At 36.8% G+C, this 144,179-nt stretch overlaps 2 protein-coding genes across 3 annotated transcripts; one reads left to right on the top strand and one right to left on the bottom strand.

Moving 5' to 3' along the window:
- Positions 1-52,138: 52,138 nt before the first annotated feature.
- On the bottom strand, positions 52,139-132,873 carry NUDCD1 (NudC domain containing 1). Its single transcript, XM_030304304.2, has 10 exons — positions 132,651-132,873; positions 119,668-119,822; positions 105,481-105,666; positions 101,688-101,868; positions 98,049-98,228; positions 94,415-94,616; positions 88,773-88,917; positions 83,654-83,779; positions 55,495-55,654; positions 52,139-53,349 (listed from the first exon to the last, which is right to left on the bottom strand). The coding sequence occupies exons 1-10, from the start codon at positions 132,766-132,768 to the stop codon at positions 53,057-53,059; spliced, it is 1,746 nt and encodes a 581-aa protein (XP_030160164.1). The 5' UTR covers positions 132,769-132,873; the 3' UTR covers positions 52,139-53,056.
- Positions 132,874-133,083: 210 nt separating this feature from the next.
- Positions 133,084-143,956, top strand: ENY2 (ENY2 transcription and export complex 2 subunit). Of its 2 annotated transcripts, none has more exons than XM_030304111.1 (5): positions 133,084-133,161; positions 134,609-134,685; positions 138,491-138,561; positions 139,898-139,972; positions 142,698-143,956. In XM_030304111.1, the coding sequence occupies exons 2-5, from the start codon at positions 134,618-134,620 to the stop codon at positions 142,772-142,774; spliced, it is 291 nt and encodes a 96-aa protein (XP_030159971.1). In that variant the 5' UTR covers positions 133,084-133,161; positions 134,609-134,617; the 3' UTR covers positions 142,775-143,956. The 2 variants fall into 2 exon arrangements, with proteins under 2 accessions (XP_030159971.1, XP_030159970.1); XM_030304110.2 differs by having other exon boundaries at positions 133,088-133,233.
- The last annotated feature ends 223 nt before the right edge of the window (positions 143,957-144,179 follow it).

Genomic DNA, 144,179 nt, shown 5'->3' with positions numbered 1-144,179 from the left:
CAAACTACTAAAGTTCTGACCCTCAGAATCCATAAGAATTATAAAATGTCATTGTTTTAAGCCACCACGTTTGTAAGAAATTTATTACACAGCATTAGAACCAGAAAAACCAAGAATAAACAGATTCACAGAACTCTTTCACTGTGGGATTTAATATCTTTAGAGTGATAACAAAGATGTTAACCTGATCATTCTCCAGATCAGCAATAATAATGTCCTCTCCTTATACCTCAGATGTAACTTTATGGAGGATGCCTGCTTTTTGCTTTGAGGATCCCCGACGTGGGTTCAAAGTGAATTGCATGCACACCATTTAAGCTGTATTTCAAGTCATATCATGTCAAACATATCCTTCATATTTTAACCACTATGCCATGTAACCAAACACTAGAAAAATTTTAAACCATTTATATTTGTTTTTGAAAATTAGTCTCATTTCTTCTCTTTTATTTGGCCCATGGACACTTACACCCCCTCTATATTCAGGAATGAGATTTTCCTAGACAGATTATTATGCCAGATTATTATGCTTTAGCTATTTACTTATTATCTTTGAGATCCAAATCTACTCTTTTATGCTCTACTCTAATATTGCGGGGCAAAGACTGAAAACTTCACTTCCAAACTGCCTTCTCATCTGCCTTCATTTGGGTCATGCTAAAGCAAGCTTTCTCAACCTCAGCACTGTTGACATTTTAGGCTAGATGATTCTTTTTTTTTTAATAGAGTTTTATTGAGATATAATTGATATACAGTCCCAAATGTTTAAGGTATACAGCATAATGAGTTGACTTACATATATTGTGAAATGATTACCACAACTGAGTTTAGTTAACATCCATCATCTCATATAGATACAAAAAAGAAAATAAAATGTTTGTCTCCTGTGATTAGAGCTCTTGGGACCTACTATCTTAACAATTTTTAAATATACCATACAATGGTGTCAACTGTAGTCATCATGTTGTAAATTATATTCCTAGTATTTATTTATCTTATTTATATCCCTAGTACTTATTTTTCTTACTTACTTGTAAGTTTGTACCATTCCCCCTTCCTCCATCCCCACCTCTGTTCTCTTTTTCTAGGAGTTTGGTTTGTTGTTGTTGTTGTTGTTGTTGCTTATTTGTTTTTATTCCACATGTGAGATAGTACAGCATTTGTCTTGGCTGACTACTTAGCCTAATGCCCTCAAAGACCATCCATGTTGTCACAAAAGACAGGATTTCCTTTTTTTTTATGGTGAATAATATTTCATTATATATATATATATATATATATATATATATATATATATATACCACAACTTCTTTACCCACTGATCCATCAGTGGAAATTTAAGTTGTTTTCATGTCTTAGCTATTAAAAATAATGCTGCTATAGGGGTTCCCGGATGGCTCAGTCGGTTAACTATCGGCCTTCAGCTCAGGTCATGATCTCATGGCCCGTGGGTTTGAGCGCCACCTTGGGCTCTGTGCTGACAGCTCAGAGCCTAGAGCCTGCTTTGGATTCTGCGTCTTCCTCTCTCCCTGTCCCTCCCCTGCTTGTGCCCTGTCTTCTCTCTTTCAAAAATAAATAAACATTTAAAAAAATGTTTTTTTTTAATAATGCTGCTATAAACATGGGGATGCATTTCCTTCAGATATGTTCTTAGAAGTAGAATTGCTAGATCATATGGTATCTCTATTTTTAATTTTTTTTTAATTTTTTTTTCAACGTTTTATTTTATTTTTGGGACAGAGAGAGACAGAGCATGAACGGGGGAGGGTCAGTGAGAGAGGGAGACACAGAATCGGAAGCAGGCTCCAGGCTCTGAGCTGTCAGCACAGAGCCCGACGCGGGGCTCGAACTCATGGACCGTGAGATCGTGACCTGGCTGAAGTCGGGCGCTTAACCGACTGCGCCACCCAGGCGCCCCTCTATTTTTAATTTTTTGAGGAATGTTTGTTCATAGAGTTTTCCATAGTAGCTGTAACGGTTTACATTTCCTCTAACAGTGCACAAGGATTCCGTTTTCTCCACATCCATGCCAGCATTTGTTATCTCTTATCTTTTTGATGATGGCCATTCTAAGTAGTATGAGGTGATATCTCATTGTGGTTTAATTGACACTTCTCTAGAAATTACTGATGTTGAACACTTTTTCATGTACCTGTTGGTAATTTATAAATCTTTTGACAAATGTCTATTCAGGTCATCAGCCCATTTTAATTGGGTTATTGTTATTTTCTATTGAGTAGTATGAGTTCCTTATATATTTTGGATATTAGGCTCTTATCGGATATACAATTTGTAAATATTTTTTCCCATTCCATGAATTGTCATTTCATTTTGTTGATTGTTTTGCTTTGCAGAAGCCTTTTTTGTTTGATGTAGTCGCACTTATTTATTTCCAATTTTGTTGCTTGTGCTTTAGGTGTCATACCCAGAAAATCATTGCCACCACCCATGTCAAGGAGCTTTTTCCTATGTCTTATGATTTCCAGTTTTACAGTTAAGTCTAATCCATTTTGAGTTAATTTTTGTGGGTACATAGTATAGGGGTTTAGTTTCATTACTTTACATGTCAGTATCCAATTTTCTCAGTACCATTTATTGAAGAGACTGCCTTTCTCCTTTGAGTATTCGTGGCTCCATTATCAAATATCATCTGACCATATATGGGCTCTCAATTCTGTTCCATTGGTCTGTGTATCAATTTTTATGTCAGTACAATAGTATTTGATTACCATAGCTTTATAATATCATTTGAAATCAGGAAGTGATGCCTCCCACTTTGTTCATCTTTCTCAGGATTGCTTTAGCTATTTGGGTCTTTTGTAGTTCCATATAAATTTTAAGGTTTTTTTTTCTTCTTCTTTCAGAAATACCATTGGACTCTTGAGAGGAACTACATTTAATCTATAGATACCTTTGGTAGTATGGATATTTGAACAATATCAATTCTTCCAATCCATGAACACAGGATGCCTTTCCATTTATTTGTGTCTTCTTTGATATGTTTTATCAATGTCTTATAGATTTCAATGTAGATATCTTTTACCTCTTTAGTTAGGTTTATGCCTAAGGATTTTATTACTTTCTGTAAACTTGTAAAAACATTTATTAAATATAATAAAACCTTGGATTGTGAGTAACTTGTTCTACAAGTGTTCTGCAAGATGAGCAAACATTTCTCTTTTTTTTAATTTTTTAAATTTTATTTTTTTAATTTACATCTGAATTTCCCCCCCCCTCCAATTTACATCTGAATTAAATAGCATATAGTGCAACAATGATTTCAGGAGTAGATTCCTTAATGCCCCTTACCCATTTAGCCCACCCCCACCTCCCACAACTCCTCCAGTAACCCTCTGTTTGTTCTCTTTATTTAAGAGTCTGTTATGTTTTGTCCCCCTCCCTGTTTTTGTATTATTTTTGCTTCCCTTCCCTTATGTTCATCTGTTTTGTATCTTAAAGTCCACATATGAGTGAAGCCATATGATATTTGTCTTTCTCTGACTGACTAATTTTGTTAGTCACTTCCATCCACATAGTTGCAAATGGCAAGATTTCATTCTTTTTGATTGCCGAGTAATATGCCATTGTGTGTGTTTCTTCTTTATCCATTCATCCATCGATGGAAATTTGGGCTCTTTCCATACTTTGGCTATTGTTGATAGTGCTGCTGTAAACATTGGGGTGCATGTGTCCCTTCAAAACAGCATACCTGTATCCCTTGGGTAAATACCTAGTAGTGCAATTGCTGGGTCATAGGGTAGTTCTATTTTTTATTTTTTGAGGACCCTCCATATTGTTTTCCAGAGTGGCTGCACCAGCTTGTATTCTCACCAGCAGTGCAAAAAAGATCCTTTCTCCGCATCCTCGCCAACATCTGTTGTTGCCTGGGTTTTTAATGTTTGCCATTCTGACAGGTGTAAGGTGGTATCTCTTTGTGGTTTTGATTTGTATTTCCCTGATGATGAGTGAGGTTGAGCATTTTTTCATGTGCTGGTTGGCCATCTGGATGTCTTCTTTGGAAAAGTGTCTCTTCATGTCTTTTGCCCATTTCTTCACTGGATTATTTGTTTTTTGGGTGTTGAGTTTGATCAGTTCTTTATAGATTTTGGATACTAACCCTTTATCCGATATGTTGTTTGCAAATATCTTCTCCCATTCTGTCGGTTGCCTTTTACTTTTGTTGATTCTTGCCTTTGCACTGCAGGAGTTTTTATCTTGATGAGGTCCCAATAGTTCATTTTTGCTTTTGTTTCCCTTGCCTCCATGACGTGTTGAGTAAGAAGTTGCTGCAGCCAAAATCAAAGAGGTGTTTGCCTGCTTTCTCCTCAAGGATTCTGATGGCTTCCTGTCTTACATTGAGGTCTTTGATCCATTTTGAGTTTGTTTTTGTGTATGGTGTAAGCAAGTGGTCCAGGTTCATTCTTCTGCATGTTGCTGTCCAGTTTTCCCAGCACCACTTGCTGAAGAGACTGTCTTTATTCAATTGGATATTCTTTCCTGCTTTGTCAAAGATTAGTTAGCCATACATTTGTGGGTCCATTTCTGGGTTCTCTATTCTGTTCCATTGATCTGAGTGTCTGTTTTTGTGCCAAGGATTTTACTATTTTTGAGGCTATTGTAAATGAGATCACTTTATTTCTTTTCCAGAAAATTCATTGTTAGTGTATAGAAACACTACTGATTTTTGTGTATTAATTTTATATTCTGCAAGTTAACTGAATTTATTGATTAAATCTAACAGCTTTTTGGTGGAGTCCAGGATTTTCTATAAATAGTATCATGCCATCTGCAAATAGTGACAGTTTTACTTCTTCCTTTCCAATTCCGATGCCTTTTTATTTCTTTTTCTTACCTGCTTGCTCTATCTAGAACTTTAGGTACTAGGTTAAATAAAAGTGGTGAGAGAGGACACCCTTGCATTATTCCTGATCTTAGAGGTAAAGCTTTCAACCTTTCCCTACTGAGTATGGTTTTAGCTGTGGGCTTGTCATATATGGCCTTTGTTATGTTGATGTACATTCCTTCTATACCTAATTTGTTATGAATTGTTATCATGAACAGATGTTGGATTTTGTCAAATGATTTTTCTATCTTTATTGAGCTAATCATATAAGTTTTATTTCATTCTATTAATGTGATATATCATATTTATTGATTTAAGTATGTTGAACTGTTCTTGCATCCCAGGGATAAATACACCTGATTATGGTAAATGATTCTTTAAATTCACTGCTGAATTCAACTTGATAGTATTTTATTGAGAATTTTTGCATCTATATTCATCAGGGATATTGGCCTGTAGTTTTCTTTTCTTATAGTTGCCTTTTCTGGCTTTGGTATCAGAGTAATGCTGGCCTGGTAATGTGAGCTTGGGAGTGTTCCTTCCTCTGATATTTTGGAGAAGTGTGAAAAGAATTGGTGTTAATTCTTTAAATGTTTGGTAAAATTCATCACTTGAGCCATCTGGTCCTGAGTTTTTCTTATTTGAAAGACTTTTGATTACTGATTCAATCTCCCTTCTAATAATTGGTCTGGTCAGATTTTCTATTTCTTCCCAATTCAGTCTTGGTAGGTTGTATTTTTTTTTTTTAAGAATTTTTCCATGTCTTCTAGTTTTCCAGTTTGATAGCATATAGTCGCTCGTAGTAGCCTCTTAATGATTTTTTGCTTTTATGCAGTATCAGTTGTAATGTCTCCTTTTTTATTTATAATTTTATTGATTTGGGTCTTCTCTTTTTCCTTTGGTTAGTCTAGCTACCGTTTGTCAGTTTTTAAAAATCTTTTCAAAGAACCAACTCTTTAGTTTTGTTAATCTTTTCTATTATTTTCCTATTCTTTCTTTCACTTATTTCTGCTTTAATCTTTATTACTTCCTTCCTTCTGCTAATTTGGGGCTCAGTTTGATCTTTTTTCTAGTTCCTTGAGTCATAGAGTTAGGTTGGTTATTTGAGATTTTTTTGATCCTTAAGATAGGTGTTAATTGCTATGAACTTCCCTCTTAGAACTGTTCTTGCTGCATTCCTTACGTTTTAGTATGTTGTATTTCCATTTTTGTTTGTTTCAAGATACTTTTTTATTTCCCCTTTAGGTGTCCAGGCCAAACTTTCAAGTCATACAGGGCCAGGAACTACACTCAGGAGTGGGCATGGCTATTAATTAGCTCTTCTGCCTGGGCAAAATGGAAAGGCCAGCCCCAGTAGCCTCTCAAGGGTTCTCAGTCAGGTTTCCTGGTTTGAAGAAGCCCAGGGGCTGCATTCTGCAGTAGGAAGGACTATGAATTAGCTCTCTTGCCTGAGTGAAACATGAGGGTCAGCTTCAAGCAGCCTCCCAGGTGTTCCCAGTCAGGCTTTCTGGTTCAGAGGGGCTGAGAGCTGCACTCAGCAGTGGGTAGGGCTATCAATTAGCTTTTCTGCCTGAGTAAAACATGAGGACCAACTCCAAACAGCTTCCCAAATGTTTCCAATCAGGCTTTCTGGTTGGGAAGGGCTAGGAGCTGCACTCAGTAGTGGGTAGGGCTATAAATTAGTCCTTCTGCCTCGGTAGGACAAGCATACTAGTTCAAAGTTCTAAAAGGTTGTTTGTCATCTTAACTCAAGCCAACCTGCTCCTCCAGTTTCCTGGCCAATCTATGTGACTGGGCTCTGCTCTGGGGACCTTTAGCTCTGCTTGCTGAACTCTTTAGCCAAGCGTTGCCGAACTACACAGCTTCTGGGTGTTCCAACCAGGCTTTTTGGTCAGTTAGGGCTGGGAGATATACTCAGCAGTGGGCCAGACTATGACTATGCAGTTGGCCTATGTAGCTACCCTCAGCTGTGGGTCTAGGACTATGACTCAGCTCCCCTGCCTTAGCAGGAACAGACCAGGCTCGACGGCTATCAAGACTCTTCATCTGAGAACCCAAATCAGGCAGACCTGCACCTACCAAGTTTTCTGGTCATACTGCACCACCATCTTGTCTCTGCAGATGGACAGAACTGCTGATTGGGACTACTACTTGAACACTGCAGGTAGGAATTCTGTCTTCCATGATCTGAGTGCTGGTTATTGCAAACTCCTCTCCCTGTCTCCATCACAATGAGATTCCCAGTGGTCAAGCCCTACAGATTCCCCCACAAGCCCTGTCTAACAGGACCAGAGTTGGGGTCCCAATAAGTGACCCACAATGCTGAGGAGGCTGGATGTCCACCCTGGATTCTCTTTTCCCACTGGAGGAACATAGGCTCACGGGAGAATTATGTGGTTCTGCACCAGCCTATCTTTGCCTCTGTGGTGCCAGGATGGTGGGGGAGTGGAGGTACTTCAGCCTCACCCCTATGTTCTAGGATTTTCTATGGTGTCTTTTCCATGGATAGTTGTGAGTTATGTTTCTTGTGAGGTGAGAGCAACGTCAGGAATGACCTATGTCACCATCTTGGTGACATCCTTCTCCTGTGTTGGGTAACATTGTGATGGGGGACTTCCACTGCCTGGCCAGAGCAGAGGAACTCCACATTGTTTACTTGAGGTTCACTTGTCTCTACCATTAGATGTCAATAACATTTTCCACCCCAGTGTGACAACCAAAAATGTCTCCAGAAGTTGCAAATATCTTCTAGGAAATAAAATCATGCCTAATTGAAAAACACTGTACTCCAAGGAGATTGAAAGGAGGGACAAATGGAGAAGAACACCTGTCAGCATTGCTTTAGTAGTAGTAGTTGCTCTCGTTTCCAGTTTCCTTTAACACTACCTGAGTCAGAGACACTCTTCAGCCCCTCTTTTGGTCCTCAGGGACTCTGCTGTGACCTGCAAGATAACCCCAACTGTTACTCCAACTGTTAACCCCTAACCCGACTATTTCATCAGCTCCAGGGGGCAATAGTGGAATGGTTTCTTCCTGGAGCCATCACCTCCAGCTTACTTCAGCATCCCCTTGCTGTGCTTCCACCTTCTATCACTCATGTAACTATTTCTTTGTATTAAATCTCCTCTGTATGAAATACCTAATATAGTTTCTGTTTTCTGAAATGGCCTCTGACTAATAGAGTGATAATGACTATAACTTTGACAAAGACCAACATTATAGGTGGCAGGAGCCTAGGATGTTTTTCTTTATTCGACCACCATTTATTAAACATCTATGATTTGACAGGCAGTGTACTCAACTTTGAGAATAAAAGGTAAGCAATATGCAGTCTCTGCTATCTGGGCAATAAAGAAAAGACCTATCAAGAGCCAACTGTAGGTGAATTAAGTACCTCAAAATTGTTTTTAATCTAGTACTTCATTTGGCAACCCACAGATTGGGGTGAAGAGGAGCACTGTATTTTTTTTCTTTACTAGTTTTGATTATTTTGGGTACATGTCCTATTTCTTCAGTGTGACTTTTCAATTGAAAATATACTTCTGAAATATGCATGTTTATCTTTACTAAAGCTGAAAGTAATTCAAATATTTTGTAGTTACCAAGTCATCCACAAAAGTGGAAGGAGCTTAAAAAATTATGTATTCTTTGTTCAAAAATCTTTGTTTGTTGCAACTTGAGGAAATAGGCCAGATTTATTGAAAGAAATTGAGAAAAATAAAAGATACAACAGAGAAACCAGTGATGTTAAATGTTTAAAATTTTACAAAATCAAAATTTGAGACTTCATAAGCTGAGTAGTGAAGAATTTGAAGACACAAATTTTTTTGTATCTTCTAATTTTATAAGAATGAGTATCTGAAGTAAAAATTCAAATTCTCTCCTTTGCCTGAATATGCCTGGGAAGACCAGAAAAGGACCTTACTTAGTCACTGTCTTAAATGCTGTCTTGATCATTGTTTTGAGACTAGTAACAAATGGGTTTTTTTGTTTTTTTGGGGGGGTATTTTTTTTCTTACCTTTTGTGATGTAGTAGCCCTGCCAGTGTCTTAAGTAGGACACTTGCTAGCAAGTAGTAGAAGCTGAACTCAAGCCATCAAAAGCCTAAAGGAGAATGTATTATGAGGATGTTGGGGGAATCACACCACCATGTTGGGTTTCAGGAATATTGGAACTGGACTCCTGAACTTCATTAGGAATTGATGTTTTCTCTCCTTGTACTTCTTTACCATTATTTTCTCTCCTTCTAGATCAGCTATCTAAGAAAAGCTTCCAAGTTGTATAGGGTCCACCTTCAGCCACCAGAGAGAAACTTGATATGATGTGTTCATTCTCAAGTCCAAAACTATGAGGGAAGAAGCTCAGGTTTCAACAGCTTGTGACCAATTCAGTCCACTTAAATTAATATAAGAATAATTATTTAAAAAAAAAACAAATATAGAGCCCACTTAATAGAGACAGTTAGTAATTGTACCTGAGGACATCAGGAAATGGTAACAGAGCATCTCACCTAAGTATTTAGGGATGCATAGGAGTTCTCTCCAAAGAAAGGCATACCATACATACCTGACCAAAGAAACCACCTCTGTAAAAGTACTGAGGCCTAAAAGGATCTGGAGTATTGATAGAGTGGTTTTCAGGGTGACTGGAGCTTAAGATGCCTGGTACGTGGAAGCAGGAGATTAAGCTGCAAAGAGCTAGAAGCTACTTTGCAAAAGGCTTTATCTCCTGTAAAATTTCTCATATGACATTAAACTAGATTACACAAAAACAGGAGATAAGAGAGATCGCAGATAAAAGGCTACCACAATAGTCTCCAGACTCTATTCTAAGACAGGGACTCTTAAATGGGGGTAATATTGCCCTCCAACACCCCAGGACATTTTGTAACCAAACTAACATGAGTTTGCTCCTTGATGAGTTACAGGTAGAAACTATATCAGGTGGAGTCGTCACACAAAGGAAACTTTATTTGCAGCAAGTAAGATGATCTTAGGGAATAACAGCCAAAGCTGTGAATCTCCCAGGCAGGATGAGTGGGTTCCTTTTATTTAGGGTTATGATGAATATTCAGAAAGGGAGGTTTTGTCATCGTATGTAGAGGTGGTTATATGATCATGTATATATATTTAGGAAACATGCCTATACATGCATCACATATTATGTTAGTGAGGTTTGTGCTCCTTCTTGGGCCAGATTTTAACATTATAATGAGTAGAGGTAACTGTTGGACACTTCATGGTCCATCTGTGCAGGTGTGAGCCGATGGTTGAACTCAAACTGGCCAGATGGAGCTTTTCCTGTTGTTTGCCTCTAAAAGATTAGATTAACGTTCCTGTGAAGAAGAGGAGTCGGGAGTGGGGGTCTTATTGGTGACAAAATGGCAATATCCAGAAACATTTTTTATTTACACTATGCAAGGAGTGATACTGACATCCAGTGAGTAGAGGCCAGGGATGCTGTTAAACCTCCTGCAATGCACTAGACAGCCCCCATGACAAAGAATCATCCAGTCCAGAATATCAATAGTGTCCAGGTTGAGATCATGACTGGTCTGAGATCATGGCTATGGGGACTAAATGCTTTTTGTAGAGATCCAAAAGTGAATTGAATGTGGGAGTAAGATCATGAGAAAGGTCCATAGTGACTCTGAGGTAGCTGTCTGAGGAGCTTGGGTGGTCATTGATGCCATTAACTGAGACCAAGTGAAGCAGCTTTTGGGGGATGATAATGAAGCATTCTGACAGGTTCCTGTCCCATTGCTATGATGATGCTACCAGCAAGATGGGGATGGATCATCAGCCAAAGGAGAAATTGTGTGTTATTTGATTATTTAGCATCTCTGCTACAGTAATATAGGGATTAGTTCTTCAGTCTCTAAATTCTCATACAAGTAATGAATGAAGCCCACAGAATAGGGGTGACTAGGTGGCTTTGTTGTTTAAGCATCTGATTCTTGATCTCAGGGTTGTGAGTTCAAGCCCCGCCCTGGGCTCCACACTGGATGTGGAGCCTACTTAAAAAAATGTTTTAAGCCCACAGAATATTGGTCATTTTATGGCTAAAGGAAATACTCTTAATGTTACATTCAGGAGATGATATTTAATACCACTAATATATATTAAAAGAAATAGTATGTATACTGTTTTTGCTCCTCTGGTTATTATCTCTTGGTTTCCAGACCTTTGGAATAAAGGTATAACAAGCAAGGATTTGAAATTGTTTTATTAACATGTTACTATATCCTTTATGGTATCATAAATATTACTTCTTTATACTGATTAGTGAAATATATTTAGAAATTGACAGGGACTCTCTTCTTGACTAACTTTAGTCAGGCTCCTCCAAGCTCCCTAAGCCTTGATCTTGATGTTCATCTTTGTCAGTCCTGCATCACTTAGTTGTAGAAAGAATCTTGCTAAGGCAGCTTATTATCTTTTTTAATATGAAATTTGTTGTCAAATTTGTTTCCGTACAATACCCAGTGCTCATCCCAACTGGTGTCCTCCTCAATGCCCATCACCGACCCTCCTCTCCCTCCCACCCCCCATCAACCCTCAGTTTATTCTTGGTTTTTAAGAGTGTCTTATGCTTTGGCTTCCTCCCTCTCTGTAACTTTTTTTTACCCCTTTCCCCTCCCCCATGGTCTTCTGTTAAGTTTCTCAGGATCCACATAAGAGTGAAAACATATGGTATCTGTCTTTCTCTGTATGGCTTATTTCACTTAGCATAACACTCTCCAGTTTCATCCACGTTGCTACAGAAGACCATATTTCATTCTTTCTCATTGCCAGGTAGCATTCCATTGTGTATATAAACCACAACTTCTTTATCCATTCATCAGTTGATGGACAGTTAGGCTCTTTCCATAGTTTGGCTATTGTTGAAAGTGCTGCTATAAACATTGGGGTACAAGTGCCCCTATGCATCAGTACTCCTGTATCCCTGGGGTAAATTCCTAGCAGTGCTATTGCTGGTCATAGGGTAGGTCTATTTTTTTAATTTTTTGAGGAACCTCCACACTGTTTTCCAGAGAGGCTGTACCAGTTTGCATTCCCACCAACAGTGCAAGAAGGTTCCCGTTTCTCCACATCCTCTCCAGCATCTATAGTCTCCCGATTTGTTCATTTTAGTCACTCTGACTGACATGAGGTGGTATCTCAGTGTGGTTTTGATTTGTATTTCCCTGATGAGGAGTGACGTTGAGCATCTTTTCATGTGCCTGTGGGCATCTGGATGTCTTCTTTAGAGAAGTGTCTATTCATGGCTTCTGCTGATTTTTTCACTGGATTATTTGTTTTTCAGGTGTGGAGTTTGGTGAGTTCTTTATAGATTTTGGATACTAGCCCTTGTCTGATATGTCATTTGCAAATATCTTTCCCATTCTCTCAGTTGCCTTTTAGTTTTGTTGATTGTTTCCTTTGCTGTGCAGAAGCTTTTTATCTTGATGAGGTCCCAATAGTTAATTTTTGCTTTTAATTCCCTTGCCTTTGAAGATGTGTCAAGTAAGAAATTTCTGCAGCTGAGGTCAGAGAGGTTTTTTCCTGCTTTCTTCTCTAGGGTTTTGATGGTTTCCTGTCTCACATTCAGTTCCTTCATCCATTTTGAGCTTGTTTTTTGAATGGTGTAAGAAAGTGGTATAGTATCATTCTTCTGCATGTTGCTGTCCAGTTCTCCTAGCACCATTTGTTAAAGAGACTGTCTTTTTTCATTGGATATTCTTTCCTGCTTTGTCAAAGATGAGTTGGCCATACTTTTGTGAGTCTAATTCTGGGGTTTCTATTCTATTCCATTGGTCTATGTGTCTGTTTTTGTGCCAATACCATGCTGTCTTGATGACTACAGCTTTGTAGTAGAGGCTAAATTCTGGGATTGTGATGCCTCCCGCTTTGGTCTTCTTCAATACTACTTTGGCTATTCGGGGTCTTTTGTGGTTCCATACAAATTTTAGGATTGCTTGTTCTAACTTTGAGAAGAATGCTGGTGCAATTTTGGGGATTACACTGAATGGGTACATTGCTTTTGGAAGTATTGACATTTTAACAATATTTATTCATCTAACCCATGAGCATGGAATGCTTTTCCATTTCTTTGTATCTTCTTCAATTTCCTTCATAAGTTTTCTCTTTTTTTTAAATTGTTTTTTAATGTTTTTATTTATTTTTGAGACAGAGACAGAGCATGAGCAGGGGAGGGGTGGAGAGAGAGGGTGACACAAAATCTGAAGTAGGCTCTGGGCTCTGAACTGTCAGCACAGAACCCAACACGGGGTTCGAACTCACAGATGGCGAGATCATGACCTGAGGTGAAGTCAGACACTTAAGCAACTGAGCCACCCAGGCACCCCTCCTTCATAAGCTTTCTATACTTTTCACCATATAGATCTTTTACATCTTTGGTTAGATTTATTCCTAGGTATTTGATGCTTCTTGGTGCAATTGTGAATGGGATCAGTTTCTTTATTTGTCTTTCTGTTGCTTCATTAGTAGTGTATAAGAATGCAACTGATTTCTGTACATTGATTTTGTATCCTGTGACTTTGCTGAATTTATGTATCAGTTTTAGCAGACTTTTGGTGGAGTCTATCGGGTTTTCCATGTATAATATCATGTCATCTGCAAAAAGTGAAAGCTTGACTTCATCTTTGCCAATTTTGATGCCTTTGATTTCCTTTTGTTGTCTGATTGCTGATGCTAGAACTTCCAACACTATGTTAAGCAACAGCGGTGAGTGGACATCCCTGTCATCTTCCTGATCTCAGGGGGAAAGCTCTCAGTTTTTCCCCGTTGAGGATGACATTAGCTGTGGGTTTTTCATAAAGGCTTTTATGATGTGTAAGTATGTTACTCCTATCCTGACTTTCTCAAGGGTTTTTATTAAGAAAGGATGCTGAATTTTGTCAAATGCTTTTTCTGCATCGATTGACAGGATCATATGGTTCTTATCTTTTCTTTTATTAATTTGATGTATCACATTGATTGATTTGCAAATGTTGAACCAGGCCTGCATCCCAGGAATGAATCCCATTTGATCATGGTGAATAATTCTTTTTATATGCTGTTGAATAAGATTTGCTAGTATCTTATTGAGAATTTTTGCATCCATATTCATCAGGGATATTGGCCTGTAGTTCTCTTTTTTTTTTACTGGGTCTCTGTCTGGTTTAGGAATCAAAGTAATACTGGCTTCATAGAATGAGTCTGGAAGTGTTCCTTCCCTTTCTATTTTTTGTAACAGCTTAGAAGGATAGGTATCATCTCAGCTTTAAATGTCTGGTAGAATTCCCCTGGAAAGCAATCTGGTCCTGGACTCTTATTTGTTGGGAGGTTTTTGATAACTGATTCAATTTCTTTGCTGATTATGGGTCTGTTCAAGTTTTCTATTTCTTCCTGTTTGAGTTTTGGAAGTGTGTGGGTGCTTAGGAATTTGTCCATTTCTTCCAGATTGTCCAGTTTGTTGGCATATAATTTTTCAGAATATTACCTGATAATTGATTGTATTTCTGAGGGATTGGCTGTAATACTTCCATTTTCATTCATGATTTTATTTATTAGGTCCTTTCCCTTTTCTTTTTGAGAAGCCTGGCTAGGGGCTTATCAATGTTATTTTTTCAAAAAACCAACTCTTGGTTTCATTGATCTGCTCTAGAGTTTTTTTAGATTCTGTATGTTTATTTCTGCTCTGATCTTTATTATTTCTCTTCTTCTGCTGGGTTTAGGCTGTATTTGCTGTTCTGCTTCTATTTCCTTTAGGTGTGCTGTTAGATTTTGTATTTGGGATTTTTCTGGTTTCTGGAGATAGGCCTGGATTGCAATGTATTTTCCTCTCAGGACTGCTTTTGCTGCATCCCAAAGCCTTTGGATTGTTGTATTTTCATTTTCATTTGTTTCCATATATTTTTAATTTCTTCTCTAATTGCCTGGTTGACCCATTCATTCTTTAGTAGGGTGTTCTTTAACCTCCATGCTTTTGGGGGTTTTCCAGACTTTTTCCTGTGGTTGATTTCAAGCTTCATAGCATTGTGGTCTGAAAGTGTGCATGGTATGATCTCAGTATTTTTATACTTATGAAGGGCTGTTTTGTGACCCAGTATGTGATCTATCTTGGAGAATGTTCCATGTGCACTTGAGAAGAAAGTATATTCTGTTGATTTGGGATGCAGAGTTCTAAATATATCTGTCATGTCCATCTGATCCAATGTGTCATTCAGGGCCCTTGTTTCTTTATTTACCGTGTGTCTAGATGATCTATCCATTTCTGTAAGTGGAGTGTTAAAGTCCCCTGCAATTACCACATTCTTATCAATAAGGTTGCTTATGTTTGTGATGAATTGTTTTATATATTTAGGGGCTCCTGTATTTGGCACGTACACATTTATAATTGTTAGCTCTTTCTGATGGATAGACTCTGTAATTATTATATAATGCCCTTCTTCATCTCTTGTTACAGCCTTTAATTTAAAGTCTAGTTTGTCTGATATAAGTATGGCTACTCCAGCTTTCTTTTGACTTCCAGTATCATGATAAATAATTCTGCATCCCCTCACTTTCAATCTGAAGGTGTCCTCTGTGTAAAATGAGTCTCTTGTAGACAGCAAATAGATGGATCTTGGTTTTTTTTATATCCATTTTGATACCCTATGTCTTTTGGTTGGAGCATTTAGTCCATTTACATTCAGGGTTATTATAGAAAGATATGGGTTTAGAGTCGTTGTGATGTCTGTAGGTTTCATGCTTGCAGTGATGTCTCTGGTACTTTGTGGTCCTTGCAACATTTCACTCACAGAATCCTCCTTAGGATCTCTTGTAGGGCTGGCTTAGTGGTGATGAATTCCTTCAGTTTTTGTTTGTTTGGGAAGACCTTTATCTCTCCTTCTATTCTAAATGACAGACTTGCTGGATAAAGGATTCTTGGCTGCATGTTTTTTCTGTTCATCACATTGAAGATTTCCTGCCATTCCTTTCTGTCCTGCCAAGTTTCAGTAGATAGGTCTGCCACTAGTCCTATTGGTCTCCTTTTATAAGTTAGAGCCTGTTTATCCCTAGCTGCTTTCCGAATTTTCTCTTTATCCTTGTATTTTGCCAGTTTCACTATGATATGTCATGCAGAAGATCGATTCAAGTTATGTCTGAAGGGAGTTCTCTATGCCTCTTGGATTTCAATGGCTTTTCCTTCTCCAGATCAGGGAATTTCTCAACTATAATTTGTTCAAGTATACCTTCAGCCCCTTTCTCTCTCTCTTCTTCTGGAATTCCTAGGGTACGGATATTGTTCCATTTGATTGCATTACTTAGTTCTCTAATTCTCCCCTCATACTCCTGGATTTTTTTATCTCTTTTTCTCAGCTTCCTCTTTTTCCATAATTTTGTGTTCTAATTCACCTATTCTCTCCTCTGCCTCTTCAGTCCGAGCTGTGGTCACCTCCATTTTATTTTGCGCCTCATTTATAGCATTTTTTAGCTCCTCATGACTATTTCTTAGTCCCTTGATCTCTGTAGCAATAGATTCTCTGCTGTCCTCTATGCTTTTTTCAAGCCCAGCGATTAATTTTATGACCATTATTCTAAATTCTTGTTCTGTTATATTGCTTAAATCATTTTTGATCAATTCGTTAGCTGTCACTACTTCTTGGAGTTTCTTTTGAGGAGAATTCTTCCATTTCATTATTCATTCAGTCCCTGCGGTAGCTCCAAACTATAGGGCACTTCCCCTGTGCTGTTTGGAGTAACTTGTATTGGCGGGTGGGGCTGCAGTCAGACCAGATGTCTGCCCCAGCCCACTGCTGGGACCACAGTCAGACTGCTGTGTACCTCTCCCAGGGGCAGGACTCACTGCGGAGTGGTGTGGCCCCTGTCTGGGCTACTTGCACACTTCTATGTTTGTGGTGCTGCTTTGATGGGATCTGGCCAAGAGCATATTAGCCGGGATGGATCCACAAGGTGCACAGGGGCAGGAGGGGCAGACTTAGCTAGCTTTGCTGTCGGTGGCCCCCTGTGAGAGGGACCCTGCAGCATCGGGAGGGAGGCAGGCCCTTCAGAAGGACAGATCCACAGAAGCACAGCATTGGGCATTTGCGTGGTGCAAGCAAATTTAGTGAGGGAAACTGGTTCCCTTTGGAATTTCGGCTGGGGGATGGGAGAGGGAAATGGTGCTGGCCAGCACCTTTGTTCCCCTGCTGAACTGAGCTCTGTCTTCCGGGGCTCAACAACGCTCGCTCCCAGCGTCCTCTCACCCTCCCCACTCTGAGAGCAGAGCTGTTGACTTTTAACATTCCAGATGTTAAGTCCCACTGGCTGTCAGAACTCACAGAGTCCGGCCCCTCTGCTTTTGCCACCCAGATTTTGGGGGCTCTGCCTTGCTGGGCGGGCTGCCCCTCCACTGCCCCAGCTCCCTCTCACCAGTCCATGTAGCATGAACTGCCTCTCCACCCTTCCTACCCTCTTCTGTGGGTCTCTTGTCTATGTTTGGCTCCGGAGAGTCTGTGCTGCTAGTCTTCTGGTGGTTTTCTGGGTTATTTAGGCAGATATGGATGGAATCTAAGTGATCAGCAGGACGAAGTGAGCCTAGCATCCTCCTATGCCGCCATCTTCCCAGGTCTCTCTAAGGCAGTTTACAGAGCTACTCCCCTCCCTTTCTTGATATCTGATCATCTTGATATCTGATGAAATTCCTCACCCCCAATCCTTGACGTCTGATTACTTTGTCTTGCCTTTAGCAAGAATCCTGTTAGGGTTCCCTCCCTCCTCCTGATGTTTCCCTCTTAATTAATTTACATTCACTGATCCCTGCATTGCTCCTTGGGTATAAATCTCCACTGACAAGGCTGTATTTGGAACTGATCCCAATTTTATGCTGAGGTCTCTTTTTCCCTACTCCAGTAATTCCTGAATGGAATCTGTTTTTACTTTTTACCTGCTGTCCAGCTCTGGGTTTCTTTAGCAATCTCATCCTAAAGTACAAGTTTAAGCAATCTCAACAAAGCAAAGCAAATACTGAATATGTACCATTACAATGTTATGGGGTCATATCAGTTAGGGACTAAGCAGGAAACAGAGCCACCGGAATTTGTAAAAGATTTAATTTAATGCAGGGAATTGGCTACATGGGCACTGAAGAGCTGAGAAGGTAAACAGGGCATACTAAAGCAAGGCAGAGATTCCTAAAGCAAAAAAAAAAAAAAAAAAAAAAAAAAAACTAGGATTAATACTCGTAGGCTAAGGGGAGAGAGAGGAGGTGGAATTACCAAATCCCAGGGGCCAGGGATCACATGGAAGAAGCTAACACCATGGTATATCTAACCACCAGGAAATGGGGCAATGAAGGAGACAGAATGTACCAGATAATATCACCCAAGGCAGAGAAGACAGGGAAAATACCTTGGCTCCTCTCTTAGTATACCTCTGATCCCAAATCAGTGTTCCCCATTGGCTGATTCCCCGCTGGAATCTGGGAACCTAGGGAAATGCAGACTGCAGAACTCCACACACTTGCAACAGAAGAGCAAAGTGTGGGGAAGGCAAGAAATGGAACTGAGGCTGGAAACACTCCAGCCTGGTAGAGTGGTTCATTCAGTATTCAATTTGTGCAACACTCAGTGAGGTATTGTTCCCCACCTTACAGCTGTGAAACTTAAGTTCATTAAGAGAGAGAGTCAGGGGGAGAAGTCAACATGGCAGAGAAGTAGGGGGACCTGAAGTTCCCTCCTCCCTCAAACACAGCAGTATTGAGGCCAGAAGTCTTGGAATTCCAGGAATCCAGGTTACAGAGTGACCAAAACATATCCAGGGGCCCATGGGGACAATTTGGTGAGACATAGGTGCATTATTGCGAATTGGGAGAGATAAAACAGGTTGTGTAGGCACAGAGGGAAAGGATACCCCTCTGTGGAGAGACAAAAGGAAGAGGAAGAGAGGCTGTGGAAGTGTAGGACTGTATTTGGACAAGAAAAAGACCTCCCCAGACCATGGGCCAGGGTATGGGAAAAAAGAGAAAGAACCAATTTCTAACACGATCCAGAGTTGCAGGACTTTCTCTGGACTAGGGCCTGCCATCCTGTACATGCACCTGGGGAGGGAGGGAGCCAGCCCCAGTCTCGGGAGCAAGCTCAGAGAGCAGTCCTCTTCTTTGAGTGCTCTGGGAAGAAGGTATATAGTGGCTCCAATGACAAAAGACCCTGTAGGTGCCTGTCAGCCAGAGGCCCTTTGTTGGCTGGGCAGAGTAGCAACACCCCTGAACCAGGGCACATGGAATGGGATCCTTTAAGGCATAAGGGTTTGAAACCCAGACAATTGCCTAGGGGGTGAGGGAGACTGGGGAGTGGAACAAACCAGCCAGCTTGTGCCCACACAGCACTGTGAGGACTGCCTGAACAGAGTGGTTTGGGACACTAGACCAGGGAGGAGAGACTGGGGTGTCACCATTTTTCTCCCCATCACCAACAGGGTGGGGCTTCTGGGAATGCACAAGGGAACCACAGTGGAGGCAGGACCCACCTACACCAAACCACACCCCTCCGTGCCTGGTAACTGCATATCTAACAGAGCAAGATTGACACTGACTGAACCAGACAGCCCCTCCTCCAGACCAGCACAGCCACTGGTTCCAAAGCACCATCAGATTTTTGGTCCAGCAGTTTTGCATTTTCTGATTTGATCCTTCTCTATTCTGGTTATTCTGGTTTTTGGTTTGTTTCAGCAGACATTTTAAATCTATTCTTTTATACTTCTTCTGTATCTCCTTCGTTATTTTCCTCTCTCTCTCTCTCTCTCTCTCTCTCTCTCTGGATTGAGCGGTATAGTTTCTCTGACTCTCTGCCTGGTCATTGTTTTTACCTTTTCTTTTTCCCTGCCCCTGTCATTTCTCTCTTTGTATGGGATAAGTCTTCTTCCACCCACCATACCTTTTTAAAGTTTTTTCAGGGTTACTTCAACAAACAAATTAAAGCACACCTGGTGGAAGGTCCCAATCACCACTACAAGTAGGGAGAAAGAGCAACCAAAGCCACAACAGAGAGCACACAACATACTCCAAAAGCACCTTCTGAAGGACCAGGCCCTGTAGAGTATTTGACCCCTTTTTAAAATAGTAGTGCTCACAGGTATAGGACACATAGCAAGCTATTAAAAGATGTAAAAGACAGCCAGCGAAAATAATGAAACAGAAGAATTCGCCTCAGAAGAAATTCCAGGAAGAAATGACAGCTAGAGAATTGCTCAAAACAGATGTAAACAATATATCTGATCAAGAATTTAGATTAATAGTCATAAAAAGGCTTGAAAAACATAGAAGACAGCAGAGAATCTATTGTTGCAGTGATCACGACAAATTAAGAAAAGTTGTAAATGAAGTACAAAGTAAACTAGAGGCAGTGATAGCAAGGATGGAGGAAGCAGAGGAGAGAATAAGGAAAATAGAAGATAAAATTATGGAAAATTATGAAGCCGAGAAAAAGATAAGAAAATACTAGACCATGAAGGGAGAATTAGAGAACTAAGCGATTCAATGAAACATAATAATATCCATAACATAGGTTCCAGAAGAGTTCCAGAAGAAGAAGAGAGAGAGAAGGGGTAAAAGGTTTACTTAAGCAAATTATAGTTGAGATCTTCCCTAATCTGGGGAAGGAAAAGGACCTCCAAATCCAGGAGGCACAGAGAACTCCTTTCAGATTTAACAGGAGTAGATCTCCATGGCAGATCATAGTGAAACTAGCAAAATACAAAGATAAAGACAGAATTCTGAAAGCAGCTAGGGACAAACAGGCCTTAACCTACAAGGGTAGACACATAAGGGTAGTAGCAGACCTGTCCACTGAAACTTGGCAGGCCAGAAAGGAGTGGCAGGAAATATTCAATGTGCTGATTAGAAAAAATATGCAGCCAAGAATCTTTTATCCAGCAAGGCTGTCATTCAGAATAGAGGAGAGATAAAGGCTTTCCCAGACAAACAAAAACTGAAGGTGTTCGTGACCACTAAACCAGCCCTGCAAGAATCTCTAAGGGGGACTCTGAGTGGAATGCTGAAAAGACTACAAAGGACCAGAGGCATCACCACAAGGATGAGAAGTACAGATAAACACAATGACACTAAATCCATATCTTTTAATAATAAATCTGAATGTAATGTGCTAAATGCCACAATCAAAAGACATAGGGTATCAGAATAGGTAAAAAACCAAGATCCATCTATATGCTATCTGCAAGAGACTCCTTTTAGACCTAAGGACACCTTCAGATTGAAAGTGAGGGGATCTATCATCTCTGGAAAATCTGTCATGCTACTGTAAGTCAAAAGAAAGCTGGAGTAGCCATACTTATATCAGACAAACTAGATTTTAAACTAAAGTCTGTAACAAGAGATGAAGAATTACATTATATCATAATTATGGAGTCTATTTATCAAGAAGAGCTAACAAATGTAAATGTTTCTGCCCCCAACTTGAAAGCACAAGTATATATAAATCAATCACAAACCTAAGCAATCTTATTGATAAGAATATAGTAATTTCAGGGGATTTTAATACTCCACTTACAACAGCATCTAGGCAGAAAATCAATAAAGAAATAATGGCCTTGAATGATACACTGGACCAGATGGACTTGATAGATATATTCAGAATTTTTCATCCCAAAGCAGCACAATATACATTTTTCTTGAGTGCACATGGAATATTCCCTTAGATAGATCACATACTGAGTCACAAAACACCCCTAATAAATATAAAAAATTTGAGATCATACCATGCATATTTGCAAATAACACACTATGAAACTTAAAATCAACAACAAGAAAAAATTTGGAAAGCCTCCAAATGCATGGGGGTTAAATAACATCCTACTAAAGAATGAATGGGTCAACCAGGCAATTGAAGAAGAAATTTAAAAATATATGGAAGCAAATGAAAATAAAAACACAAGAGTTCAAATCCTTTGGGATGCAGCAAAAGCAGTCCTAAGAGGAAAATACATTGCAATCCAGACCTATCTCAAGAAATAAGAAAAATCCCAAATACAAAACATAACTTCACACCTAAAGGAACTGGAAACAGCAGCAAAGGAAACCCCAAAGCCAGCAGAAATAAACAATATAGAATTTAAAAAAAAAACAAACAGTAGAACAGATCAATGAATCTAAGAGCTGGTCTTTTGAAAGAATAAACAAAATTGATAAACTCGTAGCCAGACTTCTCAAAAAGAAAAGAGAGAGAATACAAATAGATAAAATCACGAATGAAAGGCAAGAGGTCACAACCAACACCACAGAAATACAAACAATTAGAGAATGTTTGAAAAATTATATGCCAACAAACTGGACAACCTGGAAGAAATGGACAAATTCCTAGACACCCACACACTACCAAAACTCAAATGAGAAAAAATAGAAAATTTTAACAGACCCATAACTATTGAAGAAATTGAATCAGTTACCAAAATCTCCCAGTAAATAGTAGTCCTGGGCCAGATGGCTTCCCAGGGGAATTCTATCAGACATTTAAAACAGAGTTAATACATACTTTTCTCAAGCTGTTCCAAAAAATAAAAAGGGAAGGAAAGCTTCCAGACTCATTCTATGAAGCCAGCATTACCTTGATTCCCAAACCAGAGACCCCACTAAAAAGGAGAATTATAGGCCAATATCTCTGATGAACCTGGATGCAAAAATTCTCAACAAGATACTAGCAAATCAAATCCAACAGTATATTAAAAGAATTATTCACCATGATCAAGTGGGATTCATTCCTGGGATGTAGGGGTGGTTCAATATTCGCAAATCAACCAATGTGATACATCATATTAATAGAAGAAAGGATAAGAACATGATCCTGTCAATAGATGCAGAAAAAGCATTTGACAAAATACAGCATCTTTTATTAATAAAAACCCTCAAGAAAATTGGGATAGAAGGAACATACCTTATCACAAAAGCCATATATGAAAAGCCCACAGCTACTATCATCCTCAATGGAGAAAAACTGAGCGCTTTCCCTTTGAGATCAGGAAGATGACAGGGATGTCCACTCTCACCACTGTTGTTTAACATAGTGTTGGAAGTTCTAGCCTCAGCAATCAGACAACAAAATGAAATACAAAGCATCGAAACTGGGAAAGAAGTCAACTTTCACTTTTTGCAGATGATATGAAACTCTACATGGAAAACCTGAAAGACTCCACCAAAAAGCTGCTAGAACTCATATGAGTTCAGCAAAGTTGCAAGATATAAAACCAGTGTACAGAAATAGGTTGCATTTCCATACAACAATAATGAAGCAACAGAAAGAGAAATCAAGAAAGCAATCCCATTTACAATTGCACCAAGAACCATAATTTACCCAGGAATAAACCTAACCAAATGTGTAAAAGATATGTATGCTGAAAACTATAGAAAACTTATGCAAGAACTGAAGAAGCCTCAAAGAAATGGAAAAACATTCCGTGCTCATAGATAGGAAAACAAATATTGTTAAAATGTCAATACTACCCAAAGCAAACTACACATTCAATGCAATCCAAATCAAAATTGCACCAGCATTCTTTTCAGAGCTAGAAAAAACAATCCTAAAATTTATATGGAACCACAGAAGACCCCGAAAGGCAAAGTAATGCTAAAAAAGAAAACCAAATGGGAGGCATCACAATCCTGGACTTTAGCCTCTACTACAAAGCTGTAATCATCAAGACAGTATGGTATTGGCACAAAAACAGATACATAGACCAATGGAATGAAATCAAACATCATCCAATGAAAAAAGACAGTCTCTTTAGCAAACGGTGCTGGGAGAACTGGACAGCAACATGCAGAAGAATGAAACTGGACCATACCTTACACCATACACAAAAATAAAAAAAATGGATGAAAGATCTAAATGTGAGGCAGGAAACCATCAAAATCCTAGTGGAGAAAACCGGCAACAACCTCCTTGACCTCAGCCACAGCAACTTCTTATTCAACACCTCTCCAAAGACAAGGGAAATAAACTTCTGCACTGCAAAGGAAACAATCAACAAATATAAAAGGCAACTGACAGAATGGGAGAAGATATTTGTAAATGACATATAGGATAAAGGGTTAGTATCCAAAATCTATAAAGAACTTATTAAACTCAACACCCAAAAAACAATCAAGTGAAGAAATAGGCAAAAGACATGAATAGACACTTTTCCAAAGAAGACACCCAGCTGGCCAACAGACACGTGAAAAGATGTTCAACATCACTCATCAGCAGGGAAATAAAAGTGAAAACCACACTGTGATACCACCTCACACCAGTCAGAGTGGCCAAAATAACAACTCAGGAAACAACAGATGTTGGCAAGAATGTGGAGAAATGGGAACGCTTTTGCACTGTTGGTGGTAATGCAAACTGGGCAGCCACCCTGGAAAACAGTGTGGAGTTTTCTCAAAAAATTAAAAATAGAATTACCCTACGACCCAGCAATAGCACTACTAGGAATTTACCCAAGGGATACAGGAATGCTGATTCATAGGGGGCACATGTACCCCAATGTTTATAGCAGTGCTTTCAAGAATAGCCAAAGTATGGAAAGAACCCAATGTCCATCAACTGATGAATGGATAAAGAAGATGTAGTTTATATATACAATGGAATACTACTTAGCAATGAAAAAGAATGAAATCTTGTCATTTGCAACAACATGGATGGAACTGGAGGGTATCCTGCGTGAAATAAGTCAGTCAAAGACAGATATCATACATGTTCACTTCTATGTGGAATTTGAGAACTTAACAGAAGACCATGGGGGAAGGGAAGGGGAAAAAAATATTGTCAAACAGAGATGGAAGCAAACCATAGAGACTTAAATACAGAGAACAAACTGAGGGTGTTGGGGGAGGGGCGGGAGAGAGTGGGAAATGGGTGATGGGCACTGAGGAGAGCTCTTGTTGAAATGAGCATTGGGTGTTCTATGTAAGCGATGAATCATGGGAATCTACTCCTGAAGCCAAGCACACACTGTATACATTGTATGTTAGCTAACTTGACAATAATTTATACTTAAAAAAAAATAATAGGGGCATCTGGGTGGCTCAGTTGATTAAGTGGCCAACTTCGGCTTGGGCCATGATCTGGCAGTTCGTGGGTTTGAGACCCGCATTGGGCTCTGTGGTAACAGTTAGAAGCCTGGAACCTGCTTTGGATCCTGTGTCTCCTTCTCTCTCTGTTGTTCCCCCACTCACTTTCTATCTCTCTCTGTCTCTCAGGGGTGCATAGACATTTAAAAAAATTGTTTTGAAATAAAAATAATAATAATAATTTAAAAAGAAAAGAAAAAAAAAGAGAGACAGACGCTAAGTCACAAGGCCCATAAAGGGGTAGATCTGGAAGTTTTATAAGGTGTCTCTCTCCTGATTCAAAGGCCCTGCAGCTTGGTAGGCAGAGACTTGAACATCACAGCCATGTTTTCTATGCTGTGAATTCTGATTAACAGTTCCACGGAGGGCTGATAGGCTTTTGGGAAACAAAATAGGGAGATCATCTAAGTCATAGAGTAACAATCTTACAATGCAAGGCTACAGGACCTAAGAACGCAGCAGCAGACCCGTGAACCTTTTTATTGAATAGAACAAAGATTCTGGCTTAACTGCTTACATAAATCATTACTGTTCTGCTTAATGGGGCTGCCATAAACCTAATAACCTGAAGGATTTGAAAGCAATTTAATGAAAAATACACTGGCATTTTAGAGGAAAGTAATTTGGCCCAGGGGGATGGTTTGGATACAAGGTAGATTTATCCTTTGTAGTCAACAATAAGCCCTGTTACCTGGGTGAAGTCACACATTAGCACAGATGAGTTTATCTGATAAGCTGCTGCCAGCAAAGAGCAAAACCCAAAGACATGTAGAAGGGCACAGAAGTGGTTTTTATGGAGTCTGAGAAGAGGTAAGGGGGAAGGAAGGAAGATTAGCTGTCTTGCAGAGAGATAAGGACTCCCTCAAGAATTATGGAATTGCTAGGGAAACTTATTGGTTTTGTTATTTGTTTTCTTGTTTATTTATTTAGGAGATTTCCTATGTACTTATTAAATGTGTATTACATGATCTTCTGGTTGTCAGTCCATATTAGAATGTGATCTCGTATGGATCTAAAGATTGAGTAATGTGGAAAACTGTTCTTGGATGATTGTACAACAGGCATCCACACATTCTGATCTTTATAGCCCGAAGGGTTAGTAGGCCTCAGACAATCCACGGTTATAGCTATTTCCCCTGGAGCCATATGACAGTGTTTAAAATTCCTGATTTACGGCTCTTTGTACTCTTTGTACTTGGGTGTTTTATTGCTTGCTTGTTTGTATTGTGGAGACCAGCTAGGCTCTGAATCCTCCTATGGGCTCTGTTTGGCCTCCTCTAATCTAGTATCAGGCCGAATCCCTACTCCACAACTGAACCATTAGAGAAACTTGCTCATTTGGCCACAGTGATTAATAAGAGATGATTGCGCACACACACACACACGCGCGCGCACACACACACACACAAAGATGAGCACACAAATCAAGTCAAGCCCATCTGCTCCATCAGCTGATTTTTTCCAACTTAAGCTAATCACAAAGCTGTTAGGATATAATACTGTAAAGTGTTGACAGTCACATTATAGCAGATGGAGAAATCCAGTGAGCATCAGGAGAGAATGAAGCTGATACACTAGCAATAGAGAATCAATAAAGCATGTGCGTCAGTGGTGTTTAAGTTCTCCTTCAAGCTCCCAGGCCCGAGATTCATGCAGCTCAAACCCTTTCAACAAGTGCTTCTGTCACTTGCAATCAAATTCCTTGCTTAAAATAGTTTTTAATGTGGGTATAAAGCTGGTGACTCTAATGTGAGTGAAATTTCCTAACCACCCTCCAACTCTGTTCTGAACCCATCACTTATGAAAACCAAAACCATGCACAACCCCTCCAAAGACATTAGTCAATTCCTGCAAAATTTACTTTATCTCCACCACTCCTGCAATGGGGACCCAGCATTGATGGGGGCCCAACATCCTGCATATTTCATGTATCACTCCATGAACAAACCCCAGCACATGACAGCCTCTTCTATCAACAACCTCTCTAAAAATCACATTTGTGAGTTTAGAAGACTGCACTACAGGTTTGATGAAGGCTGTGTCCTGAGGCACAGCCATGTTGCATATCTCATTGCCTTTTAACATCATTTCATTCTCTCCCATCTCCTACCCTTTTCTTTCTCCTTTTTCCCTTTCTCATTAGTAATACTAAGAAAATTAAATCCATTTCCCTGTACATGGAGATTTATTAATCACAATCTGTTGCCTTTACATCTCACTTATTCAACTTCACTTCGAATGTCTTTTTTTTTTAAATAAAACATGAACAAAACTTTATAACCCATAACAAGGGGATCTGGTGGTATAGTGTCAACATTCATTCATTTGTACATTTTTATTACTAATTTAATGTATACCAGACAATGGTAAAAAATTTCAGTGGTTCCTGTTGTCTGTTAGATCTGTGGTTTTCAACTGTAATTGATTCACCTAGAAACCTGTATTTGTCTTCCAAGATTTTATTTAAATTAAAGTTAGTTAACATAATGTAGTATTGGTTTTTATGGATAGAATTTAGTGACTCTTCACTTACACGTAACACCCAGTGCTCCTCACAAGTGCCCTCCTTAATACCCATCAACCATTCAGCCCATCCCCACCCACCTCCTCCCAGCAATCCTCAGTTTGTTCTCTATAGTTGAGCCTCTTATGGTTTGCCTCCCTTTCTGTTTTTATCTTATTTTTCTTCCCTTTCCCTATGTTCATCTTAGTGAACATATGAGTAATATCATATGTAATTGTCTTTCTCTGACTTATTTTGCTTAGCATAATATACTCTATTTCTGTCCATGTCATTGCAAATGACAAGATTTCATTCTTTTTGATGACTGAGCAATATTCCATCTTATATACATATCACATCTTCTTTATCCATTCATCAGTCAGTGAACATTTGGGTTCTTTCCACAGTTTGGTTATTGTTGATAGTGCAGATAAAGATCAGGGTACATGTGTCCCATCAAAACAGTATTTTTGTAACCTTTGGATAAATACCTAGTAGTGCAATTGCTGGATGGTGGAGTAGTCCTACTTTTAACTTTTTGAGAAAAACTCCATACTGTTTTCCAGAGGGGCTGCACCAGTTTGCACTCCCACCAACAGTGCAAGAGGATTCCTGTTTCTGCATTCTCACCAACATTTGTTTCCTGAGTTGTTAATTTTAGCCATTCTGACGGGGGTGAGGTGGTATCTCATTGTGGTTTTGATTTGTATTTCCATGATGGTGAGTGATGTTGAGTATTTTTTCATGGTGTCTGTTAGCCATTTGTATGTCTTCTTTGGAGAAATGTCTGTTTATTTCTTCTGCCCATTTCTTAACCAGATTATTTTTTTTTGTGGTGTTGAGTTTGATAAGTTATTTATAGATTTTGGACACTAACCCTTATGCAATATGCAATTTGCAAATATCTTCTGTCATTCTGTCAGTTGCCTTTTAGAGCTGTTGATTGTCTCCTTCACTGTGGAGAAGTTTTTTTATCTTGATGAAGTCCCAGTCATTCATTTTTGCTTGTGTTTCCCTTGCTTCAGGAGATGTGTCTAGTAAGAAGTTTCTCCAACTGAGGTCAGAGAATTTTTGCCTGCTTTCTCCTCTAGGATTTTTGTGGTTTCCTGTCTCACCTTTAGGATTTTCATCCATTTTCAATTTATTTTTGTGCATGGTGTAAGAAAGTTGTCCAGTTTCATTCTTCTGCATGTTGGTGTATAGTTTTCCCAACATTTGTTGAGGAGACTGTCTTTTTTCCATTGGATATTCTTTTCTGCTTTGTTGAAGATTAGTTGGCCATACATTTGTGGGTCCAATGCTGGGTTCTCTATTCTATTCCATTGATCTATATGCCTGTTTTTATGCCAGTACCATAGTTTGTAATACAGCTTGAAATCCAGAATTATAAGGACTCCTACTTTGCTTTTCCTTTTCAACATTTCTTTGGCAATTTGGGGTCCTTTCTGGTTTCATACAAATTTTAGAATTATTTGTTCCAGCTCCATGAAAACTGCTGGTGTTTCCAAATGTCTTATTAGGATAACTTCCTAATAAAATTCTCTTTCAAAGTCTGATGCCAGCTAGGATTTTAACATATTGTATAACATTTTCTGCTAATTTATTTTTAAAAAGTAAAGTTTTGGATATTTGAGGTAATAAATCATACCTAATTTCATATTCTACCTTATTCACCTCACTTTAGACCATAAGCATTTTCCCATGTGAATAAAAGTTCTTTGTAATAATATTTAATATCTTCATAGTATTTTATTGCATGAATATATGCTAGTGTACTTACAAAATTATTATTTCCATCTGAGTGAAGGTAAAAGCAGAATAATGATATCAATATATGATTGTTTTTAAAATATGATTTTAAATATAATTCTTAGAGAAAATTAAGGAGTACAGTTGCCAAAGCCTCTCTTTAAACCACTTACAGTGCTTATGGCAATGTTGAATTTTCTTATTTATTAAAAGTTACATTTCCAACTCAACCCATTATATTTGGTTTTTGATGACAATGAACTGACTGCAGTTTCTAATTTCACATCAGTTTAAAAAGTTAGTATGCTTGCCTTCAGACCTAGGATCAATACAGGTTAACACCAAAGTGAGAACACTTGCTAAGGGACAGATGAGTTGTACTGCTTTCTTTAGCTACCTACAATGAGTCAATTCTTAGGAGTCATCATTCCAGAGTCCTACCAGGAATGCTGTAGAAACCACTAGTTAAATTGCTACAAAGAATTTCACTCCTTTCAAAAATCTGTCACTGCCTCCGACTCTGCAGTGGGCAGATTTGACAAATAGGTCAACAGGCTTTCCTGCTTTCTTAATGACTCATGGATGCTGGGTAAATCTGTGGGCTTAGGTGGCTGCTATCTTTGTAAAACATGGTCTTTGGGTAATTAAATAAGTACCTTTAGCCCAGTATTCAACATAGATTGAAATTATTCCTTGAGAACTAAAATACTCAAGGTTAAAATAGGGGGGAGATGGGGAGCCAAAACCTGGAGAAAAGAGAATTAAAAAACTATGCAAGAAGGATTGCTTAATGAAGGTTTTTCAGAAACAGTTGGATAGTAGTTTTTCTTCTCATCATCCCAAACTTTAATAACCCTGTTAGGCCTCATTAGGAATTATCATACAGCTGGGGCTCGCCATTTGTCAGATCACTGGGGAAACCATTAAAAAGCATGAACCTGGAAGAAATTCAAAAGCAATGGTATGGAAACCACAATTGAAATTATCTAGACCCACTGCAACAAGCATGGGGTGAAATCATGAATTTCTAAAATCGTAAACCAAATTTTCTCATTGATTAAACATTTTAAATTTATTTTTTGACTTAAATATGTTTAATTACTCACTTTCCCAAAGCCTCTGTATCTGAAGATATTGAATACAGATAACCCCAAGAAAAGTTAACCAAGCAATAAAATAAAAGCAATAATTGAGAAATATAATTATGTCCAAAATTCCATCTGTTTAAAATCCTAGAGACTTGGGACATATATGACAAGAAGTTACCACCACCACCACCATCATCAAGAAGTATGTGGACAATTCACTACCTGTGCACGTAAAGCAGATTTAAAAAGTGGTTAAGAGCTCCCTAGAGTCCATACTGCCTTGATTCAAATCCAGGCTCTGCCACTTACTGCTATATAACTAAGGCAGGTTACTTAAATTCCATGTCCTAGTTTCCTCTTTAGTAGAATAATAGGATTGTTATGAGAAAAGAGTTAATATGTAAAGTACTAGAACAATGGCTGGTACATAGTAGGTGCTATTTACATATTAGCTGTAATATTGTTATTACCTTTAAGAAATAGATTTTTGAGGGGCGCCTGGGTGGCGCAGTCGGTTAAGCGTCTGACTTCAGCCAGGTCACGATCTCGCGGTCCGTGAGTTGGAGCCCCGCGTCAGGCTCTGGGCTGATGGCTCGGAGCCTGGAGCCTGTTTCCGATTCTGTGTCTCCCTCTCTCTCTGCCCCTCCCCCGTTCATGCTCTGTCTCTCTCTGTCCCAAAAATAAATAAAAACGTTGAAAAAAAATTAAAAAAAAAAAAGAAATAGATTTTTGAAATGCCTGTGGCTCCTATGTACTTTAAGGCAAAGATTCCAACCTGTAATTTAGATGAATGTGTAAATTTAACATAGTGTTGTTAGTCTATCTTCTATTTCAATATCCCAAGGGGTTTATTTGTTGTTTTTGAAAGAATTTTCTGTCCTTAACTTACAGAAAGTTTTCAAAGAAATTTAAAAGGTTGGACCTCTAGCACAGGATGTCCCAACTTAAAGACGATGCATTCCTTCTACAACTTGCCCCTAATCCTGAGTGTATGAATCTTAGAAGTCTGGTTGCAGTAGCCAGGTGCTGAACCACTATATCATGATCTATTGCTGCTATTACTAACGTGCAAATATCTAGCCAACTTCATTCCATCTCCCCTCATCCCTGAGACTTTCAGAATCAAGCTTTCTGGTTTTACCAGTTGCCCCTGTGAGATAGTCTACCTTACTCCCATATAACTGCACCCACTTTGCAGCTGCTCTCAGATATAGTGCTTCAATGTCACGTACTGTGTCTGTCCTTGGAGAATCTCTGGCTTCCAATCTCATTGATTCTCTTTACTCCTAACACTAGTGCCTACAGCCATGAAGAGAACCTTTCTCCATGCCTCTTAGGCATCAGGAGCTCAGTTCAGGGTTCTTGTCCCTTTTCCTCACTGGTATCCCACCACTAAATCATCTGTCTACACTGCTCTTTACCCTGTTCCAGTAGCAAAGGACAGGTGGAAAACCCTGATAGCTAAGCAGAAATCTGACTAGAAAACAAATGCAATTATTCTTCTTTGATACCTCCAAGCTTTACAAGGAATTCTCAGCATCTCCTTAGGGAGGAAAACTTGTCAGGCATTCTCTCTCTCTCCCTTCTCCAACTGGGAAATTTCTCTCTCCATCTAAGTTCTCTAAAATTACCTGGAGGTAGTAGGAGTATGAATGCTGATAGTATAGGTTCTGGGAACACTGGCCTCTCAGCAAGCCCTGGTGCCCTCAACAGCTGGTTCCTCAAGGCTACAAGTAACCTGCTTAATAATCTTTATTCTCTTTCTGTGAGCTTAGAAGCCAATTATAGGGGAAAAAACTTATCTAACATCCAATATCATGCTGTTGTAATTATTTCTTATTTATCAGTTGTGTATTCTTTAAGACACTAAAAAGCCTTTTGAGGAAACCAGCATATATGGATAATTAGGCACTCTATATAATCTATAATCCTCACAACTCTGTGGGGAATGTATTATTGTCCCCATTTTACAGAGTAGGTATTGGAGAAAAGCCAACTCCCTAAATCATGTTTATTTTACTAAACAAAACTTGAAGATCTGTGTTCACATTTTGATCATCTTTGACACTTAGCAAAGTTACTCAAAAACATAGCATATTTTCAAAGTTCATACATGTTGTAGTATGTATGCATTTTTGTTGCCAAATAATATCCCATTGTATGGATCTATCACATATTTATCCATCCATCCATCCATTTGTTATACTTTTGGCTATTATGAGTAATGCTACTATGAATATTTATGTACTAGTTTTTATTTCTTTTGGGTTTATACCCAGGCTTGGGATTGGTGGGTCCTATGGTAATTCTATGCTTAACCTTTTAAGGAACTGCCAGGCTGTTTTCCTTTTAGCTTTCCGTTTTGTTTGCCATTCTTTATTTCTCAATTGTTTTTCCTCCTATCTGGTTCCAACTGGGTTCCCGAAGTACCAGTAAAATCTATTATACCAACATTAGAGGATACACTTCATACTTTTATTACCTTGTACTTCCATTAAGATATCCTCATTCTTTTTTCCTTTAGCAAGGTATGTATTTGCAGACAGAGAAAAACACTGAAAACATATGTGCTATTGAGTAAAGGACCAGAGAAGAATAACATTTATTTCAGAGTTGTTCGTTTCATAATTTCAGTGACTGAATTAACATTGCATGCCAAACCATATTTTTCCTGGGGGAAATACACATGGCAGTTAAAAGAGCAATATTTGTTTTAATGTCAAGAATATATTCAATCTTCTTCAATATTCCCCTGGTACCATTTTTCCAGAAATAAATACCTTTATTGGATATTTTAGCAAACATTAAAATGAATTTCAAATTAAAAAAATAATTATAGAAAACATTTAAATGGCTTAAAAATACAATATTCTACAGATTTTTCTCCCATTTAGAGTAAATTTGTAGTGTGGGCACATGGAAAAAATGGCAAAGTCAGAAAATATAGTTTCAGAATTGAAGGGTCTCATAAATCTTTTATCTTCCCTCCCTAGTACCAAATAAGTTGTTTTCTAAATTTATTTTCATAAATATACATTTTTGAGGAGAGTAGCAGAACTATTTTGACATGGAAAAAAATTTCCCCTTCTTAAAAGCACTTGTAATTTATTTACATACCCATATTTACTGCTGCTGTTGATAAAAACATAATTTAACTATCATCCATAAACTCAGATGTAAAAATCTAGAATAAAATCTCAATGTGAAGAGCATAGTTACATATTAAAAGAATTTCTCGTCTTGGAATCAGGCTTCTTTCGACCAAAAGTCTTAGGCAAAAAGATAACTTATGACTCACATTACCCAAACATACAAGAATAGATCTAGCTTTATGCACTACTAGGTACACTAGATGATATAATCAGGGTCTATTTTCTCTCACACAGCCTCTTAGCTCCATCCCTCTGTTGGTCCCATATTTTGAGACATTCTCAGCTTACTATAGTGACAAATTTGGTTCTGTTTATATCGCTTCATTCTCCTATCCAGCAGCATGTCTTTGTGCCAGAAGTTACAGTAAATGCTCATCATGAATCATTGGTTCTGAATGAATCAGGTGTCCTTTTATGAGCCAATCACCATAACCAGTGCATGGCAAAGTACTGATTAGTTTAGCTTTAAGTGATGGTGCCAAGAATGGAGCCAGTGACATACAAGCACATGGTTTCAGAAAGAAATTACGGGATAGCTACCAAAATAAAGGGGCATGGATACTGATGCCCAAAATATAGGAAGCGTGTACTAAAATGCTATTGCAATACAAGTTATTAATAAAAGAATAGAGTAAAAAACATGATTATACCAATAGAATGACATTTTGATAAAATTCAAAACCTAATTCTTAAAATTTTAATAGCATTATGGACATAATTCATTGATATAAACTGCACATTTAAAGCATACTCTTGAATAAAGTTTGACTTACATATTCCCTCATAAAACTATCACAATTAAGACAACACATCTACTACCTCAAAATGTTTCCTTATGACCCTTTATAATCTTCCTTTAACTCCTCCCACTTAGCAACCTCTGATCTGTTTCTTATCAATATAAATTTGTTGGCACTTTATAGAATTTTATACAAATTAAGTAATTTAGTACATACTCTGGCTTGTTTCACTCAGCATAATTATTTTCTGATTCATCCATGTTAATTATATCAATAGTTTTTTATTACCATGTCACAGTCTATTGCATAGATATCTCACAGTGAATTTATTCATCTGTGATGGACATTTGGTTTATTCTCAGGTTTGACTATTACAAATGATTTGGCCATGTATAAGTCTTTGCATGGGAATATACTTTCATTTCTCTTGGGTAAGAGAATGGGTAAGTGAAATGGTTCAACCATGAGGTAGATAGGTTTAACATTCTAGAAAATTGCCTATTTTCCAAAGTGATTTTCCATTTCACAATTCCAGTCAGCAGTGTATGAGAATTCCAGTTACTCCTTGCCAATGCTAGATATGGTCAGTCTTAAATTTGAGGCATTTCAATAGCTATGTAGTCATATCTTATTACGTTTTCATTTTGCAATTTTCTAACAAGTAATAATGTTGAGCATCTTTTCATTTGCATACTTACTACTCCTATATCTCCTTTGATGTGATGTCTGTTTAATACTTTGGCCCATTTAAAAACATTTATTCATTTGATTATTTTTTTTAAGTTTATTTATTTATTTTTGAGAGAGACAGAGCAAGTGGGGGAGAGGCAGATAGAGAGGGAGAGAATCCCAAGCAGGCTCTGTGTCAGCTGACTTGGGGCTCCAACCCACGAAATTGTGAGACCATGGCCTGAGATAAAACCAAGAGTTGGACACTTAACCAACTGAGCCACCCAGGTGCTCCTCGTTTGATTATTTTCTTACCGATTTTTGATGAGTTTGAGTGAGTTATTTATAACTTTGGATACTAGTCCTTTATTAGATAAGTGATTTACAAAAGTTTCTCCCAGTCTGTGGCTTTTCTTTCATTCTAAAACTTACAAAGAACATAATTTCTTAAAGTTCAATTAATCAATTTTCTCTTCAATGGATCTTCCTTTTTGGTGTCCTAAGCAAGAAATCTTTGCCTAGCCTCATGTTACAAAGATTTTCTTTTATTTTCTAGAAGTTACAAAGTTAAAATGTAAATTTTAAATCTATGATCCATTTTAATTTTGGTACAAGGCTGTTTCTTATGACCACTATAATAAATTACCACAAAATTGGTGACTTAAAATTATAGAAACATATACTCTCAGAGATCTGAGGTCAGAAATTAAAAATCAACATGTCAGGAAGGCCATACTCTCTTTGCATGATCTGGAGGAGAATCCATTATTTGCCTCTTCTAGCTTCTGGTGGCTGTCAGGATACTTACCTTGTGGACATCACTCCAATTTTGGTGTGCATCTTCACATAACCTCTTCTCTGTGTTTATAATCTCCCTCTATCTCTTTCTTATAAAGGCACTGTCATTGGATTTAGGGTCCACCTAGATATCCAGGATAATCTCTCCATGTAAAATCTTTAACATCATCATTTTTTCTTTATATGGTAATATTTATAGGTTTCAGGGATTATTACCTGATATCTTTGGTTCTACATCTGTACTTGGACTCTCCATTTTATCAATCACTTCATCTGTTTTGATGCCAATACCATGTTGTCCATTGTCTTGATTACTATAGCTTTATAATAAACCTTAAAATCTGGTGGTTTAAGACTTTTTTATTCTTTTTGGTATTCTAGGTCCTTTGTACCATATTTTCCCTAAAAAGAAAAAATCATATTAGGACTGTTTGATTGACTGAATCAAGTCTATAGATAAACCTGTGGAAACATCTCACCACAACTAACTGTGCTACTGTTTTTACATCAGTTTCTGATTGTTGGTTGCTAGGATATGGAAATAGTTGAGTTTTGTATATTGATATTGTTTCCTGCAACTTTAATAAACTAACAGTTGTAGTAGTTTGTTTTTATTTTGTATTTATTTATAAATTCCAAAGGATTTTCAACACAAATGATCATGTTACATGTGGAGAAAGACAGCTTTACTTCTTTTCAAATCTGGATGTCTTTTATTTTTCTTGCCTGAGTGTACAAATTAGAACCTGGTAGTACAATTTTGAATAGAAATGGTGAGAGCAGACATTCTTACCCTGTTTCTGATCTTGGTGGGAAGGATAGGGGAGTGCAGCAGTGGGGAAAGCGCTAAGTCTTTCACCATTAAGTATTATGTTAACTGTATCAGGTTGAAGAATTTCCCTTTCATTTCCAGTTTGCTGTAAGTTTTTCATGAGAATGTTAGATTTTATCCAAAACTTTTTAAATACCTACAGATAAGATCTTATGTTTGTTAGTTTTTTTAGTCCGTTGATATGGTAAATTTCATTGAGGTGTATTTAAAATCTAAAACCAAACTTTCATTGCTCAGATAATCTCTACCTGGCCATAATGTATTATCCTTTTTATATCCTTTATATAATCCTTTAAGTTGCTAAAATTGTGATGAGAATTGTTGCATTCATGTTCATGAAGGATATTAGTATACAGTTTTCTTTTATTGTATTGTCTCTGCTGGGTTTTGGTATCAGGATAATGCTGGATTTTTTAAATAGATGGGGAATATTCCCTCTTTTTCAATTTTCTAAAAGTTTGTGTAGAATTGATATTATTTCTTCAAATATTTGGTAGAATTCACTTGTGGTGCCATCTGGTCTGTGAGTCTTTGTGGGAAGATTCTTAACTATAAGTTTCATTTTAGACATAGATATAAAGCTTCTTGACTCAGCTTTGGTCACTTGTGTCTTTTAAAGAATTTGTCCATGTTTTCTGAATTGTTCCAATTATTGGAATAAAGTTGATTATAATATTCTCATATTTTAAAATATCTGTAGAATTTGTAGTAATTTCACTTCTCTCATTCCTTTATATTGGTAATTTTTTAATGAAATTTATTGTCAAATTGGTTTCCATACAACACCCAGTGCTCATCCCAACAAGTGCCCTCCTCAATGCCCATCACCCACTTTCCCCTCCCTCCCACCCCCCATCAACCCTCAGTTTATTCTCAGTTTTTAAGAGTCTCTTATTTTTTGCCTCCTTCCCTCTCTGTAACTTTTTCCCCCTTACCCTCCCCCATGGTCTTCTGTTAAGTTTCTCAGGATCCACATAAGAGTGAAAACATAGGGTATCTATCTTTCTCTGTATGACTTATTTCACTTAGCATAACACTCTCAAGTTCCACCCAAGTTGCTCAAAAGGCCAGATTTCATTCTTTCTTATTGCCAAGTAGTGTTCCATTGTATATATACACCACAACTTCTTTATCCATTCATCAGTTGATGGACAGTTAGGCTCTTCCATAATGTGGCTATTGTTGAAAGTGCTGCTATAAACATTGGGGTACAAGTGCCCCTATGCATCAGTACTCCTGTATCCCTGGGGTAAATTCCTAGCAGTGCTACTGCTGGGTCATAGGGTAGGTCTATTTTTAATTTTTTGAGGAACCTCCACACTGTTTTCCAGAGTGGCTGCACCAGTTTTCATTCCCACTAAGAGTGCAAGAGGATTCCCATTTCTCCACATCCTCTCCAGCATGTATCATCTCCTGATTTGTTCATTTTAGCCACTCTGACTGGCATGAGGTGATATCTGAGTGTGGTTTTGATTTGTATTTCCCTGATGAGGAGTGACGCTGAGCATCTTTTCATGTGCCTGTTGGCCATCTGGATGTCTTCTGTAGAGAAGTGTCTATTCACATCTTCTGCCCATTTCTTCACTGGATTATTTGTTTTTCAGGTGTGGAGTTTGGTGAGTTCTTTATAGATTTTGGATACTAGCCCTTGTCTGATATGTCATTTGCAAATATCTTTTCCCATTCTATTGACTGCCTTTTAGTTTTGTTGATTGTTTCCTTTGCAGTGCAGAAGCTTTTTATCTTGAGGTCCCAATAGTTCATTTTGCTTTTAATTCCCTTGCCTTTTAAGATGTGTCAAGTAAGAAATTGCTGTGGATGAGGTCAGAGAGGTTTTCTCCTGCTTTCTTCTCTAAGGTTTTGATGGTTTCCTGTCTCACATTCAGGTCCTTCATTCGTTTTGAGTTTATTTTTGTGAATGGTATAAAAAAGTGGTCTAGTATCATTCTTCTGCATGTTGCTGTCCAATTCTCCCAGCACCATTTGCTAAAGAGACTGTCTTTTTTCCATTGGATATTCTTTCCTACTTTGTCAAAGATTAATTGGCTATACTTTTGTTGGTCCAATTCTGGAGTTGGCAAAAATGGAGTCAAGCTTTCACTTGTTGCAGATGACATATTATACATGCAAAACCCAATAGACTCCACCAAAATCTGCTAGAACAGATACATGAATTCAGCAAAGTCGCAGGATACAAAATTAATGTACAGAAATCAGTTCCATTCTTATATACTAATAATGAAGCAACAGAAAGACAAAGAAACTGATCCCATTCACAATTGCACCGAGAAGCATAAAATACCTAGGAATAAACCTAACCAAAGATGTAAAAGATCTGTATGCTGAAAACTATAGAAGGTTTATGAAGGAAACTGAAGAAGATACAAAGAAATGGAAAAACATTCCATGCTCATGGATTGGAAGAATAAATATTGTTAAAATGTCGATACTACCCAAAGCAATCTACACATTCAGTGCAATATCAGTCAAAATTGCACCAGCATTCTTCTCGAAGCTAGAACAAGCAATCCTAAAATTTGTATGGAACCACAAAAGACCCCGAACAGCCAAAGTAATATTGAAGAAGAGCAAAGTGGGAGGCATCACAATCCCAGACTTTAGCCTCAACTACAAAGCTGTAATCATCAAGATAGCATGGTAGTGGCACAAAAACAGACACCTAGACCAATGGAATAGAATATATTGGTAATTTTTATCCTCCTTTTTTCTTTTCCTGATGAGCTTGGCTGCAGGTTAATTTTATCAATTCTTACTAAGAACCAAGTTTTGGTTTCATTGATTTTCTTGATTCCTATTTCATTGATTTATAATCTAATAATTACTATTTCTTTTTTGCCACTTACTTTGGGTTGAGCTTCCACTTTTTCTAGTTTTTGAAATTGGAAGCTAAGGTCATTGACTTGAGATCTTTCTTCTTTTCTAACAAAAGCATTCAGTGCTACAAATTGCCTTTAAACACTGCTATAACAACATCACAAATTTTAATAGTCCTCATTTATATTCATTTTGAACACTTTCTGATTACTGTTTGATATTTTTTATTTGAATTATTTACAAGTCTGTATGTAATTTCACAGTATTTGGCGATTTTCTAAAGGGCTTTCTGTTACTGATTTCTAATTTAATTCTATTTTGCTCAGAGGACATGTCTTGATACTTGTTGATTTATTGGGATTTGTTTTATGGTCCAGAACACAGTCTATCTTGATAAATATGATGTTTGCACTTAAGAATGTTTATTAAGATTAAGAATATTACTCGGGACGCCTGGGTGGCTCCATTGGTTAAGCATCTGACTTCGGCTCAGGTCATGATCTCATGGTTTGTGGGTTCAAGCCTCGCGTCAGGCTCTGTGCTGACAGCTCACAGCCTGGAGCCTGTTTCAGATTCTCCCCATCTCTTGGCCCCTCCCCTGCTCATGCTCTGCCTCTCTCTGTCTCTGAATAATAAATAAATGCTAAAAAAATTTTTTTTAAATAAAAAAAAGAATATTCTGTTGTTGGATAGTATGTTTTTATAAATTTCAATCAAGTCAACTTGGTTGATCGCATAACTTGAATTTTCTATATCCTTGTTGGTTTTCTGCCTGCTTATTTTTATCAATGACCAAAAGAAGTGTATTCCAATCTTCACTGTAATTATTGATTTTTTGTTTATTCTTATAGTTTATTAGTCTTTGCTTTGTGTATCTTTAAGCTTTGTTATTAGATACATAAACTTTAAACATTTTTTATGTCCTCTTGCATAATTGACCCTTGTCATGAAATGGTCTTCTTTATCCTTGGTATAATTCTTTGGTCTGAAATTGATTTTGTGTGATATTAATATAGCCACTCCAGATTTATTTTATAGTGATTATTTCACTAAGTATATACGAATACACATGTAATATACATTACATACTATTACATATGTATAATTTATACCAAAATATATTAAAATGGATCCAATTGTACATGTTAAATAAGCATAATTTATTGTGTACAAACCATACTTCAATAAGGTTTAAAATTTCCAGTATAATTAACATGGTGTTGTGTTAGTTTTAGATGTACAATAGAGTGATTCAACAGTTCTGTATATTACTCCATGCTCATCATGGTAAGTGTACTGTTAGTTCCCCTCACCTATTTCACCTATCCCCTCACCCACCTCCCCCTGCCAACCACCAGTTTTCTGTTTTTAACAGTCTGTTTTTTTGGTCTGTAACTTTTTTTCTTTGTTCATTTGTTTTGTTTCTTAAATTCCACATAAGTAAAATCATATATTTGTCTTTTTATGACTGACTGATTTCACTTAGCGTTATACTGTCCAGATCCATCCATTTTCCATCCAGATTTCATTCTTTTTTATGCTGAGTAATATTCCATTATACATAATGGTGTGTGTGTGTGTGTGTGTGGCACACACACCACTTCTTTCTCCATTTATCTATTGATGGACACTTGGGTTGCTTCCATAGTTTGGTATTGTAAATAATGCTACAGTAAACATAGGGGTGCATATATCTTTGAATTAGTGTTTTGGTATTCTTTGGGTAAATACCCAATAATGGGATTACTAGATCATATGGTAACCTGCTCTTAATTTTTTGAGGAACCTCCATACTATTTTCTACAGTGGCTGCACCAGTTTGCATTCTCACTGCCAGTGCACAAAGATTCCTTTTATTCTATACCCTGCCAACATTTGTTTCTTGTGTTTTTGATTCTAGTCATTCTGATAGGTGTGAGGTGATACTTTGTTGTGGTTTTGATTTGCATTTTCCTGGTGATTAGTGATGTTGAGCATCTTTTCATGTTGGCCATCTGTGTCATCTTTGGAGAAATATCTGTTCATGTCTTCTTACCATTTTTTATTTTTTAAGTTTATTTATTTTGAGAGAGAAAGTGTGAGTGGGGGAGAGGCAGAGAGAGAGGGAGAGAAAGAGAATTCCAAGCAAGCTCCACACTGTTAGTGCAAAGCCCAATGTGGGGCTTGAACTCACAAACCATGACCTGAGCCAAATTCAGATGCTTAACCAACTGAGCCACCTAGTTGCCCCATATTCCCATTTTTTAATTGGGTTATTGAGAAGTTTTTGGGTTTTTTTTAGTTGAGTTGAATGTTAGTGGAGTTATACATTTTGGATACTAACCTCTTTTTGAACATGTCGTTTGCAAATATCTTCTATTATTGTTTTGTTGATTGTTTCTTTTGATGCATAGAAACTTTTTCTTTTGATGTAGTCCCAACAGTTTATTTTTGTTTTTGTTTCTCTTGCCTCTGGAGGCATAACTAGAAAAATGTTGCTATGGCTGATGTCATTGAAATTACTACCTGTCTCTCTTCTAGGATTTTTATGGTTTCAGGTATCACATTTAGGTCTTTAATGCATTTTGAGTTTATTTTTGTGTACAGTGTAAGAAAGTGGTCCAGTTTCATTCTTTTGCATATAGTTGTCCAGTTTTCCCAACACCATTTATTAAAGAGATTTCTTCCTTTTGTATATTCTTGCCTCCTTTGTCAAAGATTAATTGACCATATAATTGCGGGTTTCATTCTGGGGTCTTTATTCTGTTCTACTGATCTATGTGTCTACTTTTATGCCAGTACTGTATTGCTTTGATTACTGCAGCTTTGTAGTATATCTTGAAATCAGGGATTATGATACCATGTTTTGTTCTTTTTCAAAATTGCTTTGGTTATTCAGGGTCTTTTGTGGTTCTATACAAGTTTTAGTATTATTTATTCTAGTTCTGTGAAAAATGCTGTTGATATTTTGACAGGAATTGCATTAAATGTTTGGATTCCTTTGGTTAGTGTGGACATTTTAACAATATTTGTTCTTCCAATCCACAGGCATGGAATATCTTTCCATTTGTTTGTGTCATCTTTAATTTCTTTCATTGGTATTTTACAGTTTTCAGAGTACAAGTTTTTCACATCTTTGCTTAAGTTTATTCCCAAGTATTTTAATATGTGGTGCAATTGTAAAAGGGATTCTTAATTTCTCTTTTGGTTATTTCATTATTAGTGTATATAAATGCCACGAATTCTATATATGGATTTTGTATCCTGCAATGTTACTAAATTCGTTTATCAGTTCTAGTAGGTTTTTGATGGAGTCTTTAGGATTTTCTATATATGTAGTGTCATGTCATCTGCAAATTATGAAAGTTTTATTTCTTCCTTACCCATTTTTATGTCTTTTATTTTTTTTTTTTTTTGTTTGATTGCTGTGGCTAGGACTTCTAGTACTATGGTAAATAGAAGTGGTGAGAGTGGACATCCTTGTCTTATTCCTGATCTTAAGAGGAAATCTCTCATTTTTTCACCATAGAGCAAAGTGCTAGCTGTGGGTTTTTCTTATATGGCCTTTATTATGTTGAAGTAGGTTCCCTTTAAACCTAGTTTATTGTGGGTTTTTATCATGAATAGATGTTGTACTTTGTTGAATGTGTTTTCTTTATCATTGAAATGATTATGGTTTTTATCCCTTCTCTTTTGATGTGATGTATAACATTGATTTGCAAATATTGAACCACCCTTGCATCCTAGGAATAAATCCCACTTGAGTATGGTGGATTATTATTTTTTTTTAATGTTTGTTGGATTTGGTTTGCTAGTATTTTATTGAGGACTTTTGCATCTGTGTTTATCAGAGTTCTCTGCTTTTTTTTTTTTTTTTTTTTGTAATATTTTTATCTGGTTTGGGTATCAGGATAATGCTGACCTCACAGAATGAATTTGGAAGCTTTTCTTCCTCTTCTATTTTTTGGGGATAATTTGAGAAGAATAAGTATTAACTCTTATTTAAATGGTTGGTAGAATTCACCTGTGAATCACTCTGGTCCTAGACTACTGTTTGTTGGCAATTTTTTTTTATTACTACATCAGTTTTATCCCTAATAATCAATCTATTCAAATTTTCTGTTTCTTCCTGATTTGGTAGGTTATAGGTTTCTAAAAATTTATCCATTTCTTTTGGTTGTCCAATTTGTTGGCATATAATATTTCATAGTATTTTCTTATAATTCTTTATTTCTATGGTGTCAGTTGTTATTTCTCCTCTTGCATTTCTGATTTTGTTTATTTGAGATTGGTCTCTCTCAGTGTCTCTCACTCTCTCTTTGAGTCTGACTAAAGTTTTGTCAATTTGGGTGATCTTTCCTAAGAACCAGCTCTTTGTTTTATTAATCTGTTCTATTTTGTTATTGTTTCTGCCACTTATTTTGGCTCTAATCTTTAATATTTCCTTCCTTCTATTGGTTTTGGGTTTTGTTTGTTCTTTTTCTAGCTCCTGTAGGTGTAAGGTTAGGTTGTTTATGTGAAATTTTTCTTGCTTCTTGAGGTAGACCTGTATTACTATAAATTTCCCTCTTAGAACAGCTTTTTCTGCATCCCAAAGATTTTGGACCATGTGTTTTCATTTTCATTTGTCTCCATTTATTTTTTATTTCTTCTTTGAGTTTTTGGTTTCCTCATCCATTGCTTCATGTTATTTAACTTCAATGTAGTTGTGTTATTCCCAGATTTTTTCTTGTGGTTGATTTCTAGGTTTATAGGATTGGGTCAGAAAAGATGCATAGTATGACTTTAATCTTTCTTAATCTGTTGAGACTTGTTTTTTGGACCAATGTATAATCCAGTTTGTTCCATGCACACTTGAAAAGACTGTGTATTCTGCTGTTTTAGGATGGAGTGTTTTGAATGTATCCATTAAATTCATCTGGCCCAATGTGTCATTCAAAGCCCCTATTTTCTTGTTGATTTTGTTTGGATGATCTATTCATGTAGGTGAGGTGTTAAATTCCCCTACTATTATTTTCTTACTATTGATTACTTCCTTTATTTTTGTTATTAGCTACTTTATGTACTTGGGTTCTCTCATATTGGGGGCATAAATATTTATACATATATTTGTATATTATATATAATATATATATATTTTATATATAGTTATATTTTTTGTTGGATTGTTTCCTTTATGATTATGTAATGTCCTTCCCTGTCTCTTGTTATAATCTTTGTTTTAAAATCTATTTTGTCTGACATAAGTATTGCTACTCCAGCTTTCTTTTCACTTCCATTTGCATGATAAATGCTTTTCCCACCCTCTTCATTTTAGATCTGCTTGTGTCTTTAGGCCTGAAATGAGTCTTTTCATAGGAAGCATATAGATAGATGGGTCTTGCTTTTTTATCCATTCTATCACCCTCTGTCTTTTGATTGGAACATTTAGTTCACTAACATGCAAAGTAATTATTAATAAGTATGTACTTACCACCATTTTGTTACTTGTTTTATGGTTGTTTTTGTAGTTATTCCATGTTCTAGTTATTGCTCTTCTCTCTCATGGTTTGCTGGTTTCCTTCAGTGATCTACTTGGATTCCTTTATCTTTATTTTTTGTGTATCTATTACTGGTTTTTGATTTGTGGTTACCATTATGTTTATATATAACATCTCATACACATAGCAGTCTATATGAATTTGATGGTCACTTAAGTTTGAACCATTCTAAAAGCACTAAATTTTTACTCCTCTTCCCCCAGTATATAGTGTCATACTCTACATCATTTTATTTTGTGAATCCCTTGATGGATTTTTATAGATATACTTAATTTTCCTGCTTTTGTGCTTTCTAATTTTCTTACTCCTGCTTATGGTCTTTCATTTCCAGAGTCCCCTTTAAAATTTCTTGTAAGACTGGTTTAGTGGTGATGAATTACTTCCACTTTTGTTTGTCTGAGAAACCTCTCCTATTCTGAATAATAGCCTTGCTGGATAGAGTATTCTTGGTTGCAGGTTTTTTTCTTTAATAACTTGGAATATATCAGGACAATCCCTTCTGGTCTGCAAATTTTCTGCTGAAATATCAGCTGATATAGCCTTATGGGATTTCCCTTGTATGTAACTTTTTTCTTCCTGCTTTTAAAATTCTCTCTTTTTCACCATTTTTTGCCATTTTAATTACTATGTGTCTTGGCATGGACCTCCCTGGGTTGATTTTATTGGGGGCTTTCTGTGCCTCTAAGATTGAGATTTCTGTTTCCTTCCCCAGATCGGGAAATTTACAGCTATTATTTCTTACAATAAATTTTCTGACCTCTTTTCTCTTTCTTCTTCTGGAATCCCTATAATGGGAAAGTTACTACGCTTAATGGTGTTGTTGAGATCCCTTAATCTCTTTTCATTTTTTATTCTTTTTTCTCTCTCTTGTTCAGCTGGATAGCTCTCTATTACTCTGTACTCCAGGTTGCTGATCCATTCTTTTTTCTCTAGTACTATTTATTGAGTACTTCATCTCTGATTGGTTCTTTTTCAAGCTTTCTATCTCTTTGTTGAGAGTCTCACTGAAGCCCTCCATTCTTTACTCCAGTCCAGAGAATAGCATTGTGACTATTACTTTAAATTCTTTATCAGGTATATTACTTATATCCATTTCATTTAAGTCTCTTGCTGTGCTTTTTTTCCCCTGTTCCCTCACTGGGGACATACTCCTCTGTCTTCTCATTTTGCCTAACTCTGGGTCTATTTCTGTGTGTTAGGAAAGTCAGCTATGTCTCCTGCTCTTGAAAGTATTGGACTTACAAAGCAGAGGTCTTGGAGTGTCCTGCACTACAGTGTTCCCTGTTTACCAGAACCTGGCAGTTCAGGGTTGTCATCCTGTGTTTTGCATGCACCCTACTCTTGTGGCTGAGTTGCATTTGCCTTTAGTCCAGTCAGCTGCAATGGCTCTCTTAGTCTATTGTGACAGGGTTTGGTTCCTGTGTTAGTGGGCCAGTATGGGACTGCTTTGGGCTTGAGTAGGGTCAGACCAGGCATTTGCCAGAGCTGCAGCAGCACAGAACTGCAGGGTGCTTCCCTGGTGTTGTCCCTGAGATGTTGTCATTGTTGGGAGAGGCCTGCAGTCCACTGCTGGGACCACAGGAAGGGTGTGTGGTGGTGGTTATCTTCTCCTCTCCCTGAGCAGGAGTCACTTTGTGGTGGTGCTGACCCATCGAGGCTGCTTGCACACTGCCAAGCTTGTGACACATCTTTGGATGGACTCATACCAAGGGTGTTTTGGAGGGGGCAAGTCCATAGGAGAATGCAGGGCTTGGGGCATGCAGTGTTAGGTTGGTGCTGGTTTGCTGTGGGAGGAATCTGAGATGGGGGCAGATCTGCACAAGTATGCAGGTCCAGGGCCTACTGTTAGCAAGCTAAGTGGAAAGTGTTCAAGCTATGCTCATTCCCACAGGTGTCCATGTATCTAGGCTGTGGGAGGGGGTGGGGAGTGAGTGGAAAGCCCCCCCCCCCCCACCAGCTCCTTTGTTCTTGGAGAACTATCCATCAGCATGGGCCTCAAGATTAGCAAACAAATCTCCCTCCTGTACCCCCAGGAGTCTTTCAATTTGCTGTTTCTGTGCTGTATCTAAGTGGGGCTGTTTGTGGTACTGCCTCTTCAAGGGCAGGGACAGTTTCCTGTCACTCTCTGGCTCTCAGAGCTGAGCCCATGATTTGTAAAGTTCCAGGTTTTAAGCCTCACTGTAAGACTTCAAAAGTTAAGCCCCTCTGGTTTTCAAAGTCAAATGTTAGGGTGTTCATCTTTCCTGTGCAGGTCCCCTGTGCCTGAGGTTCCTGGTGCAGGGCCTGCTCCTTTTGCCTTTTGTGCCCATGGTGTCCCTCCTGTGGACAGTTGCCTGAACACTTTGGCTCTGAACCATGTCTCTGCCCTTCCTACCCTCTTCAATATGGCCTTTTCTTTACATTTAGCTGTGGACAGTCTGTTCTGCCAGTCTTTGGGTCATTTTCTGGGTTATTTACACTGATGTGGGTTTTATCTAGGTATGTCCATGGAACAAGGTAAGCCTAGGATCCTCCTATGCTACCATCTTCCCCAGAAGTCAAAAAAGTTCACTTTAAAAGCTGATGCAGGGGCACCTGGGTGACTCAGTCAGTTAAGCGTCCAACTTCAGCTCAGGTCATGATCTCACAGTTCGTGAGTCTGAGCACCACGTCAGGCTCTTTGCTGACATCTCAGAGCCTCGAGCCTTCTTCAGATTCTGTGTCTCCCTCTCTCTCTGCCCATCCCCACTTGCGCTCTCTCTCAAAAAATGAATAAACATTAAACAATAAATAAAACAAAAGCTCATGCAATGACATGTATGAACATCTGAAATGGTAATAATTATACATTTTGGATATCAATGACAGTATAGTTTTCTAAAATAAAAATTTTCAATAATTTTTTAAAGAAAATTGAGTATAGCCCTTAATTAGAAATGACATTCAGAGTATGCACATACCTCTTAGACTTTACATCAGTGTGTTGCAAATAGGTTACAGGTCACCTAGATATTTAATCCCTTGGTTCTTAGATAGCCAAGTCACTTCCGGCCAAGAGCACCCCTAGTGTGCTATAATTTTCTGTGTGCCATAAAGTGGGGGGAAAAGGCTAGAAATCTACATTGTTTGGACATAGTACGGGGTACATGTAATAGATTTCAAAAATGGTTCCATTTCTTCGCCTTCCTCATATCTAGGTCCTCTGCCATGGAACTTTGCAGGGTACTCCACTCTAACTCTGGGATAAGCTGTGTGATCTGCTTTGGCCAGTATGATATGAGAAAATGTGACACAAGCAGAGGCTTGATAAATACTTGTGCAACTGATCTTGCTGGTCACATTCTGACACAGTCATATTGTATGCCTGGGTTAGTCTGCTGAAGGAAAGGACAGGTGGAACAGAATCTCAAGATGGATGTGGCTGGTAATGGATCCAACACAAGTGACCTCTCTTGGAACATGGTTGCCTCCTTTTAAACCCAAAACACTTGTTCAAAGCAAAGTCATGGGGTTGGCTCTTTTTATTTCCTTCCCATGGCAGAAACTTAGGAAACAAGGCAACATACAATCTTAACTTTCCTATTTCCTTTGAGGCACTAAGGGATATTTCCCTCTTTAATATATACATTAACGATTCAAAAAATACGTTTTTATGAAAAAAGAAAGAGTTCTCACAGGCATATCTATCCTTTTGGAAAACACACAGATCCTGTTGTAAATTGCCCAGGTGTTAAAATTTAACTGCATCTTTCTCCTATGAGAAAGTTGAAAAGTATTACTTACATACTGGGTGTCGGGGAGTTTTCAGACCCATAAAGAGGGATGTAACTTCAAGCTTTTAATAAACATTGATATATACTATTCTAATGTAAAAATATTATAATTTAGTTACTTCCCTAAGATGGAAATTTAGATTTCTCCAAATTTTTATTAGAAACATCACCACAATGCATATTCTTATATATACTGTGCTGGGCACATGTTGAGTGTCTTCCAGTATTTCTGGGATTATGGAAAATGCACTATTTATTTGAATACATATTTATAACTGTCCTTTGGTACCCACTGACACTCCCACCAACAGTGTAGGAGAGTTCCCATTTTCCCCCACCTTGGTCAATATGTCATATTCTAAAAATTTACATTTTTTTACCAATTTCCCTGATTACTTGGGAGACTGAGCATCTTTTTAAAAGTAAATTGGCTATTAATATCTTTTATCTGCTTCCCTATTTTGCAGTTTTTTTATTATGAAAAAATAGTTTTTTGACATTCTAGATTTTTCTAGATTTTAACCCTTCTCTATTATGCATTGACAAATATCTTCTCTCAGTCTGTTTTCTTTTACCGCTGTTATAGATTAGGTCATAAAGAAATTTTACATCTTATAATCCTTTAGTTTCTCTCATATTTTTGTTTTCTGGGTCTGAGATTATACACATTTAAGTAAATAAAAAAATATGTCTATTTACGGATCCAATGACATACCAACTTGTTTACCACTTCATAATGTATCTTGGTACCTGATTGGTTACCTTTTATCTTCATTGTTTTTGCTCATAATTCCTTCATACTAAGTTGAGAGGGGCTAGTTTTCATTTATTATTCCAACATTCTAATATTAGGCATAATTTTTTACCAGCTAAATTACATTTACTTGTTTGGTAAGACACCCTTAGTACTAAGATGTAATTAAAATATTCTTCCAGTAATCAGCAATGACTAGTACAATACTAGTTTTATTATATTATTTGCCATACATAAACTTAACATTTGTTTTATCTCTTTAATCACATATAAAATGTTAGAAATGCCTGTGCAATGGTGATTTAATCTGTATAGTAATTTCCTTTGTATGCAGAAACCTGACAGTTGTATATTACTTGAAAGCATCAGTTTTTACCATTCTTCATTTTTGAATTCCCTTATCCTCTTTCTCCCCTTCCTATTGGCAACACTTCTGCCTGCTTCTTGTATGGGTTCCGGACTTGGTCAGACTTCTTTCTAACAGAACCACTACTCCACCTACCCCCTCCCACTTTTTTTTCCTCCAAAGAGAAACTTTACCTGGAAAACTCTGTAAGGTAGACTCTTTGTCTCTTTATACTTAGCAATGCATTATCCTCAACATTGGAAACACGAGGTTATGGTATATAGTTGATGCTTACTAAATGTTGAAATAACGAATTTTTTTTTAAAGAATATAGGGTTTTTAAAATTTTTTTAAATTTTTATTTTTATTTTTTTCAATATATGAAATTTATTGTCAAATTGGTTTCCATACAACACCCAGTGCTCATCCCAACAGGTGCCCTCCTCAATACCCATCACCTACCCCCCCTCCCTCCCACCCCCCATCAACCCTCAGTTTGTTCTGTTTTTAAGAGTTTCTTATGCTTTGGCTCTCTCTCCCACTCTAACCTCTTTTTTTTTTCCTTCCCCTCCCCCATGGGTTTCTGTTAAGTTTCTCAGGATCCACATAAGAGTGAAAACATATGGTATCTGTTTTTCTCTGTATGGCTTATTTCACTTAGCATAACACTCTCCAGTTCCATCCATGTTGCTACAAAGGGCCATATTTCATTCTTTCTCATTGCCACGTAGTACTCCATTGTGTATATAAACCACAATTTCTTTATCCATTCATCAGTTGATGGACATTTAGGCTCTTTCCATAATTTGGCTATTGTTGAGAGTGCTGCTATAAACATTGGGGTACAAGTGCCCCTATGCATCAGTACTCCTGTATCCCTTGGGTAAATTCCTAACAGTCATAGGGTCGGTCTATTTTTAAGTTTTTTGAGGAACCTCCACACTGTTTTCCAGAGTGGCTGCACCAATTTGCATTCCCACCAAGAGTGCAAGAGGGTTCCCGTTTCTCCACATCCTCTCCAGCATCTATAGTCTCCTGATTTGTTCATTTTGGCCACTCTGGCGTGAGGTGATATCTGAGTGTGGTTTTGATTTGTATGAAATCATGAATATTGTTAAGTGACTCTTAATATGAAAAGCACATAAAGTACTACCTTATTACTATCATAAATTCCTGCTCATAATTTATGATAAAAATCGACAAAATACAAGGTAGTTGTATTATGCCATAGACTTATAGCATATGCCTTATTAGTTTTTTAAATTTTAGTTTACATACAATATTGGTTTCAGGAGTAGAAATCAGTGATTCATCACTTGCATACAATAGTGCTCACCGTAAGTGCCCTCCTTAGTACCCATCACTCATCTAGCCCATCTCTCACCTACCTCCCCCTTTCAACCCATAGTTCTCTATCATTAAGAGACTCTTGTGGTGAGTCTTACTTGTGTGTTTATTTTTTAAAGTGTAGAAAATTGTTTCAGTTGATTTATAGGCTTATGGGATTCTTAAAACATTTCGAGAAATCAGAGCTTAGAATCACTGCTCTGGATGTATTACTCTCTTAAGATAGGTCAAGATGCAAAAATCAGGACTACTTATCCTGATAGTTTCCAATTCAACATTATGTTAAAAATCACAGGAAGAAAAGAAAATTACTACCTGGAACTTTGTGTGTATATGCATACATACACACACAGCCATATGGTTAACTAAGGAGCACATTAATCTGCATTTTTCTTATATTTCCTAAGAGGGTACTTATGATCCTTGGGGAAAATTTTAAAGATTTAAATCTCCTGTCACATAATAGTTTTTAATAATTCACTGTCTCAATACTCTTTTGTGTCATTAAGTTTTACAGCACAGAAAAGTTCTGGAAATACAGTTTTGTGTCTTGTTTTTCTGTGTTCTGACCTTATGATGCTCGAAACCCAGTCCACCTCATTCCTAAATGCTAAGAGCACTGTTAGGACTCTGGCTTTCATTACCAGTTCTCTGGACTTCCCCAATTTTTTATGTAGCATCCCAATACTTCTCTCTAGGAAACTGCATTTTAAGTGTTTAGAACATGCATGTAATCTCCATCTTTTTCCTCCAAAGTAAACAATTTTCCAGGTAAATGCAAACCCCAAAAAATCCAAGGAAATGAAAAACTACAATTCATGACACAATATATTTAATATATAAACAGGGTTTTTTTTTTTTAATGTTTATTTTGAGAGAGAGAGCATGAGCAGGGGAGAGGCAGAGAGAGAGGGAGACACAGAATCTGACGCAGACTCCAGGTTTCAAGCTGTCAGCACAGAGCCCGACGTGGGACTTGACTCAAGAACTGTGAGATCATGACCTGAGCTCAAGTCGGACACTTGACTGAGCCATCCGGGTGCCCCAGGGTTATTTTTTTTAACTGTAGAAGTTTAAGGAGAACTACCAGGATAAATCATAATTTGTGTGACAGACTGTCACATTAATGGTGCCAATGAATTATACCTCCTGCTGTGTTCCTGTGCAGTCCCTCTCACACTGACTCTAGACTTGACCATGTGACTTGCTTTGTTCAATGGAAGAAGAGCAAATGTGATGGAAACACAGGCTTGATAAGCTCTTGTGTATCAGTCTTGCCCTCTTGCAATGTCTGCTCTATCACAGGAATAAGACAAGTCTAGCCTACTGGAGCCATGCAGAACAGAGACAGCCACATCAGTGAACCATAGATTTTCAAATAGTCTTGTTTTAATGAGTTTTGAGGTGGTTTGTTGTATAACAATGGATAACAGCTACACTTTATGGAACTTTATCATCTCTCTTTGTCTATGCCTTTTGGAAGAGCAAATGAATAAAAATTAAATAAATGGAAAAAAAATTTTGGAAAAAAACTCCAAATCTTAGTATTTCGGCAAACTTTAACAATACTGGACCTGCTGTACTTCTGTTCCATTTCCCCCCTCTACCTCAGCTATTCAGTCCACTTAAATGAGTATTTACAAGAACCAACAGTTTAACTGTAATCCAAAAGTTCTATAGGTACAGAAGGAAGAAACTATCAATGAACAAAGAGTATGTGATAAATATTTTTATTTTTAAACACTGAATTGTACATCTTTCATATAAAAGATGAAATTCCAGACTGTTTTTAAAAAAATCACTCTAATACTTTACATTTTTTACAGAAGTAAATTTTCTCTAAATTTGCAGCTTCATTCCATAGCTTTTATAGAATCATAATCTCTTGAATATACTTCCAATTTCCTTTAAAAAATAAAAAATTCATATAAGATAATTTATTTAACATAGTAAAACTTAACAGGTTATAGTATAACTACTAAGCTTTCTGGCTACCACTGAATACTTTTCTCAGTACAGAAAAGCCAACATGTTGGGGTGATCAATTCTCTGTATTTACTTTTATTAAAAACAGGTTTTTGGTAGTGAGAACAAATAATCTCTCATTTGTTGCTTGAAAGCCTAAAATAGGATCATTGGTTTCTAGGCTTGCTACTTGCTGCTTAGCAACCTGCCCTACTTGCCGACCTTCCTTTCTGTTGTAAAGTACAGTGGACATGGGAGTGGGCTGGCGGTAGATGAACACTCGACGGAGGCACTCACACAGGGCTGCATACGAGTAGTTTGGAGCACAAGCAAAAAATTTTTTGTCTCTCTTTGATGCTTGGACGTAGCCTGTTATGAAACAAATAAAAACCCATATATTAAAAAGAAGGAAAATGTGATTACACATTTAGTATGTCCCAGTTTTTATTATAAATTAAAATGCCTCGATAAAATATACACCATAAATATTCAACAGTGTTTGAATTCTGAACCATTAATGACTACTTACAATTTCTCCCAATTGGTGCCAAAATAGAGCTTTAATTCTTAAGGAAGAAAATAGGTAGGGTTTTATCTCTTTAAGAAAAACACAATATAGTTCCTTATTTCCGTGAATAATTAGGACACTAAAAATCTAAAAATCAAAAGGACTAAAAACATGTCAAACTATCTTTAAATGCCAAATAATTAAGCTCATCAATCACAGATGTGGCATTACAGAATCTTTTTTATCAAATAAATGGGAAAATATTTATAGGATACCACTATAGAGTTATTTCAGGAGTGTGTTCATAATATAGCCCCCGAGCCTAAAAATGCTAATGTGACAATGCATTCTCTTATTATTTCTATTATGTTAGTGGTATTTTTATACACCAGTGCCCACAGTGTAACAGGATTTTGTTGTACTTCAGCTCCCAGAAGTAGAACCTTGAGATCACTACAAGCTGGAATGAAAATTTAAGCATCTAATTTTAAAAACTTAATTAGAACATCCCTTGAAAACTAATTAAACTCTGTAAAATCTTATTCTTGTCTTTTAAAAAATTATCTTTACAGGTTAAAAGGGTATTTATGTTCTGAAGTATAAATTAGGATTTTCAGACTGGGACATGGTTACTGAATGTTATAACATGTGGGATAAAAACAGAATACTAACATAAAGTGATCTCATCAAATAACGAGCAAAGGAACTCTAGGTAGAGCACAGGAAAATCAATATTGGTTTTATAATTAAACAGGGTTTGAAGAGGAAACAGTGAAGAGGATGTAGATATCTGAGTATTTTAGAATTAGCTCTCTGGGCTAACCTTGAGAAAATTAACAATGTATATAATGTCTTGAGACTACATATCAAATGTAATGTTGATTTAACTTAAGCAGAATTCTAAACAGACTTAGGGATACAAATGGAGAATCTAAGCATATAAAAATTATGTGACAGAGATTTCCTTACTGAAAAAAGAAGATTCAGAATTAAAAAAGGAATTATATAGAGGCCAGAAATTTTATATTCAAATTTTTCAATAAAACTCTTTATTTCAGGTCATAAAAATCCATTTGGAGTCTGAATTAACCAGCTTAGCAGCCTACATTATTAACTATAAAGGATAATTGACCAATCTCCTCTATAATTAAGGTTGTATTCAGAATATATAATTTTACTTCCTGTTCCCAGTTTAAAATAATCACTCAATAAAGCAGTAACTGTGCCTAATTTATATAAAAAAACTTCTTCCATACAATACTAATATAGTTTGACATAAAATCAATTATTGCGTAAGTCTACAATTATGTATCTTAACATTTTTCAAGCCCTGGTTTTAAAATGCATTTCCTTAGAGCAATTCTATGATGTTTTTTGGTTTTTTTTTTTTTTTATTTTTTTTTTCAATGTTTATTTATTTTTGGGACAGAGAGAAGCAGAGCATGAACGGGGGAGGGGCAGAGAGAGAGGGAGACACAGAATGGGAAACAGGCTCCAGGCTCTGAACCATCAGCCCAGAGCCTGACGCGGGGCTCGAACTCACGGACCGCGAGATCGTGACCTGGCTGAAGTCGGACGCTTAACCGACTGCGCCACCCAGGCGCCCCTCTATGATGTTTTTGATGATTACTCTGAAGAAACATGAATACAAGTTCCATGTAGGGTATTGTCAAACCCACTGTTCATATTCTAATACCGCATAGCTTATTTGGAATAAACAAATGACTGAGTAGAAGAATCAAGTGGTGAGACAACCACTTTGATTTCTATTCTGTGCTGATCTTCTGTACAAGCATAAAAATTGATTGGTTCTGTTCCAAAAGTACTAACATTCATCAACTATAGTAAAAGCAACCAAATATAGCACAAATCAATCCAAAGGTAATTAAGACAGATCAAATTAAAAAAAAAAAAGAAAAAGAGAAAGAAAAAAGAAATGAACTTAAAAAAAAATGACCCTACTTTCTGACATAATGGAAAATGCTGTCAAAGAGCTTGCTTTATACCTAAAGCATTGAAAGTTGCAATGTGCTCCCACATATCATCTTGTTTGCTGGAGTGTGGTTGCCAGAGTAGGGCATCAACATCATGGCGTAAACAGAAGCAGGGCATTTCTTTAGGATCCACTATGACAGAGAAAAGGTACTGGTTGCTTCCAAGATTCACCTAAAATAGTGACAAAGAATTATTTACTCAACAAATTAATAATGATGATGATGCCAATAACTGACACACAGCTCTATATGTCAGCAAGTTTTCTAAACTGTTTATACAGGTAGTTTGATTACCTCTTCAGAAATGCCCCTGGGAGAAATGTGCTACTGTTATATCCATTTTAAAGTTCAGCAAAGTCACTTGCCCAAGGTCAGCCTGGTAATAAGTTGTGGAGCTGAGACTGAACCCAGCATCTATGTTCCTAACCACTACACTATACTGCCTCTTAACTCTTAGTATCCTAGTTTAAAACACAATATAAAACACTCGTTTATAGGCAGAATACTTTTTAAACCACAGAATTACAAATATGAAGTTTACAAATGGGAACTTGTAACAATTACTAAGTACAATGTGATAGCTAAGATTTATGAGCATGTGCTATATATACAAGGCATGTTATAAATATTAATTTCAACAATCAACACGCTTGTAATTATCTGCACTTAAGAGATAAAAGAACATGGAGAGTTTGAGAACTTGTTCTAGGATACAAAGAAAAACCACAAAGCTGAGATTCAAACTTAAATCTGTTTACAAATTATTTTAAGTTGATGTACTGTTTAATTTCAGTATCAATGTCAAGAATGTTTATTATGCTAATAATTTTTATTGCAATACTCATGACTAAAGGAATTCATTTTTAATACAAAACCATCGGATTGAGATTCATATTTGAATTCTACCTATAGGAATACTTCTTTTAATGAAAATAGGTTGAAATGATATTCTGTCTAGAAATGTTATCATCAGTTAAAAATGCCTAAATACCACACCAACAAAATCACATCAAATGTAGAAAACATGTATAGTACTTGATAAATATTGAATTGCTTTCATGAGTTTCAGAGAAGACTGGAGAATAAAATGTTGGGTTCCAATGAGAGAGACCTGACCTGTATTCAGTAGGGAAAACTGTGAAGTGGCTCTCCAGGAAGAGGATTTATTGGTACAGCTGAGCAGGCATAGGCTCCTGGTCACAGGAGAATTCTGTGACAGAGCAATTTCTGTTGCCCCAGCAGTGCCTGGGGATAGAACTTTTGTCTTCCTCGGAAGGGGAAGAGGATGGCGGACAGTGTTCACAGACTATACATGTTTTTTATGTAAATACACCTACAACGATGTTTACTGCAGCTTTGTTTATATAACATTGAAACACTTAAAACTGGTACATTTTTCTTAGGGAAAAAAAATGGGCCCCTTATTCTGACTTAAATATTTCTTCTCTTCCACTCTCACTTACTTTATACATATCTCCATTAGAGTCATTGAGAGAAAGAGTAAGCATGAGTGGGAGGGAGGGGCAGAGAGAGAGGGAGACAGAGAATCCCGAGCAGGCTCTGCACTGTCAGTGCAGAGTCTGATGTGGGGCTTGAACCCACCAAACTATGAGATTGTGACCTGAGCTGCAATCAAGAGCTGGACCCTCAACCAAAGGAGCCACCCAGGCATCCCAAAATCCCATTAAAATATTTTTCTTTTGTTTGAGAGTGAGTGAATGGGGGAGAGGGGTGAGGGTCGGTGGGAGGAGAGAGCGAGAGAACCCCAAGAAGGCTCAACACTGTCAGCATGGAGCCCAACATGGGGCTCGGACCCATGAACCATGAGATCAAGACCTGAGGCGAAACCAATCAAGAATCGGATGCTTAACCAACTGAGCCAGCTAGGCACCCCCACCCCTGCAAAAGCCCATTTTATAGTAATTATTATTATTTATTTTTAATTGAAGCATAGTTGACATATAATACAATATTAATTTTAGGTATATGACATAGTGACCCAACAATCATATACATTACAAAATGCTCACCATGATTAGTTACAAAAGTCACCAAAGTTGTTATAATTTGATTGACTATATTATTCCCTATGCTGTACTTTTGATCGCTGTGTGTACTTCTTAATCCCCTTCACCTATTTTGTCTATCTTCTAACCCCCATTCCCTCTGTCAATCATCAGTTCTCTGTATTTAGGAATCTATTGTTGTTTGTTCATTTGTTTTGTTTTTAGAGATTCCATATATAAGTGAGATCATATATTTGTCTGACTTATTTCACTTAGCATAATGCCATCAAAATGCATCTATGTTGTCACAAATGGCAAGATTTCCTTCTTTTTCATGGATAAAAAGTATCCCATTGTATGTATATACATATTTTTAAAATCCACTGATCCATCAATGTACACATATTGTTCTCCTATGTTGGCTCTTGACTATCATAAATAATGCTACCATAAGCATGGGGGTTAGTACTTTTTTTGATTTTGTGTTTTTATTTCCTTTGAATAAATACCCAGAAGTGGAATAACTGGATTATGTGGTTATTTCTATTTCTAATTTTTTGAGGAACCTCCATTCTTGTATTTTGCATAATGGTTTCACCAATGTACATTCCAACAAGGAGTGCACAAGCGTTCCCTTTTCTCCACATCCTCACCAACACTTCTTACTTCTTTTTCATACTGGCCATTCTCACTGGTGTGAGGTGATGATTCCCTGTGGTTTTGATTTGCACAGGGCTCTGCGCTGGCACAAGGAGCCTGCTTGGGGTTCTCCTCCTCTCTCTGTCCCTCCCCCACTTATGCTGTATCTCAAAATAAATCAATACACTTAAAAAATAAAATGGGCTTTGGGAGAACATGCTGTGGTGGTGATTAAGAACATGGGTTTGGAAGCACATCTGAACTGAAATCCCAGTTGCCATTTACTAGCTTCCTAACTTAAATCTCTTCACCTCTTAAGTTTGAGCTTCCTCTTCTATAAAATGGGATCATATTCCTAATTCTTAAGTAGTGAAGATTAAATAAGGTAGTTGGTAAAATAATAGAAAATATGTATATATTGTGTTCTGCCTCTGGGTCCTGGCACACAGTTCCTGAAACTCTTATAATTTCCTAAGTGATAAGAACACTAGGAACATCTTTTGTTGTAATATTTGATCTTTGATCCAGGTTCCTGACACATAGCTCCTAACCCCTTGGTATTTGACTCTAAGTTATAGGAGTGTCTTTTGTTCTAACGAGATGACTCTTGGTGGGCTCCTGGATGGCTTCAGGATAGGGGGTGTTTGCCAGAAAGACCACAGCATGATTAGGAGCTTGGAACTTTTAGCTCCACCTCCTAACCTTTAGGATAGGATCATGACTGATCATGCCTGTGTGATGAAACCTTCACAAAAGTCCCAAAAGTACAGGCTTCATAGAGCTTCTGAGTTGCTGAACACATGGAAGTACTAGGAAGATGGCAAGTCTGGTGAGGGAATGGAGGTTTTGTGACCTTCCTCTATAGTTTGCATTATGCATCTCTTTCACCTGGATGTTATTATCCTTTATTGTATTTTTTATAATAAACTGGTCAATGTGCATTTTGTTAACTGTCTCGGCAAACTATAGAACCCAAGGAGAGGGTTGTTTAAACCCTGATGTATGGCCAGTCACAGGTATAGATGAACCTGGGATTTGTGACTGGCAGCTGAAGTGGGAGTTTGGGAGAGTCTTGCGGGAGTGAGGCCTTAGCCTGTGGGATGTGACACTACCTGCAAGTAGATTGTGTAGGATATCCTACTAGTCTGAGAAAACTACTTGATGTGTGGAAAACCCACACATCTGGTATCAGTAATGTTCTGTGTGGTAGCATTGTGAGAGTAAAGGAGAAACCCAGGGAATTGTTTTTCTTTATACAGTTGTAGATGCATATCAACCCAATACTTAATGCATAGTAAGAACAGTGTAAATTTTAGCAATTTATTCTATGTACAGAATGCTTGAATTTTGAATTCAACAATAGGCTTTGGAATTAAAGTTTCAGGTCATTAACTTTTCAGTCTGGCCTCGTAAAAATACTCTGTTTCTGAACAGACAGAATCTTTTTCGTGATACTCATTTTTAATTTAATTTGGTAATAGCAGTTATTAGAGGTTCTTTAAATGTCTTTACTTTGACATTTAATCTTCAAAAGTCTTTAATTGCTAAGTGTTCTACAAAGAAAAAAAAAGTATCAATTGACTACTTGAAATGCATTTCAAAATTTTCTCTAGAGAATATTTTACTAATTGTAGTTTTCACTAGTACTTTAAAGATAAACACAATCTTTTCTTTAATAAACATGAAAATAGAAGGAATGTGGAATTGTATTGTATTGGCCAGTTTATGGGTTTAGGATTTTTTTTTTAAGGCAATAAATTTGGCATTAGCAAAGAATGAGTTTTCCAAATTAGTAAATTGTCTAGTGTAAATGAGTTCTTCTCATTTAAGTGCTAAGACTATGTTTCAAGCCTTTTTAAAATGAAATCTTGCTAAAATTTATTATTTGCACATCTTATATAGAACATTCTGAAGAGAAAGTAACATTTTATTGATGGTTGAATGTCATCAGGGTAAACATTAATGTATATGTCTATGATAATACCCTTAGAGACATCTGAAATGAGTAGAGCTCTTTAACACTACACTAAGTAACCTCAGCCTTCTCCATTTTAAAAACGTATTTTCTGGTTATGCGTGGTTTGTTTTTGTTCCTTCCTTCCACTGCTAATAAGCTATTGGGGGCTACTTCTTTTGTCAGCATTTGCCCAAAGCAGCCATCCTTTCCTTCTTCCTTATTTGCTGTCCCATTTTGCTCTTGGATACCAAATTGTGACTTTGGGCTTTGTGGTACCTGTTCCTGACTATCCAGGGAAACTTAGAGCATCTTACTCTTGACTCTTACAGGTTATTTGCCCATGCCAGGTAAATGGATAATGTTTCACTTTCCCCGTTTTGTCTGCTTCAAATATTTTTGTTTTTCTGCATTTTCTTATGTTGATGCTTTTTTTTCTATAGGATCATACAAAAGTGCACTTGATTTTAAGTGTACTTTTTTAGTTATCACACTTCATTTCATTTACTTAATTCACTTAGCAAAACTAGTTACTTTAGTTTGTAATCTTAATACTGATTTGTTTTGCTTTTGGGTAAAATTATGTAGTGTGGATTTTTAGAGTTTGCAGGGAACAGAGAAAACCTCTGGAATTATCTTGAGGTGGATGTTTAACGTGAACATATGTGAAGATCATAGGGAACAGTGGAAACAATCAGATCTCATGAAGAACTGGGTCATTCTACAAACAAATGCACTGGCAAGTCAGGTCTAAAGGAGAAGTGGAATGTTGTTTAGAAAATAGTACCTAGTTTTGATGAACATGTAATCTACTTATCTCTTGAGAACCAAATGTCCCTTGTTCTGTACTTCACTGTGGTGTCATTGTGATCATATCACCATCTTCTTTCCTTCTGCTACTCATACCTGTATCCACCTAAGTCACTTTCTACCTCCCACAATGGTTTCTACTTAATTTATTCTCTCTGGGTATGTCTTTTGCCCTTCTGTTGGCTGAATAATTGTGTTTATTGTTCATTTTGGCATTTAGACTTCCCAAACAAGATTATTTTATTGTTTTGGCCAGCCAGCATCCAGTATGGGAAGCACCTGTTCAAGAAAACACTTTAATCTTGGATAAAAGATGGTTGCCTCTGAGATGCCCACCCTTGATTTTTTTTTTTAGCATAGGTCAGAGGAATGGAGTTTTACAGTACACAGTTTGCCTACTTGTGTATATGGAACCTCTTGTGAATACTGAACCATCACTAATTTACTGATTATAAGTTGAAGTTCTAGGCTTTTTAGGCATGTTTATTGATAGTAAGCAAAGGAATTCCAGATTCTGCCTAGGATGAAGAAAGCTGGAAATAATGTCACTCCAAATGTAACAAGAAAAGGCTGGGTAATTTGTAGAATCATTACTTTTAAAAAATTCATCAGAGAGCTGAGGTTACAAGGAAACCAACTAGCTTGAAATCTGAGGAAAACCAGGTGTCACCAAGGAGATGGGCTAGGAGAACTGTTCCATCTGAGCATAGAAAGAAGAAAGAACTGCATAATTGAGAATTCAACTAACAAACTGCCAAAAGCCTAGTGTGGGACAGCAAGTACAGAATTCTTTGGATTTACACATTTTCTTATGATCCTTGACCAGTTCCTAGCAAAAAAGACCAGGAGAAAGGGAGCTGCTCTGAAGGTACCGAGTTTTAGGAAGGAAGTGTCTTCCTCTGTGGAAAAATCAGAATGTCCTTCTTGGATTTTTTTCTGTAAGTGTCAAAAGTCTTAAACCGTTGGGAGAGAGCATTAAATCTTAGCATCCCAACGGCTCAGAAGACGACCTGTTGCAGATGAGGCGAAAAAAAATTAAAATTTTTAAAAACACCATCTCTGTGCCTGGAGGAGAAATTAAATCATCCTGGGCCTAGACTATTACAAATTTTCTAGAGGAAGGGCAGTATCACTAAAAAGTCCCAAACCCTGAAACCCAAGAACACATGGCCCAGGACTGAGGCTGAGCCAAGAGTCTGAACCGCTCATCCGTGCAACCCCCCCCAACCCCCAATCAGGCTGGGAAGCACCAAGTAAGTGACAACAGCAGTCTACCACTAGAGAAGCAGTAAGAGCATAGAGAGATTCTCTCTGAGAGGCAGATGTACAGTGAAAGCCCAAAGCTTAGGGTAAATTAGCAGAGTTGGGGAAAATCTTCCATCAACTCAGCCTCCACCAGAGTGTAACTTAACACTAGGGGAATTTGAAGCGTGGGATGCACTGAGGGTAACCATAACAACAAAACTCAAGGTTAGATCAGCCTTTTTACAACCCTCCTGTCATAACCACCCACACTAATGACCCAGCAGAAGTATGTCCACTCCCAGGCATAAATACTATTTACCTCAGTCTCTACTGCTCTCACATCCAGTATTCAATCAAAAATTGTAAGGCACAAAAAAATGAAGAAAGTAAAAACATCCCACTGTCAAGAAACAAAGCAGACAAGGTAACCAGATTCAGATGATCTATATTTTGGAACTACAAGACAAGGAAGTTAAAATAACTATGGGATTTTAAAGAGTTTAATGGAAGAGATGGGTTATGTACATAAATAAATGCAGAATTAGAGCAGAAAGAAACTGCAAAGGGTGAAAAAAAAATCCTAGGGGAAAAAAACACAGCAAGAGAAAAAGGCTTCAACAAACTCATCAGTATACTCTATGGAAAAAGAATTAGTGACCTTGAAAATAGGTTATTAAAAATTAGTAGAACCTAAACCAAAGTGGGGGATGGGGCAGGGATTAAAAACAAAAAACTGAGCATCTAAATGCTGTCAGGCAATATTAAACAGTCTAACACACATCTGATTGGAATCCTAGAAGAGATATGGAACATTCACCAAAATAGACCATATTCTGTCCTATAAAAAACACATTTAAAAAATTAGAATCATAAACACAATGTTCTCTGAGCATAACAGAATTAAATTAGATATTAGTAGGGGCACTTGGGTGGCTCAGTTGTTTAAGCATCTGACTCTTGCTTTTCACCCAGGTCACAATCTCTCAGTTCATGAGTTCAAGCCCCACATCAGACTCTGTACTGACAGTGCAGGGCATGCTTGAGATTCTCTTTCCTTCTCTCTCAGCCCTTCCCCACTCACACATGCTCTCTCAAAATAAATAAACATTTTAAAAAATTAGATATTAGTAAAAAAGAAAAATTTGGAAAATCCACAAATAATCTGGAAATTAAACAACATGTTTCTGAATAACCCATGAGTCATAGTGGACCTCACAAAGGAGATTAGGAAATTTTGTACTGAATGAAAATGAAGCATAGTACATGTGAGATGCAACTAAAACAATGTTTAGAGGGAACTTTATAGCATTACAGGTTATATTAGAAAAGAAAAAATGAAGTAGTATGAGCAACTCTTTCATATATTTGATAATTTAAGTTAAATTCCTTGAAAGACAAGCATTACATTTCACTCAAGGAGAAATAGATAACCTCAGTAGTCCTGTATCTGTTAACAGGATTGAATTTATTGTTAAAAACCTTCCAACAAAGAAATCTCCAGACCTAGAATGCTTCACTGGTGTGTTTTATCAAACAAAGAAACAATATCAAACTGTTCCAGGAAACAAAAGAAAGGAACAACTCTCAACTTATTTTATGAGGCCAGCATTACTCTGAGAGCCAAAGATATGACAAGAAAAGAAAAGAGAAACTATTATTCCTGATGAATGTAATGCAAAAAATCTCAGTAAAATATTAGTAAATCAAATCCAGTAATAAGTAAAAAGGATAACATCATGACCAAATATAGTGTATCTTGGGAATTCAGGGCTGATTCAGCATTCAAATTATCAATCAGTGAAATTCAGCATTATCAACAGACCGAAGAAAAATATTTTAGCCTCCATTTATGATAAAAATGCTTAGCAAACTAGAAATTAAAGGCAACAGCCTCCCTGAGGAACCTAGAATTAACACTGTACTTTATGGTAAAAGACCAAATGCTCCTCCCCACTAAGACTGCTAAGAGGAAAGGGTATTTGCCCTTATTACTCCTAGTCAGTATCATGCTGGAAATCCAAGCTATTGAAGTAAGGCAAGAAAAAGTAGGAAAAAGCATACAATGGAATATTACTCAGCGATCAAAAAGAATTGAAATCTTGCCATCTGCAACAATGTGGATGGAACTGAGTGTATTATGCTAAGTGAAATAAGTCAATCAGAGAAAGACAAATATATGATTTCACTCATATGTGGAATTTAAGAAACAAAACAAATGAACACAGGGGAAGGGAAGAAAAAATAAAAGAGAGGAAGGCAAACCATAAGAGACTCCTAAATACAGAAAACAAACTGAGGTTGCTAGAGGAATACTGAGTAGGGAGGATGGGCTAAATGGGTGATGGGCATTAGGGAAGGCACTTGGGATGAGCACTGGGTGTTGTATGTAAGTGATGGATCACTAAATTTTTCTCCTGATACAATTATTACACTATATGTTAACTAAATTAGATTTAAATAAAATATTGAAAAGCATAAATAATTATCAAGAGATTCTAATACTATCATGAGAAAGTGAAACCAGACTTTTTTAGATGTTATCCTAAATCACTGTTTATACACAATTCCTTTAGCTACTCTTAGTTTGCAACCTTTGAATAGAATTATAAGCCTATTTTCCTATCATGGCCACTGACCAACTGAGGAGGGATCAAACATCTTTTAGTGGCATTTTTTTTTTTTTTTTTTAGTGGCATGATCTACTTACCTATGGGGAATACTAGGCAGGCTGGAATTTATTTTTTTTTTTTAATTTTTTTCAACGTTTATTTATTTTTGGGACAGAGAGAGACAGAGCATGAACGGGGGAGGGGCAGAGAGAGAGGGAGACACAGAATCAGAAACAGGCTCCAGGCTCTGAGCCATCAGCCCAGAGCCCGACGCGGGGCTCAAACTCCCGGACCGCAAGATCGTGACCTGGCTGAAGTCGGACGCTTAACCGACTGCGCCACCCAGGCGCCCCTGGAATTTATTAAGTAAAGTGAATATTATACAATCTCTTACTACACAGAGAAGAATTCTAAATTATTTACTTCATCTAAAGGGTATGTTTTGTCTTACAGTATACTATTATTTGCAGTTAGTATCATCAGACTAGTTAATCTTGATTTTAAAACTTCCAGAAACTTGGTTTTGAGTATATTTAAAGCATCCAAAGCTTATTTCAAGAATAACTTGTTCACTTTTTATGGGCAGATCTACAAACTACTGAAATATATGCATTATAGGAAAGTATAAAATTGAAAGTGATGGGCCTACAGTTAGAATTATAGATAAAATATAATTTATTTGACAATACAATGACAACAGAATAATGAATTTTGCATTTCTTATTTTTGAAATGGTGCAAGATTTTAGAAATTTGTCTCTAAATTAAATATGCTAGATTAACACAGAGTCAGGTTTTTTTTAATAGCTATTCACAAATTTCTCAGGCATAAAATTGTTTAAATGCTTTATGATTTCCATGAAGATCACTCTAAAGTTGCCGTGTTTTCCCCATTAATGTTGCTCATTTCGTTTAATTTGGGATGACTATAATATTTAAGGCAGAATGTATAGAAGATGCCTAGAATGGTAATAAGGGATATTTGCAATTACTAAGGTCTTTCTAAGCGCCAACCCCTGTGTAGGTGGCTTGAAATATATTTTACTCATTATAATAATTGTGAAATAAGTACTATTATTATCATCATATTTATAGAATAAGATAGGGGCTAAGTATCTTACCCAGAGTCATCTCAAAGAACATAAAAGGAAATGAGGTAAGTTCTACAGGAAAGGTATCAATTATTGATGCATCATTTCTTTTTATTAACACTGGAGAAAGTTCTCTTTGAATATGGCATACAGTACAGCATAGCTCGTTTTGTGCTTCACAGATGCAGCTTTTTTTGTTTTTACAGCGCAAAGTTTGTGGCAACCCTGTGCTGAGCAAGTCTATTGGCACCATTTTTCCAACAGCATTTGCTCAGTGTCTCTTAGTCACCTTTTGGTAATTCTTAACATGTCAAACTTTTTTATTATTACTGTATTTGTTATCATCATCTGTGATTGGTGATCTTTGATGTTAACTATTGTAATTGTTCTGGGGTGCCACAAACCCCACCCATACAAGATGAACTTAATTAATAGGAAGGCATCTTAAAGGCTGAGAAAGGCCAAAAGCTAGGCCTCTTGCCCCAAATGGTTAGCCAAGTTGTGAATGCAAAGGAAAAGTTCTTGAAGGAAATTAAAAGTGGTACTCAAGTGAACATACCAGTGATAAGAAAGCAAAGCAACCTTAACTGATAGAAAGTTTTAATGGTATGGATAGAAGATGAAACCGGCCTCAGCATTCCCTGAAGCCAAAGCCTAGGGAGACTCTTAACTCTCTGCAATTCTTTGAAGGCTGAGAGAGGTAAAGAAGCTGTAGAAGAAAAGTCTGAAGGTAGCAGAGCTTGGTTCATGAGGTTGTTTCATAGGTACCTTAGTCATCTGTGTGTTTTCTTTAGAAAAATGTCTGTTCAGGTCCTCTGCCCAGTTTTTAAAACATTAGTTTTTTGGTGTTGGGTTCTAGGAGCTCTTTATATATTTTGGATATCAATCCCTTATTGGATATATCATTTACAAATATCTTCTCCAACTCAGTAAGTGACCTTTCATTTTGCTGATGATTTCCTTTGCCATGCAAAAGATTTTTAGTTTGATGTACTCCCAATTGTTTACTTTTGCTATTGTTTCTCTTGCCTGAGGAGACAGATTGAGAAAAATATTGCTAAGGCTGATACATAAGCCTTTACTGCCTATGTTTTCTTTTGGGAGTTAAATGGCTTCAGATCTTATATTTACGTTTAATTCATTTTGAGTTTTTTGTGTATGGTGTAAAAAAAATGGTCTAGTTTCATTCTTTTACAATGTAGTTTTCCCAGCACCATTTATTAATTTTCCCCATTGTATAGAGAATATACATATTCCCCATTTGTCATATAATTTGTCATGTATTAATTGACAAGATCAGCTTGGGTTTATTTCTGGATTCTCTATTCTGTTCTACTAATTTATGTATCTATTTTTGTGCCAGTACCATACTGTTTTGATTACTATGGCTTTGTGTAGTATAGTTTGAAATCTGGGATTGTGACACCTCTAGCTTTGTTCTTTCTCAAGAATACCTGGGCTATTAGTAGTATTCTGTGAATCATACAAATTTCAGGATTTTTTTGTTCTAGTTCTGTAAGAAAAATGCTATTGGTACTTTGATAGGCATTTCACTGAATATCTAGATTACTTTGAGTATTATGGACATTTTAACAATCTAAATTCTTCCAATCTGTAAGCATGGTGTATATTTCCATTTCTTTGTGTTTTCTTCAATTTCTTTCATCAGTGTTCTATAGTTTTTAGAGTACAGGTCTTTCACCTCTTTAGTTACATTTATTCCTAGGTATTTTATTATTTTGGTGAGAGTTTTACCTTTTTTTTTTAATTGAAGTACAGTTTAACATCTAATGTTCTATTAGCTTGAGGTGAACAACATAGTGACTTAACAAGTCTTTATGTTATGCTATGTCTACCACAAGTGTGGCTACCATCTGTCACCATACAGTGTTATTACAATAGCATGGACTATATTCCTTATACCTGTACCTTCCATCCCCATGATTTATTCTTTTCATAACTAGACCTGTTTCTTCCACCCCCTTTCACCTATTTTGGCCACCCCTCCCCTTTTCACCAGTTTGTTCTCTGTATTTACAGATCTGGTTTTGCTTTTTACTTATTATATATTATATATTCTACATATAAACGAAATCGTATGGTATTTGTTTTTCTCTGTCTGACTTACTTCATATACCCTCTACCAATGTCCATCCACATTGTCAAAAAATGGCAAAATTTCATCCTTTTTCTAAGATTTTTTTAAGTTTATTTAGTGAAAGAGCAAGCAAGGGAGTGGTGGCAGAGAGAAGGGGAGAGTGAGAATCCCAAGCAGGCTCCACACTGTCAGTGCAGAGCCTGATGCAGGACTTGAATTCATGAACCATGAAATCATGACCTGAGACAAGGTTGGATGCTCAACTGAGCCACCTAGGCACCTTTTAAAAATTTTTTTTTTATTTTAGAGAGAGACCACAAGTGGGGAAAGAGGGGAAAAGGGAGAGGAAGAGAATCTTAAGCAGACTACATGTTCAGCACGAAGTTCAATTTCACAATCTTGGAATCATGACCTGAGCTGAAATCAAGAGGTGGACGCTCAACCAACTGAGCAACTCAGGTACCCCCAAGATTTCAAGATTTCACCCTTTTTTATAGCTGAGAAATATTCCAGTGTGTGTGTGTGTGTGTGTGTGTGTGTGTATTCACATACCACATCTTCTTTGTCCATTCTTCTATCGATGGACACTTGGGTTGCTTTCGTATCTTGGCTATTGTAAAAAATAATGCAATGAACATAGCGGTGCATTTAACTTTTTGAATTAGTGTTTTTGCTTTCTCTGGGTAAATATCAGTAGTGGAATTACTAACTTTTACTTCTTCCTTATCAATTTGGATGACTTTTTCTTTCTTTTGTTTGTCTGACTGCTGCAGCTAGAATTCTCAGTACTAATAAAAGTGGCAAGAGTGGGCATCCTTGTCTTATTCCTGATCTTAAAGGAAAATTTTCAGTTTGAGTATGTTAGCTGTGGCCCTGTCATATATGACATTTACTCTGTTATGTTCCCTCTATACCTAACTTCATTGAAATTTTTTATCATGAATGGATGCTAAATTTTGTCAACAGCTTTTTCTGCATCTATTAAGATGATCTTAGGAGGAAGATGGCGGCGTAGGAGGGCGCTGGGCTCACCGCGCGTCCTGCTGATCACTTAGATTCCACCTACACCTGCCTAAATAACCCAGAAAACCGCCAGAAGATTAGCAGAACGGAGTCACCGGACCCAAGTGCAGAGGAGAGGCCCACGGAAGAGGGTAGGAAGGGCGGCGAGGCGGTGCGCACTCCACGGACTGGCGGGAGGGAGCCGGGGCGGAGGGGCGGCTCGCCAGCCAAGCAGAGCCCCCGAGTCCGGCTTGCAAAAGCGGAGGGGCCTGACGGACTGTGTTCCGACAGCAAGCGCGACTTAGCGTCTGGGAGGTCATAAGTTAACAGCTCTGCTCGGAAAGCGGGAAGGCTGGAGGACAAAGGGAGGGTGAGCTGCGGAGCCCCCGGACGACAGAGCTCAGTTTGGCGGGGAACAAAGGCGCTCGCCAGCGCCATCTCCCCCGCCCATCCCCCAGCCAAAATCCCAAAGGGAACCGGTTCCGGCCAGGGAAATTGCTCGCTCCGCGCAAACACCCAACTCTGTGCTTCTGCGGAGCCAAACCTCCGGCAGCGGATCTGACTCCCTCCGGCTGCCACAGGGCCCCTCCTGAAGTGGATCACCTAAGGAGAAGCGAGCTAAGCCTGCCCACCCCCCCCCCGCCGCCGTGCACCTTGCCTTCCCACCCCAGCTAATACGCCAGATCCCCAGCATCACAAGCCTGGCAGTGTGCAAGTAGCCCAGATGGGCCACGCCACCCCACAGTGAATCCCGCCCCTAGGAGAGGGGAAGAGAAGGCACACACCAGTCTGACTGTGGCCCCAGCGGTGGGCTGGGGGCAGACATCAGGACTGACTGCGGCCCCGCCCACCAACTCCAGTTATACACCACAGCACAGGGGAAGTGCCCTGCAGGTCCTCACCAATCCAGGGACTATCCAAAATGACCAAACGGAAGAATTCCCCTCAGAAGAATCTCCAGGAAATAACAACAGCTAATGAGCTGATCAAAAAGGATTTAAATAATATAACAGAAAGTGAATTTAGAATAATAGTCATAAAATTAATCGCTGGGCTGGAAAACAGTATACAGGACAGCAGAGAATCTCTTGCTACAGAGATCAAGGGACTAAGGAACAGTCACGAGGAGCTGAAAAACGCTTTAAAGGAAATGCAAAACAAAATGCAAACCACCACGGCTCGGATGGAAGAGGCAGAGGAGAGAATAGGTGAACTAGAAGATAAAGTTATGGAAAAAGAGGAAGCTGAGAAAAAGAGAGATAAAAAAATCCAGGAGTATGAGGGGAAAATTAGAGAACTAAGTGATACACTAAAAAGAAATAATATACGCATAATTGGTATTCCAGAGGAGGAAGAGAGAGGGAAAGGTGCTGAAGGGGTACTTGAAGAAATCATAGCTGAGAACTTCCCTGAACTGGGGAAGGAAAAAGGCATTGAAATCCAAGAGGCACAGAGAACTCCCTTCAGACGTAACTTGAATCGATCTTCTGCACGACATATCATAGTCAAACTGGCAAAATACAAGGATAAAGAGAAAATTCTGAAAGCAGCAAGGGGTAAACGTGCCCTCACATATAAAGGGAGACCTATAAGACTCGTGACTGATCTCTCTTTTGAAACTTGGCAGGCCAGAAAGAATTGGCACGAGATTTTCAGGGTGCTAGACAGCAAAAATATGCAGCCGAGAATCCTTTATCCAGCAAGTCTGTCATTTAGAATAGAAGGAGAGATAAAGGTCTTCCCAAACAAACAAAAACTGAAGGAATTTGTCACCACTAAACCAGCCCTACAAGAGATCCTAAGGGGGACCCTGTGAGACAAAGTACCAGAGACATCACTACAAGCATAAAACATACAGACATCACAATGACTCTAAACCCGTATCTTTCTATAATAACACTGAATGTAAATGGATTAAATGCGCCAACCAAAAGACACAGGGTATCAGAATGGATAAAAAAACAAGACCCATCTATTTGCTGTCTACAAGAGACTCATTTTAGACCTGAGGACACCTTTAGATTCAGAGTGAGGGGATGGAGAACTATTTATCATGCTACTGGAAGCCAAAAGAAAGCTGGAGTAGCCATACTTATATCAGACAAACTAGACTTTCAATTAAAGGCTGTAACAAGAGATGAAGAAGGACATTATATAATAGTTACAGGGTCTATCCATCAGGAAGAGCTAACAATTATAAATGTCTATGCGCCGAATACCGGAGCCCCCAAGTATATAAAACAATTACTCATAAACAGAAGCAACCTTATTGATAAGAATGTGGTAATTGCAGGGGACTTTAACACCCCACTTACAGAAATGGATAGATCATCTAGACACACGGTCAATAAAGAAACAAGGGCCCTGAATGAGACATTGCATCAGATGGACTTGACAGATATATTTAGAACTCTGCATCCCAAAGCAACAGAATATACTTTCTTCTCGAGTGCACATGGAACATTCTCCAAGATAGATCATATACTGGGTCACAAAACAGCCCTTCATAAGTTTACAAGAATTGAAATTATACCATGCATACTTTCAGACCACAATGCTATGAAGCTTGAAATCAACCACAGGAAAAAGTCTGGAAAACCTCCAAAAGCGTGGAGGTTAAAGAACACCCTACTAACGAATGAGTGGGTCAACCAGGCAATTAGAGAAGAAATCAAAAAATATATGGAAACAAACGAAAATGAAAATACAACAATCCAAACGCTTTGGGACGCAGCGAAGGCAGTCCTGAGAGGAAAATACATTGCAATCCAGGCCTATCTCAAGAAACAAGAAAAATCCCAAATACAAAATCTAACAGCACACCTAAAGGAAATAGAAGCAGAACAGCAAAGGCAGCCTAAACCCAGCAGAAGAAGAGAAATAATAAAGATCAGAGCAGAAATAAACAATATAGAATCTAAAAAAACTGTAGAGCAGATCAACGAAACCAAGAGTTGGTTTTTTGAAAAAATAAACAAAATTGACAAACCTCTAGCCAGGCTTCTCAAAAAGAAAAGGGAGATGACCCAAATAGATAAAATCATGAATGAAAATGGAATTATTACAACCAATCCCTCAGAGATACAAACAATTATCAGGGAATACTATGAAAAATTATATGCCAACAAATTGGACAACCTGGAAGAAATGGACAAATTCCTGAACACCCACACTCTTCCAAAACTCAATCAGGAGGAAATAGAAAGCTTGAACAGACCCATAACCAGCGAAGAAATTGAATCGGTTATCAAAAATCTCCCAACAAATAAGGGTCCAGGACCAGATGGCTTCCCAGGGGAGTTCTACCAGACATTTAAAGCAGAGATAATACCTATACTTCTCAAGCTATTCCAAGAAATAGAAAGGGAAGGAAAACTTCCAGACTCCTTCTATGAAGCCAGTATTACTTTGATTCCTAAACCAGACAGAGACCCAGTAAAAAAAGAGAACTACAGGCCAATATCCCTGATGAATATGGATGCAAAAATTCTCAATAAGATACTAGCAAATCGAATTCAACAGCATATAAAAAGAATTATTCACCATGATCAAGTGGGATTCATTCCTGGGATGCAGGGCTGGTTCAACATTCGCAAATCAATCAACGTGATACATCACATTAACAAAAAAAAAGAGAAGAACCATATGATCCTGTCAATCGATGCAGAAAAGGCCTTTGACAAAATCCAGCACCCTTTCTTAATAAAAACCCTTGAGAAAGTCGGGATAGAAGGAACATATTTAAAGATCATAAAAGCCATTTATGAAAAGCCCACAGCTAACATCATCCTCAACGGGGAAAAACTGAGAGCTTTTTCCCTGAGATCAGGAACACGACAGGGATGCCCACTCTCACCGCTGTTGTTTAACATAGTGCTGGAAGTTCTAGCATCAGCAATCAGACAACAAAAGGAAATCAAAGGCATCAAAATTGGCAAAGATGAAGTCAAGCTTTCGCTTTTTGCAGATGACATGATATTATACATGGAAAATCCGATAGACTCCACCAAAAGTCTGCTAGAACTGATACATGAATTCAGCAAAGTCGCAGGATACAAAATCAATGTACAGAAATCAGTTGCATTCTTATACACTACTAATGAAGCAACAGAAAGACAAATAAAGAAACTGATCCCATTCACAATTGCACCAAGAAGCATAAAATACCTAGGAATAAATCTAACCAAAGATGTAAAGGATCTGTATGCTGAAAACTATAGAAAGCTTATGAAGGTAATTGAAGAAGATTTAAAGAAATGGAAAGACATTCCCTGCTCATGGATTGGAAAAATAAATATTGTCAAAATGTCAATACTACCCAAAGCTATCTACACACATTCAATGCAATCCCAATCAAAATTGCACCAGCATTCTTCTCGAAATTAGAACAAGCAATCCTAAAATTCATATGGAACCACAAAAGGCCCCGAATAGCCAAAGGAATTTTGAAGAAGAAGACCAAAGCAGGAGGCATCACAATCCCAGACTTTAGCCTCTACTACAAAGCTGTCATCATCAAGACAGCATGGTATTGGCACAAAAACAGACACACAGACCAATGGAATAGAATAGAAACCCCAGAACTAGACCCACAAACGTACGGCCAACTCATCTTTGACAAAGCAGGAAAGAACATCCAATGGAAAAAAGACAGCCTCTTTAACAAATGGTGCTGGGAGAACTGGACAGCAACATGCAGAAGGTTGAAACTAGACCACTTTCTCACACCATTTACAAAAATAAACTCAAAATGGATAAAGGACCTAAATGTGAGACAGGAAACCATCAAAACCTTAGAGGAGAAAGCAGGAAAAGACCTCTCTGACCTCAGCCGTAGCAATCTCTTACTCGACACATCCCCAAAGGCAAGGGAATTAAAAGCAAAAGTGAATTACTGGGACCTTATGAAGATAAAAAGCTTCTGCACAGCAAAGGAAACAACCAACAAAACGAAAAGGCAACCAACGGAATGGGAAAAGATATTTGCAAATGACATATCAGACAAAGGGCTAGTATCTAAAATCTATAAAGAGCTCACCAAACTCCACACCCGAAAAACAAATAACCCAGTGAAGAAATGGGCAGAAAACATGAATAGACACTTCTCTAAAGAAGACATCCGGATGGCCAACAGGCACATGAAAAGATGTTCAGCGTCGCTCCTTATCAGGGAAATACAAATCAAAACCACACTCAGGTATCACCTCACGCCAGTCAGAGTGGCCAAAATGAACAAATCAGGAGACTATAGATGCTGGAGAGGATGTGGAGAAACGGGAACCCTCTTGCACTGTTGGTGGGAATGCAAATTGGTGCAGCCGCTCTGGAAAGCAGTGTGGAGGTTCCTCAGAAAATTAAAAATAGACCTACCCTATGACCCAGCAATAGCACTGCTAGGAATTTATCCAAGGGATACAGGAGTACTGATGCATAGGGGCACTTGTACCCCAATGTTCATAGCAGCACTCTCAACAATAGCCAAATTATGGAAAGAGCCTAAATGTCCATCAACTGATGAATGGATAAAGAAATTGTGGTATATATACACAATGGAGTACTATGTGGCAATGAGAAAAAATGAAATATGGCCTTTTGTAGCAACGTGGATGGAACTGGAGAGTGTAATGCTAAGTGAAATAAGCCATACAGAGAAAGACAGATACCACATGGTTTCACTCTTATGTGGATCCTGAGAAACTAAACAGGAACCCATGGGGGAGGGGAAGGAAAAAAAAAAAAAAAAAAAGAGGTTAGAGTGGGAGAGAGCCAAAGCATAAGAGACTGTTAAAAACTGAGAACAAACTGAGGGTTGATGGGGGGTGGGAGGGAGGGGAGGGTGGGTGATGGGTATTGAGGAGGGCACCTTTTGGGATGAGCACTGGGTGTTGTATGGAAACCAATTTGTCAATAAATTTCATATATATAAAAAATAAAAAAATAAAAAAATAAAAAATTAAAAAAAAAAAGATGATCTTAGCATTCTTATTCTTCATTTTGTTGATATGGTTTATCTCATGTTGACAGATTTGTAGATAATAAGCCATTCTTGCATTTCTGGAATAAATCCCACTTGATCATGGTGAATGATCCTTTTAAGGCATTGTTCAATTTGATTTGCTAATATTTTGTTGAGGATTTTTGCAGCTATATTCATCAGAGATATTGGTCTAATTTTCTTTAAGGGTCTTTGCCTGGTTTTGGTATCAGGGTAATGTTAGCCTTATGGAATGAAATTTGTAAACATTCCTTCCTCTTCTATAATTTGGAAGTTTGCGAAGAGTAGGTATTACTTTTTCTTTAAATTTTTGGTAGATTTTACCTTTTGAAGCCATCCATTCCTGGACTTTGGTTTTTTGGTTAATGATTCAATTTCACTACTAGTTATTAGTCTGTTCAGATTTTTTTCTTTCTGATTCAATCTTGGAAGATTGTATATTTCTAAGAATTTACCATTTGCTAGGTTATTCAATTTGTTGGCAAATAATTTTTTGCCATCGTCTCAGTCCTTTCTATCTCTGTGGTGTCAGTTTTAACTTCTCTTTAATTTCAGATTATTTGAGTCCTCTTTTTTTTCTTGATGACTTTGGCTAAAGGTTTATCAATTTTATCTTTTCAAAGAACGAGCTTTTTGTTTCATTGGTCTTTTTTTTATTCTCTATTTTAATTGTTTCTGCTCTATTCTTTATTACTTTCCTTCTACTAACTTTGGGCTTTTTCTTTTTCTTGTTCTTTTAGTTGTAAGGTGAGATTGTTTGATATTTTTCTTGTTTCCTGAGATAGGCCTGTATCACTATAAACCTCTCCCTTAGAACGGCTTTTCCTGCATCCCAAAGATTTTGAACCATTGTGTTTCTATTTTCATTTCACACAAAGTACTTATTAATTCAAAGGGGAAGATGATAACTTGGGAGCAGGGAAACCAGGTGAATACCACCCAATTAAATTTCATGCCATAATAGTACGGAAAATTGCCATGAAGTTCTCCTTCACGTTAGACACTAAAAAGGAAATGTCATTTATGTGGTATTCCTGGCAAAAATGTAGCCAGTGAATCTGATCTTGAGGAAATATTGGAGACAGTCCATAAAAGGTACAAAATAAAGTCAACAACATAAAGACTGGGTAACTGGATGTTCCAAATTAAAGGAAACTAAAGAGACATCACAACTAAGTGCAATAGGTTTCCAAATCAGGGAAAAAAAATTGCTATGAACTATGTTAGATAAAAGTATTATATCAAAGTTAAATTTCCTGACTTGTATTGTGCTTATATAAGAAAATGCCTTCATCCTTAGTGCACATGTGAGATATTAGGGATGAAGGGACATGGCATGTGCAACTGTTCCTATATATTTTAGCAAAACGGAGGTAGAAAAACAAAGAAAAAATAAATGTGACAAAATGTTAATAAGTGCTAAAATCTAAGTGAAGGATATTTTTATGGGCTAAGCTGTATCCCTCCCAAAGTCATATGTTTAAGTCCTAACCCCACAGTACCTCAGAATGTGATGTATTTGGAGACAGAACCTTTAAAAGGGTAGTTAAACTGAGTCATTAGGGTGCGTCTTAATCCAATATGACTGGTGTTATAAGACATTAGGAAACAAACACATGCAGGGGGAGGACCATGTGAAGACTAAGGAAGACAGCTATCTACAAGCCAAGGAGAGAGGCTTCAGAACAATCTAAACATGCTAACACCAAGATCTCTGACTTCTAGCCTCCAGAATTGAGAGACTATAAATTTCCATTGTTTAAGTCACTCAGTCTGTGGTACTTTGTTATGGCGGCCATAGTAGCAAAATTGTATAGCTTAAATTTTTTTGCACTATATCAAATTTGACCAAGTATTAGAAATTGATACCCCAGGGAATGTAAGAACATAAAGGGATCCTGAGACCAAAAAGCTTGAGAACCATAGGCTTAGATACTTTTTATCTAAATAGTATTTCCTTTCTAAATGTATTTCTAAATACATTCTTTCTAAATGTATTTCCTTCCTCTGACCTTCTGATCTCATCCTTAATATCTTTTGGAAAGAATTAGTGTATCAGATACTTGCCTTTTGTACTAGCTTTCATAATGACATTAACTTAAAAGAATTATTTCCTCTTTGCAACTCCTCTGCTTCCAGTCTTGATGGCTTTATTTATCTATAAGTTGCAAATACTTTTTTCAGCTATTTTAATTTTCTGTTTTAAGCAGTATATGATGAGTACCATCTCAACTGATCTTAGAAACTCACTGTAATTTAATTTTTAAAAATATCCTATCACCTTTTGATTGCTCAAGCCTGTTTAATTTGATCACTACAGATTACTACAAACCACATATGTAATTTTGAATTTTCTAGTAGTCACATTAAAAATAAAAACAGGAAAAAGGAGTCTTAGTAATATATTTATTTAACCAAACATATAAAAACTATTATCTCATAAAAATTCATATAAAAGTGTTAACGTATTTTATATTTTTTATTCTAAGACTGCAAAATCTGGTTGTGTATTTCACACTCATAGTACATCTCAATTCAGACAAGCTACAATTTCAAATGCTCAATAACTACTAGGTGGCCAGGGGCTAATATTTTGTATAGTACAGATCTAGAGAGAAGCAAAAATAACTCATCAACTGTATTTGAATTCTGACTTGAGTTTTAATCAAGTGACCACATCTTATTACTTTCCTTTCTCAAATTTAAAATTTAGTATTTCTCTTTTATTGTGCTGCTGCATATATTCCTTCACTATTTTATTTTCAAAATGCTAAATTCTAACCCTGATTCCCATTTCTTTCAGGGAACTTCTATTTTGAAAAATCGGTCATTTACAATATAGAGTTCTGACCTTTTTTTCTTACAGTATTGTTTCCTAAAACTATAAGGACATATACTGACCTTTCCATGTACAGCCAAAGTCATGAAAAATGAAATCAAGAGAGAACTTGGAGTAAACACTGCAGAAAGAAGTACAAATTGTTGATAAAGTACTATTTGATTCCTAGAATGGATGTAGCAGTGAACATCTGAAATATTATAGCCTCCTTTGTTTCCTTCTTCCAATGACAAGCCAACTGGTACCCCCCTGGGTACACCAAGAAACTACACATTTGACCAGCTACCACCATAAGGGCATTGCACTAACAGAATGAAACCTAACCCAAGTCTTTCTGTGAAAAAGGCTTATTTGCTTGGCCTGGAACCTCAGCCCCAGACTTTTAATTTAATATACAGGGGCTTACTGAGATACTCTTGGAGACGGAGACCAGCGGGCATTATTGCACTATCCCTCTGCATTCTTCCAGAGTGCCAGGATCCCCCGGAAAGATACTTGTACATTTTCTTGGCACCCTGATTTTCATGGCTGCCACCCAGGGGACACCTCTAGTTTACCTGGTTCTGGCAGACAGTGGGACTTCTGGTTATGACTATATATTTTGCATACCTTAAAAGCTGTTGCCTGAGGCTTCCAATCAGTCTGAATGTAGGTGCTGACTGAGATCCTCCCCTTAGGGACACTGACAGTTCTTGGTATACCCCTAAATGCTAGGAGCCACTAAAAGTAAAATAGGCTGCTTGGAATATCAAAAAAGTTTGAGAGAAAACCAAGAGGTAGGGAAGAGCTGAACAATAAGGTTCACTTCCTACAATAGATCATTCCTTCAAGACCTGGAAAGTTGGCTGTTTTACCTAAGGCAGAGAAACCAATACAGAGTGAGGAAAATGAAGAAACAGGAATATGTTGCAAAGAGGAAAGAACAAGATAAGACCTCAGAAAGAGATCTTAATGAAATGGAGGTAAGTGGTTTGTTTACCCAATGAAGAGATCAAAACAGCAGTCATAAAGATATTCACTAAGCACAGAAGTATGGATAAACAAAGGGAAAACCTGGGGAAGGAAGGGAAGGTTCAGGAAGCCCAGAAGGTTGGGCTCCAGAAAGTTTGAAGTAATATCAGCTCAAAAAGACCTACACCAAGACATGTCATGTTTAAAATGTCAAAAGTTAAAGACAAGGATAGAATCTTGAAAGCAGGAAAAGAAAAACAACTTGTTATGTATAAGGGACCGCCACCACCCCACCACAACTATCAGCAGTTTTTTTCAGCAGAAACTTTGCAGGCCAGAAAGCTGTAGCATGATACACTCAAAGTGCTGAAGGAAAAAACACCTCCAACCAAGAATACTCTACCTGGCAAAGATATCATTCAGAATGGCAGGAGAAACAGTTTTCCAGAGAAGCAAAAGGTGAAGGAATTCATCAGTCCTAGACTGGCCCTATAAGAAATGTCAAGGGACTTCTTTAAGCTGAACAAAAAGGATGCCAAATAGTAACAGAAAACCATATGGAAATATAAACCTCACTGGTAAAGGTAAATGCACAATAACTTTCAAAATCTAATGTGAAGATAGCAAGTTAATCACCTAGAAAGGTAGCATAAAAGTTAAATGACAAACGTTGCAAAAACGCAACTACAGTAATTTATTATGGGATACACAAGATAAAAAAATATAAATTGTGACATCAAAAACATAAAATGTTTCAGGGAGTAAAAATGTATAGCTTTAAAATGCATTCAGACTTAAGCTGTTATCAACATAAAACAAATGGTTATAAATCTAAGCTTTTAAATATAAACCTCATTGGGGCACCTGGGTGGCTCAGTTGGTTAGGTGTCTGACTCTTGATTTTGGCTCAGGTCATGATCTCAGCACACAGCCTCTCCTTGGGATTCTCTCTCTGCCCCTCCCCTGCTCGTGCACATGCTCTCTCCCTCTCAAAATAAATAAATAAACTGAAAAAAAAAATGTAAACTTCATGATAACCATTAAGCAAAAACCTACAGTAGATACATAAAAGATACATAAGAGATAAAGGAGTTTAAGCATACCACTATAGAAAATCATCAAATCACAAAGGAAGACAGAGAAGGAATAGAAAAACTACAAAACAGCCAGAAAATTAAGTAGCAAAATGGCAATAAGTACACACCTATCGATAATTAATCTGAATGTAAATAGATTAAATTCTCAATACATAGAGTGACTGAAAGAAAAAAATAAGACCCATCTATATGCTGCCTAGAAGAGACTCCCTTCAGAAGTAAAAACACACAAAGTTGAAAGTGAAGAGACCGCAAAAGATATTCCATTCAGTGGAAAACAAAAGAAAGCTGGGGCAAGCTATACTTACATCAGACAACAGACTTGAAAGCAAAGAATGTAATAAGAGGCAAATCATTAAATAATGATAAAAAGGTCACTCTAACAAGAGAATATAACATTTGTAAATATTTACGACACCAACACAGGAGCACCTAAATATATAAATTTGCTTTACTGCAGGTAAACTGCAGGGATGAGGTTTACTGCAGGGATGCAAGGAGGGTTTAATATCTGAAAATTAATGAGATATTCCACATTAACAAAATTAAGAATAAAAATTCTATGATCATGTCAATACATGCAGAAAAAAGCATTTGACAAAATTCAACATTTACAAAAACTCTCAAAAAGTGGGTACAGAGGGAATATAACATAATAAATGCCATAATATGACAAGCCCACAGCTAATATAAAACTCAACAGTGAAAAGCTAAAAGCTTTTCCTCTAAGATCATCAACAAGAAAAGGATGCCCACTCTTACCACTTTTATTCAACATAGTATTGGAAGTCCTAAGCAGGGCAATTAGGTAGGAAAAAGAAATAAAAAGGCATCCAAATCAGAAAGGAAGAAGTAAAACTATCACTATTTGCAGATGATGTGACATTATACAGAAAACCCTAAAGACTCTACTAAAAAAATGATTACAATTAATAAATTCAGTAAAGTTGCAGGATATAAAGGTAATACACAAAATGCTGTTGTGTTTCTATATATCAGTTACATACGTACAGTATGCATACATACTGCTAGAAAGAGAAATCAACAAAACAATCTCATTAACAATTTCATCAAAAAGAATAAAATAGGGATACATTTAACCAAGGAGGTGAATAACTTCTAAACTGAAAACTGTTAAAACTCCAATGAAAGAAACTGAAGACAAAAATAAATGGGAAGATATTCCACATTTATTTATTGGAAAAAATTGTTAAAATGTCCATATTACCAAAGCAATCTACAGAGTCAATAAAACTATCAAAATTCTACATGGCACTTTTCCAAGAAACAGAACAAAATCCAAAAATTTGTGTGGAACCAGAAAATATCCCAAATGGCCAAAGCAATCTTAAAAAACGTTTCCTAAGTTCAAACTATACTACAAAGCTATAGTAATCAAAACAGTATAGTACTGGTATAAAAATAGACACAGAGTCCTGGGGCATCTGGGTGGCTCAGACAGTTAAGCATATGACTTTTGATTTTGGCTCAGGTCATAATCTCATTGTTTGTGGGATCGAGCCCTGCATAGTACAGAGCCTGCTTTGGATTCTCTCTCTCCCTCTCCCCCCCCCCCCCCAAAAATAAGTAAATATTTAAAAAAGTAAAAAATAAGAAATAGACACAGAGTCCAAAGGAACAGAGAGCCCAGAAGTAAACCTATCCATACATGGTCAATTTATGATAAAGGAGCCAAGAATATACAATGGGGGAAAGGACAGTCTTTTCAACAAATGGTTTTGGGAAAACTGGATAGCCACATGCAAAAAAACAAAACTGGACCACTATCTTTATATCATACACAAAAACGCACTCAAATGGATTAAAAAGTTGAACATAAGGCCTGAAATTCCTAGAATAAAACAGAGCCCATGAACTTCTTGACTTCAGTCTTGGCAATGGTATTCTGGAACAAAAGCAACAGAAGCAAAAGTAACAAGTGGGACTATTTCAAACTAAAAATCTTAACAGCAAAGGAAATGGTCAACAAAATGAAAACGCAACCTACTGAATGGGAAAAAAAGATATTTGTAAATTATATATCTGGATAAGGGGTTAACATCCAAAATTTATAAAGAACTCCTGTAACTAAATAGCAAAAAATAATGCAATTAAAAAAAATGATTAGAGAAACTAAACAGACCTTTTTCCAAAGAAGACCTAAATATGGTCAACTTGTACATATATGAAAAGGTGCTCAACAACAGTAAGCATCAAGAAACGTAAATCAGGGGTTCCTGGGTGGCTCAGCTGGTTAAGCATACAACTCTTGATTTCGGGTCAGGTCATGATTTCATGGTCATGAGACCGAGCCCCATGTTGGGCTCCATGATGGGCATGAAACCTGCTTAAGATTCTCTCTCCCTTCCTCTACATCTCATATCTGATGGTGGCTGGGGGATGGATTAAGGGTGTCAAAGGCATAATCTTCCATTTATTATAAATAAGTATAGGGGATTATAATTTATAGCATGATGACTATTAGTTAATACTGTACTTAATATATGAAATTGTTAACAGAGTAGACCTTAAACGTTCTCATTATATGAGAAATAATTTATAGGTATGTATGGTGAGAAAATTTAATTAGACTTATTATGTGGTCATCTTGCAATATATACAAACAGCAAATCATTGGTGTCATCTTGCAATATATACAAACAGCAAATCATTGGAGTTAAACCAGCAATTAACACTGAACTGTGACTAAACAGTTTGAGTATGTGCAAAATGCTGGAAATGTTTTATCAAACATTGTCTCTAAAAATTATGGTACAATGAGGGATTATATGTACATTTCTTAACTTTCTGATGATAGAACCTACTTATAAGAGAAATCTATCATGCATGCTCTTTAGGAACACATTTTATGAAGAAGTAAGGTCACACAAGTCAGTCAGAAACACCAAAATAAATAAATGAAAAAATTCTTCACAAAAGAAATAGTCAAAGGTAATATCATGAAATAGTCAACAGTCAACAGCAAAAAAAACCAGACTAAAAATCCTGTATCTTGCACACCAATTAGTAAAGATCAAACATAAAAACGAAAGGACAGGTAAAGATGCAGTGAAATAGGTAATAACTGCAAACATTATTAATGAGAATATACAGTGGAAATCGACTTGTCAGAGTCTTAGTCCAGGACTCATTAATTTGACTTCTGTAACTCTATTAGATAAAACCCCTGAATACAGAAATGGCTTTACATAAGAAGGGATTCTTAAAAAATAGCATATAAATAATGCAATTGGAAAAAATTTACTGAAGATACATACTATAATCTCTAGGACAACCACTACATATACATACACACATGAACACCAACAATAACATTGTATAGTATTACCTAGCTGTTAAACCAGGTGAGAACATAAAGAAATATGTCATAATTTCAAATGAAAAAATGAGGTTATTATAAATTAGTTGTAACCACATATAAAAACCTAAACAGAAAAAAGCTTACCACAAGATATCAAATATGCAACAGTACCAAAATAAGGCAACAGTGTTTCATTAGGGATGGTGATATAAACTGCCACTTCATGAAGTAATGAGTTTTAGATGATAGCCACCCAACCCCAAACACCAAATATTATAAAACAGTCAACAGTAAAAAACAAACCAAAAACAAAAACAGACTAAAAATCCTGTATCTTGCACACCAATTTGTAAAGATCAAACAAAAAGTTCAAGGGTTTTCTTGTCATTTACTTTGCTGTTCAGCTTTGCAATCAAGCCAGGTTTGCAAATTATATATGTGGCCAGTTAATTATTATCTCCTATAACTTGTACTTATTCATAAATTTTTAGAAATATGATGATCAAAAACTTACCACATGAGTAGTTTTTAATGTAATGCCATCAAATCTGCATAAACTGGAGCTCTCTTCAAAGAAAATATCACATTCTTCTAACTCTTGAGCATTACAAGGAGGTTTCTCTTTATCTGGATTTGGATTCTTAGGCCAGAAAACAAAATAAACAAACCATCAACAATAAGAGAATGGGTTTCTTCATACTTAAAATATCAAGATTACAACAGTAATTAAAAACTAAATTTCAGACCCATGACTGATAAATCCTAATCAACAAAACCCAGAAATGACAGAATGATGAAATCACCACAAAGACATTAAAACAGTTATTACAAAATCAAGGATGTACAGAAAAATACATATATGTTGAGAGAGGTATGGAAGATATAAAAAAAAGAACCAAACTGAACTGCAAATATGAGAATATAATATCTGAAGTGGAAAGCAAAAAAAGATGGGATTGACAGCTAATGAGACACGGCAGAAGACCTGTGAGCTTGAAACACGGCAAGAGAGTCTATCTAAAATGAAACACAGAGAGGACAAAAAATAAAAACACAACTGCAATGACCTGTGGAACAAATATCAAATGGTATAACACATGGGTAACTAGAAGAGGGCACGAAGAATGGAAAAACAAAATTGAAGAAATGGTCATTAAATGATGAAAACTGTAACTCTATAAACTGAAGAAGGTCAAAGAAACATCTAAAAAACCCACTGCAAATCACATTATAATGAAATTGCTGCAAACTAGTAATAAAGAGAATATCTTAAAAGTAGTGAGAAGAGGAAAAAACACATTATGAACAGAGGAACAAAGATACAAATGACAGCCAACTTCTCATCAGAAACTATGCAAGCCAGAAAACAATGGAGTATAACAGAAGTTCTGAAAGGGGGAAAAATCCTATCGACGTTGACTTATATACTTACCAAAAATATTAAAAAAGGAAGACAACCTAAGTATTTTTACAGCAAACAAAAGCTGAGAAAATTCACTCAGTAAACCTACACTACAAGAAATGCTAAAGGACACTATTCAGCCAGGAAAAAAATGACAACAGATGGAAATATGAATCAACACAAAGAAATGTAGAACAGAGGAAATGTGTAATATGTGGGCCAATGTAAGACCCCCCCCCCATATTTTAATCTCTTTAAAAAAGAACTGACTGATTAAAGTTGAAATAATAACGTTATTGAGTTTATAACATGTAAAAATAAAATGTCTGATGAGAATAACAGAAAGGATGAAGAAATGGAAATATATTGTGAAGCTCTTTAGTTACAGTGAAATGATGTAATAATTTTTGAAGAAAGATGGTGATGAGTTAAAGATGTACAGTGTAAACTCTAGAACAACCACTAAATACACACATACACACTAATACAAAAACTAAGGTGTAGCTAATAATAAGCCAAAAGTAGAGATAAACGTAAGGTACTTTTAATATGTTCCATTGCTTAAATGCAAGAAGTACTCTCTGGCCTTATATCCCTCACAGAGTACAAGGATCACAATGCTGAAGTGATAAATTGCACATATACATGCATTATGAATTATGTATACACAAGTATGTAACAGAACCATAATTCTACAACTGACCAAATGTCCACACACCTCGTTTGCCAAAATGCAGTCATGTTATTGAAAACTTGATGAAATGACCTGAGAAAATCTCTGAAACTAAATCTCTGGAGTTATAGAAGTGATAGAAGATGAACCTTGTCCATGTCCACCTGGGATTTGGAGCCACCTAGTTTAGTCAGCCTAAATATCAATGGAAACAAGTCTGGTTGCTATGATTGGCTGGGAAGGCAATATCAGCAATTAGCTGGGGCCATTTTTTCAGCGATTCAAAAATATATATATGTCCAGTAGCATAGAGAAGGCACCCTCTGCACTCCTCCCTCCTTTCCCTTTTCCATTAACTATATGTTAAAGACAAGAGGACAAAAATGAAAAGTTCAGGACTATCAGGGCGCCTGGGTGGTTCAGTTAAGTATCCGACTTCACCTCAGGTCATGATTGCACGGTTTTTGGGTTCAAGCCCTGTATTAGGCTCTGTGCTGACAGCTCAGAGCCTGGAGCCTGCTTCAGATTCTGTCTCTGTCTCTCTCTCCCCCTCCCCTGCTGTCTCTCAAAAATAAATAACATGTTAAAAAAAAAAAAAAAGTTCAGTACTATCAAGGCAGCCAGAATTTAACAGGACAAGTTTACAGAGAAAGGGGAACAGCAGAGAAGAGAACCCAAGATTCTGCTACTTGTCTTTAGGCATTTACTGATTTTCAAGCTGTGCTGGAAAAGACAAGTGGAAAGAAGCAGGCAAGGGGCTCAAAAGCTGAGTGCTGATATTAATAAAGTGCTTGGGAGACAAAATTAGAGATCAGAGCCCACACCAGAGAAGCCCTGGTAAACATCCTAGACTTTCAGTTGAGATTCATGAAAAGTTCTGCCCTAGTAGAAAGAACAAACAAGGAATAAATATCAGCCACATAAAATACTGAAATACAGCACCAAATCAAATCATCCTTAATGGGATTAAGAAGACAGGCTGAAATTTTGGAGGAGGTAGGTCAAGTAGTGTTTGGAATAAAGTATATAGCATTAAATGCTTTCAACAGAAAAGTAGGTTAAAAAAAATCAATCATCTAAACTTTCACTTTTAAAAATAGAGCAAAATAAATCCAAAGTAAGCAAAAAGGAGAAAATAATCAATGTAATAACAAATGAAACTGGAAACTGAAAAAAAGCCAAAGGAAACAGATGCCCAGTATAATCCTGTATTTAATAAAGAAATTAAATTCATGGTTAAAAACTTCCAAAAAAGAAAACTCCAGTCCAGACAGTTTCACTGGAAAATTCTATATTTAAAGAAATAATGCCAACTCTACACAATCTCTTCCAGAAATAGAACAGGCAGGAAACACTTCCCTTTTCATTTGACATCAGCATTACCCAGATACCAAAACTGAATAACGACAGTAAAAAGAAAAAACAAAGACTACAGACCAATATTCCTCACAAATATAGATGCAAAACTCCTCAATAACATATTAGCAAACCCAAACTGGTAATACCTAAAAGGGATTATACATCATGACCAAGTAAGGTTTACACCACAAATGAAGTGTATTTGACAAAATTCTATATGGCCTTTCATGATTAAAAACTCAGTATAATAGAAGAAAATTTCCTCAACATGACAAAAATAATCCATACTTAACAGTGAAATATTCATTTTTCCAAGCTTACAAATAAGGCAAGAATGTCTGCTTTCACTATTCACCATTTCTATTTTACAATGGATTAAAGGTTCTAACCAATGCAGAAAGATAACAAAAAGTATAAAGATTTGAAACACGCAAGACAGCCTTCAGCTGCAGATAACAAGATTCTATGTTTTTCCCAAATACACTGGTGTTCAGACATAAATAACTTACTCATATATACCAATATTCACTTGAAATAATCAAGTTTAAAAGGCAGTTAGCAGCAATAATCTACAATATCATAACAAGCCCCACTACTGTAACTATATGATTATATCCCAGAGCCCTATCACAAAAATACTTGCTGAATGAATGAACATAGGGCAATGCAGTCTGCATGGGCTTGTTTTAACACCAGGGCTAGGAGATCAAAGTTTCACAGTCTTACAAATGCTTTCCAGTGATCCTGAAATTTTTTTTTCAACATTTTTTACTTTTGAGAGAGTGTAAATGGCTGGGGGGGGGGGGGGGGGGCGAGGATCTGAAGCAGGCTCTGTGGTGACAGCAGTGAGCCTGATGTGGGGCTTGAACTCAAGAACCGTAAGATCATGACCTGAGCCGAAGTAGAGCACTCAACTGACTGAGCCACCCAGGTGCCCCCTGAAATTTTTAACTATTGCTGGCAGACATGAAACTTGGTTTCTCCATTTTGGCCATGTTTTCTTTTGACAGAGACATTTACTTTCTTTTTTTTTTTTTTAATTTTTTTTTTTCAACGTTTATTTATTTTTGGGACAGAGAGAGACAGAGCATGAACGGGGGAGGGGCAGAGAGAGAGGGAGACACAGAATCGGAAGCAGGCTCCAGGCTCTGAGCCATCAGCCCAGAGCCTGACGCGGGGCTCGAACTCACGGAGCGCGAGATCGTGACCTGGCTGAAGTTGGACGCTTAACCGACTGCGCCACCCAGGCGCCCCAGAGACATTTACTTTCAATATTCTAATTTCCTTTCCACTTTAGGATATAATTAACCCTATAGTATAAACTACCTCCTAACAGTTTTTTCCTCATCACTCTAACTCCAAATGGCAATAAGTCAGACATTGTACATGTGCTGATATAATTTTTGGTGAATAAACATATAACTGAAATTCTGGTATAATGTTTTATTCAATTAAAAAAAATTTTTTAATGTTTATTTTTGAGACAGAGAAAGAGCACGAGCAGAGGAGAGGAGGAGACAGGAAGACACAGAATCTGAAGCAGGCTCCAGGCTCTGAGCTGTCAGCACAAAGCCCACACGGGGCTTGAACCCACGAACCATGAGATCATGACCTGAGCTGAAGTTGGACACTTAACCAATTGAGCCACCCAGGCACCCCTGCTTTATTCAAATTTTTAACATTATCTTAAAAGTTATCAGATTGGAACATTTTCAACAAAATGTCACAGTTGAATGAGTAGTGTATTATCACTGTAATCATTACAATGAATTATTTTGTCAATCATAATTAATTGTAGTATATATATACCCCCGTGATATCCTAAGATAACCTAGAAAATTTTATGATGACAAGAAGATTATTGGCATAGGTATACAGTAAAATCCTAATTTTGTCCCTGCCAATATTGGTCTGATTCTTCTAAAGGAGAATATATATGTATCTGTGTGTGTGTATACATATATATAAATATACACATGCACATCCACCTTATACAGCAATCCTACACACACAGATATGTATTCACATAGTGTAAGGAATGAATATTAGAATTTTAACCTACATTCAAACACCAGTCTGTGCCTCATCTGTGTCTCTAACATTAGTAAATGTAAAATAATGTTTGAAAAACATGGAACAACCCTCACATAACATACTTCCGGGCCTTTGGAAAGTCACCCTACTATTACAATTGCTTACCAGTTCTTCAGAGGTCAAATGCATCAAACGTTCAGCTATAGCAGCACACTGGGCTGAGTCTCTTATAAACTCTCCTTGTTTATCACCAACCACTAGCTCTGGCCATGTTAGTCCTTCATTCTTTTTAATCAAGAAAATCTCCAAGCTAGAAATTAAAAGAAGTTACTTGTAACATGCTTAATGTTACATTAACCAACTATACAAATTATATAACCAACACCAACCAGAAGAATCTTCCATTGAATCTACCCACCCTGGTGTCCAGAAGATACCAAAACTTGTGTTCATTTTGGTATTGCATATGATGGAAAATCTATAATCCAAGGGTAATAATTTATACTTACTAAACAGTCAAGAAAGTACCACTGGAAATGGTATGCCACATGACTTGATGAGAAGAGTGACTGGCAAGAGTAAGACCACCTAGAAAATACGGTTGTAGTCCAGGTATGCAGTGTATTACTGAACTTAAGAGACAGAAATGCAGGCACCAAGATTCTGAGATATTTTACTAGGGAATGGTGGTGGTAACGAGGATGGTGGTTGGGGCGGGCACGTGAAATTAACTGACTATAACTAAAGGTACTTCTTTATGCATGAGCCAATAATTAGCTTCATTTTCCTAAACTAGTAGCCATAATATATATTAATGTAAACATCAGGCAGGTTAGATCAGTTCTTAAAATACAGATTTTAATGAATTGAAAAGAAAGTAGAAATTATAAAATAATTAAATTTGGTAACATAAGAAAAAAGTTGTTAATGTGGTCTGTATCAAATGAAAACCTAATTCTGTACATTTAGGCCACTGAACAAATTCCAAATACACTAAAAGGGGCCTATCACGGAATACTGAGATTAAGCTTTCATGTGGCAGGAAAGAGAATGAGAGCTGAGCCGGGGCAGACCGTGGACATAGGAGCACAGGGAGTTGCCCCATGTGCCTCTTGAATAGGAAGAGAAATTCAAGTAATAAGCTGCTTTAGGGTACAGCCGTTGCTAGAACACAGAGAAAAGTGGGGTGGTGGTAGCTGTCCCATAGGAAAGCAACCCTTCCCATGTGCCACCTTTGGTACACGTGTGCCATACTAACCCATGCCCTGGAACACAACTGCAAGGAAATAATTGCAAGGACACAATAATAACTATAATCATAATTATCAAATAGAACATGCAAACTTATCAGTTATTTTTCAAGGCTGTTATTATCTTCACCTCATGAATTAATTACAGCACTTTTAACTTTTTCTGAAACTACTTATTTTGAGACGACGCAAAACATCTTTTCTATGTAATGAGTTCCTATCATTAGCATTAAAAATTACCATCATAATCTATTCTCTAAAAGAGAGCTAATCTTGAAAAGGATGATGATGATGAAGATAATAATCGCGACAGCAACTCATACTTATCTAATGCTTCCCATATGCCAGGTGCTGTCTTAAGCACTTTACATGTTTTAACTCCTGATTGCTCACCACAACCAAATAAAGTAAGTACTATTTTCATCTTCATTTTACAAAGTAAGAAAAGAAAAGCACTTAGAGGTTAACTTGCCAAGGTCATGAGTTAGTAAAGCAAGTGTGGCTCCAAGTCAATGCTCTTCACTACTGCACTATTCTGCCTCTCTGAATAAATACATGTAAACATTAAAGAAATTTTACCATGACCAGAATGTACAAATACTGTTTTAGTCAGCTGCTACCTAAAGAAGTTAAAAACAGTTCACACAATGTCAGTTATAGAGAATTTCTGAACCATCGTTAAGTTTGCATGCCTAATCAATGCAATCCTTTAAGCACAACTGCATTTCTACATTTTAAAATTAGGATCATGTCCTACCATCCAGCCAAAAAGAACATATAACCCCATACATTAATAACCTACAGACTAGTTAACAAATCCTTCCAAAGTGAGAAGGAACATTAACCATTTGAAAATGAGAAATATGAATAATTTAATCAAGCACAGAAAATCATGTTTTTAAACCAATGACCCCACCTACACATCACTGTAATTATCCTTTGTAATGTAAAATAGTAATCAAGTACCTCAAATTTAATGGGAAAACAACACAGGTTTATGCTCATGTATTAAATGCTGAAACTATTTGTGTGAGGTCCAGCTATTCTAAACCTTTGCTAAGTTACTGTTTGATGACCTACTTTAACAGTATGTTATAGCTGCTTTGCCAATTTATAAATGCTACCCTCAATCTCTCTCATGGACATAAAATATGTTTAAGTAGAATATAAAATGTTTCTTAAAGAACCGTTCACATAACTAAGCTTTTAAAGTATATTAAAAAGTGTAAAGGGAATCAAGGGTACACTTATCATGATGAGCACTGAGTAAAGTAAAAAGTTGTTGAATTATTATACTGAACACCTGGAACCGATATAATAGCATATGTTAATTATACTTCAATAAAAAATAAAAATAGGGATGTCTGGGTAGTTCAGTTGAGCGTCTGACTCAAATTCAGCTCAGGTCATGGGATTAAGCCCCATATCAGGCTCTGCACTGAGCGTGGAGCCTGTGCGGGATTCTCCCCTTCTCTCAAAAAAAAAAAAAAAAAAAAAATGTTTTTAAATAAAGAGTAATTTTATCAGATTCTGTTACGAACTCAGTGTGTTAGTATGCCAAAGTTCATGAAGAATGAACCAAAAACCATGTGTTTTACTGTGGTAACCTAGCTATAGTCAGACGGTGATTAGTGGACACATTAGATTCCAGGGTACTTCTCATCTGGGTGTCCTTTTCCACATCTTCATTATCCAGATAAATGGATAAACTGTTAACAAAATCAGGTATTTATTCAATTGGTATAACTGAGTATTGGTCAGGACTCTAGAAACCACGTTTATCACCTTGAAGGTGAGATTGTCGAAAACTATCAAGTCCATGAGATTAGACTTTAATCTAGCTCAGATCTTTCACTCTCCCTCTGAAATAGTAATACTTTCCTGAGAATTACAATAAAAATATTTTTGTAAACATTTGCAGGAGTGATTATTAAAAATGTGGAAGGACTGCAGTGATTAAATATACCATGATTAAAACTGGTTAGCAAGAACTATTAGAACAGTTAAAAAAAAAATCCATCCAAAAAGAGAGAAAGACAAAGCATCAGATTCATGGAAATCATTATTCTTTTTTTGTTGAATTCACTGAATATTGGATTCTTAGTTCAATAATTCTCAAAAAATTATAAACAACATCATTTACTCATGAATCTATTTATCTTACCACATTAAAAAAGAAAAGTTGCCAAATTTCCCCATCAATAAAACAAATTCAGGATATAAAAGCATAGAGCTTCAAATTTTTTGAACTAGATACCTATTTCTCAGACTTCCAATATTTAGACTCAAATCAAAGACTCATATGGGTCCTATATTACAAATTAAAAATTATATTTAGAGTAAAAATAACTAATTTTAACCCACTTCTGACCAAATCTGACCATTTCTTTTTTCTTTTTTTTTTTTTTTAAACGTTTATTTATTTTTGAGACAGAGAGAGACAGAGCATGAACAGGGGAGGGTCAGAGAGAGAGGGAGACACAGAAACTGAAACAGGCTCCAGGCTCTGAGCCATCAGCACAGAGCCTGACGCGGGGCTTGAACTCACGAACCGTGAGATCATGACCTGAGCCAAAGTCAGACGCTTAACCGACTGAGCCACCCAGGCGCCCCCAAATCTGACCATTTCTTAAATTAAGTGCCCAAAACCATCCATTAACCCATCACAGAATGTAATAATTACTAACAATCTATAATGAAAGATTTACAAAAGAGCAAAAAAGTAGGAGCAAAGGGTTATAGTTTTATAAGAAACTTAATCTTTACCTATTTTTCTGCATATTCCTTTCACTGAGGTTTTTACAGACTAAATTCAGATTTGAAGTATAAAATTCATGGAATTTCACAAATGCATATACCCTTATAACCCAAGGAAGCTATTCAATCATCCAGAAAGTTCCCTTGTGTCCCTTTTCTAGTCAGTCCCCCTACACCCTAGAGGTAACAACTGTCTTGATTTGTATCACCAGAGATGGTTTTGCCAGTTTGCCAACTCCATATGTTTGGACTCACACTGTATGCACATTTTTTGTCTCTGGCTTCTTTCACTCTGCATGTTTCTAAGATCCATTCACACTGCTGTGTTTATCACACCATTCTCTTGTATCGCAGAGTAGCATTCTATTGTGTACTACTGAGTACTAATATCTAGTAGAATTTCTGGGTTACTAAGTGGGTATATATATGCTTAGCCTAAGAAACTGCTAAACAGTTTGCCAAAGTGACTATCATTTTTCCCTCCCACCAGCAATGTACAAGAGGCTGGTGATCCACATTCTTGTCAACATTTGATACCATAAGCTGTCTAGTTTTAGCCATGCACTGGTGTCTCATCTAGCTTTAATGTGCCTTTCCCTCAATTTTTTCATATGCTTAACTAGCTATTCAAATATCATCTATCATGATACGTCAATTCAAATCATTCGACCATATTTAAAATTGGGTTATCTTTTAATTATAAATTTCTAACAAGGTTTCTTATATATGGAGAATGCAATTCCTTTGTTTTATATGCATAATGAAAATATTTTTTTCCCAGTCCATGGCCTGGTTCTGTTTTCTTAATGGTTTTTTAGAAGAGAAGAAATTCTCAGTTTTGCTGTACTGGAAAAGTTCTGTTTGGATAAATTGACCATATCATCTATTCTTGTGTCCTGAACACACAATTACAAAAAATGTACACAGCTAACTTACATTAAAAAAAATTCTCTATAATTTTCAAAGAAATATTGACTCCACTTGTAGGAGTCCTCCATATATATTCCTGCATACATGAAATTCTTTTATATACATATGAAAGTTATTCACTGTAGCAAAAGACTGCAGTCAAAATATCGAACAATAAAGGACCATTTTTTAAAAAAGATTGTGGGTGACAAAGTAAAATATCATAAATAGCCATAAAGGAGAATAAAATAAATCATTATATATACATTATAGAAAGTTCTTCAAGATTTGCTATTGAAAGTCAACAAAAGCAAGCTGTAAAACTATGTATAGTTATGTTTAAAAACCTTTTTTGTTCAAAAAAACAGACATATATCTGCTTGGAATATGCATAAAATACCTGTAGAAGGAAAACTATGAATGGTGGTTATGGGCATGAGGGGAAGGATGGCTGAAGGGCCTGGGCTGGAGGGAGCATTCACACTGTGTACCCTTTTATGTATATTAAAATTTAAAGAATGGGAATGTATTATCTAGTTGGCAAATTGAAGTCAATAAAAAGAGATTTTTCTCTTAAAAAATTTTAGAGTATTAATTAAAACAAATAACCATTTTTATCTATTATTACTGTTACTACTGTCATTATTTTTCCAGAGCTGATAATAAAGACTCTACCATAGAATACAAACTATAACTTTACCAGCATTTTTAATCTTAATGATAATCATGTATTTTGATACAGTAATTCCATTTTTAATCTGTCTTAAGAAAGAATCAGCAATACAGACAGACCTATTGTAGTAGTAGTCAACTTTGGTGTAACCACTGTAGAAGGGATAAAAAAAAAAAGAAAAAAAATTTTTAAATATAAATACAACTCTATCTGTATACCTATTATCTTTAATCATCCATGTACTGCTGTCTTGATCAATAGATGAATAGAGATTTCCTTCCAAAAACCTCTGACCCTTCAGCACAATGTTGATGTGATCAGGCAAAAACTGTACTTGAATGTCCTCCTTAGAACTGCCTTCTGGAAGTTGTATTGTTACTGTCAAATCATCTTCAGTCTGTTGCCAGTAATACAGAGGTTCTATTGGGAAAAGAAAAATACATTATGTAATAAAAAAGTGGAGACCAGAACACACAAAATGAGACACTGGAACACACAAAAGAACACCTATCTAAAGGAATCTTAGCATAATTTCTAGTGATCTTCTTACAAAACAAAGTAATTATAAACAAACACACACAGATCTTTTGGGGGAATTTTCAGAGTTATAACAACTGCACTTGACATTTCCTCTTCCAGGCTTACCTAATGCTCCAAGACATAAGCACTCATAAAATACTAATGACAGCAATCCTTTATCCCCATTCATTCTCTCCCTGCCTCCCAGTTTCCCCTTTTCTTCCTCCTTTCTCTTCCCTTTAACAAACAACAGCAGATTCCTACTTCAAAGGAGTAACAAAAATGTCATAAACCACTGTCTGAAACTTTCACCATTGCTTTGATTTGCCCTAACAATGTAACTCTGTGATACAGAAGACAACTATTATTTGGTGAGATACATACCCACATAAAAATAAAAGATATATATATTTATAAATTCTACTCTGCAACTTTGTGCATGAAAGCAATTTCACAGGAAATTCAACGGCTGCCATTGTATTTGTCCAAGTTCCCAATAAAAGTATCCTCCCTTCACCTCCTTCTTGATCTCCTTGGCTTCTCTTAGAAAAAGCTTAAACTCATCATGCTACAGGTTGAAATACCCATAGGATGAAATAAGAAAATATGGCTTAAATGCAAAAAGAATAAATATTTGCTAAGAAGTAAATAATTATTTGCTTAATGATATCCATAAACATTAATCTGTCCACACACTCATCAGAAAGGAATATAACATATTGGTTAGTAACTAGTACTCCAGAGTTGACTAGTCCTAGGTCTTGAATCTTGCTTGGCTCAACCACTTATTAATCTTGGTACGCAACTTTATCTACTACCCTCTTTTTCCTAATCTGTAAAATAAAATAACAAAATATGACATTATCTCACAGAACTGTTAAAATTTAAATGAGTTAATGCATATAAAATATTTAATAAATGAGTTAATGCATATAAAATATTCAATATCAATCCTGTTATTACATGTATTATAAACTCAGTAAATGCGGGTTATTATTCTTTTCTGAGGGGGGGTATCGTTTCTTTTTATTTTTGTGCTGTTTTGTGTAAAAACTTTGTAAGTACTAGCTATGCTCAAAGATATAATAGTAAGTATGATGTATCTTCTTAAAGGGTCACTTCTATTTGATGTTAAATAAAATTTAACAAGCATGATACTATAGGAATAAGCATAAAAATGCATAAATTTTCAGGATAAAATTGTTACTTTGGATTAATTTCTAACTTGCATCATATTCCTTTGAGCAGGCTCTTAGATCTTCTCTGTTATCTCTTTAGAAGTACTTTTAGTGTAAATTCACTGAGAAAGTTTGAACTACAGCTTAAAAGATTGGTAACTATAAGCTCCTTAAGGCAAGTTACCTGTTTTACTCAATTTTCTGTCTACCACAAAAGTTAACAAGGCAGTTTATATGTAACAATGATTCAATGGGTAACTTCTGCCAGATATGGAAAGGGGAGGAGTCTGCAAAATCACATGAGCTTCTAGTAAAACTTAAAGTCATGGAAGTAGACTAAATGGAAAGCCAGAATTTTTAAGCTTCTCTCCACTAAAAGTTATACAAACAACTAAATAATTTTTTCAATTGTTGGTTGCTAAGTGGCCTATGTTTTGGAAACTGTTTTAAGGTCTTTCTAAGAAAATGTTCTTACTTATATCATTATGACAACACCAAACTGGCAACAGACAGTATCAGTCTTCTTGAGGTTTATAGAAAATGAAACCCATATATATTCTCAGATGATTACTTAAAAGAAAGCATGCTATAATTGACAAGCTATCCATAATTTTTTTAAATTACATTTCTCCTTTATAGGTAAAGTGTGCTTATTACAAGTACACAGGAAAATACAGGGGATTTGAGGTTCACACTAAAAGGGAAGGAAAGACGTTAATGGATTCAGAAGGAAATCAAAATATAATGTGAGATGTCAACAAGAAAGACAACACCTGAACTGATAGTTATGATTTAAACAGATGTTGTATCCCTCCTGCACTACAATCTGTCTTGGAACCACATAGTTTCAGGTACTAGGCAGAATGTTTCCAGAGATTAGGGCATTCTTTCATTTCCTTTGCAATTGCTCACCAAGAGTTCTAAGGGGCATGTGGTCTAGAGATATGAATAGCTGTTTTGGCTAAGCTCTAGAAAAGTTTAACAGTATAATTGAGACAGAGTAGTAGAACTTATTCAGAGAGGGATCTTAGAGATAATCTAACATTAAAACACATCACATGTGAAACCAAGTTGTTAAAAGGCTAAATAAAAGGCCATCAAAGCACAACTCTCTTATTCAAAGGTGCATATCATTTATGAACCTGTGGAAAATATTTTTAAAATATTTATTACATTAATGTTTTCAAATACTTTTCTTCTTTTTTTGTTTGTTTATTTATTTTTGAGAGAGAGACAGGCAAGAGTGGGGGAGGGCAGAAAGAGAGGGAGACACAGTATCTGAAGCAGGCTCCAGGCTCTGAGCTGTCAGCACAGAGCCTGACATGGGGCTCGAACTCATGCGCCCTGAGATCATGACCTGAGCCAAAGTCAGATGCCCAACCAACTGAGCCACCCAGGCATCCCTGTTTTCAAATACTTTTCAAAGAATTTTTTTCTTTAGAAAGTTCTAAATAAATATAGTGAAACTAATTTTTATTTATATAATTAACAAAAAAGGGACATTCAAAGATTAATATGTATAATTGAAAATATTGCAAAAATCTCAAGTAAAATATACTATTCTCTGGTTGTAAACATCAGAATTATGAATAGAAATGATTACAGGGGGATATTCTCTTGAATGTAAGAGTATTCTTCCTATGTAAATATAAATTTTAAGACTTTGTTACTGTCTTCATTCTAAAACATTAAACTTCATCCGTTTATTCATTTAACGTTGGAAAAACTTAACAATTAGGCCCTCAAGAACTTTTTTTAAAGCTTAGTACTAAAAATTCAGAACACGTACACTAGTATATATCTATAATCAACACAGTTTAGCTTATTTTAAAAGATTAATATATTCAATACTAATATGCTAGCTTCACAAACACCAATAACAAACAGACATTATTTATTCATTTAATAAGTATTTACTAAACATCTCATAAAGGCATAATTTTTTAAAAACATTTTTGGTAATTATGAAATTACTGATTAAAACAATTCACACTATTTAGGTAGCACATTTTACAAAAGACAATTCTGAGAAATACAAAGGAAAATTAAGCCTCTATCTAGTCCTGGTAGAACCCATAACCTAACCAGTAAGACAAACCAGACATAAATGTACGTAAACACACATGAGCTCTATGAAGATGAACACTAAAATTACCTTTGATTTTCTCAGACAAGTTCTCATTCTTATTTTCTTCAAGATCTTGACCAACATGTACAAATGTGAAGGACTTGTAGGAGACAATCATCAGACCTTTCCCATCAGGCTCAATAGCGGCATAATGCGGCACTGACTTTCCACGGAGAGTATCACGCTTAATGATTTCATATTTTTTGTCTGTAAAAAAAGAAAGTATTTTAGAACAAAAAGTATAAATAAAACACTATATTATAAAATATCCTGAAAATATTTGTATATTAATTTTAATTAAAATTAAGTATTTTTTTTTAACATTTATTTTTGAGAGAGAAAGAGAGCACAAGCACGGGAGGGGCAGAGGGCAAAGGAGACAGAATCCCAAGCAGGCTCCAGGCTCTAAGATGTCAGCACAGAGCCCAATGCAGGTGGGCTTGAATTCAGGGACAGGAAGATCATGACCTGAGCCAAAGCTGGACGTTTAACCGAGCGACCCAGGCGCCCCTAAAATTAAGTATTTTAAGTGTACTATTAAAAGGCATGCTATCAAGAGTCTTTTCATAGGGCTAAAAAAGTTTATAACCTAATTTTCTATAAATTCACCCCTACTTTAAAATACCAGCTCTGATGAAATTTGCTCTAGATTGTGCTTTCCAACGTGGTAGCTACTGGCCATAGTGGCTATTTAACAAAAATTAAGAAAAATTTAAAATTCAATTCCTCAGTCACATTAGTCACATTTTAAATGTTCTACAGCCACACATGGGTAGCTGCTACTGTATTAAATGGCACACACATAAAACATGTCCATTTTGCAGAAATTTCCATTGGATACCAGTGCTCTAGACTTTAAAGTGACTGACTTACCTAAATATCAGCTTCTGAATGATCTACCTTTTCCTTTACTACAGCCTTTCTACTTCCCCAGCAGGTACATGATAGGCATCTGCTCAAAAGAGCCACAAACGAAGGATAAAGTAAAGGTATGGTGTGGACTATTTTTCTGCTCATTCTAGCTACTTAAGGGGGTTTCCTTAAAATGAAATGTTCATGGTAGAAATGATTCAGACCTATATGCCTAATGAATCAAGCATAAATAATGATACATAATTTTTTTAAATTTTTTAATATATTTATTTATTATTGAGAGACAGAGCATGAGCATGGGAGGGGCAGAGAGAGGGGGAGACACAGAATCTGAAACAGGCTCCAGGCTCTGAGCTGTCAGCACAGAGCATGACACGGGGCTCAAACTCACAAACCACAAGATCATGACCTGAGCCAAAGTCAGACGCTTAACCAACTGAGCCACCCAGGTGCCCCAATACTTAATTTTTTTAAAAATGTTTATTTACTTAGAGAGAAAGCACGCATGTGTACTCATGGGGGAGGGGCAGAGAGAGAGGGAGAAAGAATCTCAAGCAGGCTCCCCGCTGACAGCACAGAGACCAATGCAGGGCTCAAACTCATGAACTGTGATATTGTGACCTGAGCTGAAATCAAGAGTAGGACAGTTAACCAACTGAGCCACCCAGGTGCCCCAATACTTGATTTTAAGATATAAAATTTAAGATATGAGATATAAAGAAAAGATATAAAATTAACTGTATCATGAAAATTACTGGTAAAATAACTGAATTTATTCTTGAAAACAGGTTTGGTTTTGTGTGTGCCCTTACCTTTACTTACACTGTTACTCTATTAGAGTGAGCTGTACTACTTTAACAAGCTTCACAATAAGTAGTCAAAAATTGTAACCCAATGTCACGTGTTATACATAATGATACAATCTGTTTTAAATATATGTCCTTGTTTTCCTCTACATACTACATACTACATTCACCTTCATTTCACACATATTTAAGAAAAGACTTGTAAATTTACGAATGAACTAAAAACTCCTATGCTTCCTGCACAGGTATGTGTAAGGGAAAGAGTCCTACCGGACTCCAAACACCCAGACTTAGATACTACATGGTTTACAGGGTGGCTTTTCCCAGCATGTGTGCAACAGAAAATAACATGTGGATTTCAAGTGAACTCCATGGTTAAATGAGCTGGGAAATGCTTGCTCTAATTGTCTTTTTTTTTTTTTTTACTCAACATTTTTAGAATCTTCAACATGTTTAATGTGAAATAGGGCTATTATATGCCCATATTTTCAATTTAACTACAAAACATTATCAAATGTTCCACTCAACACAGTTTAGAAAAGCACTGCTGTTATATTCATTGAAAAAGAAAAAGGAAAAGAATAACAATTATATAGATAATACTTAAGGGGGTGAAAAGAATGAAACCTTAAGAAATGACATGAGAGATGCTGGGTGGCTCAACTGGTTAAGTGTCTGCCTTTGGTTCAGGTCATCATCTCATGGTTCAGTTTGAGCCCACATCAGGCTCTCTGCTGTCAGCATGCAACCTGCTTCGATCCTTTGTCTCCCTCTCTCTCTTCCCCTCAAAGTTTCTCTCACTCTCTCAAAAACAAACATTAAAAAAAAAAAAAAAAAAAAAAAAAAAACAAACCACACAGATTCCCCCATGCAGCCAAAAATCTGCATATAACTTTTGACTCCCCAAAAACTTAACTACTAATAGCCTACTGTTGATTGGAAGATTTACTGATAACAAAAACAGTCAGTTAACATATACTTTGTATATATATTATACACTGTATTTTTAAAAATAAAGTAAGCTAGAATAAAGAAAGGGTTATTCAAGAACTCATAAGGAAGGGAAAATACATTTACAGTAATGTCCTGTATCAAAAAATATCCATGTATACGTGGACCTGAACTCTACAGTTTAAACTACACAATTTAAACCTATTGTTCAAGGGTCAACTGTAATTTAAGGCCCGTAAGTTATGTAAGTTAATAAAAACTTAGAAAAAGGGCAGAGAGTCATGGACACAAGCTCCCTTAGTTTTCAACAATAGTAAGGACTAAGCCCTGGTGAAGAACAAGGCCACACCATTAAAGGAATCCTAATTAATACAGTGAAAAATAATTTCTAATGTCCAAGTTAGAAGTCTGATAGTTTCAAACAGCCCAAGAGTCAAGACTTTTCTATAATTTATAATTTACATTTAATTATATACATAATCCTTGTATGTGATACATATACACATTAGAATGTATGTGTACAGTCTTGTATATACTGAAATTATACACCTTAAATTCTTTCAAAATTATGTAAGAATGTCTCCTTTTATACAAAAAGGCATAACTGACTGTGGAAGTTATTGTTTCTTTTCTTTCTTTTTTTTTTTTTTTAAAACATTTATTCATTTCTGAAAGGCAGAGAGACAGAGCGCGAATGGGGGAAGGGGCAGAGAGAGAGGGAGACACAGAATTGGAAGCAGGCTCCAGGCTCCGAGCTGTCAGCACAGAGCCCAACGCGGGGCTCGAACTCACTGACCGCAAGATCACGACCTGAGCCGAAGTCGGCCGCTTAACCGACTGAGCCACCCAGGCGCCCCGGAAGTTATTCTTTCTATAACAATATATACCTGAGGAGAAATTATCTATAGGAATTCATCCCACTAGATGTGGGGTATTAGAATCACAGCAACAACAGCATTTACAGGAACAGCTTTGCATTTCAAAATCTACTAAATGGCACCAACCCCTGTGGATTCACATTGTAGTTATATTTTACCTTTATTTTTCTTACTGATAGTGATCCATTCCAAAGAAACGTAGAATCCACTTCCTTTCATATCCAATTCTTCTTTCTCTATTCGAAGAAGTAAGGTAGTTATTGAATGTTCTTCAGCGTTCATCAATGAGATACTGTGAATTATGATAAAAGGATTCCCAAGCTCTTCATTAAACATAATCTAAAATAAAAAAAGATTACACACACACACACACATAAATGTACATATTACAAACACAGCACAGCGGGAATGCACAAAATTCTGACAATATAACAACTAACTGGATGCTATTTATTACAAGGAGTAGAAAAAATGCGAAAAGCCTTTAAATAAAGGTTGCAAGTTCAACTAATATTCTTTGAAAAAGAACTTCTGAAAGACACCTATTTATTTCACACAGAAAACTGGCCAGTACTCTTGGCTTAAAAACAAGGTAAACAATAAGGCATCCAAACAGCATCAAAAGGAGAAAGAGAACTAGAAGTGACCTCCTAGAAAAGAATTACCAAGTTACAGTGCTCTACAGAAGAGAAGCAGGTCTCCCTCGTCTCTTCTCCTATCTCATATATGATTTATTTTTCCTTTGTTCCTCTTACTTTCTGAATATTGTGCATACTGGTGCACAGGTGTGCGCATGTGCGTGTGTGTTTTTTTCCTATTGTTTTTGTTTTGGTTTGTTCCTGTTTGTTCCTGGAAGTCTGCAAAGGTCAGAGGCAAAGGAATTGGAGAACATATCACTAAAACTCTTATTTCTCTATAACAAAAGAGCCCATTTACATTTAAAAGTTATAATAAAAAACTTATAATTCAACAAACTCTATTTAAATATATTTAAGTTTCTTTTTAAAGAGCAAGTTTAGGCATCATAGAGACATAAAATCTTAACAAATTCTTTTTTATATCACAAACACATAATCTAAAAGACTACTGTATTTTATTTAAGAGTAAATAACAAATCAAAGATATTTTAAGACTGTTGGCTAAGCAAGATTTTCAAATAAATGAGTTGAAGGAAAACATCCAAATGACAAAAATTAGTTTAAAAAAAAAAAAAACTTTTTCTGGGGGGGGGGGAAATCCTTTTATCTAGAATCTCTTACTATCTGCTCCTAGTTGAAAGCCTTATAAAGAAAAGTGTGCTTTAATGTCAATTTCCCTAAATGTTTGAGCACCTCTTCTCAAATTATTCAAATAGTAGACCTTTGGAATCCATTCTACAGTCTTCCATAAACAGAAAACAGCAGTAACAACCAAAAATACCTCACATACTCAAAACTGAGATGATAAAGATAGGTTTCAGTTGGTTGACATTGGGCGACAAAAAGGAGGAAGGAAAAAGGTTGAGTTTTGTCAGGTACAAATAGCTAGTTTATTGCTTCCTCCTCTTCTCTATCTCTCATGTGAGTGAAAGGGGTGGAATGAGACTGCGGAGTCAATGTCTAAACTTTTATAAATGGTTAGGCTGAAGGCTCCTGTCTCCTGAACGAGCCTAGCAACTCAAACGTGGTACTGCTGATACACAGCAACCCATCATACTAGAGGCAACACATCTGTAAAGCAGGCAGTCTTTCTATCTCCCTTTGTTTCTCTTCCTACACTTCAGTCATCACTGCCCTTCCTTGGCCCCCGTATGCTCTACTGTGCCCCCTAACCACTCGCACCTTTAGCCTCCTCTCTGTTACACCAATTTCCCCAAAGTCTCAAAACTCTCCTAAGTTGCTTCTCTTAAAGTGACCAGTACTCCACAGTATCCCTCCCACCTCAGTGAAAGCCCAAGTCCAAACCCTATCCCGTTCCCCCTCTTCCCAGACCCCAGTTAAAACTATTACTCACTGCAAACATCTCAGAGTGTGCTTATTTCATTACACCAGTGTATACTAAAGAGGGCATGAAGTAGATTTAAATTTATGATTTAAAAAATATTACTAAAAACTAATATGCACCATGGGGATGTACACAGCAGAAACCAAATAAATTATAAACCCATATGAATTTCCTTCTGGCAGAGTATGTGGTGCTATTTTTAAGCTGAAGGTGAGTTCGGTCAGTGTGTCTCTTCCTGATCAAAACCAACTGAATCCACAGCTTGATAATAATAAGTTCTCATTCATATCTCTCCTGCCCATCACTTTCCTTCCAAGTGTTTCAGGTAGCTATGCTATATACCACACTGCCTCAGTAGAAAGAAAGAAAAAAAAGAAAGAAAGAAAAAAAAAAAGAAAGAAAAGAAAGAAAGAAAGAAAGAAAGAAAAGAAAGAAAAAGAAAAGAAAAGAAAAAGAAAGAAAAGAAAAGAAGGAAAAAGGAAGGAAGGAAGGAAGGAAGGAAGGAAGGAAGGAAGGAAGGAAGGAAGGAAGGGGAAAAAAAGAAAAAAAAAAATATCACTAGAGGCCAAAGCAGAAAATGTCACAATGTCCAATTAATATCTGAATCTGCCACTACAAAGGCCTGCAAAGGTCCCCTCTAAACAGGGTATCATTGTTCTGGTTATTTATCATGTTTTTTGTTTAGTTTTTTGAATTACTACAATTTGGTAGTATACCATTTAATATAACTTAGGAAGGTAAGTCATTTGGTTCTAAGGCCTTCTTGGTTTTTCTCAAATAATTAAAGCCTGATCTTTGTAGGTATCTGATCTGATAAAAATATTTTATAAGATATAAATATATTTATTAAGTTCATGTTTGTTTACCTGGAACTAAAGGCCACCTGCTGAGATTTAGACAGAAGTATCACAATATACTTATTAGTATAACTCTGTGTCATTCTTTCCCACCTTCAAAAACTGTGGCTCTGGAGAAATTAATTCCTTACTTACTAAAATCCTAATCTGCCCCTTAGATTTAAAAATGTTACATTGTTGGGGCGCCTGGGTGGCTCGGTCGGTTATGTCCAGCTTTGACTCAGGTCATGATTTCACGGTTCGTGAGTTCGAGCCCTATGTTGGGCTCTGTGCTGACAGCTCAGAGCCTGAAGCCTGCTTCAGACTCATGCTCTGTCTCACTACCTCTCAAAAAATAATTTTTTAAAATATTACATTGCTTTAAGAAAACTGAAATAGGGGCACCTAGGTGGCTCAGCAGGGTGAGCGTCTTGACTTCAGCTCAGGTCATGATCTCATAGTTCGTGAGTCTGAGCCCTGCCTGCTTCAGATCCTCTGTCCCCCCCCCCCCCGCCCCTACCCCACTGGTGCGGGCATGCAAGTGCAGACTCTCTCTCAAAAATAAACAAACAAAAGAGAAAAAAAGGAAAACTGAAATAAAAATAGTATCTTAGAGACTGGCACATTACTATATGCGTATTACAGTGTATTTTTCTAAATGGGGAATACTCTGGTCAACTCACTGACCAATGGCAACTTACCAGACAGCAAGCAGAGTGGTTATGCAGAAGTGTGCTGGGCTTATAAAGATATCAGCAAATATAACATGAGTAAAGGAGAAAAGATATTCCAATGTAATTTTTGGCTATCTCTTCTTCAAGAAGGAGGCAATACCAATGCTTAGGGTACTGCTTTACACACATATAAAGCACTCAACATGCAATGAAAATATGAACACAATTCTTGACAACTTGCAACGACCCCTGATCAAACCAGAAATGGTTAACGTATCAGTTGTGTAAAAGGTACATACTATATAATTAAAAATTTCCAAAACATGATATATTATAAAAACAAAGAGGTCACATATAAGCTATGCCCAGAAAGTGTTATTTCAAAATCACTAAGGTCTATATTATATATACTTTCCAGACTTTGCATAAGTCTTAAAAATATATAACAAAAACCGCACCTCCCATTTCTCAGAAGCACTATTTCCACGTTCACCTGTACCAATGAGATACAATCGTCCAGTTCCATCTGACAAGGTAACCCAGGTAGAAGATGTGAAATGGATAGATGCACAAAGGCGATTGTCGTATGTTGTCAAATCTGTGGGAAGTCGAAACACCTCTCGTGGTTTTCCTAAAGCAGTATCCTAAAAAGAAGCCCAACATTATTAATGAATCCTTCCTCCCCCTTCATCCGTATACACAGAATAAATATCTGCAGTGTAGTGGTTAGTCTTTTAAGAGAAGGTGTCTAGAGGATGAGCTGTACTAGCGACTCTCTTCTAACTAATAAAATATGACTGAAGTGACGGTATGTGACTTCTCAAACTTGGCATAGTTTTTATCACATCTTCTATCTTGCTCTCTTGGACCCACATGGAGAGGGCATAAAGGCTCCTGACAATAACCAGCACAGAGTGAGCTGTTTTGGGAGTATATCCTTCAGCCCTAGTTGAGCCTCGAGATCACTGCTCTCCAGGCTGACATCTTGGCTTACAATGTCCTAAGAAACCTTCACAGGAACCACCCAGCTACACCACTCTGATTTCTGACCTACAGAAACTGAGTGAGATGACAAATGTTTTTTATTTCAAGTCACTACATGTTGAAGTAAGATACTACACAGCAACAGACAACTAATACCTTGTAGTAATCCGGTCTTCATTCTTCTTTTTTAATTAAGTTTATTTATTTATTTTTGAGAGAGAGAGTTAAGTGCAGGGTGGAAAGAGAGGGAGACAGAGAATCCCAAGCAGGCTGCACACTATCAGTGCAGAGCTCCACGTGGGGTTCAAACTCAGGAACCATGATTATGACCTGAGCTGAAATCAACAATCAGACTGAGCACCCAGGTGTCCCTCTTCATTCTTAAGTTTAGAGTTAACGATCAGTTATTTTTAACTAACTGGAAATACTACATCATGTTCTAAATGCCTCCCTAGACATCAGCCTAGACATTTAGACTATTAACAACTTAGGTTATTGTTAACACATTTTTACTGTTATCTATATCCTTACCATTGAAAGCTGTAAGATGGCTCCATCATTAAAATGTTTTACAAGAAAATATATAAAAAGGCCTACATTTCTGGGGCACCTAAGTGGCTCAGCTGGTTAAGCATCCAACTCTTGACTTTGGTTCTGGTCGTGATATCTCAGTTTGTGAGTTCAGGCCCTGCATGGGGCTCTGCACTGACAGTGCAGAGCCTCCCTGGGATTCTCTCTCTCCCTCTCTCTCTGCCCCTCCCTTGCTGGCGCTCTCTCTCTCTCTCTAAAAATAAGTAAATAAACTTAAAAAAAAAACCAAAAGGTCTACACTTCAGGAAACAGACTTCACCTTATACATCAAAATGTACTCAGCTCAATAATTTGTTGTTGGTGGTGGTGGTATAGCTTTAGTTTTCAGTTAACAGATTTTCCTACAGGCCCAAAATAATTCCTGATTCATGTATTTCATTTTCTGTTCCTATAATTACTTAGATCTGTGTATATATTAACTAAATTTAAGTAAACCATACAAAATGTCATTACTAGCCACAAGTTTTGTAGTGACCCACTGTCTTTTTCTAAAGCATCCAGTTTAGTTTTCTTTGAAATGGCACCTTCCCTTCTTTTTGTATTCGTATTTTACTGATTTACACAATACTGATTAAATAATGAAAATACAATGACAAGCAAAGCCGGCAGAATGATTTTAGAATGACCAAATCTGAGTATTAGTGATGTAAAACTTCACTAGCAGAAACAGAATTGTTATTAGCATAGAAGTACTGAGTGGCCTACTAGCAGTAAACATTAAGCTTACTTTGGGCTTCAATCAGTATATTAAATAGAAGAAACAGAGAATACCAGTTACTCCAGTCACTCAGTTAAATGGAGTCAATAAAGAGATATTTTACTGCAGGTTGATGCCTACGTAGGCATTTAGAACATCATGTGGTATTTCCATTTAGTGAGAAAACAATGGAGTGGTCAACAAATACTAGAGATTTTCTGGAAAAAAATTACTCTCTCCCTGACAGCATGCACAAATTCCACATTCTAGATAGATTAAAAATATAAATGTTTTAAAGAAGAAGTAAAGTAACTTTGTTAGAAGATTAATCATGTTTTAATCTCAGGGTGGAGAAAGTCTTCCTGTGAAAAATAAAAGACATGTAGGAGACAGGGAGAAAAATATTTGCCACAAAAATAACACAGGACTAGTATCAATAGCATATAAAGAGCCTTAACAACTCAACCAGAAATACATTATCACTCAAAATGTTTAACTGGAAAAAGAATATGAGTAGGAAAACTAAGGTTAAAAAAAATTAAGCAGAAAAAAAAAAATCACCTAATACAAGCCCAATCCTATAATCCTTTCTAACATCCTCTTACTGAAACACTATGTGGTTCTCCATGGTGTGGATTCTCTTGTATCGTAAAACGTCATAAATACAACGTGTTCAACTACAGATGAGTACCTGGCATCTCTGTCTGGAGAGCACTGGTGAAGGAATGGTTAATTGTAAAATTCCATCCTTTGGAATACCAAACAACTGTTAAATACACTGAAGTGGATTTAAAAAGATCTCCAAAATAGTAACTGGAAAAAAAAGATGCAGAATATATACAGTAAGAATCCATATATGTTTAAGCAACTAAATGTTGTGGTATGACAGCACAGAATAAGGTGTCCACAGATACACGCTAGTCTGTTAGAAAGGAAAAAAAGATCTTTACACAGAGCTTAAGCCTGTTAAATCACTATTCTTCACTTCATACAGAATCGTGAAGGCTGTTTTAAACCACTTTCTTTTATTTTTTTTTTAATGCTTATTTATTTTTGAAAAAGAGAGAGAAAATGAGCGGGGAAGGGGCAGAGAGAGAGGAGAAAAGAGGATCCAAAGCAGGCTCCAGGCTGACAGGACAGAGCCCAAGGCAGGGCTTGAACTCATGAAAAGCAAGATGATGACCAGAGCAGAAGTCAGACGCTTAACCAACTGAACCCCCCTAAACCAATTTCTTTTAAATGTAAGGTTACACATAACTGAGATTGCTGGAAGTCTAATTATCAGATAAATGATTTCATATCCAATATAATGACTAAGACATTCAAATATATAAATATAAAGCTAAAATAAAATACAAAAGAAAACACAGTATCTCTCTTACATAAGTTAAATGATAGTTTAAGTGAAAGCAATCTGAATGTTCCTAATTTTTGAAATCTAAGTCTCAAAGGGTACATCTAATTTTAAATGGACTGTATGCAATAAAAATATTTTCTTCTGTAAATCTTAGAGTATTAAATTATTTCTGAATAACTTCCATTGACAGTTTTACAAAGTGTCCTCATAATAATGCTTTATGATACTGGCATCTATAATGTCTTAGTCCCACCCAATCATTTTCTTCTTCCAGACCAAAAAAAAAAAAAGGTTTATTTAACTATATTCAAACCTATTGAAAATAATTTTGCAGTAACATTTCACAGCTGAATTGCAGAAGAATTAAAATTTAATTGATGAATGGAACATTTACTGAATGACTACATGTACAAGTGTTATATTAAATAAGTGCTTTGACTTTTTGCCATCTCATTTAACTATTACAAAATCTTATGAAATTGAAATCATTATGCACACTTTAAGAGAAAAAGAGCTCTGTTCAAAAAGATTAAATAATTTGCCTAGAATTCCACTGGTAAGAAAATGGCAGGGCTAAGATTCAAATCCTGGTTGACCCCAGTCCAAATATTGTCTCTCCTGTATTCCACACTTTCTTGAGAAGAAACCACTATCCAAGTTTTTCTAAACAAATGATACCTCAGATCTCACTGCAATTTCTGGAATACTCCCCTCCCCCTGCAAGAACAAAGCAAAACAAAACAAAAAACAAACAAAACATTATGAATGCAACTACCATATTCAGTTTTTCTTCAGGCTAACACATTATATAAAATTTTTAATTAAATTCCTGGGTAAATAAAATGTAATACAAAAATTATAAGGTCAATATAGTGTATACAAATGACACAGTAAATCATATATGAACTGTATTTAAGAAATGGATGTATTTAAGAAAAACATCTCTAAACAGGAGTTTGAGGGCCTCTTAGTTAACAGCTAAGAAGATGAGGTTTGAATTGACGAGGCATTTTTCTAATACACATACGTTTACAGAAAGCACTACCCAAGTTCAAGGCAAAATGGTCAAGCAAAATTAAGCAAGGAAGCCATTTACTAGTATTATTACACACTGACATTTAAAATTTTGCCCTTTTATAAGGAAGTGATCTTTTCTGGAGAAAGGCTTTCATCACTAATAACTGTTAAGCTTATTTGAAAGAAAAACAAAACATCCTTTTTCCTTTTCCCTTTCTCTTTTTTATGCTAAAGCTTAAAAAAATGATGTTTCATTAAGTGGAATTTGAACAAATAAGGTCTCTATATAACATAAAACTTTTAATAATTCATGAAGAACATATAGTTCAACCTTACCGCTCCCTTTTTATTTTTGTCTTTAACCGGGTAAATAAGTGGCTCTCTATTAATAAATGCAATTGTAGAAAAGAAGGTAAGATGCAGGTTTAGAGATGCTAATCTGGAGATACTGGCAGGCACCTCAGCTAGACTAACAAGCAGTTAAGGCAGGCATGTCATTAAGTCCATGACAAAGCCTCACAAATGCTGGTTTCATATGGAATCCACTAACTCTCCTCCCATTCTAAGTGCAATTTAAAGACGCACTATGAGATGACACACTTCTTTAGGATAAACAAAGTAGTTTTTCAGATAAATGGAAACATAAAGACTGAATGAATTCTCTAAATATTAAGAAACAAAACACATTATTTAAAAAGAGGTCCTAATACCTAACAAAATGACAACATAAGAATTAAATTTTAAGAACTTTTTTTTTTTTTTTTTTGCTTTCTTAAAGGCATTTTCTACTTCTTAAAAGCACTCTTCCACCCAACTGGCATTTCTATAAAATTGAGGACTGTAAACACACACACTGACTTGGAAGCAGAACGCCTCTATAAACCTGTGTGTTGGGAACTGCTGCCATCTGCTGACTCCTGACAACATCTCAAGGTCAGACACATGGATTTCCTTTCTTGGGCCCTTACAGCCTTCTCTTTGACCACAATAGTGTTTAGCGCAGATTTAACAAAGGGGAGGTGGGAGTTATTTATAAACCAGCCACAGCAAAAGAACCTCTCAGGGTTTTGTGCATGTGTGCCTTTGACTCAAAAAAACCAAACACAACAACAGAAACAAAAACACAAAAATCAGACAGAAAAATGGGTATCAGAACAACTTTTCTGCTTAAAAAAAAAAAAAAAGCCAATGTGTAGCCAGTGGCTAACACTCTCCACCTTTCTCCAACACATAACTTCAAACAGCAAGTCAATTTCTTGCTACTGATCCGAAAAATAAGAAGCACGGTATTCTTCTACACCACAGTTGCAGAGTTTTTCAAAACTTGGTCACTGATGGGGCTCCTGGGTGGCTCAGCTGGTTAACCATCTGACTTCAGCCTAGGTCATGATCTCTCCATTCCCGAGTTTGAGTCCTGTGTCGGGCTCTATGCTGACAGCTCAGAGCCTGGAGCCTGTTTCAGATTCTGTGTATCCCTCTTTCTCTGCCCCTCCACTACTCACGCTCTGTCTCTGTCTCTCTCTCAAAAGTAAATAAACATTTAAAAAAAAATGTGGTCACTGGACCACAGTCATTTAACATACCTGATAAAATGCAGATTCTCAGACCATGACCAACCTGACATACTGAATCAGAATCTTGAAGAACCATAAACTTAAATTAGCCTTTCTTTTTATCAATTACTCCAAGTGATTCTGATGTGCATTACATACAGTTTGAAAACCAAAGACAAAAGCTGAACTAAGCAAAAAAACTAAAACAATCCCAGACATGGGTCTTTAAAAATAAAATAAAAATATCCTTCTAAAGTTTGATTAAGGAAAAAGAAAGAACAGAGAAAGGAAAAACAGAAGATAATCTTAAGAGCATAAACATGCAAATTTATAGCAACAAATCTGAAAACTTAAAAAGAAATGAATGATCTTCTCTAACAAAAAAATATATTACAAAATTACCCGGAAAACAGAGTTTGACTAAACCAATTACCATAGAATAAATTGGATAGGTAATTGGAAGACTAACACTGAAAAGGACAAAGGGATAGAAGACAGGTCCAAAAAGGATCTTTATTTATATAAGGAACAGATCATTCCAATCTTAAATTGTTCTAGCTCCAGAAAGCTCTCCTTTAGGCCAGCAAAACCTTAATGAAATTCTGACATATTCACCAAAAAAAAATTAAAGAAACCACTATAATTTGTGAAAGTACAAATATTTGAAAAATAAAATATCAGAAAATAGAAGCCAATATTGTATGAAAAGAATATATTCTTACCAAAAAAGGCTTATCCAGGAAATTAAGCAATTTAATAAATGTATCAATTTAATTCACTACATTGATAATTAATGAAAATCATATAATTATTAACAGTAAGTGGGTGCTGAAAAGCATTTGATAAAATACAGCAGAACAGAAACCGAAGGAAGCAACTTTAAAAAAATGAAGGGGCACGTGGGTGGTTCAATGGGTTAAGTGTCTGACTTTGGCTCAGGTCATGATCTCATGGTTTGTGGATTCAAGCCCCACACAGGGCTCTGTGCTGACAGCTCAGAGCCTGGAGCTGCTTCAGATTCTATGTCTCCCTCTCTCTCTGCCCCACCCCACTCATGCTCTGTTTCTCTCTGTCTCTCAAACATAAATAAGTGTTAAATAAACAAACATTTAAAAAAATAAAATAAAATAATAAAGGCTATTTATCAAAACCAACAGTATTTTCTTAAGTAAATTAAAAAGCCATTATAATTAAAATCAAGAGCTAAACAAGGATACCTGCAACCCCCATTATTATTCAACATTGTTTCAGAGGTTCTATCTTGTAACAGCAATAAGACAAAAATGGAATAGCAGGGGAATGTTATTTCCATGTTCGAAAACATTAGAAAAGGAGAGATAAAACTGTTTCTTGTTGCTGATGATATAATTGTACCTTTTGAAAACCTAAATGGGAGTAAGTAAAAATTACTAAATTATCAAATAAGGTGGCTGTTATTTCAATGTTTATACAATAAGCATCTAAAAAAATAGCAAAACTTTATTAACAATGGGCTGAAACCTCAAAATTCTTAAGAATAAATTTAATAAAATGAGCATAAAGTCAAAGGAAAACTAGAAAACTCTTACTTAAGGACATAAAAGCATACCTAAATAAATGGAAAGACATACCATGTTCTGGGGTGGAAAAAAAAAATCATAAAAATACCATTTCTCTCCAAAACAATATAAATTCCCCACTGCAGGAAAAAACTGGAGATTTCTCTAATTTTAACTAGACTGACTCTGGCCACCAGGCCCAGCTAAACATAGGGGTAAAGAACTCTACTGAAAGAAAGGAGGGGAATGAGTTAGATCCCCACATATTAAAAGATGGTACCACAAACTTTTTCCTTTTGCTTGCATCTCAGAAAACAGGATCATACCTTATACCCCTCAGACAAGAACCTAGAGGACTCCTCTCTGGGGACAACTCTCCAGCCCAGGAGATAAACCTGCAAAAACCAAAATTTGGAGCCAGGGATCCTCAAACATAGTGTCACCTCACCAGCTGAAAAAAAAAAGGTATATGGTAGGTCTTTTCCATACAAGATCTAATACATTACAAGATCTAATAAATTAATATTAGAGTGTGTATTATACACGTTTTCTTTTTTTTTTTTTTTAATGTTTATTTATTTTTGAGAGAGAGAGAGAGAGAGAGAGAGAGAGAGAGACAGAGTGTGAGCAGAGGAGGGGCAGAGAGAGAGGGAGACCGAATCTGGAGCAGGCTCCAGGCTCTGAGCTATCAGCACAGAGACTAATGCGGGGCTCAAACTCACAAACTGTGAGATCATGACCAGAGCCAAAGTCAGACACTTGACCGACTGAGCCACCCAGGCGCCCCTATTATACTGAATAATTCAAGGACCTTAGCTAAACAGAGAATGCATATGAAGTGCTCAAAGAGTTCAAGGATGAGATGATAAATGAGAACTATGAAAGAAAGCAACTTGAGGAAACTTTCAAGCCCTGTGTTCTAAATTATGATACCTTATTGCTTGTCAATAAAAATTAAAAAAAAAACTTCCTAATTTTATCAGGAAGCTAAACAAACTTAAATATACATTATACATATGGAAAGGTGTATACTTTTTTGAACAAAAGAGATTGTTATTTCAATGTCAAGTTCAAACTGGGGAAGCAAGAGAAAGAAATTCAGTTGACCCTTGGACAATGAAGGTTTGAGCTGCAACAGTTCACTTATAAGTGAATTTTTTACAATTCAGTACTGTAAACCTATTTTTTCTCTTATGATTTTCTCAGTAACATTTTCTTTTCTCTAGCTTACTTTATTGTAGGAATACAGTACACAATACATACAACATATAAAATATGTGTTAAGATTTCTGGTCAACAGTATGGTATTAGTTAAGTTTTGGGGGAGTCAAAACTAGCACTTTTCTATTGCACAGTGGAGGAGGGGTTTAATGCTCAGATATCCGGTGTTGTTCAGGGTCAACTGTAGTTCATATTCTGCTGTGAATTAATAAACTGGAAGAGACTATTTTGTATGATGCAGAATTCCCAGTGCTTATGACAATGTGTAACATATAGCCGGTATTCAATAAATATGTTGAAGATTGAGTGAATAGTACAAATCAGACTATGTGACTGAGTTAGGCTCTGGAAGTCAATATTCTTAGGGAATTTACAGATATTAGATTTGTCTTCCTAAAAAAACAAAACACAACAGAATCTAAAAAATATAAAAGCCCTTAAAGTTAAAAGATACAATAAAATATGAATTATGCATATGTAGATTATGGACATGTATAATCATGTATAGGTAATATACTGCACATGTATGTCAGGCATTTGGCTCATATGTACAGGCTATCCTAGTACATAGTGTATATAGAGTGTGTATGTATACAGTGTTTTTATTTTTAATGAGCCTATAAGTAGAGAAACTAAACTAAATAAGGAATTGTAACTAGTTATTCTAATATGTCCACAGAAGCTAGCAAATGGGTCAGGAAAAGGGATCAAAGACATATTAGTCTTTGTCCAGATTCCATGTCAAATAAGCACTCTTATTAAAATTACAGTATTTGAGGGGTGCCTGGTGGCTCAGTTGGTTGAGTATCCAATTTCTGCTCAGGTCATGATCTCACAGTTCCTGGGTTTGAGTCCCACATTGGGCTCTGTGCTGACAGCTCAGAGCCTGAAGCCTACTTTGGATTCTCTCTCTCTCTCTCTCTCTCTCACTCTCACTCTCACTCTCACTCTCTCTCTGCCCCTCCCCCACTTGTGTGCATGTGCGCTTTCTCTCAAAATAAACACCAAAAAATTTTTTTTTAATTTACAGTATTTGATTTCCTTTGAAAACTTTCCAATGGGAGAAGAAAACTATATTGACCAGTCCACACTGCTTATAATATTTCAAATGCTACCATTAAACTTTCTTTCCACATTTCCAATCAATCTTGTGATTTAAATTGGAAATTAGTATCCCAAATCACAATTATCAACAAGTAAACTGATAAAACCAAGCTTCTGGCCCAAAACTGTGACCCTACCATATCCTCTCCCAGCCAAGCATAGTACAAAAATGAATCAAAGAATCAATTATCTTTTTAATATTTCTCTTGGCTTAACACATGACTGTTCCTCCCTCCCTTCACACCCTGGCTTCTGCTCACCTTGCCATCCTCATCTCCAACCAAAGCCTGCATACATACTATTTTGGTCCTTCCATACATACACTGTGTTTTAGCAAACCAATCTAGAGTGCCTGTAGTGCACACATGTGCCTGTGGAAGTTTGCTGAATGTGCCTTTTAAGTCATGTGCAGACACAGCTGCCTCAATCTGCATGGCAAATTAACTGATCCTTCAAAATTCTGTTAAAGTGACAACTCCTCTGAAACTTCTTGGAACACTTCATCTCTCAACATTTATCATTTCCTCCTCTGTACTAGGTCTGCATCTTATCCCTACTTCCACTGTTACATGTTATCAATTTATTTGTGTATGTGGCTACTAAGCATAATAGCATTCAATAAATGTTTGCTGAGGAATATATATAAAGTATATATTTGTAATACATAATACATATTCATACGTATAATAAAAATATATAACTAAGTACATATAATATAGAAGTAAATATTTATTATTCAGTAAAGTTATTTATCTCAATAAACCAAAGACTCATACCTGAACCCAGAGAAGAAATAAGAAGAGGAAGATCCTATCAAGAATGAAAAGACAACTACAAAGGATAAGAACAAGCTTTAAACAGTTGTTGTTATTTCAACAAACATACTGACCAAATCTTCTGCTGGATGGCAGGATTATAGAAAAATAAGAAAAACCCAGGGCCTAGACCAAGGGTCGGCAAACTACAGTCAATAGTTTGGAATTGAGCTTGGAATGCAGTCACATTCATTCATTTACATATCGTCTAATGCTGTTTTCACACTACCACACCAAAACGGAGCAGTTGTGACATAAGACTGTCTAACCTACAAACTGTACAATATTTATTATTTGGTCCTATGCAGAAAAAGTCTTGCAAACCTCTGGCCTAGAAGGAATTAAAAGTCCACATAGATCTGAGAGCCAATGGTTTGAATATTCCCAGAGGAGCAAAGTGAGGATGTCAGGGAAAGCTTAATAGAAGAGATGGTTTGCTAGGTCTTAAGTAAAGACCGGGAAGCAACCTGGCAAGAACTAAGAAAAAATGTTCCAGGTAGAGTTAATCACATGAAAAATGAGCAGAGGACAACAGGATACAGGGCATGTCTCAGTAACTGCAAGAGTTGGTATTGCTAGAGACTAGTGTACAAAATGGCAAAACACAAGGTTGGAGAGAAGAGCACAATAAACTGTATACACCAATGAGGAGTTTGTATTTTAAAAATAGATCACTTTGTGTTTACACTTGCTAAAAAAAATAAAAAACAGACATACAGAAAAACAAACTACCTCTGGAAGGACACACCAGAAACTAATAAAAAGAATTTACAAGAAAACACAAATAAATGGAAAGATATTCCATTCTCATGGATTGGAAGAATCAATGTTAAAATGTCTATACTACCCAAAGCAATCTACAGATTCAATGCAATCCCAATTAAAACTCCAATGGCATTTTTCGCAGAAATACAACAATCCTCAAATTTGTATGGAACTACAAAAGACCTCAAAAAGCTAAAGCAATCTTGAGAAAGAAGGAACAAAGCTGGAGGCATCATGCTTCCTGATTTCAAAATACTTTACAAAGCTACAATCATCAAAACAGTATGGAAGTGGAGGTCAATGAGACAGAGTCCAGAAATAAAATCACACATATACGATCAATTAATTTACAATGAAAGAGCCAAGAGTATACAATAGGGAAAAGACAGCCTTTTCAATAAATGGTCTTCAAAAAACCGGACAGCCACATGCAAAAGAATGAAACTGGACCCCTATATCATACACAAAAATAAACTGGATTAAAGACTTGAATGTAACCTGAAGCCATGAAACTCCCAAAAGAAAACATAAGTGGTAAACTCCTTGACATTGGTCTTAGCAATGATTTTTTTGAATCTGACACCAAAAGCAAAGGCAACAAAAACAAAAATAAATGAGTGGAACTACATCAAACTAAACAGCTTCTGCAAAGGAAATGATCAACAAAATGAAAAGTCAACCTAGGGAATGAGAGAAAATATTTGCAAATCATAGGGTATCAAAATATATAAAGAACTTATACAATAGCAACCCACCCTCCCCCCCAAAAAAACCCACAAAAAATCTGATTAAAAAATGGGAGTGGTGCCTGGGTGGCTCAATCGGTTAAGTGTCCAACTCTGGATTTCAGCTCAGGTCATGATCTCACAGTTCGTGAGTTTGAACCCCGCATCAGGCTCTACGTTGACAGCACAGAGTCTGCTTTGGATTCTCTCTCTGCCCCTCCCCTGCTCTGCTCTCTCTCAAAATAAATAAATAAACATGCTTAAAAAATGGGCAGAGCATCTGAGCATTTTTCCAAAGAAGACCTAGAGACAGCCAAACTATATGAAAACAACTATGACAGCAACTATATGAAAACTTGCTTCAATATCACTCATCATCAGAGAAATGCAGATCAAAACCACAATGAGATTATCACTGCATACCTACCAGAATGGTTATTATTAAAAAGACAAGAAGTAACAAGTGTTGGAAAAGATGTGGAGAAAAGGAAATTCTCATGTACTGTTGGTGCGAATGTAAACTGGTGCAGCCACTATGGAAAACAGTATGAAGGTTTCTCAAAAAGTAAAAACAGAACTACCTTATGACCCAGTGATTCCACTTCTGGATATTTATCCCAAGAAAATAAAAACACTAACTTGAAAAGATATATGTATCCTTATGTTCACTGCAGCATTATTTACAATAGTCAAAAAACAAAAAACAAAAAACCTAAGTGTCCATCAATAGATGAATGGATAAAGGAAATGTGTCATTATATAAAAAGTGGAATATTTTATTTAGCCATAAAAAGGAATGAAACTTGCCCTTGGTGACAATATGGATGGTCCTTAAAGGCATCTTGCTAAGTGACATAAGTCAGAAAAGACAAATAACCTATTAATCTTACATGTGGAATCAAAAAAAATTCAATCCATGATTCTGTAGATGCAATGTAGAGGTGTGCTAGAAAGAGCAGAGAGCAGTTAGGAAGCTATTATCATTCTACTGACCGTTTAAAGCAAATACATTAACAATCTATTGTGGAATTTACAACATATGAAGTAAAATATAGGATAAAAATAGCTTGAAGGGTAAAAGGGAAATAGAAGGAATTACTACCATAAAGTTTTAGTGTTAGAGGCAGACTATTACCATTTAAGGATGAATACTACAATCTCTACATTAACCATTAAAAAAAAAAATAATAGTATAAACAGGTTTAGATAAAAAGCCAAGAGAAAATTAAATGGAATTTTAAGAAAATTTGACTAATTCTAAAACAGGCAGGAACAAAGGGATAAAGAACAAAGAACAGATGGGACAAACTGAAAAGACAGGAAAATGGTAACATAAACCCAACCATATCAGTAATTACATTAAATATAAATGTCCTAAGCCCTTCATTTAAAGGACAGATTGTCATGCTAGATACAAAACAAGACCCAACTATATGTTGTTTATAAGAGACACACTTTAAAAATAAGAACACTGTCATGTCAGGATGGTTGAGTGGTCTAAGGCATCAGACTAAAAACAACAACACTGATAAAGTGAAAGAAAAAAGACAGAAAAAGATGAATACTACTAATAAAAAAAGATATCACACTATATATTAATATTGGAAGATTTCAAGACAAACAAAAACCCTTCCCAGAGTCTAGAGATAAAAAGGGCATTTCATAATGCTAAAAGGACAAATCCATAGCAGACAAAATGTTTGTGCCTCAATTAGCATGATTAAAAATACATAAAGCAAGAATTAAAAGGAAAAATAAACAAATTCACTGTCATAGTCAGAGTTAATACTTCACATTAGAAAAAGCAGACATGAACAGTTACATTAACATTGATCTATAAAATCCATTAGAATTGTTGCTCGTTGGTGGGTGTGGAGGGGAATAATAAGTGATAAGAACAAAGGGAAAAATTAAAATTGAATTAAACAGAACAGAGCCTTATATAGATTAACGATAGGATTCCATAGATTAAAGATATGTGTACCTCAATTCTCTGGATATCAGATTTTTTTTTTTTACATTTGTTTATTTTTGAGAGACAGAGAGAGACAGTGCTAGCAAGGGAGGGGCAAGGCAGGGGCGAGAGAGAGAGAGAGACAGACAGACAGACAGACAGACAGACAGAATCAGAAGCAGGCTCCAGGCTCTGAGCTGACCTGAGCCAAAGTCGGACGCTTAACCAACTGAGCCACCCAGGTGCCCCTGGACATCAGATTAAAAATGAAAATTAAGAATCAGATTTATTGGAAAATCCTCTTATTACAGGTATTTTTCTTACCAGCATCACTGTTAAATTCATAACTCTTCCAAGGTTATCAATGTAGTAGACACTGTCTTGATACCATGAATCACTGTGTAGGTAATTATACATTCCAAAAGCATGCATGTGTTCCAGTGTATATTGATCATCTCGAAGTTTTACTTCTGCCACAGCTGAAATACAAGAAAAATAAACATAAATACAGGTTTCACTTTTGATTCTTTCTGCAGAATGCTCACAAGGTGAAGAAATCACAGAATGCTAATCACAAAGGCTTTAAGAACAAATTCACTATATTATTTATTCTAAAACAATTTTTAGACACCCACTAGGCACTGTGTGTAGAGGATAAACAGTGAATCAAACTGGCATGATCCCTGACAGTGGCCATAAGGGATAGGGTTTTTCATGCCATAACATCTTTTCTTTTAGGCACCTCTTCCTTATAATTATGAATAAAAAGAATGGGGAAATTCTAAAATTGGAGGATTTCCTGTCTCTGGGGCAAATATTAAGTCCATTTTATGTAGAGTTTTTATAGTTTTTAAAATGCTTTCACCTCTATATCTCATTAATTTTTTTTTACCACACATTAAGAAATAGAGAATGTTTTCATTATTTTTTTTCATAATTATGGAAATAAATGTAAGAACAAATGGTGATTTCTCCAATGTTTTATCAAATTTTTCCCAAGAGTACAGAACAAAATATTCTACCTGGACTAGAAACGAGGCTTCCTGAAGAACAGTGTTTTGCACTGGGCATTAAGCGATTTCTATAACTTTATTTTACTTTTCTCCACCTTTATTGTGATATAATTGGCATATTACACTGTGTAAGTTTAAAGTGTATAACATAATATACTTTATATATGAACATATTGTGAAATGATTAGCACAGTAAGTTTACTTAACACATCATCCGTCACCTAGTTATTTTTTTCTTGTGATGAGAACTTTTAAGATCCACTCTCTTTACTATTTCCATAATTTTATTCGGCTAAATGTAATCTCACTTTCTTCCTTCACATGCAGATAGGAACCCTTACCACTCAGGGCTGCCCATGACATAGAATTAGTTTCTGCTCTGACAGAAAATATAAAAGTAAACTATGCTGGGCCAATACCTTACCTTAATATAAAACTCAACTTACTGTATTCTAATTTCAAGTGTTTTTTTTTTTTTTCCATAACGTTCATCTGTTCCTACTTCTATTACCTGCTTTGAGGCCTGGCTGACTTATATTTATTCTCTGATTCATTCAGCAATAATTCAATAGGCACCAATGACACAATGATGAGCAAAGAGCACAGAATCTACCTCTTCAGCACTCATGATTCAGTAAGGAAATGGACATTAGTCAAATAATTCATAAATAAATATATAATGAAACTGCAATAAATGTTTGGAAGAAAAAGTTACTGGGTACCATAACACTGGGCACTGATCTGTGGAGGAGGGGAATTAACGAAAGCTTTCAGAAATATGACCCACGTTAGAAAGGATATAAGGTAAAGTTAACTTATGAAGAAATATATCTATACACACACACACACACACACACACACACACACACCCCTACTTACCATAGGCAGAAGGAAAAGCAGGCAAAAGCAGGAGGAAAAATTTGTGTTCAAAGAAACAAAAGATGGGTAACTACAAAGCACCATGGAGAACTGTACAAGAAAAGGCTACAGATAAACAGCTAGGGAACTAGGAAGGAATTGGATCATGAAAGACCTTGTCTTTATCAGTAAACTTAATGTAATTCATTTAAGAGTTTTTAAGCAGAAGAGTAAAGTTCAGATTCAAATTTATAAAAGATTACTTATAAGTACAATATGTAACACAGACGAAAGCAAAGCAAGGTAAAATCCACTGTGAATATTAATAAAGGGAAATCTCACTAGAAGTACAGAAAGGGAGGCCAGAAGGGGGAACCCCACCATTCAACATCAGTTACGGGAAGAACTGGCAATTGCAGACCACAACAGAAGAATATTCAATAGAAGAACCTTCAATTACAGGCCCCAACAGGGAAAAGATATACACTGCATCTCCTACAAGAAGCGGGACTACTCCTGTAACATAGCTAATGAGAAATCAACATTACCCTGTAGTTTTGCTGTTCTCCAATGACTTTCTTTCATTCAAAACAATCCTCCCCAACTTCCTCCTCCTTCTCCATAAAATAACATTCTTCTCCTTTGTTTGCTGGACTTGCCGATGGTTTTGCCAAAGTTTGCATGTCCCGAATTACAATTATCTAATAATCCCAAATAAACCCATTCTGCTGATAAAATAACTTGGGTTTTTTTCTTTAATTTTTTTTAAGTTTATTTATTTTTGAGACAGAGACAGAGCATGAGTGGGGGAAGGGAAGAGAGAGAGAGGGAGACACAGAATCTGAAGCAGGTTCCAGGCTCTGAGCTGTCAGCTTAGAGCTCAACACGGGGCTCGAACTTAAAAACTGAGAGTTCATGACCTGAGAGGAAGTCGGATACTTAACTGACCAAACCACCAGGTGCCCCAGGTGTTTTATTTTCAAGGTTTATGCCATAAAATCATTATAAACTTAGTTATGGATTTGATGAAGGTTGAGGAAATTGCTATTATATGATTCAAGGAAGTATTTATTTTATAAGGAACAGTTAGAAGTACATATTCCACTGATTAGGAGGGAAACAATCACCAATTCTTGGTTTTCTAGCACCACTGTGTGGATGAAACTCAATACTGCAAGAAATGTACATGGTAAAATAATGGCCCAAAGCAGTAATACTAGACAATGAATGACACGACAAATACATTTACTTCATATTTGTGCCAAAGCCCCCGGGCAATCCCAAACAAGAGGCTTCTTAGCCCTCTGCCTTATTACAACCTCTCATCTGTGAACATAAGGATCTGGAAAACTATTATTAGATGACTATGATATAGTCTAAGTCTTTTGTTGTTGCATTCTGACAAGATAATTTATGTAAGTTATTTGGACAAAGAAATGAGGATTGGGCATATTACATACTTAATAGTTTGTAAAAGCTGTTAGTGTACGGAAAAAAGCCGCATCTCTGGCCTCAAATGAGAAAGGTGAAGTTATCAGTGCATTTTTCATGTCAACCACCTTGAGTTTATAAAAGGAGAGGCAGAGTAATTGAAAGGCAAAAGCAGTGGAAAGCCTCCCAAGAAAGGAGGGGGAAAGCAAGGAGTATTAAATCTCTGCTGGGTTCGTGGAAATGGTGGAAGAAGGGGAACCTCTTTAACAGAAGGCTAAAAGGCCAGAGTAGTAAAAATTTTATTTATTATTACCTTGCATTAGAAATAAAAGAGCTTTGCTAAAAATTCCTTCTCTTTCAGTCTTTTAAAAAGAACTTAGGGCCTGACAAGAAGAAAATTTCCCTTTATCTTTACCTAAATTTCTTTTTTTTTTTATGTTTTTATTTTATTTTTGAGACACACAATGAGAGCGGGGGAGGGGCAGAGAGAGAGGGACAGAGTCTGAAGCAGGCTCCAGGCTCTGAGCTGTCAGCATAGAGCTCAACGTGGGGCTTGAACTCACAGACTGCAAGATCATGACCCAAGCCAAAGTCAGGCACCCAATTGACTGAGCCACCCAGGGGCCCCATCTTTACCTAAATTTCTTACAAAACCTGTATGAAACCTCAAAAATCTGTATTTCTCATTCATAAATTATGTATTGAATGTCTACTATGTGTACTGTGCTTGGCAGTGGATATAACACTAGTAAGTATAAAACAGACATGATCCTTGTAATGGTGTTAACAATGGTTACAATTACTGCTTCTTGTCCTTTCAAAATACACTACTACATTGAACCACATGAAATTGCCAATATTCAACTCTTTTGACCCAATTAAATATGATTCATTCTAATACTGACAGAAGCAAAGTATAGTACTTTTAAAAAAGCAGGGGTAAAGGCAAAGAACATTAAATGTTACCTTACGGAGGTCACTTCTTAGATTATTTATCTTTTAATCACACCCAATGAATTAAGTCTTCTGGCCAAGTTACTTACTGAGTTTGCTATTTGTGTATAAAAGAAGATAAAAATGCAAAAAAAAAAAAAAAAAAAGAGTACAGTAGCCCCCCCAGCCCACTCCCCTTATCTGCAAGGCATACGTCCTAAGATCCCCAGTGGATGCTTAAAATCAGATACTGATCCCTATATATAATGTTTTTTCCTATACATACATACGAATAATAAAGTTTAATTTGTAAATTAGGCCTAGTCAGAAATTAACAATAACTAATAATAAAATAAAGCAATTGTAACAGTATACTATCATAAAAGCTACATGAATGTGGTCTCTCTTTCAAAATATCTTATTGTACTGTACTCACCCTTCTTCTTGTGATGACTTGAGATGATAACATGCCTGTATGATCAGATGAAGTGATGTGAATGACACAGGCACTGTGATATAGTGTTAGGCTACTGCTGATCTTCTGACAGTATGTCAGAAGGAGGATCGTCTCTGCTTCTACACTGCAGTTGACATGGGTAACTGAAACTGTAGAGAGCAAAACTAAAACTGTAACTACTGTGCAAGTCTGTATTATGAATTCTGAAGCAAGATTTATGGAACACAGCAGAAATAGAATTCAGAGCATTGTTCCCACTAACCTATTTTATACAATGTTTCTGCAAAAATTAACACAGTCATCTACCACTCTTCCCCATATTTTCCACCCTAAAAGCAGATATCAATTTTACAGTAAACTCTACATAAATCCAACGGTGACATAGCTCTTTTCTTCCTTTAGTCCAACTATAGCCTAAATCTTCACCGGCTTCTATTCTCCCTCCCCTGAAGAAATAGCCCATAGATCATTAGAAAAGGCATGAGCTTTGGAGTCTGATTTGCCAGTGTCAAGTAGCTTTATTAAGTTACTAGCCTTTCCACCCCATCTCCTCATCTGTAATGAAAATCAATAACACTTGTCCTATGAAATTAGTAACAAGCTTAACTTTAAACATGTAAATGGTGGGGCACCTGGGTGGCTCAGTCGGTTAAGGTCCAACTTCGGCTCAGGTCATGATCTCACGGTCCGTGGGTTTGAGCCCCGCGTCGGGCTCTGTGCTGACAGCCCAGAGCCTGGAGCCTGTTTCAGATTCTGTGTCTCCCTCTCTCTGCCCCTCCCCTGTTCATGCTCTGTCTCTCTCTGTCTCAAAAATAAATAAACGTTAAAAAAAAAAGTTTCAAACATGTAAATGGTATTCTAAACAAGTACCATACTTGTTATATGGTACATATTTAGAAAGAGAAGTGTGATTTTCCTGTTTCTCTTCTTCTGTCCAAGGTTAATTCTCACATGGTTGCTTATTATTCCATTCTCTTCTACCTCTTCTAGAATTAGAGAGAAGTTTTGGGCACTCACACAAGGCTCAGAACTATGACTGTTACCAACAGGTAGAATGGAGAAAACACCTAATTCACGGGATAATGGGTAGAACACACAGAAAAGTACTGTCTCAGTAGTGGGGAATAATTAGCCCTTGACTGAGCATTGCTCCAGACCAGTGTAACAAATCATTAAAAAGACTAAATGAAATTAATGTTTCCAGTAACTCAACTGTAACCCAAAATCAAGTTCAAGAAGATTTAGAAGAATATAAATCTATTCTCCAGCCAACAAGGTAAAATTCACAATTTCTAGTGTCCAAATGTTACTCGGCAAAGAGGAAAAAAAAAAAAAACACAATGAAGAGAATAATCAATCAACAGAAGCTCAACATAACTGATACATAAGTTATAATTAGCAGAATAGAACACTGAGTTATTATATTAAAGTACATTCCATTGTCCAAAACAACAAAGACAAAAAAGATGTAAAAAGTACATTCCATACATTAAAAACAGACGTGAAAAATGTAAAAGATGAAAACTACAACATCTATGATGAAAAATACACATGATGGGAATAACAACAAATCAGACACTGCAAAACAACAGTGAAGCTAAAGGCATGAAAATAGAAATTATCCAAAATAAAGTAGAGGGGAAAAAAAAGAATACAAAAAACACACAAAAATCAAGAGCACTGATAACCTGGGGTCAATTTCCAGCAATCTAAAAATGGGCAACTGGGGGTGCGTGGGTGGCTTTGTCGGTTAAACGTCTGACTCTCAATCTCAGCTCAGTCAGGATGTCACAGTTCATGGGATCAAGCCCTGTGTCAGGCTCGGTGCTGTTAGCCCAGAGCTTGCTTGAGATTCTCTCTCTCCCCCCTCTATGCCCCTTCCCTGTGTTCTCTCTCTCTCTCTCTCAAAAATAAATTTCAAAAAAATAAAAATAAAAGATACAAATGGGCAACTGGATTCCTTAAAATAAAGAAGAGGAAGAAAAAAACTGAAAAAAAATAATGGCTGGACATTTTATAAACTTGAAAACTATAAACCCACAGATCTAGACAGACCAACAAACTCAAAAGCACATGAAGAAAAAAAAAACCACAGCAAGGTAATGTAATCAAACTGCTCAAAAGCAATGCAAAAGAGAAAAAACATATGTCATATATAAAAGAATAAAGATGGAAAAACACCAGCTTTCTCATCAGAACCAATAAAAGCTAGAAGAGAGTGGGGCAACATCTTTAAAGTACATTTGACTTTTGAATGACACGGGTAAGGGGCACTGACTCTAGCACCTCGAAAATCCACATATAACTTTTTGACTCCCCGTAAATTTAACTACTAATAGCCTTCTGTTGACCAGAAATCTTACCAATAGCACAGTTAACACATATTCTGTATATGCTGTATATACTGTGGTCTTAAAATAAGCTAGAAAAAACAAAATACTATTAAGAAAATCATAAGGAAAACACAGTTACAGTCCTCCACTATATTTACTGAAAAAAATCCACATATAAATGGACCTGCATATTTCAAACCTACATTATTCAAGGGTCAAATGTACTGAAAGAAGAAAAGGTATAAACCTAGAATCCTACACATGGCAAAATGTCTTTTGAAAATACAAATTCAATAGCATAAAGGCCAGGAGGAAAGAAACAGAAGTATACTATTTTAGGGTCTTATATTATGAGCAAAGTGTAACATCATTTGAATATACCATGCAGTAAATTAAAGATGTATTATATTGGGGCACCTGGATGGCTTAGTCAGTTAAGCATCTGACTCTTGGTTTCCACTCAGGTGCTGATCTCATGACTCATGAGTTTGAGCCCCACATTGGGCTCTGCACTGGCAGCACAGAGCCTGCTTGAGACTCTCTGTCTCCCTTTCTCTTTGCTCCTCCCTGACTTGCACTCTCTCAAAAATAAATAAACATTAAAAAAAATCTTTAAAGATGTATACCATTAACTCTAAAGCAACTAGTAAAATACAAAGAGCGATAGCTAGTAAACCAAGAAATGTGATAACAATGAATTCTTAAGAAAATACTCAACCCAGGGGCACCTGGGTGGCTCAGTCAGTTAAGTGTCTGACTTGGGCTCAGCTCATGATCTCACAGCTGGTGAGTTCAAGCCCTGCGTCCAGCTCTGTGCTGACAGCTCACAACCTGGAGCCTGCTTCTGATTCTGTGTGTGTCTCTCTCTCTCTCTGCACCTCCCCTGCTTGTGTTCTGTCTCTCTCTCAAAAAGAAATAAACATTTTAAAAATTTTAGAAAAAAAAAAAAGAAAATACTCAATCCAAAAGAAGGAAGAAAAATGGAAATGGACAAAATGAAAAAAAAAAAAAAAAAAGGAAAATTCCATTTTCCCAGAGTAGGTAATACAAACAGAATACCACTAGCAAGATGAAAGATCAAACTAAAAAAAATCAATAATCACATCAAATATAAACAGCATAACGAAAAGGTAGAGATTGTCAGGTTGAATAAAGAAACAAGACTCAACTATTTCTGCCACTAAGAAATACATGTTAGATACTAAAACACAAAAGGTTAAAAGTTAAAAGGTAGAAACAAATACACACATTATGGTAATATTTAGCAAAAGAGCTGGAGTGAGGACATAATAATCAATAGCGTTTATGCAACATAACAGAGCTTCAAAATATACGAAGTAAAAATGAACAGAACTGCAAGAAAAAAGAAAAATCTACAATCGTAGTCAGAGATTTCAATATCCTTCTCTTACGCAGGCACGAGGTAAAAGTAATTATGCTGAGTAAAAGAAACAAGACAAAAAAGAATACATACTGTGTAATTCCATGTATATAAAACTCTAGAAAATGCACACTAATTTATAGTAACAGAGAACTAGCAGCAGTTGCTTAGGGACTGAAGGGGTATGTGGAGGAACAGAGTGCTAGTAACAGAAGGGCACAGGAAGTGCCCATTTTAAGTAGAGGAAGATCTGTATAAAATAGATGCCTAGAGGGGTGTCTGGGTGGTCAGTCGGTTAAGCATCCGACTCTTGGTTTCAGCTCAGGTCATGATCTCACCGTTTCATGAGTTCAAGCCCCAAGTTGGGCTCTGTGCTGGCATCGCAGAGCTTGCTTGGGATTCTCTCTCTCCCTCCCCCCACTCATGCTCTCTCTCAAATAAATAAATAAACTTTATAAAACTTTTTGCTTGTTCTTTAGCATAGAAAAACAAACTGGAACGCCTGGGTGGCTCAGTCACTTAAGTGCCCGACTCTTGATCTCAGCTCAGGCCATGATCTCATGGGTTCATCTCATCAAGCCTGTGTTTGGCTCTGTGCTGACAGCATGGAGCCTGCTTGCGATTCTCTCTTTCTCTCTCTCTCTTTCTCTCTCTCTCTCTCTCTCTCTCTCTCTCTCTCTCTCTTCCCCTGCCCTGCTCATGCTCTCTCTCTCTTTCAAAATAAATAAAATTTGGGGAGAAAAAGAAAAACACAAACTGACAGTTGTACTGTTTATATAGCAAAGGGAACTTTAGAACAATTTGCTAGTATTATTTAAAATAAGAGAATAAAAATGAGCCAGTACTAAAACTCCTCAAGATGAGAGCACATCTTCAACCTCACATTCTAAATGCAAAGCTTCACACACTGTCCACTAATGTTTTTGCTGAAATAATGTAAACTCCTTGGGTAATATAAAAGAAATCAAGTTGCCAAGAGGAGCTCCTCAATCATACCTCACCATCTCCAGAAATGACAATTTTTAAACAAACTAATCTCAGGGCACCTGGGTGGCTCAGTTGGTTAAGCATCCGACTCATCATTTTGGCTCAGGTTCGACTCTCAAGGTTTCATGGGTTTGAGCCCCACGCAGGCTCTATGCTGACAGTGCAGAGCCTGCTTGGGATTCTCTGCCTCTCTCTCTCTCTCTCTCTCTCTCTCTCTCTCTCTCTCTCTGTGCCCCTCCCCCACTCAGGCTATCTCTGTCCCTCTCAAAATAAATAAACTTAAAAAAATAAATAAATAAAAATAAAAGAATTAACCTCTTCATCATCATTCTCAGGTAGTAATTCTTTTTTATTTTTAAATATTTATTCATTTTTTTTTTTTTTGAGAGAGAGACAGATACAGAGCATAAGTGGGGCAGGAGCAGAGAAACAGGGAGACACAGAATCTGAAGCAGGCTCCAGGCTCTGAGCTGTCAGCACAGAGCCCGATGTGGGGCTCAAATCCACAAACCATGAGATCATGATCTGAGCAGAAGTTGGATGTTTAACACACTGAGCCATGCAGGTACCCCATCAGGTAGTAATTCTTAATGCAAGCCCCTCACATAAACTATGGCAAAAGCCTCCAAACTGGTCTCCCTGCCTCTATTCCTCCAATCTCCCAAATTCAGCTGCCACAGATCCTCTTTTTTTTTTTTTTTAAACATTTTATTTTATTTTTTGAGAAACAGAGAGAGACACAGCACAAGCAGGAAAGGAGCAGACAGAGAGGGAGACACAGAATCAGAAGCAGGCTCCAGGCTCTGAGCTGTCAGCAGAGCCCAACACGAGGCTCGAACCCACGAACTACACAATCATGACCTGAGCCAAAGTCAGATGCTTAACTGACTGAGCAACCCAGGAGCCCCCAGCCTCCACAGATGCTAAGAGTAAACCACTCAATCTCTAAATCTATCTGCTTTCTATTCTTAAAACCCTAAATGGCAGCTCATCCCAAACACAGATTCCAATACCAAAAATGGTGAAAAAAGGAAAAAACAATGACAACTTAGGAACTCGTTAATAAAGTTAATGTATTCAATTTAGAGGACTATTGTGAGAGTTTGCTTCCTGTTTTTTTGATGTTCAAATATCCTTTTACTTATGAAAGAATGGGTGAGGACATCACCGTGTTTAAGAAACATCTCCACTTAGGATGTATTATGCTAAGCTAAACAAGTCAGTCAGAGGAAGACAAATACCATACCATTTCACTCATATGTGGAATTTAAGAAACGAAACAGATAACATGGGAAGAGGGGGGAAAAGAGGGGGGCAAACCATAAGAGATTTTTAACTATAGAGAACAAACTAAGGGTTGATTGGGGTGGGGGGGGTGGATGGGAGGGATGGGCTAGATGGATGATGGGTATTGAGGAGGGCACTTGTGATGAACACTGGGTGACATGTAAGTGATGAATCACTAAATTCTACTCCTGAAACCAATATTACACTAGAATTTAAATAAACACTTGAAACAAACAAAAGAAACATCTCCACTTAGCAAATTAAAAAGTTGGCAAACCTTTGACAGCTGAACTTTATTTTTATCTATTTTTTTTTTAATCTTCATTCATTTCTGAGAGAGAGAGAGAGAGAGACAGAGTGTGAGCAGGGGAGGAGCAGAAAGAGAGGGAGACACAGAATCCGAAGCAGGCTCCAGGCCCTGAGCTGTCAGCACAGAGCCCGACATGGGGCCCAAACTCAGGTACCGTGAGATCATGACCTGAGCTGAAGGTGGACGCTCAACCGACTGAGCCACCCAGACGCCCCCTGAACTTTATTTTTAATTGTAAAAGCCCATGAAAAGAAATACTGACTCAGACACACCAGAGGTGCAAAGTCCACAAAACAGTGTCCTCATCTATCTTTCTAACTCATCTCTCATTCCCCAGATTTTTTCCTCCAGCAATACAGGACTGCGGCAGTGTCTTACACAAAACCCAATTACTCTTTCCCTTTTTTACTCACGCTTTCTCAGGAATGGAGTGACCTCAATAACAACTTCTTTTCCTCACTCATTCAATTTATTGAGTACCTATAATCTTAAGCGTGAGGGATACAGTAGTGAAGAAAAGAGAAACATTATCTTCATGGAGTCAGTCTAGTGGAGGAAAAAGATATCAAATAAATATAGAATTAAAAACTATGATAATACTGCTTTACAGAGAATGGAATGAAGGAGAATGAAATGGCAGGAAAGCTAGTCAATAAGCTACTATAGTTAAGGTAAAAAATAACTGATTTGGACAAGGGTGGAGGCAAGAAGTCAAATCTTGAGCTGACTGTACTTGCTGACAGACTGAACAAGGGGATAAAAGAAATACTTCATGACTCCAATATAAGCAACTATGTAGACTTGCACTAATAGTTCCAATTTTTTATGCCTCTCCGTCTTTGCTATGAGTTTGCTATACTGACTTTAAGGCTTGATGATATGACTTGCTTTGACCAATGGGACAAGAGCAAACTTTTTCCTGGCAGCAGCTTATAAAAGTGCCTGTGCACTGCTGGTTTTCTCTTGGAGTAAAAAGCCTGCTAAAGAATGAGACCACATGGAGAAAACCTAACTAAGTAGAAGCCATCTGAAATAATCCTATACCAATCTATAGCCAGAGAACCCCCAAACATATGAGGAAGTCCAGCCAAGAGCAGAGCGACAAAGCAGATGCATAGCTGAACAAAAATGCAGGAATAAGCCCAAGCCACGACTAGAAGAACCACCTACCTAACTTACAGACCTGTGAGCAACAATAACTGCTTACTCTTTTGAGCACTGAGTTTTGGGTGGCCTTTTCATGCATAAATTAAACATGATGGTACCATTTACTGATACAGGGTGGGAGAAGGAAAGTTAGGGAATGAAAAGAAAAACCAAGCTCATTTTATCTTACCTGAGTCAACTCTTACCTATTCTTAAAAACTCAACTTAGATATCAACTTCTCCAGGAAGCTTTCCCAGATCTCCAGGCTGGTTTGGAAAGATACTTAAGTACTAACATTGTGTTCTGTACATAACCAGATCACTGCCTTATCAGACTGCTCTAAATTTATCTGTTTATATTTTTTCTTCCCAAGTACCCAACTGCACTTTTATGTTACAGACTGTACCTCATTTATCTTGATTATATCAGCAGGTAACATAAAACAAGGTCTTGATAGAGGTTTCTGAATTTTATAAATCAATTAATAAACACTTATCTGATAAAATTTATTAAGTCTAGATCAGTATTTCTCAAAGTGTGATGCACTCAACACGCATCAGAATCAGTAGAGGTGTGTTAAAAATGCAAATCTCTGGGCCCTTTATCTTTAACGAAAATACCATTCATTACGTTCTAAGAACAAGGATGAATATTTTGGTCAGCCTCAAATACACACAAATAGAAGTGTAGGTACTAAATCAACGTTTCCTCAAAATTTCCTAGAGATATTCTCTAAGATAGTGTCCTTAGACTGACAGCACCTATGCAACTGAAAATCCTCTGAATTGCAATGGAGTTTCTAAGAAATGAATCTCCGCCATCTGGGAGGTCCTCCAAGGTGTGGCTTCTCAACCCACACGGTTACCGAGGATGCTAGAGAGCGAAAGCGGGGCCCAGGCCAGGGACGGACAAGCGCCCAGAGGCCAGGCAGCAGTTGCGTGACCGACCCTGGAACTCGGGCCGAGCCAGGCGAAGGAGACTCCCACTGGGTTCCGGGATGGGCTTCCCTCTCCAGAGGCGGCCATCCCCGGTCCACGCTAGCCCGACGGGATATACGGAAGGCCCCGGTCGCCTTGCTTGCCCAAGACAGAAAGGAAGAAAATGAGGAAAGGGTCCGGCTGCCAGCAGCCGAAAGTGGGGAGAGTGCCGGGGGTCGCCGCCGCTTCCCACCTGCGTCAAGCTCCAGCTGGTAACAGGGCAGCGGCTCGAGGGAGAGCTTGTAACCCTCGAAGCGGGGATCCAACAGAGGTCTCTTCACGCGCAGAGAGCAATTAGCAGCCACCTCCATAGCCTTCCTAGGTCGCAGCGTGAAAATTAATAAAGCTCTTGTTGAAAGGTCCGCGCTTCGCTCGTAGCACCGAGGCTGGCGGGCGGCGTGGTTCCCATCCCAGAAAACACTGCGGTGTGGGGCGCCGTCTGGGAAATGTAGTGTCCATGCGAAAGTTGACTCTGTTGCATGCCGGGCTATGTAGTCTTTCGGAGACTTAACGCCCGCACGACTGCAGGGTATGGACTTTCTTACCCAGAGGGCTGAGCTACCAGGAGGCGGCCCGCGCTGGTTAAATTCTCACATTTATAGGCAGGGTGGCGAGACCCCGCCCCGGAAATGCGTGTTTTAGCTTTCTGTGTGCTTAGGTGCCCGAGCTACTGAGGGTCTAAGTCCGGGCAGCTGAAGAGTGTGGTAGGTAACGGTCGTCAGCGCAAGGGTCATTTCGTCGCTGGGAAGGGACGGCCCTCGCCCGCGGTGATGGTGGTGAGCTATGCCCGTGGTCCTCAGGGCCGGGACCCGGGCCCAGCCCAGGCTCCTTTCGATGTGCTGTCTTTCGTTAGCTTCCCCGACCCGCGCTCGCGGGCCTGTAGGGCTCTCCGACAGGGCGTGCGACCGGAGTTGGCCTGAAGCCAGTCCACGCTTTGTTTTCTGGCTCCTCCCCTCCCGCCTCTCCCGCTGTCTCCGCCCTATTCTATTTTCCCAAAGAATGTCTGAACTGGGAGGGATTCCCCTAGCGCCCTTGTTTTACCAGTGAGAAAACTGAGGCCTTTAAGAATTGACTTGTCCAAGGTCACTATCCGTATTTTAGGGGCCAAGGCGAGATCAAGTTCAATATTCTAGGAATGGTACCGACTAGACCTTAGAGTTATTTTGAAAATGTTAGCCTCCAACGACATAAGCAAACATTACTAAGTCCTTTCTCAACCCCTCCTTTTTCCTGTTCCACTCAAAAAAAATTTTTTTCCCAACTCAAAATTCATTGCCAGCCTGAGTTTTCACATAGGCGAAGATGGGAGACAACAAAAGTGGTCCCGAGTTAGTGACAGATTAAGTGCAGTAATGTTACTGTATTCCAAGTTTTTACATTCTAACCTTCTTCTACCTTTTTTTTTTTTTTAACTGAAAATTGAGAATTTTCTGTGTTGGGAATTAGTTCGAGATTTGTTTTCAGCTTTGATGAAGAGCATACACAAACACATACTTGGAGCTAGTTTGAGAGTTGTACTTCTGGGTGCATCCTAGTGAAAAGTAAAGCACTTAGAACCTAATCTGGAAATTTTATTTTTCACCAACAGTACTTGATCTTTTATTGGTATTTAGGTTACATGGCTTCCCAGAAATTTTGAATGCAGTTAAAGTGCAGAAATTATTAGCAGTCAGTTATGATGTGCTGTTAAAGTGTTTGGGGGCTTCTCAGGTCAGAGTACCTGAGTTCAAATCCTGCCTTCACCACTTTCTATCTTTGTGCCTCAGTTTTCTCAATTGTAAAATACAAATTATGTTAATAATTCATACATAAAAAAATAAGTTTTGGGAATTAAATGAAGTTAAAAAAAAGCCCCAATGTGTTAACCCAGTACTGGGCACATAAGTGTTTCATAAATGTGACAATAGTTATTATTATCTAAGGACTCATTAATAAAGGGTATATGGGGAAAGAAAATTGTGAGTTAATCAGTATGACTTACTGGGATGCAGTAAACGATATTAAGAGTAATGACATTGTTAACACAATGTTGAAATTTATCACTCCTTCAGTTGATAGAATGTTAAATGTTACATGGGATGCTTACCTAGAGGATTTAGAAGAAAATGCTTTGTGGGTGTTCTGTATCTGAAAATACATGTTGATGTTCAGGTTAGCAAGATGAACAAAGATGCGCAGATGAGAGCAGCGATTAACCAAAAGTTGATAGAAACTGGAGAAAGAGAACGGTAAGCAATGGATTGTGTTAATAAATTACATTTAACATCTTTAAGTTACAGTTATTTTAATGTAAGAATCTAATATCAAGGAGCAAACTGATGTCAATGGAAAGAATTACAGAAAATTGAGATTATCAAAAGTTTCAATTCCTAACATCCATAAAAAATAGGTCTGTTCAGTATTGCATGACTTAAACGAAAATGAGTTCTCTAAAAAGATGAACAAGAAATGACTGTCAAAGAATGTATCATCTAACAGAGAAGAAAATATACCCAGATTACTACAGTTTTTAATAGGGAGATAATATGATAGAACCAGTTTCAGTTACCAAACTATTAATCTCAGAGCAGCTGTGCTGTTCTTACTCTCTGAGACATTCTTCTTCCCTGATCTTTAATTCTAGCTCATCTTTCAGGTCTTAATTTAAATATCATCTCTTACAGGAATCCCTTAAGTCCAAGATGCCTTGTTCTATCCTAGCATTTAATCACATTGTATTATAACCACCTGCTTTGCTTATTTGTGTCCTCCAGTATACTCTCAGTTCCTTGACAGTAGAACTACCATTGTATCCCCAGCATTATGCCTAGCACATAACTGACCAGGTAAATATTTGAAGAATGAACAGGTGTAGAAGTACTAAGCAGAGGCTCAGGAATCAAGAAAGGCTTCCAGAAGTAGGGTGAAAAATTGCATAAGAGAAATATATTTAAGGAAGAGGAGAGATCTTTCAACTGTACTTGGGGGTTAAAGTAATCAGAGTAGTATAAGAGGTATTTCAGTTCTGGGAGAAAGATTAGCAGTTCTTCCAGCCAGTAAAGCAGAGAAGACATTCAAGGAACATGGAACAGAATGTGCAAAGTCACAGAGATTTGTTACAACATAATAATGTTCTGAGGAACTGTAAAATTAAAGCTGGCAGGTAAAGTATGAAAGTGATATTGCTGGAACAGTAGACAGGAGGGGTAGATTTGGTATAAGTCAGAATTCTTTCATTTGTAAATGGTAGAAACTGAACTCAAAAACTTGCTTAATCAGTGGAAATATATAAGCTCATCTAACTAAAAAGTCAAGAGCTTGAAATTACTTCAGGCTCCACTGGGTCCAAGCACTCAAAAATTGTTACCAAGAATATGTTTTTCTTTTTCTTTCTCAGCTCTCTTTTCCTCTGTGTTGGCTTTATTCTTAAGCAGACTACCCACAAGGTGGCAGAGATCAGCAGTTCAGGATTCACATCCCTCTGGCTCAAACTACCTTTCTCCTAGTAGTTCCAGCAAAGTACCTGGCTTGATTACCATCTTACTTAGGTACATAGGCCAGTTGTGATCAGCCTTGTCTGGGTCTCATTTCCATTGCTGGAACCCTGCACAGATTTATTACACTGAGAGTGGTGCCAAAGAAAGGGCAGGAAAATGGGTGATGGGTTTGCAAAAACATCTGACTTTATCCTTGGGTGGGGGGAGAAGTTAAAAGATTCTAAGAAAGGGGATGACTACATCACATTTGCTCTTTAGGAATACTATTCTGGCAATGTGAGGATAGCCTTAAAGGGCTAGAGATACATTATAGAAGAATGTGTTAGCAGGTTATATCAGGTTAAAAATGAAAAACAGCAAAAATGGAAACAAGAACTTAAAAATTTTTAAAGTAAAATCAGCAGTCCTCAATATGAGAAATGAGGAAGAAGACATCCAGAATGGTGCCTTGGGGAACTGAGACGATAGTATTGGCAGTAATGTGTGAAGGGGATTATTTATTATTGTTTATTTGTCTCTTCATTCGTGCAGCTTAAAGTTACTGAGTTTCTAGCATATGCTATGTCCTGTTAAGGTGCTGGTGATACAGTAGTGAACAAAATAAAGTCTGTCCTTTCATGGAGCTTACATTCTAATGGGAGGAGACAGACACTACATCTGTTTTATGTAGATGGTGGTAAGTTCTAGAGGAAAAATAAAGCAGAGAATAATGGGTTGTGTATTTGAGACAAAAAAATAAAGAAGGCTTCACTGGTAAGAAATCAGAAGGATATGAGTGAAGGGGGAGGACTTTCAAGAGCCAAGGATCTAAGACAGGAGCTTGCCTGGTTTTTTGAGGAGCACATAGAATTTCATCAGCCTGAGTAAATTGAGTGAGAGGAAGAAGAGAGACCTGGGGAGGGGGAAGATCATGGAGGGTTATTTAGGCTAGTTAGGTTAGTAAGCCTAACAAAAACTTGGAATTTTAGTCTAAGTACATTGGGAAGCACTGGGCCATTTTGAGCAGAAGAAGGAGAGCGAAGTATATGAGCAAAGGAGTAGGGGGATAAGTTTAGGGGCATTGGTAGTGGTCCAGTCCAAGAGAAGAAGATGGCTTGGACTAGGGGAGTAATGGCAAAGATGGTAAAGAAAACATTTTGATTGTAGGTGTATATTTAAAACTGGAACCAGTAGGAATTGCTCCTGTGGATTATACGTATAGTGTTAACAGTTGAGTGAAAGATGCTCCTAGGTTTTCTAGCCTGAGGAACTTCAGGTTAAGCGTCCAACTTCAGCTCAGGTCCAACTTCAGATCAGGTTAAGCCTGAGGAACTTCTGTTAAGCGTCCAACTTCAGCTCAGGTCATGATCTCACGGCTTGGTTCGGCGGTGTGAGCCCTGCTTTGGGCTCTGTGCTGACAGCTCAAGCCTGGAGCCTGCTTCTGAGTGTGTGTCTCTGCCCCTCCACTGCTCAAGTGTGCATGCTCTCGCTCTCTCTCAAGTATAAATAAATTAAAAAAAAAAAAAAAAAGGAAGACCTAATTAAATACCAAGATGGAACTGTCACATAGGGGATGTCTAGGAATATTGAAAGAGAAATGGTTTGGTTTGGGACATGACGTGTTGAAGCTGAGACATGATTTAGGTTAAAGATTGAAGACTTGTAAGAGTGGGTATGGCAAAAGGATAGGAAATATTTTATTATACCCATGATGCAGTTAGTTGTAATACACACCATTATTTTTTTTAACCTGTAGGGAAAAAGAAAATTCTGCCAATTAAATTATGACAGGCATAGGGCGCCTGGGTGGCTCAGTCGGTTAAGCATCCGACTTCGGCTCAGGTCATGATCTCGCAGTCCCTGAGTTCAAGCCCCGCGTCGGGCTCTGTGCTGACAGCTCAGAGCCTGGAGCCTGTTTCGGATTCTGTGTCTCCCTTTCTCTCTGACCCTCCCCCGTTCATGCTCTGTCTCTCTCTGTCTCAAAAATAAATAAACATTAAAAATTTTTTTTTAATTATGACAGGCATACCAATTACTGAATTATTGGAATGTGGGGGAGAAACAGGCTTAGAATCAATGAAATACCATACTTAGTATATAATTTGGAAGCTTGTTGGAAAAAAATGAGGGGAAAGTTTTTGAAGGTTAGAAATATGGGGAAGCAAGAGAGCTAAAGGAGAAGAGTTTGTAGTCAGAGAATAGATTTTGAAGATTTTGAGGTGCACCTGCTTCGAGTTCAACTAAAACTATCTAGAAATTGTACAAGACTCACAGTATTCCTGTTGGTGGAGGGGAATAGAAAGTGTATGAGAAGGCCAGAGAGTAGAGTTTCTTGAGAAGTACTTCTCCCTCATCCACTTCATTTAACTTTATAATGATGAAAATGAGGTCCAGAGTCTAAATTATTTGCATAAGATCAAAAAATTAGTAATAGAACCAAGATTAGGCCACAATTAAAGTTTTTGTGTTTAGAAGGCAGGGAATTTTTAATTGAACGTTTGAACTTTTGCTTCAAACATCCTATCTAAAATATTGTGCATTGTTGTAGTTTAATATCAAAATATTTCTTTTTCAACAGCCTCAAAGAGTTGCTGAGAGCTAAATTAATTGAATGTGGCTGGAAGGACCAGTTGAAGGCACACTGTAAAGGTAATCAGTTTCATTTACAAGATAAACTAATTCCATTGTTCTTGTTGGTTTGGAGTTCACTAGAAAAATCATAGGCAGTATTTTAAGATCTGTTGAGTGCCGAGCATAATTTGAAACATACGGAAAATTGAATCTTGTAGTAATGATTTCCTCCTTTTGTCTCCTTTTGGTAGATGTAATTCCTGAATCTTTAGAAATTTTCTTTGTATTTTTTGTAACCAAGTGAGGCAAGATTTTCTCTCTCATCAGAGTATGGAATCCAGCCTTTTTCAGTGTCCCTACTCAAAGTGAAACATTAATTATTCCTATGTTTTAACTTTATAACAAATTGAACACTATCATTGGCAGACTTTATAGGAATTACATCTCTGGCTTTAACAATATTATTTTTTGAAGAATTTACCTACAAAAATCCTAGATAATTACACTAATTTTTTAAAATGTGGGGTGGAAGCTTGTTAAGTTACTGGGTGTTGATGAGGATACCACTAGATAAATTATACATGTCAAGAGATGAGCCTCCTTTTCTGGCTCAGCTTTGGTATAATGCAATTCTGGATATTTTCAATGAACTCCCATTATATTGCAATTGTTTCTACAATTAATGATAATAGAAACTATTTATATCATTAATCCTAAGAAGGCAATGTGGTGAGTTAGTAAAGGCATAGACTTTGAGGTCATACAGACCTTCACTGGAAGAGAATACAGCTGGACTTCAGCTCATGTTTGGATGAGTATTTAATCTTTAAGCCTCAGTAGGCTCACTTGTGAAGTGGAAAAATGCCTGGCCCATTAGATTGTTGTGAATATTAAATGCTGCAAAACACCTAGCACATAGCGTTCCAATAATGTTAACTCCTTTCCCTCTTCTTCTTTTGGCCTAGCCTAGAGAAGAGAAATGAACAAAAGAGTTGTTCTATAGTTTAATTTAGGGATATGAAATTACAAGTTAGATTCAAATAATAGCTTTTACCTCCCTCCATACATTCAGGAACTGCTATTATAGTGAAATAAGATCTGTACAGTTCTAAGTTTCCAGCTTTTTACACATTTTAGATTTGACTTTACAGTTCGAATTCATTCTGTTATATTTGTTAAGTTACAAGTGATTTAGCTGAGAGATGAATAGGTTTTTAAGATTTTGATCTGGTGAATACTTAATGTGTTTAAGGTTGAACTAAATCTTCAATAGAAAAGAAAAAAAGAAGTGTCCTCTTTTTTTTTAAAGACCAGTCTGCACTCTAAAAACATGATCTTAACCCTTCCTCTATGAAAATCTTTCTTACAGATAATGATTTTAAATGATATGATTTGTTTTTTGCTTTTGCATAAGAGGTAATTAAAGAAAAAGGACTAGAACACGTTACTGTTGATGACTTGGTGGCTGAAATCACACCAAAAGGCAGAGGTAAGGAATACAAATTTTGTGGACGGAAACGTGTGAAGACATGATTTTTTTCTCTCTTGCTGGTTCAGTTTTTCTTTCTTTTTACAGGGAAAAATACCCTTTCTAAAATTATTTGGGTACTTGAACTTTCCTCAATGGGAAAGATAATTGCTACCTGCCTCTCTAGCATAGTCTTGAGTAATAAATATGATGAGAAGTATAAAATGTTTTTGCACTCTAAAACAGTATAGAAACATAAGTTCATAATGGTTGTTAAGACAGATAGTTTTTAAAATATGGGATTTTGTAGGGTCAAGTAGTACCTGAAGCTAGGATTCATAAGTTTTATTAGATATGGCCTGATTTCAGTAATCCAAAGTTTTACTCTAGCCCCACAGTCAATGCTCTGCTGTTGTTTTTCTTTTTAAAAATAAGTAAAGGTCTGGGGCACCTGGGTGACTCAGTGAGTTGAGCATCCAACTCTTAATTTCAGCTCAGGTCATGATCTCACGGTTGTGGGCTCCGTGCTGAGCGTGGAGCCTGCTTTGGATTCTCTCTCTCCCTCTCTCTGCCCTCCCTCACTTAACGCTGTCTCTCTCAAAATAAATAAATAAATAAATAAACATTTAAAAAAGAAAAGTTCTGTCTTCTTAACTGTCTAATTAAGAATTGGGCAGCTTCAAAACTTCATATTCAGGGTAACCTGTATTTAAAATTCACACTACAAACATCTTTATTTCCTTTCAGAAGGCAAAGGAAGGAGAGGAAATATATTAACATTGGTGATATTGTAATGAATACTGAGTTAGGAGTTACATTGTTACCTCAGATGCAGCTATGTCATTTTCATTTATTTTGAGAAAGGGGTTTTTCTGGTCATTTTAAGTGTAAGCAGATAAATTAGATGATTCATTATCTGTTTTCTCACATAGAAATAGTGAAAAGAATTTAAGTGTGAAAAGTAAATGAGTTTGAAAATTATTGCTAGAGAATACTAATTCTCTGAACTATCTGCTGGGAAAGAGCTACAGAATCCCATCGTCCTTTCCAGCCATCTGTAGGCCTGTTCACAGCTAAAAAAACATGACTTTTTCATCAAGCATGTCTCAGGGAAAAGAAAAACAAAACAAGAAACAGTATGTATTGTTCTCCCCACGAATTTACACTTTAAAATCATTTTCTCCAATTTCTTTTTCTATTTTCTGTCTGTAATTTATGTTTAATCTATTAACATTTAGGAGCTGGTTATACAGGATGGAAATTTCCTTTGCTTCTCTTTCAACACTTGTATCCTGGACATTTCAATCCCGTATAACTCCACTGCTGGAAAATGAACAAATACAGAACAGAGAAGTCAAAATAAATCCTTTCTTTTATGTTCTTAGTCTTCTTTTATAACAGAAATATTTATTTTCTTTTTTTAAGATACAGTAGAATTGACTTTTTCTTAGTGTGCAGTGCTATGAATTTTATACACATGTGTAGATTCACGTAACTACCACCCCCTATCCCTCAAGCTATCCTTTTATGGTCACACCTTATCCCTAACTCCAAGGCAACTAGACTGATCTAGTCTCCATCACCATAATTTTTATTAAAGTATGTTTAATGTACCTACTGATCCCATTTCTAGTGATCTTAATTATGTAGCCTTTATTTCTCAGAGGCTTAAATTAAACAATCTGTCAAGGGGAATAGGTGTCTTAATTAACTTGCATACTTATTTATGGAATTCACTATACAAATGTTGAACTGTACCTGAAGTTTTTAGTTTCCTTTAGATACAAGCAAGTAGCATTAGAAGTTCTGGTTCATTCCCGATTGTCCTTATTTATTAGTAGCCACAAAAGGAAAAATGATAGTGTAGATTCGTGTATTGACATTTAATAGTAATGAAAATTTCAAAGAGCAGGGCTTTTTTGTTTTTCATTTTTAGTTTGATACTCTGAATAGATAATAGTCACATGGTTCAACATTGAAAAAGTAAAAATACCATAAATGTAACCCCTGTCACAGTTTTTGCATCTTTGCTGAGTCAGAGAGTATGTGCACTTACTTCTACAGTATTGCCAAATTAGCTGCCCAAAAATGCAGTACCAATTTATATTCCCCACCAGCTAATACAAGAGCACCAGTTTTCCCTCAATCTTGCCAGCACAGGATACTACCGACCTTTGGTTTTTAGCCAATATGATTGGTAAAACATGGTATCTGAATGTGGTTTTAATTTACATTTCAACTATGAGGCTAAACCCCTTCTGTGTTCAAGAACTGTGTTCCTCCTTTTCTTCATCTCTTTTGCTTGTTTTTCTTTTAGTCTGATCTTTTTCTTATCAATTTGGAGAAATTATATAGTAGAGAGGTCAGCCCAATTCTGTAAGTGTTTTCCCACTTTTGTCTTTTGCCTTTGTTTATGGTGATTTTGACCAACTTCTTGAATTGTCACTGTTGCATTTAAACCAAATTTATTAACCTGCTGTACCTCTGTATTTAAAAAAAGCCTTTTCCACTCCTAGTTTAAAGAATTTTCTTATGTTTTCTCATCGGTGTGCAGTGTAGTTAGGTATTGGACAGTTCACTCAAATAATGAATTGCAAATATACTTTTTCAGGTATCTTTACCTATTTCTTTATTGAAGCATGTGGGTTATTCATGAAATTATTAATTCAGAATAAGATATCAAATATCAAATTGACATATATTAATTGGAATCTTCTTACTCTTATATTTTATTTTTATATTTCAGCCCTGGTACCTGACAGTGTAAAGAAGGAGCTCCTACAAAGAATAAGAACATTCCTTGCTCAGCATGCCAGCCTTTAAGATTGAATTAGATTGTGTTGTTTTGTGGTTTTATTTCTGAAAGTAAAACTTGCCATAAATTAGGAATCAATTTCCCAAAATAAAATCCTTTTTTGTATGATGGTATACAGTTTTCAGTAATGATGTATACATTGTATTGATTTTTTTCCCTAAATGTGTTATTTTAATAAATATCTCATGAATGAGTTTGAAGTTTCCTTGGATTTGCGAATAAAAGGGACTTTATTAATAATTTGCCAGATTTGTTGAAAAAGTCAGCAATTAATACAGTTTAAATGTTAAGTATGTGCATATATCTGTGCTAACAACTGAAGAGAAGTAAGCAGGCTCTTCTATTGTCTGGATGTGGTGTATTCCTCTTTTGAATCTCTATGATATTTTATAATACATGTCCCATCTTGTACTACGGATGTCTAATTTCTGATTTGTTATAAATGCTGAGGGTTGGGACTGGGTCTTAATCATCTTTATGTGCCTTCCTTATTCCTCAAAGAATTTACCATCCTATTGGAAGAGAGAACATTTGCAAACTGGCTTCATACCACGCTCCTCTCACATACTCTACTCATCTGAACTTTGAGAGCAGAAGCTCTAAATTGCATCCCCACATACTAAGGTCAAGAAAGAACTTGCTGGGAAATAATCTCCACCTGTAGCTTTACTCTGACATCAAGATTGCCAAATCCAATGGACTCTTACCTATTCTTATGTGACCTCTGCTGGAATGAGAATGTTGACCATCCTGCCACTTGGAACTTTCTTCCCACTCCTCACATTGTGTTTTCCTACACTGGAAGTTCCTTCTGTTTCTTGTGGATACCTTTTGCTGTATGGGACTTTAAATAATGGTGTGTTTTAGTGCTCCCTCCTGGGCCCTCTGCTTGACTAATGATACACTTTTCCTGGGCAAATCCCAGGACACTTGGGTTGGACTTGTGGCTTCAAATATAAACTTGGTGATAAATGGTAAATTGTATCTCCAAACCAGACTTCAACCCAGCCTCCAGACCCGAATACCCAACTGCTGTGGATCAGCTTTCTTGGATGTTCCATAAACACCTTAACCTGACCACATCTAAGACAGTGACTTCTTTTCCTCCAATAACTGCCCTTACTGTGTTCCTTATCTCTGTGAGTGGTACCTCCCAGATCTACAGATTAAAATACTAATTCAGAAGGTAAGAGGTATGGCACAAGTTTTCTCTATTTCAGACAGGTTCTCAGTCAAGGTTTATGCTGCTGAGGGAGGACACTGTGTAGCAAGGTTGTAAATCGTCCACTTCCTGCCCTCTTGACTGCCTTAGGTCAGACTGATAATTGCAGTAGGCTCCTATTTTAGTTGTCCGTGCCTCCTCCAATGACTCTTCCACAGGATTACCTAAGTGATCTTACTAAAAGTCAAGCC

This window comes from Lynx canadensis, chromosome F2, assembly GCF_007474595.2.
Source record: "Lynx canadensis isolate LIC74 chromosome F2, mLynCan4.pri.v2, whole genome shotgun sequence".
Taxonomy (NCBI): Eukaryota; Metazoa; Chordata; class Mammalia; order Carnivora; family Felidae; genus Lynx; species Lynx canadensis.
This window is presented reverse-complemented; position numbering and strand designations above follow the sequence as displayed.

Bases quoted from the DNA above. Each gene is read 5' to 3' on its own strand.
- NUDCD1 (XM_030304304.2), bottom strand. From the start codon at position 132,768: ATGGAGGTGGCTGCTAATTGCTCTCTGCGCGTGAAGAGACCTCTGTTG. The intron at 101,869-105,480 runs GTGCGGTTTTTG...TTTTTATTTTAG, and splicing joins GTGCTTCTGAGAAATGGGAG to ATTATGTTTAATGAAGAGCT. The intron at 83,780-88,772 runs GTAAGCAATTGT...TTCTGGCCTAAG, and splicing joins ATTTGACCTCTGAAGAACTG to AATCCAAATCCAGATAAAGA.
- ENY2 (XM_030304110.2), top strand. The intron at 138,562-139,897 runs GTAATCAGTTTC...CTTTTGCATAAG, and splicing joins GTTGAAGGCACACTGTAAAG to AGGTAATTAAAGAAAAAGGA. The intron at 139,973-142,697 runs GTAAGGAATACA...TTTATATTTCAG, and splicing joins AATCACACCAAAAGGCAGAG to CCCTGGTACCTGACAGTGTA.